Source organism: Adiantum capillus-veneris, chromosome 28 (assembly GCF_014529385.1).
Source record: "Adiantum capillus-veneris isolate H3 chromosome 28, ASM1452938v2, whole genome shotgun sequence".
In the NCBI taxonomy this organism is placed as follows: domain Eukaryota; kingdom Viridiplantae; phylum Streptophyta; class Polypodiopsida; order Polypodiales; family Pteridaceae; genus Adiantum; species Adiantum capillus-veneris.
Window position 1 is genome coordinate 109,065,673 of NC_140958.1, and position 103,819 is coordinate 109,169,491.

The 103,819-nt window shown below is 42.6% G+C and overlaps 2 protein-coding genes across 2 annotated transcripts; both read left to right on the forward strand.

The window, feature by feature from the left end:
- Positions 1-13,656: 13,656 nt before the first annotated feature.
- Positions 13,657-14,330, forward strand: LOC147421074 (uncharacterized). Its single transcript, XM_086503929.1, has 3 exons — positions 13,657-13,760; positions 13,792-13,828; positions 13,937-14,330. Exons 1-3 carry the CDS (start codon positions 13,657-13,659, stop codon positions 14,045-14,047), a joined length of 252 nt encoding a protein of 83 aa, XP_086360055.1. The 3' UTR covers positions 14,048-14,330.
- Positions 14,331-28,469: 14,139 nt separating this feature from the next.
- LOC147421075 (prolyl oligopeptidase family protein) lies at positions 28,470-90,079 on the forward strand. The gene is made up of 5 exons (XM_086503938.1): positions 28,470-29,302; positions 47,894-48,088; positions 48,590-48,619; positions 48,715-49,824; positions 89,172-90,079. Exons 1-5 carry the CDS (start codon positions 28,826-28,828, stop codon positions 89,721-89,723), a joined length of 2,364 nt encoding a protein of 787 aa, XP_086360064.1. The 5' UTR covers positions 28,470-28,825; the 3' UTR covers positions 89,724-90,079.
- Positions 90,080-103,819: the final 13,740 nt, after the last annotated feature.

Sequence of the window (103,819 nt, forward strand, 5' to 3'; positions counted from 1 at the left end):
CTAAATTAAATGTCAACATGCCAGATTCAAATAACTCACTCTACTTAAATTAAGACAATGATAGCTTTAAAATTAAGAATACAAATCTCCTTAATTTTTTTATCATATTGATTATCTTTTTGCAATAAATACCATAAAACTAACCATTTCAAGAGGGATCGCATTAAAGCTTAGTCGAAGGGATCACATGAACTATATACCAATGGGAAAGTATAGGTTTGCACTTTTTTGTTTTGTAGTGCCACTAACATACTCTTGCCATTCATGTGATGCTTTGTAAGGCTTTAGATTGGTGGATGGATGTCAAATCCTATCGATGGGCTTGGAAGGTCATGCAACCCACTAAAGAATTCAATTTTCAGGGTTGGCATTGTAGATTGTAAAGACAAAGTTGAGACATTGTTGAGAGAAAGGAAAGAATCTAATGCCCGTAACTATCGATAATTATCCTTTAAGGGTTGTATATGCGTTCACACCAGTGTTTGGGAAAGGTTTTCCTCAGCTTAGCCTAGAGCTAGTTCAAAATCCAAATTCAAGCACCTTCCCATATACTCCAGCTTGAAGCACTTCCTCTAGAAAGGACCTTTGTATGTCTAAAGACCTTTGAAAAAAACGAGCAAGCCGTTGGTATAGCTAGAATAGCCTTATCTCTAATTCATTATATTCACCTCTCTCCTTATACCCACTTCCCTTATACATACAATATGAGCATGATATAATAGGGGGCCACCCCCTATTGTATAAGCTTACGTACGACGTCCAAACCCCCCCCCCTCTTGTACACTCACATTGTACCATACAAAAATACAGAGTGAATCCCCCGGGGAGTTAGCGGCCAATATGAAAGGAGGCCACAACCATGGGGACCAATAAAGGTGTACCACTTGGCAATTGGGTTGCAATCAATGATAGGAGAATGAGGGGAGAAAAGGTCTACCTGTTGTTTCTTGTAGAGGCTACGAAGCTAGGGCATGACGTTGATGGGGAATAAGATGCATAGCTTTCGGGAAACATTGCTTTGGATAAATTGAGGAGGGAGGGGGTGTCAAGTATGTGATATCCAGAGGCAGAAACTGTGCAACAACGCTATGGGTTGCTTCATGAGCACTAGGGGACCCTACATAGGGTTCAACAATGTGGTCACACACACACACACATTGTGATAACTCCTATTGTGACATTCAGTGTAAAACTCTCAAACTAGGAGCACATAAGCATATAGGAGCTTTTTACCCATAAATACGTCTGCAATTTATACCTACCTATGCTCAATAGGTAAGATAGATAATTGCTTCCTGTTATAAGTTACCAGGCAATGATAAGGTGGTCACAATAGATACTTTAAGGCTTGCCAAATTAACAAACACTTTTCAGGAAAAATCATTTTTTCAAACAAACAAAGCGCCTCTTTTTTTTGGAATCCACCAAAAAGGAAATTTTAAAGAAATTTAAGTTGAAAAGGTTTTATTTAACCCTATATGTCGGTGGAATTTCCACCTTTTCCCTTATCCTCGACCAACTTTTTTTCAAAGTGAATCTTGATATTAAGCTGGGACACAAGTTTATCTAGCTTTGAGGAGAACTAAAGAGGTGTTGTGGGAACAACTGCTAACTATTAATCTTTTTTAGGGGAACACTCAAAATACAAAATTTTTTAATGATCTTTTTAACGTTGTCGCTGGACCCGTTTGCAGTGATAATATCGCGTGCTAGCCAGTTACAGTAGCGCGAGCTTCCGTATACCATAGCAAGCTCCTTGCCACTTCGTGTTGGCAATCCCTTGTCTGGCTCTACACACACACACACACACACACACACACTTGTTGCTAGTGTAGCAAAATGGACCGGGTACAATTTCCACCTGGCGTTATTCACTCATAAACACACAAAGACACACATCCTCATGAGCATGAAGAAACAGAATTTGGAGCACTCTCTGGCACACGTTAACCTTTGCCTGGGAAAAGAAACGGCTCCCATTGGCAAGTTGCAAAAAAAAAATCTGAGGTCGATCTCTCTATCTCTTTTTCGCTCAAATATACACTCACACACACACACACACACTACAAACCTACTTAAACACGACCACTGAGTTGTTGTTTTCTCATACACACTGCTTATGTATGGCCTTATATTGTAATACACATTTGTTAATTTATTATGTAACTTAACAATTTCTTTCAATTGCTGAGAACGCCTCTTCACCTCTTTGATAAACTCACTTAGAGCATACACAAAACATCAATAATAATATGGAGTGAGTCACAACAAGTTTACCTTGAAAAGGTTATAAGAATCTTAGTATCACACACTTACTTATTAGAAGAGTGACGAGATCACGCTAACGACTTCATGGCGGAGACTTCTTTTGTCGTTGATAACATCACTTCGGCCTCAACCTCCTAAGTTACTACAAATTTTTCGCTTTTCCAAAATTATCCTACATTAAGATTGTATAATATATGTGTGTGTGTGTGTGTGTGTGTGTGTGTGTGTGTGTGTGTTATTATGCAATTTTAATATAAAACATAATTATAAGCAAATATTATCCTTTTTATTGACATTTATACCTAGGGCATTCTAAATGTCCAATGGCCGGTTCACATGGACTTTTACAAACGTCATAACACCATTACAACTCAGGGAATTGACATGCTACTCTGGAATCAGGATTTACACAGAGTATCACTACACTAGCTCGAAAAACTAATACAGTATAAAGGTGGTGTTCGGCTACGTGTCCGTCCAGGTGGGCACCCATTCGGTCAATCCTCAAACAGAAGCCATGGCTACACACAGTAGAGAGAGAGAGAGAGAGAGAGAGAGAGAGAGAGAGAGAGAGAGAGAGAGAGTTTCACACCTTTCAATACTCAATATACAAAAATGTACAATGAAATACCTTTACAGCATAGCATAACTCATAACTCATATACAAAAAGGAGGGGTATATATACAAAAGGTTTGACAACCAATATCCGGCAGCTCTCATCTTAAGGTGTCTTTCAAAGTAACCAAACACACATATATATTATGTGTCACTTCAAATCTTGCACTAGGTGTAGAAGGAGTTCCCATGCCCACATTTCACATATACCAAGATTTCCATACCCAATTAAACCAGAATGATCATAGTTTGAGAATTTTGTAAAACTAGATCCCGAGGTTATTATTTCTAGAGAGCTCTAGAAATCTTAAAAAAACTAGTATTTTTAAGTTTTCTCAAAAAGTGACCATACTTTAATGCAATGATATATCAAACTAAAGTGCGTGTACAAAGATATCCATACCCAAGAGTGATTATATCTCAAACACGAAAATGGCCATAATTTTGAGAATATGATCAAACTGAAGATCCCGAGATTAGTTTTTCTAGAGAGCTCTAAAAATCTTTTTAAAAACTAGTATTGTCGAGTTATTTTCCAGAAGTTACCATTTTTCTATGCAAGGATATATCAAATACCATAATTTAAAGTCCATGTACAAAAGATATCTATACCTAAGAGTGATTTCTCAAGCAACAAAAGGATCATAATTTGAGAATCCAGTACAACCTAATCTTGGACTCTCGAGAAGTTACCACTTTTCTATGCAAGGATATATCAAATACCATAATTTAAAGTCCATGTACAAAAGCTATCCATACCTAAGAGTGATTTCTCAAACAACAAAAGGATCATAATTTGAGAATCCAGTACAACTAATCTTGGACTCTCGAGATTAGTTTTTCCAGGGAGCTCTAGAAATCTTTTAAAAAATAGTAATTTCAATTTATTTTCCAAAAGTGATCATTTTTCTATTCAAGGATAAATCAAATACCATAATCTAAAGTCCATGTGCAAAGATATCCATACCCAAATCCATGTGCAAAGATATCCATACCCAAGTGTGATTATAACTCAAACATCAAAATGTCCATAATTTGAAAATCTCACAAAGCTAATCTTAGGGTCTTGCAATTAAGTTTTCTAGGGAGGTCCAAAAATCTCAGTCTTCAAGTTAGTTTGAAGAACCGACCAACCTCCAAAATTGATCTTCTCATATCCAAGATTAATCTCATCCATAACAACACCTAAAAGACCATAATCAAGGCTACAAACAAAAACACACCAAACTTCAAAGACCATATCCTAGTCATGGCCTTATACAAAAACACCCCAAATTTGATCTTGGCGCATCCCAAGGTTGATCTCATCGATACACAACAACACCTAAAACACCATAATCAAAGCTGCGAACAAAAACACCTCAAATGTTAAAGACGATATCCCACTCGTAGCTTTATACAAAGATATCCCAAGATTGATCATATCCTTTGAATTAGCATAGATGAAGACCTTGATACAATGGAGACCACGTCCACCTCAAATGTCAAAGACCATATCCCACTCATAGACTAAGACAAAGACATCCCAAGATTGATCATATTCTTTGAATTAGCATAAATGAATACATTGATACAATGGAGACCACATCCACACTATAAGAAAATAACACATCCATAAATGAAATAACAACTAAAAGATGGTACAGATTAATCCAATAAAATCATTAATATCATCGGCATTGAAATTGACAATCCCATTATAGAAAAATTTTCATAATTAAACCTTGCAAAACTTTGAAGTTTGGTTTACATGCAATGGCTAATCATATATACAACGTCTGTAACGCAAATGGCCTATGAACTTTGAGAATAGTGGAATTAAGAGAATTAGAGTGAGCATTTTTGTGAGATTACTTTGAGAACTTGGAGGGTGAACTTAATTGATGGTAGCAACATAAACATAGTACTTAATTAACTTGGCATGAACAATACTTTTGCAAGAGAGAGAATATTAGAGAACATGACAATAGATGAGGACCGGATTTACTTGGAGCCGGTCCCCCCTCCAAAAGACGTTTGTATTATAGATTCTCCCATCAAGAGAGACTTTGTTACAATACAATCTTTGTTGTCTTTGTGACCTTGGTGATGCTATGAAGATGGAAAGCTTCATGCATCACGAGCTTATCATAAACTTTGCAAAAAGCATTAGCTATCCCAAGCCTCAATCCCAAGGCCTCAAACGCCTTCAAAGGTGGAGAGAGCTAGCGGGGAATGAGGGTAAGGAAGAGGAAGAAGAAACATTCCATACGAGAAAGAAATAGTTCCTCACTTATCATCACTCTTCTTGCTTAGCATAGCATAATAGCATAGTAATGAAGATGAAGAAGATGGCAAGCTTAAGCATTGAAGCATGGCTCGTCGTTGGATTTGCATTCCATAGCCAAGAGTGTTGGTGTAGGCTCTCCACTTCTCAACAAAATTGGAGAAGGATATGGAGCTCTTGCATTTTGCACTCCACACAATGAGAGAATGTGTGTGTGTGTGTGTGTGTGTGTGTGTGGGAGAGTATACCCCCCCCCCCCCCTCTCATGCTCGGTCCACCTCTCTCTCTCTCCCTCTCTCTCTCTCTCTCTCGTATTATTTTATTATTTTCTTTGGACATGTTGCCTCTTTTTCCTCTTTTGAGAGAAATAACTTAATTATTTATTTTTATGTATCTAAATTCTCATTGGACCCCTTTGAGACCTAACCAAAAGCGTTCAAGTACATCATGAGGGCCGGATGTGGAGGATCATTTGAACATGTGTTTTTTATGCTTATTAAGTCATTTGATTGAATGGAATACTTCAAGGACTTATTCAATCAAGCAAGCATATGTCTTTTATGCTTATTAAGTCATTTGGTTGAATGGGATACTTCAAGGACTTATTCAATCAAGCCTCTTTAGAACTTATCTTTGAATTTAACATTTCAAAAACCTTAATCATTTAAGCATAAAAATCACCTCAATCTTTGGGCAAGGTTCCCACAACCACTTTAAGTGCCTTAGCACCTCATGCTTGGGTAAGGTAAAAGGACTTTTTAACACTAACTTTTGAAGGTCTTTAATGAAGCTAACCCTAAGGTCTTTTAAGCTCCATTAGGTTACATTGCTCTTTGACAGACCATCTCTCATTTGGACCCCTATACCATTGGCCCCGTCTTGAGATAGATCCGTAAGCACATGTCTATATTCTAACCCTTGTTCCCGTTTATTATCCCACCTTAAATGATCAGTTTAATATGAGAAAATCATTTGGGTTGGTTAGATATTAAATTTTATGACAACGTCTCCCCAGTATGTGATTTGAAGATTCTCACCAAAGTCCCACGCGTTCTACATCCATCATTTTTCTTCAAAAGATGTTGCCAAAGATAAACTATCACTGAGATGCATCCACAATCATGCTAAAAATGATGGAATGTAGTCATTCCACTAGCTGGTTCTTTAGTGCCTCCACATACTCATGTGTGAACCATTTCTTCGAAAACTACAACAAACAATCAGTGTTAGAGCAATACAATAAAGTGGCTAAAACACACATATTTCCTATTTTTGTATACCTAGGATTTAGATGGACTTGTTACCAATGCTTCCTAAATGAGAAACCACATGCACCTCATTACATAATAACCACAATCATGAGTGTTCGTTGTTGTGCAATCTGCACACACATCTTTGTTTTTTTAAGTTCCATAAAACATGCCAACTATAAACAACATGACATTGTTTACCTCAATAGTTTGGCATCTTATTTCTTCTGCGGAATTCGAAAACTTCGGCTTCGAAATGGAGTCGCTGCAAAAATTTGCAAAATAACCAAATACCCTACAAAAATTTCGAGAAAAAAAGAAACATAAATGATCCATGACCATTTCTCTATCTATGTTTCACTTCTGCATACTTCAAAAAAGATTCATTATATGATTGTGAAGATTACGACATGTAAAGAGCATTGAAGAGAAGAAGCGCTTTTGGGAAAGACCAAAAATCGCAAGAGATGAGGCTTAAATAGAACCATAAGCGTCCAATGGAGCCTAAAGACACAAATTTTAAGAGAATTATGTATGTAGTTTAGGGTTGCAATACACCTGTCAACAATGGGAAAAAATGTAAGCACATTTTGACCAAGATCACGCAAGCCAAAAAAATTATGTATGTTGGCCTTAGTAGCTTTTTTCGACAAAGAAATGGCAACCATAGACCATCAACAAACCATATCTGTTGAAGAATATCACTAGACCAAGTATTTTCCATCCATAAATACCAAAAATAATGACTCAATTAACATCTTACCAAAAGTAATCGCTAAGACGTGGATGATTAAAATGAAAATAGATTCATGGTGTTTGTGTTGACCTCCACATGAAGGAAATTGGGTTTAATGAAGCCATGCAAATCATTCTCCAACTTGAAGAGACTGGACCCCATATGAAATACTATTGATCTATTGAAAATTCAATTCATAGCGATCATTAGACTAAAGTAGGAGGTTTCCATGAGATATTGCAAAAAAGAATACGAAAAGAATTGAATCACCTTTCTTTTTTATTTTCTGGACTTAGTGGTGTCGGGCTATTGCTTTTAAAAGTACCGGGGAGGACCTTAATATCCACATGAGTATCAACCATGTGCGACGATGAAGGATCTGGAAAAGGCGACTACAATAGAAGAAGCAAATAAAAATTAAAACGTTTTGCATGTATTTCAAACATCCTATGTGTTCCTTTATTCCTAAGGAGAAACAGTGCCAACATCCTCTCCCAAAACCGTGGCACAAGGTGGCAAAGGTACATCTAAGAGCATGTTTCCATTTGACACTAAGATTTTGAGGAGATTCAAGTGGTTCCTCAACCTTTCTTGGTTTCTCTTGCTCTAAATAGATACTATCAAGCAAGCACATTACTATTACATAGGTATTTTGAAACAATAGTTATGAAGGTCCTCTTTCTTGTGATTATGTGTGTATTTGGACAATACAATTCTATATTAACACACAATAAAATTACATGTAAACGTAGGCATTCATTAAGGTCTACTCTCTATAACTCTTGTCCCCCCTTAACTTCAGTAGGTCTTCATGACTCCTCACCTTGTTTGTAAGATTCTTTCACACATTCATAATCTCTTATATTCTATCCTAAATATATTATGGATTTCCTTCATTTAATAGCATGCACCATTCTATACCTAATGGATTTATAATAAATATATTCACTACTAACATATGCAAGGACTCTCTAAAGAGAAGAGGTTGCTAAAGGAATATTAAGCAAAGAAAAACATAAATGTAGGAATGTGTACTCGACCATCTCTCTTTATAGAAACACAAAATGTCTTTTGAATTTCCACTTCCTTGGGTCTTTTCATTTCTAAACTCACCCTTCATTTAGTCCCTTTGATGTTTTGAAAGGATTTTGAATTTTGTGAGATTGGGGAGACCTAATGGATTTCCTTTCATTTAATAGCGTGCACCATTTCATTGTATAATATATTTGATTGATATATTTCTTTCATCAAATAGCATGCACCATTTTATTGTATAATTGGACTGCAAAAGGAGTCCTTAGTAAACCATTAGATTTTTGGTGCAATTGTGGACCATTAGATAAAACTTGGAGATTAGTGCCACATGGCAACAAACTTTCTTTTTGGTCTGCAGAAGACCATAGTGAGGTGGGTGGATTTTGGGTGCAAATTGTGGACCGTGGATGTAAGTTGATCAGATGGAGGACACATATACAATTGCTTGTTTTTTACTAATTTTTTTAGGTTTTTGTGAAAGGTGTTGACATTTGTGTACCTCTTTCTTTCTGTAGGACCATTGAAAATTGGGTCACACAAAGTCTTTTTCGTCCTCTTTCACATTTTTTTGTTATTTTAGTTTGTAAAAAAATCATCGCATTTAAGAGCATGGGCTCCATTTCATTAAAAATTTATTTTATCTTTGTTTATTTAGACTGCTTTAGAAAACCTTAAAGAACAAAGCATTAGTAGTACATTCATAGAATTTCGATCCTATGATGCGAAACAATGTAATATTTTGATTTGTAAAAAAATCTTTTCATTTAAGACCTCCTAAAAGGACATGATGTGAAATAATGTAATATTTTGATTTGTAAAAGAATCTTTTTATTTAAGACCTCCTAAAAAGACATTTCGTGAAAATATTATTTGTATTTTTTATTCTTATTGAACCTACTTTTTCTTAAGAATTTGTTTAATTAGTATCTATGCTTATTAGATCTACTTTTTAGTTTGTAATGGGGTCTCTTTATTTTGTTATTTGTTAAAATTAGTACTTTTAACTTTATTTTATCTTAAAATGTCAATGTGATTTTTTCACCTTGTTTAAGTAGATCCATTGTAAAGACAAGGCATCTCTACTACTTCTTTATAGAGTTTGGAAAAAAAAAGTGTCATCTTAAGGATGATTCAATTTTTTGGCTTTCTAAAAGAAACCGTTAGTGTTGGACTGGGTTAGGGGGACTTTCATAGTTTTCAGTGCATGATGAAGACTTACCTTTCATTTCACATCCTGTCTTTACTTTTCTTGCATTCTATTGTTTTAGAATGCTAAAGTGAACTTTCACCTTACATAATTTTAATAAATTTTACACACACACACACACACACACACATATGTTTTTTGGCATATGGAAGACCATAGGGTTCATTGTGCAAGGTTGTTGCAAAGCTCAGGCCATTGGATTCTTTGGCTGGATGAGTGCCACATGGCAAGGGTCTTTGTAAAATAACTTTGTTGTCCTCTTTTTTTTCTTACATCACCTTCTTTGAGAGACAAGTGTCCCTAAGGGATTCAAAAGTCTTCTGAATAGAAAGCTAAAACTTTGGAATAGACAGCTATTCTCCAAGGTAGCATTTACTTTCTCTGCATGCTTGAAGATGACTTTAGAGATCAAAACATTAAATAAAATATTCATAGGAGTTTGATCTTATGATGCAGTCTTTGAGAAAGTCCTTTTTGTCTAAGCGGCAAGTTTCCTCTTTATACAAATACAAAATGGAAATACTATTAGATTTTTTTAAATTTGCAAAATATTCAAACTATTTTCTATATATTTTACAGGGTTTTTTCTCCCTTGCCATCCTTTGCAACCGGCTAATCTCAATTTTCAATCGGCTTAAGCCTAAGCTCAGACAAATCTTTTTCAAACATTGAAGTATTGATAAACTATTCTCTCATTTGAGGATTCTTTTTAAAAATCACTTCACTAAATTGTTTAATTATTTTCTATGTTTATTTGAAAGCATTAAAATATTCTTTTGTTTTGATTTTTAATGTGTCTTTTTATTTTATTTCCTTGTTGTTTATTTTTGTTTCAAAATACTAATGTGCAATGTGCACCATTTACCTTATTATTGGGGCTCTTTCATAATATATAAGCCATTTGCGAGTAGAGAGTATCGACTAGAAGAACATAAAAAAATGACTTGATTGAAACTACCTTAAATAGTATTTAAATTTTATTTGTTTTCTCTCACATAGCCTTATGTAGATCATAATGAACTTCCACATTTTTTTTGGAACTCCATAAGGCCATTGTAAAAGGGTTACATTTTGGGTGCAATTGTGCACCATTGGTTAAAAAGCTTGTTGATTAGTGATACATGGCAACAAACTATCTTTTTTGGCTTTCTAAACGAAGCCTTATAGATGCGTTGGGTTATGATACTTTCAATGTTTTCAGTGATGATTGAGACTTACCTTAAATGTTATTTTGGTTTTAAAGTATTAAATGGATGTTTTTATTTCATCTTAATTCTAGTAAGTTCTATACTACATACATACACATACACACACACATATATTTGCGAGGAGGACACTCGATCGCTTAATAAAAGAGACATTCTTGAATAGTGCTTCACCTTACATAATTCTACTTAAACTCAACCTAAAGATTTTTATTATTTTCTTATTGTTTTAGAAAGCCATCGTGATCCTTTCACTTGTTTTCATTTTGAAGACCATAAAAAATTTCCCTTTTCTTTCAACATCTATACAAACTTTAACCTCACTATTTGTTGACCATTTCACCTCTATGTAGATGTGTGTGCATTTGTGTGGGGGGCTGGGGACAAAGGGAAAGTGCATTTCCCATATCCATAATCCGTTGTCAAAGGCAATGGTGGGGGCCATACCGATCGATAGGCCAGTTTGGAACTGCTAGTTTCTAACGCCCGTATCTCATTGGGACATGCAGACAATGTTTATTCTCTTCCCAAACAATCAACAGATGTGTCGAAGGAGTGACTTGTCACACTGGGATGATGTCCATGTTTCCCCAACTTAGTTGGCCACCTAGCTTAGCGACACACTTTTTCCAAAACTGTATCGTCCTCCCATGCCCGTCCAACTTCATTCCCAACACTAATCCTGCCGTTTGATTGGACGCGTAGCAACTTTTCTAATTTCTTGCACGCACTCAGTGTGACAGCATTTGTGTTAGCTATTGTAATCCGAACTCTTTTCATGTAAGGGCATGTTGATCATGGTCATCCAACTCATGATGGACATACAGCCCTGTGTGATAGGGGTCTAATTATGTGTATATAGACAATACAATTGCACAACTGATTGAGACTTACTTTCAATAAATCTTCCCCCTCCTCCTTACCTTCAGGAAGCCATTGTGACTCCTCACCTTCTTTAATATTCCTTCTATGTTTATGTTAGGTTTATGTGAGAGGTGATGACATATGTGTACCTCTCTCTTTAAAGAGGGCCATTCAATATTGGGTCACACACAATCTTTCTTGTCCTCTTCCACCTTTTTTTGTTCTCAATTTGCTACAATGCTTCCGAGTGGTTTTTCAAACATCATTTTTTATGGGGTGTCCCTTCTCCCTACCTAAGGGACCTTTGTAATCGCCTTTCCTTCATTTAATTAACTTTCTACTTTTCTAAAAAAACATTATTCTTTATGTTGTTTGAATATATTGTAGTTTAAGTAGTTTATTGTCACACTTTTTTCAAAAACCATAGAATTTTATTGTGATATTGTAAAAAATTAGTGTCACTTTCTTGTTTTCTTTCACAAGGAAACCTTTTATTGTTAAATTCTTCTCATAGCCTTATGTTGACCGTAGAGAACTTTCACCTTGTTTGTTTGATTGATAAATTTATACAAGAATTAAGTGAATTCTTAAACTCTCACCAATATTATATATACTTTGTCTTTTCATAAGTTCAATTCTTACTCTTAACATCTATATTTTATGTGCTCTCTCTCTCTCTCTCTCTCTCGCTTGCATGGATGTGTGTGGGGGCGGGGAGAGGGAGTTGTGTGCATGCTTTTGCACGCATGTGTGTGTGTGTGTGTGTGTGTGAGAGAGAGAGAGAGTTCTTACCATTCCATATTAATTTTACATATTTAGTTTTCAATACACTTGTTATGATCATTATATTAATTTCTCTCTTTCTATTTAGAGATGTTATTTGAAAAGTAATGTAAATGGAAGGCCATTAAAAAAAAAAACTCATTTTGCTTTAAAGTGTTTTTACTCATTTTGCTTTTTAAAAAAATTACTCGTTTTGCTTTAAAATCCTTGGTCTTTTCATTTAGAGCTCAATTGACTTCTTTCCTCTTTCATATGTGCTTTAGAATATACTAATATTTCTATGTGCTTTAGAAGTATCGATGAAGCATCAATGAAGCTGTAGTGGCAAGAGAGCAGTACTTTTTATTTTTATGGATTCTTTGAATGTGCTTTTTAATGGGTTGTATCTTTATTTGCTACTTTTTTGTCACAACAAAACCTTGCTCTTACTTTTAAACAAAGAACTTGACTTTTGAGAGGCAAATGTGATGTTATAATTTGCATCCTTAAATTAATAACATTTTTTTAGCATGCCATGGTGATCCTTCACCTTGTTTAGTTTGTAAATGGGCCCTTCACTTCATTCAAGAGTCTCAAATGACTTTCTTTTCATTTGTATTTTTGGCTTTCTAAAAGAAAGCTTTATTGTTGTGTTGGGTGAGGGAGACTTCTTTCATTTCACATCCGGACATGATGGTGATTTATTTTTTATTTCACATTTGACATGTCTTTATTTTTCTTGAATTCTATTGTTTTAGAATGCTAAAGTGAAGCTTCACCTTGCATAAATTTTAGTAAATTTTACACACACACACACATGTTTTTGGTCTACTAAGGGAAAGCCTTAGTGTTGAGGTAGGTTAGGCGGTCTTTGACGGATGGCGTCCATGTGGATGGCCAACATTTAGGAGAAGGCGTGCGACAATAGGTGAACTCGCTGCAGATGAACTCGCGAGACAGAAAATAGACGGCTCCAAGCAAAATTTCGCACGGCATGCCTAGCATTGCCTATGTTTACACCGGTGGGAGATCTGTGGAAAAGGAGAAGGGTACTGGCCTTTGGGCTGCATACTCGCAATCTAAACGAGTCATGACTCACGAGGCTAGCCTAGCCTGCCTGTCAGCCTGAAATGAGCTCTCTCCTAAGAGTGGATCTCTGAACGCGCACTGTGAGCCTGCCAGTACGTTGTCTTCTTAGCATGAGCACAAGGCGACGACAGCCAAAAGGAATCGTGCAGGGGCGCTTCATTACGCGGCACTTCCTTTTTTTCACCGTGGAGTGGCTGGCTGGCCGTTGTAGCCAAACCCTCGCCTCTCCCAGCCATCTCGTGCTCATTCATTCCAACCAATCAACGCGCGCCTTGCCAACGGCCTTCCCCTCCTCTCGCGGCTATTTCACATGTGCACCTGCAGTTGTTTCTTCCCCTTCGTCAACCTTCCATAGCGCATGCAGCTCGTGCAATTCTGTTGCATGCCTGTTTTCTCCAGGGTTCGCATGCCCAAGTGCTTTAGCTTGCATGCGCAGCTCTTACGAGCGCACCGTTTCCAGCTCGCACCGTTTCTAGCTTGCGCAGCTCTTATGGGCCCAGCCTGAAGCTCATTCTACTGCAATACCTGAGGTAATTAGATTGCTTTAATCGTTCTAACAATATAGCAATTCCATTTCAGCCCTGCTACTGGTGTAGATTATTACCTCAGGATTCCTGTGGCTCTCTGTTTTCTTGTAGCAAGGAGGGCTCCTACTGCAACGCCCACAAGTAGGTTGCGAGCTCCCACTGCTGATTGCAAGGCCAGGGCCGTCAGTTTACCAACTCAACTCAACCAATTTTTTGTCTTGATTTTATATTTTTGGCGTAACATCTAATTGTTGTCTTCAATCGTTATTTGGCTGCCTGGTATGAGTATTTGTTTTAGTGAGTAGCTCACTTCATTTTTAATCTGCATATTACTATTGATTTTCAAGGGACTAACTAAAGTTTCCATTGAAGTTTTATCCCATTGGAATTGTTTAACATATGAAGCTTATATACATCCACAGATACAATCTTCATTCGTGATATTTTTTTGCTTTCCATAGTTGCTTGCCAAATGGTTATGAAGTCTCACATACACAATTTTAACATTTCTGATGATACTTAAAGGATACGTGCTGTTCAACAAACACTATTAAAAATGCAATGAATTCTGTCAATCACACATACATTTTTCATGATATTGTATTGCCACCAGCTTGCCAATTTGTTAAGTTGTTATGCAGCTTACACACACACACACACACACACACACACACACACACACACACACACACGCACACACACAATGAATAAATCTTAATATATGAAGACTGGTTTCATTGTCTCGCACAAACACACACTCAATATTAAAATTTGTTTTATTGCACTATAACATTTTGTGACTTGGACGGATGTGTGGGTGCCAGGGTGAACAATGAGCCATTTTAATGCCGCATTCCAAAACGGTCGCGGGGGGGCACTAGGCCAAATAGCGTTCAAGAAGAGAGTGAGTCTAGGGAAGAGGACGTGGTCTTCAGCACGCAAGTGGGGAGTGATGCGAGCTTTTGAGTATGCTTCAGGACGAAAACTGGCTAGATTCCCAAGTTAATGATTCTATCGGGGACTCCCAAGACCATAGTGCAACTTTTTGTGATCCCCATACACCCCCTGTGGCTGCGACTCTAGGTCGCCCCATAATTTGCAGCCTATTGCTCCAACTGCCCAACTCTTAGCTCCTAGGGCTCCCATGCAACCGCTTATTGGTGCGCGATCGGCCCCATTTGTGCAGGTTTTTGGTGTCAGCCCTTCACCTATTGCGAGTACTTTCACACGTTCTTGTTCAGTTTGTGGTCCCTCTCCCATTGCCCAAGGCTCTAATACAGCTGCTGCAGGACATTCCATTGTAGCTCATACACCCCATGTTGCTCACGTTTCCACTGTGGCCATAGGACCTCCACCTATTGTTAGACCACCCCTAGTTGCTCCATCCATAGTGCCTCCCGCTATCGCGAGACCATCTCCAACTGCTAATGTGTCTAGCCAAAGCACAACACCTTCGCCCAAAAAGATCTTGTCAATTTTGAGCATTTAAAATCAAGAAATCTTGCAAAACTCTATTGTCGTCGAAGCTCCCTTTGAGATTGTTGCCAATGAAGCGTATGCTACTGCTTGAATTTTTGTTGGAAGCCTTCTCGTTGTGCAAAGCTTGCTCCAAAGTGTTGGCTATGGTGAAGTTCTCTAACTTTGATTATCTTGTATACTCGCTTGCCTGTAAATTTTTGTAAGTTTATGAAAAGTTCATAAATTCATCAATTTGTGGAGAGCTCATTTGATCTCCTGGAGTGGGTTGCTTGGCTTTTATCACAAGGAAAAGAGGTTTGGGGGGCGGGGGGGGGGGCATGGGCAACCTCCCTTAGAATTACTTGAAATTGATCTAAGGCCTAGAGGCCTTGCGAGCTTGGTGTGAAAAGTGTTGAAAGGAGTGGAGACAAGGGAGCAACACCGATATACAAGAGGATCATAGAGACGAGACACCACAACGTTGCAACCCAAAAGTGTGATTACTCTACACAGTAAGTGTACATATAAAGTGGGGATCTCAACCTATATATATAGTATGAGGGTGAGCTCTATACAAAGCTCCAACACCCTTGCTTAAATTGAGGTCCCTGGATGAAAAAACCCTTGGGGGTACAGAGGAAATTCCCACAACACTTCATAGATACGCTAATCAATTATCTACTTTACAAAATATCTTCTCAAAGAGTTACATCACTCCATAATATACAACAAAGGCCATGAAGGGCCATAAAATTTTTAACTGACATGTAGTTAAAGTTTTTAATTAGAGGAGCCACCCTATACAATTGAGCTATTGTAAATGCTTTGGTAGAGCAGCTTTAGCATCATTTATCCCCAGTCACATATGCTACTTGATGTGTTATTTATCATGTAAACAACAACTCAAGAAACATATCAATATGTTAGAAATAACCACATCACATTATCCTTAGAGACGGTTTGCGATGCTGCTCTAGATCCATAAAAGTATAAATGTGTTTTGAGGACCCACAAACATGCATGGGGTTATGTGCAGCCACATGCTTGAAAATGCAAGTGTGATTATGTCGCAAGAAGTGACATAAATGAAGAGTGCACCATATAAAGAATAGGTGTTCACCAGTATAATTGACGTTCCACCTTACTCAACATTACAATAAGAACTAACTTCACATTTTTGTATAACCATTGCACTATATACTTACTAACGTCCACTGCAAACCCTAAAATAATATCAGCTACAAACATTTCTTCACTTTATCAGCAGGCCTTCGTGATTCCTCACCTTGTTTTTGCATTCTATTGTTTTAGAATGCTAAAGTGAAGCTTCACTTTGCATAATTCTAATAAATTCTATACACACACATATATTAATTAGTTCTTTTTATTTTACCTTTCATTTCACGACTTCACATGGATTTACATTTCTTGCATTTTATAGCTTGATTCCGGTTAGTGTTAACGTTCGAAAAAGTCTCTTTTATTAAGCGGCTGCTGATCGAGTTTCTTCCTCACAAAGAAGAAAAGCAAAAATACTAGCAGAAATTTTGAGATTTCCAAAAATTTTGGACGACTTTCGCACATATTTCATCGGTTTTTCTTCCGTTTACCATGGTTTGCAATTAGCTAGTCTCGATTTTCAATCACTCAAGACTAAGCTGAGGCAATCCTTTCCCAAACACTGATACTAGTTTAATTCAATCTAGCAATTTTATCACTTTCTATTGTTTTTGAAAGCCGTCGTGACCCTTTCACTTGTTATGTTTTAAAAGGTCAATAAGAGTCTTCACCTTGTGATTTTAAAATGTGACATGAATTGGTTTTCGAATGCAAAAACAAGCCTTGGGGAGCAAAACTCAAAGGTCTTCCATCTCCTAGTGTTTGGACGGATGTCCTTCAAGTGGGGCTCCACGGTATCGAAGACCAAAAGCAATCGCTTCATTTAAAAAAGTGTGGGGTCTTCACTTTAAGAGTTACCTCCCAAGGTTTTATTCATTTCTTTATGTTTTGCCATCACTTTTCTTTGGTGTAGCCTTTGTATAAAAAACTTTTTTACACACACGTTTAAAATGCATCTTCAACTAAAAAAATTCAAAATCTTTAAGTCATGTTCTTTGTAACTTAATTCAAAATCTTTAAGTCATGTTCTTTGTAACTTTATTTTTTTGGATTATATAAGGAGTCCTTAGTAAAGCGTTGGAATTTTGGTGCAATTGTGGACCATTGGATAAAGCTCATGGATTAGTGCCACATGGCCAAAAACTTTTTTTTAATACTTCTTCTAGGTTTGTGTGAAAGGTGTTAATAAATGTGTAACTCTCTCTTTAAAAAAGGACATTAAATATTGGGTCACACAATCTTTCTTGTTCTCTTTCACTTTTTTTTTCTCTCAATTTGTTACAATGATTCCAAGTGGTTTTTCAAACATTAATTTTTATATTTTTGGAATATATCGTAATCTAAATAGTTTATTGTTACACAAACATTTTATTATTAAATTCTTCTCACAGACTTATTTAGGCCATAGTGAACTTTCACCTTGTTTTTTCAAAATTTACAAAAAGCATTTTATTCCTTTTCCCTTTGCTTAGGTAAAGCATGTTTGAACTTCCAAAGGGCAAAATGTAAGCTATGGCATAACTTTTCCAATGGCTTGTAGCTTGTAGGTTTTAGAGAGCCTTTGTAATCTTTTGAGATCACCTTGTGGATCCTTAGATTTTATTATTGCAAAGTATTTACGGAATCTCAATAGTACTATTCCAAGAGAAACGTGTTTTTAGAATACAAAAAACAAAAAAAGGCCTCAAAAGCAGCTAAATCTACCTTTATTGAGATATCTTGGCTTGAAAGCCCGTTGACTTTACTTTTTTTCTGTAATAAAGCTATACTCACAATTGTGAGTGGTAGATTAATATATTAGCAAAATAGCAAAAAGAATGACAAGGCCTCTATGCTTAACTCAAGCCATGGATGACAATTATAACCAAAGGAGACCACTCACAATTGTGAGTGGTACATTAATATATTAGCAAAATAGCAAAAAGAATGACAAGGCCTCTATGCTTAACTCAAGCCATGGATGACAATTATAACCAAAGGAGACCACTCAAATTGTGAGTGGCACATTAATATATTAGCAAAATAGCAAAAAGAATGAGAAGGCCTCTATGCTTAACACAAGCCATGTATGACAATTATAACCAAAGGAGACCTAGAACCTCACTTCTCAATTCATACAATGAGGCTTTTTACATGGAAGCCCGAAACTTGATGCCACCAGGGAACTGAGAAAGAAACATGTCAAGTATTGGAAGAAGCCACCGAACCAGCACACTTGGCATGCAACCAACAGAGTCCCAACCTTTGAACATGACCAGAACCATATCAGGCTAAGCAAGGGGCCTCTCCCCTTCGTAAGGTGTGCTCTAGTGCGCCATGGGGAACGCCACCTATCATTGACTTTACTTTTAAAACAAGGTGAAGTCTTCACATGGGCCTTCAAAAGGCAAAAAAGTAACCATTGAGGGGTCATGAGAGTTAATAATCTATGTAAAAAAAGTTAAAACTCATAATGATATGGGGGGTGGAGAGAGAGAGAGAGAGAGAGGTAGATTTACAAAATTTAAGCTATTAATTACTATTTATGATTAAAAGTGCACAAACTTCAACCATAACAATTAAGGTACAATAAATAGAAATGGATAATTATCATTTTTAATTGCTTAGAAATTCACATTTTAAACGACTTTGAGCTATTAATGGTTTGCCTATGCATTCTTAGAGTAGCTCATTAAAACGGATCTAAAAGCTCAGGCACTTACTTAGGCTAGAGGTCAGCCTTGGAAGACCCCCTCCATATGTTTTGCAAGTGCCCTACTTTGCATGGTCTAGCCGCCAGAGTGTGTAAGAAGGACTTGGAAGATCACCTTTTTTTTATGGATGACCTGATCTTGGGAGGGCGTGGTATCCAAAGCTAGTCCAGTATGATATGCACTCAAATGATCAAATTCTGCTATCTGAACCAAGTATTGAAGTACAAGGACATTTGAGTCTTTGAGGGCAAACTAGAGGTAGCTCTCTTTGATAATATTGTGCGATCAAGCATTGAACTCATTCACATGGTAGAAGAAAGAAGAGAGATAGCATACAAAAATGAAGGATGGATGCATACTTTGAGTTGTTTAGAACACCCATGAGGTCTGGAGTTACTCATATAGTCTCTGATGGAACCCTAGCCCCCTCAAGGCACATGTTGTGCTTGAGAGCTGTCGTATTCTTATCCGGTTAATATAAATTATCTCAACTCAGAATTATGAGTAGGACCAAAAAAAAAGGGGATCTAAAAACATCCCTCCTTACAATACATCTTGCTCTATTTCTTCTGCCATGGAGGGAGACTAAAGCCTTAAAAGAATCATACATGTCACCATATAAAAGTACTCTTTCACAAAAAGCATCCAAAGATATGTAAGATATTTTTTTCATAACTAGTTATGTATTTGATGAGATGACTTTATATATATATATATATATATATATATATATATATATATATATATATATATATATATATATATATATATATATATATATATATATATATATATAGAGAGAGAGAGAGAGAGAGAGAGAGAGAGAGAGAGAGAGAGAGAGATATTTAAAAATCTATATTAAATGGATATCAAGTTTACATTTACAATAATGATATGAAAATTTCACATTAACCCATTTTTGGCATGTACAAGGGACATTGCCTTAACTTGCCTCACTCTTTTTGCCTTAACTAAAAAGAACTTTGTATTTTTTTGTTCTTATTGGATATAATTAAAAATCAAAACCCTTCACCAAATGTCTTAATTTCAAAGTGATTAGGTCTCCATAATTTAACAAGGTAAGTTAAGGAGGTGATGAGATTTATGGAGAGCATGGTTAAACCAGTGTCTACCATCACATAGAATTTTGTTGTGTTTTAATATAGAAATATATTTTCCATTATATATGCATAATCATAAATGGTTTATATATTAGAAAAGGCCTCACTTAAATAATAAGATGAAAAGTGCACATTGCACATTATCATTTGAAAAAAAAAAATCAAAAGAAAAAAATTAAAAATATACATTATATTATCCATTATACGTAAAAAATCACGGGTAGTTTATATATTAGGAAAAGCTCTGGAAGCTACACCTTGCACATTATCATTTGAAAACAAAACAAAATGAAAAAATAAAAACCAAATACAATAAAATAAAAAGACACATTGAAAAACTAAAACAAAAAATATTTTAATACATCCATAAAAAAAGATAGATTTAATAAACATATAAAATAATAAAATAGTGTAATGAAATGAATCTTGGTGAATACCTTAAATGAAAGAACTTTTTACAAATAAAAAATAAATATTAAAATAAATTGAATCAGTACTTCACATCAAAGGATCAAATTCCTATGAATTCTTTTTAATATTTTGTTCTCTAAAGTTCTTTTAGCATGCCAAGAAATGAATGCAAATAGCATTTGAAACAAGTTGAGGAAGCATGAAGGCCTCCTAAGTGAGGGGGAGGATGAGATTTATGGAGAGTAAATTTTAACGACTGCATAAAATCACATGGAATTTTTGTTGTGTTTGAATACAAAATTATATTATCCATTATACACCCTTGACTATTAGATTAAATATCTACAAAGATGAAAAATTTGTATCTTTCCATAAGAGCACTAGTGATTGTCTATCAATACAAGATGCTAAAACTAGAATATGAGCTGGTTATGTAGGCTTTGGAGATGAATTGTTTCATTATTTTTAGACAAAATTACCTTTTTTGTGCGTTAATTTGTGACAAATTACATGCTAAGTATTCAAAAACGGATCTCAATTATAAAAAGGAACAAAGATTAAAAAACATTGAACAATCGGACCAAAATAGATACAAGGTTATTTCAAGAATTTTTTAAATTTGAGGGATATTTTGGAAGTTTCCACAAATTTGTTGGAATTAGGGCTGCAGAGAAACGCACATAGCTTGGAGAAGACGAAGGAAGTTCAAGGGACACAATAGAGAGTGTGTTACTTAGTGTGCAATGGAAAGATATATAGCCCTACAGTGATGGGCGTATATACAATGCTCGGGGGGAAAAACCTCCTAAAGAGGGAAAAAATGCCCCGGCGGTCCGTGTGTGTTCACACACATCACTACCACATGTATATGGTAACAAATCCCCCCTGGAGTGATGCGGTGAACGAGAGCTGGCACATGAGTAAAGGGAAGTGCCATATGCCTTGAGGACATGATCAATCCACAAAGGGGAGTAAGCCCAAAGCTTTGCGGAAAGCTTCAAGCTTCTCACGAGACAATGCTTTTGTGAAAAGATCAGCAAGGTTGTCCTGTGTTGGCACATAAGCCAAGCTAATCTCTCCTGCTGAGAGCCTCTCCCTAACATAGTGGTAATGCACCTCAATGTGCTTTGTGCGAGCATGAAAAATTGGGTTCCTTGCCAATGCGCTCCGATTGTCAGTGTAGATAGTGTTGGCAATGTCCTGTCCAATACCCAAATCAACCATAAGGCGTCTGAGCTATACACACTCAACCGTAGCTGTGAAGACTGCCCTGTACTTAGCCTCACAACTCGAAGTGGCCACAGTAGGTTGCTTCTTGCTCAACCATGATATACATGCACTGCCAAGCATGAAACAAAAACCACTTGTGGACACTAGCGTGTCAAAACAACCAACCCAATCTGAGTCAGAAAAAGCATGTAAGTCTGGCGGCAATGATCCCCCCTTGGGATAAAACAATCCAAGATGTAAAGTGCCAATAAGGTAGCGGAAAATCCTCTTGAGAGCCTGCCAATGCTTGGACCCTGGGCTATGCATAAATCTGCTGACCTGTGAGATTGCAAACTGAATATCTAGCCTTGTTTTTCATACATAAATGAGGTAGTCAACAGCAGTTTGGTAAAGAGTGACATCAACAGGATCGTCAGCATCATGTAGACTCAACTTCAAACCTGTTTCCATGGGAGTGGCAATAGGTTTGCAATCCTCAAGTCCAAACTTACATAGCAATGTCTCTATGTAACTTTTCTGACACAAGGCAATACCACCATCACACTGCTTGAATTGTATGCCCAAATAATGATGCAACAACCCCAAATCTTTCATCTTGAAAGTAGCATTCAAATCAGCCTTAAATTCAGTAGTATATCTCTCATTTGGTCCAGTGATCAACAAATCATCTACATAAAGAACCACAATGAGAAGTACATCACCCTCACGCTTTACATACAATGTGCTTTCTGATGGACTGTTACGAAAGCCTTGTTTGACCAAATGAGTGTCATCTTCCTCATACCTAGCACGAGGAGATTGCTTCAACCCATACAAAGCCTTGTTACATTTGCACACTTTGTCCTCTTTTCCTTTCTTGAAAAAACCGTGAGGCTGTGTTACATAAACTTCTTCAAATATGTCACCATTCAAGAAAGCAGTAACAATGTCGGATTGATGTACATCCCAACCAAAATGAGCTGCCAATGCACATAGAAAACGCAAAGTAGTCATACAACAAGTGGGAGCAAAAGTCTCTTCATAATCTATGTCTTTTTGCTCTGCATAACCCTTTGCAACAAGCTGAGCCTTATGGTGATCGATCTCACCATCCGGCTTGCGTTTCAACTTGTGAACCCACTTCGTACCAATGGCCTTTTTGCCATGAGGCAAATCACATAAAGTCCGTGTGTTATTTTCTATAAGTGCATCGTATTCTGATTGCATGGCAACCATCCAATTTTCTAAATTCTGTGCTTCATCAAAAGACAAAGGCTCCTCAACATCATGTAAGCTAGACACAGCCAAAGCATAACAATCTGATGCATAAGATGCATGGCGAGAGCCTGAACGAGTACGATTAGACAAAGGTGCATCCAATTTACTGTCACGCAAAGTGTGCACCAGCCATTTTGGCATACCTCTAGCCTGCTCATTTTCAACCCTTTCCTTATTAAGTACATCATGTACATCTGCATCAGTAATAGGCTGATCTGTAACATTTTCAGAAACCCCCATAGGCTGTACATTTGCCTCATTGGAACTTACATTCATATTCCCACCACTAAAAAGAGGCAACAAAGTGTCATAAATGTCCTGTGAGCTTACATTAATGTCTCTAGTACATGACCGCAAGGGCTGAACAGAATCTTCCACAAACACTACATCCTGTGAAACCAGAATATGCTTTGTTTGCTGATGATATAACCTATAACCTTTGCTTTCAGCACTATAACCAACAAAAACACATTTGAAAGCCTTATCATCCAACCATTTGCGTTGTGTTTGTGGCACCAAAGCATATGCCAAACGGCCAAAAACACACATGTGCTCAATAGAAGGATTTCTATCATGCCATGCTTCATATGGAGTAATAGATTGCAAAGCTTTCGTAGGACACGTGTTTAGTACATAAGTGGCACACATGATGGCCTCAAGCCAGAAAGAATGCGGCAAAGCTTGAATTTTGACATACATCATGCCATTTTCGTAAGTGACCTGTTTTTCCTCTCAGTAACACCATTTTGCTGAGGTGTATAAGGCATTGTACATTGGTGTTTTATCTCGCGACTAGCCAGAAATGCATTAAATTCATGAGACATATACTCCCCCCCTCGACCGGAATGGAGGGTGCCCATAGTACATTTCCAGACATTTTCAGCCATAGCCAGAAATTGTTTGAAGCACATAAAAACTTCGGACTTTGCTTTAAGTGGAAATACCCATGCATACCTGGAGTAATCATCAATGAAAGTCACGAAGTACAGGTAATTGCCCAAGGACGGAGTTTGCATGGGCCCATAAACATCACTATGCACAAGCTGCAACCTGCATGTGGCCCTAACTGAACCATCCTTTGGAAACTTAGAACGCTGCATTTTACCCAGAATACAGCCTTCACAAACATGTTTGACACGTGCTTCAAGAGGCGGCAAAGAAGGAACCATATCAGATTTCTGCAAACGCACCTGCAAACTGACAAAATTCAGATGACCAAAATGTGCATGCCAAAGTTTTGCATCTGAAATAGCCCTTGAATCTACAACTGCGTTTGCAAAATTTTGCCACACGTGTCATACAAAGTGAGCTTATACAGCCCACGACACAACCAGATGCAACGATTTCATCACCAAAACTGAGATCATGAACTGTACATCTGTCATCCACAAATTTGACTACAAGTCCAAGTCTAGCAAGTGTAGATACAGACAAAAGATTCTTGTTGATGCCAGGTACATAAAGTGCATCAACAAGTGTGAAAGAACTGCCATTAGCAGCAGTAAGCACAATCTTTCCAACTCCCTGAACCGGATAAGAGGCATTGTTGGCACAAGTGATTGAATTCCCATGAGGGACAGACTCGAGAGACGTGAACAATTCACGATGTGAGGTAATGTGCTTTATAGCACCACTATTGAAATACCACACATGTGAATCTGCAGCAATTGACAAGCATGCATCATGGACAACAGGATTGTAAGTGCACTCTGCGCTAAAAGCCCATTTTGTATCAATATCAGTATTACAGTCTCCTTTTACAGAAGACTCAACAATGGCTGCATTTGTTGTGGAACCAACATTTGCAGTGGAACCGCCTTCTTTCTTCTTAGCCTCTTTTGCCTTCAACTTAGGACACTGCTTGATCAAGTGATCATTAGCTTTACAATAATGGCAACACATCTTCTTTTTGCCCTTATCACCAGAATTGCCAGACGAAGTGCTACCAGCAGAAGCATTGGGAATAGAAGTTTTGCCACTCGCAACAGAACCATAAGAAGTGGCTGCATTGCTGCTACCACCCTTTCTTTGAGAAGCAATAAAAACCTGTTCAACTGCACGCTGTCTAGTCCTGTTTTTTTTGAAAAGCGACTCTTGCAACAGCAATGTGCATAATGCATCAAACTTGACAACTTTTGGATTTCCTTGGGTCATAAGTCTCTAAGTACTAGCAAAAGTCTGGTAAGAACAGTCTGCACAGGGGAACTGTCTGAAATGACTTTACCTGCAAAAATAAGTTGCTCATTGATATCCTTGACACTAGCAAGGAAAGTGTCCATATCATCTTCCTCATGCATAATCTTCAACTCCAACTCTTTACGCAGCAAAGCAATTTTAGCCTCATTGCCACTTGCATAAAGACCAGCCAAAATATCCCAAGCCTGTTTTGCAGATTTTGTTGAACGGATGTGAGGAACAATGGTGCGCTTCATAGACAACGCAATCAATGCATGAGCCTGCGCATCCTTTACATCCCAATGAGCTTGTTCTGTCATAAGCAAAACAACTCTAATAGCAGCAATCCTTGCAGCAAGACCTGCAACATCCTCAACATCGCCTGTATCCTCAGAACTAGGACATACATCAATGCCCTGCACAATATTCCAGACGCCCTTTGACACAAGCACATGTTGCATCATGTAAGCCCACATAGGATAATTGTCCCCATCCAACCTGTCGTCAACAGCAAACATCTTGAACACATCTGTGTTGTTGTGAGCCATTGTAAATGCTGCACTTGATGTGAAAACTACCCGAAAATAGGAGAAACAGAGCGAGAAAAACACGTGCTATATAGCACAAACCGTAGAAGACTGTAAGGCACCTGTTATGTAGAAAACGGCACTGACAGAAATTTTTCATAAAATGAGGAAATAGCCTGTGCAGTACTGCCTGTAGAGGAAATGGAGACCGAAATGAGCCCGAATAAAAAATCTGAGTAGATTGCGCTCTACAAGCTCTCCTGAAATATTTGTCGACCTGTGAACGCTCGCCAAACCTCACTGTAATCGGAGAAAGTGAGCAGGCGTGTGTTGGAGCAGCTGGCGACTAAGCCTGGGAGGACGTAACCTGCTCTGATACCAATTGTTGGAATTAGGGTTGCAGAGAAACGCACACAGCTTGGAGAAGACGAAGGAAGCTCAAGGCACACAATAGAGAGTGTGTTACTTAGTGTGCAATGAAAAGATAGATAGTCCTAGAGTGATGGGCGTATATACAATGCTCGGAGGAAAAAACCTCCTAAAGAGGGAAAAAATGCCCTAGCGGTCCTAGTGTGTTCACACACATCACTACCACATGTATATGGTAACAAAATTAGAGGGGTATTTTGATAGTTTTTCCAAAATAATAATGTGAAAATTACACATTGCAAATTATTATTTTAAAATAAAATTAAGTGAAAATAAAATAAAATAAAAAGACACATCAAAAAGAATATTTCAATGTCTTCATAAAGAAAGATAGATTCAATAAACATAGAAATCAATAAAACAATGTAATGAAATTCAGTGCGAAGTCCTTAAATGGAATGAATCTTTACAAATCAAAACATTAAAAAACAAATATTGAATCAATACTTCACATTGTGGATCAAACTCCTATGAATACAATCTTTATTCATTTGTTTTCGAAAACCTTTTTCAACAAAAAATGAATGAACCCTTGAGAAATAGAATTTGAAAGGACATGATGTCTTTTTCTTCAAGATTTTTAAGGCTTCTTCAGGGACACATGTCTCACAACTAGAATTGAACGACCTTCACCCATATGGATACTAAGGCCGCAAAACATCATTCTTTTCTCTTCAAGACTTTTAAGGCTTTCCCAAGGGACACATGTTAAACAACTAAAATTGAAAGATCTTCACCCATATGAATACTAAGGCCTTTAGCAGGCCAAAAAAATAAAAACTCTATTTAAAATGGGGAAAGCAAAAAGCTTTTACTACATACAACGTGCCATGCTTTTGTGGAATTTAGTTTTAAAATGATTAATGGTACATAAAGAATCAAATTTTCTTTAAACAATATCATATTCAAACTTCAAATCATTTGTTGCATCCTCTCAAAAAAATTGAAAAACTAATGCAGCTTTTGGGAAAGATCATTTGAAAAGACATGGTTTCCTTTTTTTCAATTCTCTTGAAGACTTTTTAAGGCTCTTTTGACATGTCAGATAACAAAAATTGAACAACGTTTATCCATATGGATACTAAGGCTTGTAGAGGCCAAAATGTAGTCATCCCCATGAGGAAATATATGCGGACAAGTTTTCATTGATGGACATGCTTTTCAGTAAGAAATCGATTCATTAAAAAAAAAACTTACACCTTTATTGTGATGTACTTTAAACTTTTGCCCTACATTTGATGACCAATTTCTAAGGGAAAGTATGTTCAACAATTGAATTTGGATAAAACGTTAGCTTATTTACCAATACACATGGTTGCACAAATTTGGTACACCTTTGAAACACACATATTCTCTCTTTTCGCGTTGAAAAGTAGGCAAAAATCCTTTTGTTTCAAGGGGGTGTCGACCATCTTCAGGGTAGGTGTGGAAAACTACTCTTTCCTCCAATGCACGCATGCCACTTCACACTACGTCCATTTGAGTCGCTTTGCCGCCATTGCGTCTCAACCTAGCCTATACAACAGGGGCAATGCCAAGGCCATCACTAACGCGCAGACGGCATCACTACCTGCTGAGAGAGAGAGAGAGAGAGAGAGAGAGAGAGAGAGAGAGAGAGAGAGAGAGAGAGAGAGAGAGAGTTAGTTTTAACGTCGTAGGAGACTATCCCAAGAGACCTTGATTGCTCTGATCGGTAGAGTAGACTAGATGAGAGAGAGAGAGAGAGAGAGAGAGAGAGAGCGAGATAGCGCTCTTGACTGCAACACAGATGAGAGAGAGAGAAAGATGGGCAAAGCCTTTTTGACGCAAGCTATTTTTAGTGAAAAGCCTTAAAAAAAAACCTTAAAAAACTTAAAAGAAAGCTTAAAAAATGTGTCAAAAGATTTGAAAAGCATCATGCTTATATCCCAAGAGACCTTGACAGCTCTGATCGGTAGAGTAGAGTAGATGAGAGGCTCTTGACTGCAACAAAGATGCGAGAGAGAGAAAGATGGGCAAAGCTTTTTTGACGCAAGCTATTTTTAGTGAAAAGCCTTTAAAAAAACCTAAAAAAACTTAAAAGAAAGCTTGAAAAATGTGTCAAAAGATTTGATAAGCATCACGCTTATATCTCTACGCTTATATCACTACCTGGCCAACAATGGCCGAGTTAACGTCTTGGGATTGTAAATGAAGATGCCCCATTTAAAAAAAGAGACCGGCTAGCCTAGTTTACTTTTGTAGTAGCTTCGTCAAAGGACACCTGGGAACAGTGGAAGGAGCCTCTATCGGCAACACTGTGGCATCAGCATCTCTCCTTTCCTTCTACCCGTCCAAGAGGAGCTTCCGATGAAAAGCAGATGGGTTTTCACTCTCAGAGGTCAAGGCTTCACGATGTCCAGAAATGCCTGCGACAGGGTTTCGATCAGGACAGTTTACTTTCCTGATATCGATATGTAGTTCTGCATCACCATCATCATCATCAGCAGCAGCAGAGAAAGAGAGAGAATCCCAGCAGGAGCCGGAAGGAGAGCTACACTAGCAGCAAGCCTTTCCTTTGTAGACGGCTCAATAGGAAACACTTGCGCCTCTCCCTCTGGGATGCAATCGGTAGACTTTCCAGGACCAGCCTCAGGTAGCAAGAAGTTTAAGCGGACTGATCCCTCCACTTTATCTGTGCCTCAAGCTTTCCTTGCATCGTCAACCATGCCGCGCACTGCAGAAAGCCATATACAGGATGATTGCACTCCCTTCCCTGTTGAAGACATTGTACAAAACCCCCCTCCTGGCTATGTTGCACCCTCATCGGTTGCTTTTAGCCCAGATGACAAGCTCATCTCTTATCTTTTTAGCCCTGATAGTACACTCAGCCGCAAGATCTTCCTTCTTGATCCTATAACACATCGCCAACAGATGGTCGTAAGCCCGCCTGGTGGTGGTGTTGATGAAGGTAACCTCTCCGTTGCTGAGAAGCTAAGAAGAGAACGACTTCGAGAGCGAGGCCTTGGTATAACTAGGTATGATTGGGCTGGTGGAGGTGATGACGTTGCTTGTCTCGTTGTGCCATTGCCTGGAGGGGTATGCTCTATTAGCTCCTTGAGAGAGAGAGAGAGAGAGAGAGAGAGAGAGAGAGAGAGAGAGAGAGAGATTGAATTGTACCACTTACTTTTCAAAAAGGCCAAGATGACCTATGAGACCAAAAGTTACAACCGTCACATCAAAATGAGAAGCCTATACGAAACAAAATGGATAAACTTAGTACAAGCCTTATTTAGAACCTAGATGCATCATGTGTCGTGCATGTGTCACAATGGAAACACATCATTGAGGCTCTTTGGCAGGTTACAATATATGGAGGGGAGGTGCAGATCAAAGTGGGGATAATTCTCCCTTGAGCTGTTGCATGGGTATCTAGACTATCTCGATAGTCTAGAAGCAAGTGGGTCTTGTTCTGTGTAGTCCCTCTAAAGTCTCGGCCATTTGGAGCTGTGTAGTTGTGTACCCTATCGTTAGGAGGCCCTGTGTAGTAGCCTTATTAGTAGTCAGTCTAGATGCGCACTATAATAGTGTGGCAACATCCACAAAGAACTAAATAATACCTTGAAGCTCTACCAAGGACTCCATGAGCTTGTTGTCATGTTGATAGAAGAGGCCTATCCTCTTTGAGTTCTTTTGAGTGCAAGTTTGGAATTCCCCTCTGGAAGTCCAATATTTTGGAAAAGTACATGTTGGTAGAAGTATAAAATAGTTGGGCTTAGGGAATTGACCATCCACAACAAGCGGCTCGGATAATATTGGCGAACATAATTTTCTATACCACCTATAGAACAAAGGACTTGAAGTTTTCCCGATTCACTAGATCCAGAAAAGCGAACAGTCCTCTTTGATTAAAGAGGGTGCTCCATACTATTAGTGCAAGAGATCCCCTCTGGCTATTAAGCAGAGCTCATGAGGTAGTCGCAGCAGATCTCGGCGAGTAGTGTAGATTACTAAGATAATTGGGACTAGATGACAAGTTGATGTTGGATTCACATCATATATCAACTTGCCATGAGATACACAACTCGAACAAGTGGGCCACATAAAGCTTGATAGGATAGCTTGTCGGAAGGGGCAGTGTAAGATGGATAGAACACGTGCACAACCTCTCGTATCCGATGGTGGACAACAACCACCTTCGAATGTGGAATCTTTGAGGGCAATCCCATCTTGGTGATCTCTTAGATCTGTAAGGTATGCGTAGATGGAGAGTTGCCTTGTGCAAGAGATCGTAGTGGAGAGAGATGTGCAATAACGCAAGGGATCCACAGAGAGGGAAGGCAATCTGGGAAAGTTGCTCGAGAGAGAAAACATTGGAGGGAGAGACTTAAAATGCTAGCTTTGATTGCAAGTGCACAAAATGATACGGGGTGGGCCAACCCCCTCCTCGGATAGGGAGCAGCTTCCTGCTTGACCTCCCCCAAAACCCCCACGACTCAGACAATAGGCCAAACATTGGGGAGAAAGTACAAACAACCAGTGGCACAGGCTATGGGATAAGATGCTCAAGATGTGGCGCCATCAAGAGGCAAACTATATGGCACTGCTAGCAATACAGGGTTTGGCAAAACAACGATAGAAAGAGGTCGGCGATGAGAAAACTACCTCACATAGGCCGGGCACAGCCACAAAACAGCCCTCACACCCTATGATCAACTCTAGGAGATACTAGGTAGCTTGGCTAGGACCGGCAGAGAGGTGACAAACTTGATGTCTCCTCTTAGCTCTTGGTCGGACTACACAATTGTGGAGCTGCTAAGTGACATTTAGAGAAGAAGCTCGTGTATCTGGGCTGAGAAGACAAAAGGTGAGGCATGCCTTCATCTGCTCTCCATTAGAAACTCTGCTAGGTAACTGTAGTTGGCGTCTACGAGTGGCTACACTGGATTGCGCATCTGGTAGTGAATCCAACACTCGTGAATCGTGGAGAGTAACCCATGCATCTCCACCATCCAAGGTTGCATTCCAAACTCATATTTATCATTCTTCCCATACCGTATGATAAACATGTGTACTGGTATTAGTACTTAACGTATTGGTTGTTACTAATATGCACTCACCAATACACGTGTGTGCATGCATGTATATTAGATCATAGACATATGTATGTATGTACACATACATGTGTATGCATGTATATTAGATCGTAGACGTATGTATGTATGTATGTACGCATACGTGTGTATGCATGTATATTAGATTGTAGACATGTATGTATGTATGCATACGTGTGTATACATGCATGCAATCATGCATAAGTAGACATGTATGTCTATTTGTAATTAGTACTTAACGCATTTTTCATACCGACAGTGATTACCCATACTGTACATTATTTTTAATTGTTTTTTTGTACCGTATCTATCGTACCTATCCACCTTGCCACCATTCGCGCCATATCAGTTGGAGCACTCTGTTGCTCCCTACGAATGTAACCACTCTCGTCTAGCACACCATGTGACGTTTGGTATGAAGTAACGTGCTTGATGAGTCCAAATCTGAAGGAAGAGGGTCAAGTCGGTACAATCCACACAGAACTCTACCCCCTCTGACTTCTAGACCCGATACTTTATCTCAAATCGTCACACTATGCTCAACAAATACTACCATACCAAGTCTACAAAACTCATACACTGAGAAGATGTGGTAACCAAGACGAGGTAGATAAAGAACATGGGAGGTATACATTCCCTCTTTGCAGTGTGGAATAAGCTTCATATCCCCCTCACCATGCACAGGAGTCATGGATCTATCTTTAAGTCCTTCGTATGGCCTCAGATTGTACATCAAATCACGATAAGTCGGGTGCCTAACAACACCACTTTCAATAATCCAATCTCGAGAGTCCAGAAAAGTGAAATTCCTCTCCTGCTCCAAAGGTATTTGATCTTGTGGTTTGTGTAATAAAGGCAGGTGATAGTCGTTGTTGACGACTTTGCTCTCTGCAAAGGAAATTTCCGCTAGTAATGACCTTCTCTCCACAATTGTTGCAATATCTTTGAGCTTTCAAGGATCCTACTTTGTATCAGTCTTTGAAGAACATGGCTCATTCCGTTCAACCTTTTGTTTTCCTTTGAAATTTGCAGCCAAAGCCTTGGTTGAATTAGAAGATCTCGATCTAACTTGGGATTTGAATTGCTCCTCTTGGTCCAAAACCATTAGCACTAACTCCTCCCATGTAATAGTATTCAGTCGTTCACATGCAATCAATGAAGAATAGAAACCTGAGTTTGTAACAGGTGTCACGAAGTGATGACGTGGCATGTCCACACGGACAAACTCTGATAGATAAAATGATTTTATAAGTTGTTTCAACTTATGTCCGATGGGGCCCAGGGGTCACAAAGAAAAATAAAATCTAGCTTTGGCTATTGACGTGACAGGCTGTACAGACGCCCGCAAAATGCGCTGACTGTTGACGTGGCACTGTGTACGGATTTCCGCGATTTTTCCAACGCAAATTGTGCTGCCAGCTTTTGGCGCAGACTCATGGGACTAGATGCTTTTGGAACTGAATGCTTTTAGGACTTGAAGCTTTTCATGTGCTCCTTCTGGAAGGCCATGGGCCTAGAAATATGTAACCAGGGTCTCTCTTCTGTCAAATTTGCTCAGGAGCATTGAGAAGAGAGGACCCTCGGACTTTGTACTTTGCTCAAGCATTAATATAAAAATAAATACCGAGAGGGGCGCCAGACTTTGGGGCCAATACCATAGTTACATGGGACGGCGGGTCGGGGACGGGGACGAGACGGCAAAAGTCAAGAAACGGGGACGGGGTCGGAACGGCAAAAAAAAGAAGAAGATTTTTTTTGGCATTTTTTGACCTACACACATGCAACACACATAGAGCATCACTTTGACCACAAATTTACACTAATTAGACCAAATAACATGAGTGATATAGACGCAAATGTGCTTATAAAACATCGAGAAATGAGGACCAAAGGGTGGCTTTTATAGCCATTGGGGTGCTTCAAAGTTCAAACATATGGCTATTGGAGAGGAACTAGCCACTAGAAATGATCAATTTCTCAAATTTTTAAAAAAGTCTCCTGCCGTCCCGGGGACGTTTTGCCTGCGTTCCGGCTTGGTAGCCCTTTTGCCGTCCGTCCCCACCCGTCCTTGCCCGTCCCCGTCCCGGAATCAGGCGTCCCCCGTCCCTAGGGTCTGTCCCCTGTAACTATGGCCAATACCTCTGGGCAGAGAACTACGTCGGGCCTTGTCATCTCTTTATTGAATTGTAACAAAGTTTGTAAAATGATTTTAAGTGATTTCTCGTGTGTCGTGCTAGATTTGCGACTTGGGGTGTCCAAGTCTGTTATAGTCGTATCAGAGCTGAGTCGATTTTCCCTTCCAAGGAGAATCCGATCCTTTCTACCGCGACCCACATGGATTCAGTCGACGAATCCCTCAAGGATCAGAACAACCCACATGACAACTCAGGGTCGGGTGAGAACATGGTAGATTCATGACCACCTTCTACTGATTGAGAAGAAGAGTATGGGCCACCCTAGCCCATGGAGTATGAACGAATGGAGATGCAGCATCAATAGCAGGTTGATGCTTGTGCTCGGCTGATGCTCCAATATTGTAAAGATCCTCAATACGCAAAATTTTTGACCAGGCACCTGATCGATGAGATGCATTCTCGATGGCGTATGGTCATCGATTCAGCTTTGAAGTCAGCTTTGAAGTCAGCTTTGAAGAGAGTACCTGTTCCGTGGGTGTACATGGAAGATGAACTTGATGACGTGTCACAAACCAGTGACGTGGCATAGCCCTAGACACACACCTCATCAAATGGGTAGCAGACCGGACCCACCCAGGCTGGCAGACAGGCCCGAAAAACGCGCATGCGCCACGTGGCAACTGTACAGCATTTCCACGATTTGTGGTGGAAAAGCAGGCTGACGTGGCAAGGCGTACTACAGGCTGTACGGAAGCTTTTTTTTGCGTGGGCTGATTTCTATGCAAGCTTTTGGAGAAGCTTTGGGATAAGATGCTTTATTTTAAAGAAGCTCTTATAATATGGCAGCTTTTGGGCTCTGCTTTTGGCATCCCTTGTAAACCAATAATTAGGCGGTTGGGCTCCCACTCGGCAAAGCATCTGGATGCAAAGTCTAAGAGTGAGAACCCTCCCACTCCCTAGTACTTTGAACTCACATGAATACAAAAAGAAATACCGAAAGGGGCGCCAATCTTTGGGGCCAATATCTCTAGGCACAGAACTCCGCCGGGTCGTGTCGAATCAATTGTGAACTGTTTTGAAGTAAATCTATGTTGTATCGTGGTAGAATCTTGATTTGGAGTGTCCAAGTTTGTTACAGTGGTATCAGAGCCAGGTTGATTTCTCTTCTACCGGGAAATCCGATCCTTTTCTCGCGACACTTATGGATTCAAACAGAGATCAGTCGACTTCCTTTGCATTTGAGGATGCGAGAAGAGATCATGAAGAAGATTCTCATGAGGAGTACGGCCCGCCTCGGCCTACTCAGGCGGAGATTGAAGAGATGGAACGTCGACGATTGGTTGACGACGCAACAAAGATTGATGATCAATCTTGCGAAGGATCCGAAATTTACCAAATTTTTAACTCAGACATCCTTCGACGAAGTGCACTCTCAGTGGCGGAAGGCCACAGAACCACCCCTCAAACCGGCACTCAAGAAATCTCCTACTTCGAGGATGTTTACAGAGCAAGAATTAGAAGAGGTGGTTTATACATGGATTACCCAGCTTTTTGACGCAGCCAACAAAGCCAAAAAGCACGACAAAAAGCAGAAGAAAGGAACTGACTTCCTTGGTTATTTGGGTCGTCAATCTACTTTTGCCTCGGCACGAAAGCAAAAGAAGAATGTGCGATTTGAAGGAGTATCCAGTTCTTCTTCTTCTTCTTCTTCTTCTTCTTCCAGTTCTTTTAGCTCTTCTGACTCGAGCTAAGAAGACATGAAAGGGAAAAAGCGAAGCAAAAAGCAAAGCTTCGGAAAGGGCAAGAAAAAGGCAAAGAAGCCTAAGTTTCGCCCAGTTTATGATAGTTCTACAGAGGACTCGTCTTCAGAATGTTCGGACTCCGATGATCACAGATTTTATGCAAAGAAGAAGAATTTCTATAAAGCCAACCAGTATGACTTTCAGGAGGATAAAAGCAAGAAAGAAGGTGGACGGTTATTAAATTTGACACTTTTTCTCAATTCCGAGATGCTTCGAGGGCTTTGGCCTTCATACAGCAGTTTGATATAGCTTTTTCTGGAGGGCATTACTCAGAGCACTCCAAGATTTGGAGGGCTACCTCTTACTTCAAGGGACATACTCGAACATGGTGGTCCACTCTTCTATTGAACAAGAAAGCGCCAGTTAAATGGCTGAATTTAAAAGGCTTTTTATTTCTTCTTGGTTGACTCGGAAGTACGAACGCGACATACGAACTGCTTGGAACCATCTACGGATGACCAAGAAAGATACTTTGGACGCATATTGCGAGAGATTTTGGAGCTTTTTTCTACCCGCTTCTTCATTTAAGAAGATCTCGTTTAAAGAACAGATTGAGCGGTTTACCTTGGGAGTTCCTACGGAGATCCGAGATCACTGCTTAGAACAAAAGTTAGATTCTATTCAAGAACCGATGAGTCATGCGAAACGAGGCTTTGCCATACATTCAGGCAGTTTGACTTACCCCACAGATGAGATCATGACGTAGAAACCCGAACAAACTTCTAAAAATGAAAGTAGGAAAAAGAAGAGCCCCCAAGATAGAAAGATAAGGATGCACGACCCTGGCTCACTCTTCGGGAGAGAGACAACTACATCAAAGAGGGGAAATGTTTTACATGTGGGGAAACTGAGCACATCTCCGCGAAGTGCCCTAAAACGGCACAAAAAGAACAAGATGAAGAAAGGCTAGAGAGTTCAAAAGAAGCTGAGGAACGTGGACGGAAAGGCAAGATGAAAGCAAGACTGGTTCAAATTGCATGGGCATTGACCCAAGTACCATTGATGAGAGTACAGAACTTTGCCGAGCTTGGGGCAAAGTGAAAGATCAAGAAGCCCTGATTTTCTTTGATGGAGGAGCCAAGGCCAACTTCATTTTCACCTGAATTGGCAGCACGGCTCAAGATTACACCCGATCGGATGGGACCACAAGCAGAGGCAGTTCTAGCGGCACCCGGTAGGGACGTAGCCATTACACCTGTCATTGGCAAACTTCGGTTGCATTGTCAGGGGTATTTGGGGCACGAGGATTTCTACATAATGCCCTTGGAAGGTTGTGATGTCCCCCTAGGAATTCCCTGGTACCATAAGAACAACGCCGTGGTCGACTATCGGGCGAGAAAAGCGACTTTGACTACAAAAAAGGGCCGAACCATTGTACTTGATGTGAAGCTTAAGGGAGAGTCTGTCCCTATTGTATCGGCTTCGGCCGTTTCAAAATTAATGAAGTCCAGTCTGTTTGTTTACTCGATCTTTTTGAAAGAGTTGAATGATGATCATAGGACAAATATGTATGATCTAGAAAAAGAGCGCCAAAATTTTCTCCACACTCATGCCGATTGCTTTTCTGAGGGCATGCCAGGCGAGTTGTCACCAGCTCATCTTGAGGATCATACCATTGATCTGATACTTGAAAGCACACCACCGAACCGGCCACCTTACCATGTGAGCGGAGCCCAGAATGAAGAGATTATGAACCAAGTGAAAGACCTCTTGGAAAAGGGTCTTATCCAACCGAGTACTTCACCTTACTGCTCTCTGGTGTTGTTGGTTTCGAAGAAGGAAGGACCTTGGAGAATGTGCATTGACTATAGAGCTCTCAACAAAATCACCATGAAGAATAGATTTCCGATTCCTAGGATCGATGATATTCTAGACCGACTACAGGGATCCTCTTGTTTTAGCAGGATCGATTTGAAGAGCGAATGTCATCAGATCCGAATCGCGCCGGGAGATGTCTACAAGACAGCTTTTCGGACTACCTTTGGTTTATTCGAGTTTTTGGTTATGCCTTTTGGGCTTACCAATGCTCCAGCGACCTTTAACCGAATGATGGACAGGATTTTCAGAGAGTACAGATATTTTGTGGGCACTTTCTTTGATGACATTATTGTCTTCTCCAAGGATGAGGCAGAACATAGAGAACATCTGCTATAGGTCTTTCAGGTATTACGGGATCACAAGTTGGTGATCAATGCAAAGAAGAGTGAATTTTTTCTACCAGAGATACACTTTTTGGGACACATCGTCTCAGCAGCAACAGGAGTGCAGATGGACCCGTCAAAGATATAGACTATCCGTGATTGGCCCGATTTGAAGAATGTCCATGAAGTTAGAAGCTTCTTGGGCTTATGTTCTTACTACCGGCGGTTCATTAGAAAGTTTGCAGAGGTTGCTTCCCCTTTGCATATTTTGACATAGAAAAGAGTCCCTTTCTCGTGGGGACCCACAGAGGTGACTGCCTTTTAGACATTGAAAGAGAAATTGACTACAGGACCAGTTTTGACTTTGCTGGATTTGCAAAATTCATTTGAAGTATATTGTGATGCTTGTGGTCGTAGTCTGGTGCGGTCTTAATGCAAGAAGGCCATGTCATTGTCTACGAGAGCCGATTGTGTTCAAGGCCGGAATTGACAGCACAGATATATGAGAAAGAGCTTTTGGCGGTTATCCATGCTCTTACTCAGTGGCGACATTACCTACTCGGAGCCGACTTTATGGTCTTTACAGATCATCAGAGTTTACGCTACTTGTTGTCACAGGAGCAGCTATTGTAAAAGCAGATGCGGTGGGCGAACATCTTGTCACAATTTTACTTCGAGATTGTCCATGTGCAGGGACAAAAGAATTTGGTTGCAGATTCTTTGTCCCGGAAGTCGTTGGTTCTGGCTATTTCCGCGATAGATCATAGGACCTTCGAGGATATGGTCAATCAGTATGCCACAGATACAGATTTTGTAGATATTGTCACTCGATATGGAATGGGGAGGTAGTAGTGGGATATTCTATTTGGGATGGCTACTTGATGAAGAAAACGATATTGTGCGTTACACAGCCGTTGAGGGAAAAGGTTTTAACTGAATGCCACCGTCCACCATTTATGGGTCACCGCGGCATTGCTACCACCTTGAAAGGTGTGGAGAAATACTTCTTTTGGCCGAGACTCAAGAAGGACGTGGAGATTTTGTACGCAGTTCCTTGGTATGTCAAAAGGTCAAGTTTGACAAGCATAAAGCACAGGGATTGTTACAGCCTTTACCCATACCCACCCGCCCCTCGGAAAGTATTGCAATGGATTTCATTTTTGATCTCCCGAGAACACAGAGTGGACATGATGGTATTTGGACTGTTATTGACAGATTTAGCAAGCAAGCTCATTTCATTCTAGTGAAGAAAACAGTCAAGACGTATCACTTAGCAAGACTGTTTGTGGCCTAGATCTTCAGATTACATGGTATGCATGAGACAATTGTCTCCGACAGAGACCCCAGATTCACGAGTTTTTTTTGGAAGGCTATTTGGGAGAACATTGGTACGCGGTTGCAGTTCTCGTCATCGTTCCACCCGTAGACATATGGGCAATCTGAGATTGCAAATTCAGTGGTACTGGATTTATTAAAGTCTTACATATCGGATTAGAAGACTCAATGGGAAAAGTATTTACCCTTGGTGGAATTTGCCTACAATAACACGATTCACTCTTTGACGAGGAAGGTGCCATTTGAGATTAGTGAAGGTGCTACGAAGGTTCCACTCTTCCTAAGCACGAAAGATAAGATTTTTGAAGTCGACGAGTACACGCGGGACTTGGACATAGCTTTTGCCAAGGTCTGGGAGGCTTTGCAAAAATCTCAAGAAAGACACAAAAAGGCAGCAGATCGACATCGTCGATTTGAAATTAAAGGAGAACGATTGGGTGCTCTTACGTTTTGAGAAGGCACGCCTAAGAAAGAAAAAGGGGAAGGAGCGGCTTTTTCCAAAGCTTAGTATGAGATACTATAAACCTTTTTAAATTTCCGAAAAGATAAATGGTCTCCTTTAGATTGAAGCTGCCCGACACTTGGAGACTTCACAATGCTTTTTGTGTGTCTCTTGAAGTCTTTTAAAGGTGATGTGCCCAATGATGGGGAGCCAGATGAGCAACCCGATGTGGAGGAAAACGAGGAGATACTCGTTCCAGAACAGATATTGGCACATAAAGATAGGAAGGTAAAAGGTAAAATGATAAGGCGGTTCTTGGTTAAATTCAAGAACTATCCTGCATTGGATGCGAAGTGGATGGAGGAGGAGGACCTGACAGATACTCCTCAGATTGTGAACCTTTACCTTGAAGCATTTGGTTTAGCATAGTCTATTCCAAATAGAACCCGAACTCAGCTCCGGTGGAATTTGTTTTAGCGGGTATGCACAAGAGGGGAGTCGCTCTACTCCTTTGTCAACAGATTGCCCCGATTTTTGATACTAAAGTCACTGATGTCTCTTTTGAGTTTCAGGGATACTGTGAGCTGACAATATTCTGCTGTATGACTTTATGAACTAGAATTCCCGATAATATGATATTGATTTGTTCTTGACTTGTGTAAGTGCAGAAACTAATAGATGAAATGACTGCAGCATTTCGGTCTGAAAGATCTCGATAGACATGGTTGCAATAAGGATTAGTTAATTGGGCATCTATGAGGTCCGGAGTGGATCTAGATACTATTGCTAAATACGTTGTTGATTAATTATGGTCTGAGATCCGAATGAATTTTTGAGTGTGATTTGTCATGTGATGTCTGTGATGTCCGGTGATGTGACTGTCGATTGGTACATGTGCTAGATGTGTTTTCCTAGTGCGGCGGTACTAGCAATCAGTGTTTGCTAAGACAGTTTATGGCTTGTCTGTTTTGCAGGCGTAATCGAGGGCGTTTCAGGCTTCCAAGATACCCACAAGGTCCTCGCCTTTATTCAACAGTTCAACATAGCTTATTTGGGAGGGCACTATTCAAAGCACTCCAAGATCCAGAGGGCAGCATCCTACTTGAAAGGAAATGCACAGACTTGGTGTCCACTCTTTTGTTATGCAAGGAAGCACCGACAAAGTGGCTGCAATTTAAGCGGCTTTTCACTTCCTCTTGGCTCACTTTGGAGTACGAATGTGATGTGGTTACTGCTTGGAATCATCTTCGGATGATCAAGGAAGATATTGGATACTTATGGCTAGAGATTTTGGGATAATTCCCTACCAGCTTCTTCTTTTAAAAAGATCACTTAAGCAAAAGATCGAGCGCTTTTGCTGTGTCTACCCAAAATGATACGAGATTACTGCTTACTGCAGAAGTCTGAGTCTATACAACAATTGATGGGACATGCTAAGCAAGGGTTTGCTATGCATTCGGATACTCTTACATATCCAACTGATCAACTTTTGACAACAAGGACCGGATAGAATTTGAATGATGGTAACAAAAGAAGATGGAAGTTTCAGGCCCAGACTGACCGAGGAACAATGATCCGAGTACCTTAAAACGAGGAAGTGCTTTGAATGTGGGGAACATGGACATGTCTCAGCACGGTGCCCCAAAAAGGCACCCAAAGGACAATCAGAAGACATGTAAGAGGGTTCCAGAGCAGCCGAAGAGCGTGGGAGAAAAGGGAAGATGAAAGCAGGACTATTACCCATAGTCACACGGGACGCCCATTTTTTGGCTTCTTGTTTTGTCTCCACTTGCCGTCCCGCCCTCTTTTTTACACTAAAAATCCATTTGAGCCCCGTCCCTCGTCCCGTGACGCGTCCCTTGTGACTATGGTGGTACCACCTGATCAGATGGATGAAAGTATTGAACTTTGTCGCGCATGGAGCAAAGTGCGAGACTAAGAAGCCTAATCTTCAGTGACGGAGGAGCCAGGGCCAACTTTATTTCACCCGAATTGACGGCTCGACTTGGAACAGACACTGGTTGTGCTCATATGCAATTAGCGGGTGTACAGCTACACTAAAGTGCCTCGACATGCACGTTAAGTCTTGACCATTCATTGTATATTATGGACATTTGTGGGATCACACCTTTGTGATGATCAGCTTTGTACATTTTATATTGAGGCCGTGCCCTTGAAATGCTTATTTTAATAGAAGATTTTTCTTGGTTATGAATGAGTGTGTTTGTGTGTGTGTGAGAGAGAGAGAGAGAGAGAGAGAGAGAGAGAGAGAGAGAGAGAGAGAGAGAGAGAGAGAGAGAGAGAGAGATATGAAATGATATATTAATGTCTTCGAAAAGGCCAAAATGACCTATAAGGCCAAAATGACCTATGAGACCAAACCGTTACAAACTGGTGAATCTGATACCATGTCTGGGTACAAAAAAAGGAGGGGAGATACTTAAATGAAACTAGAGGTGCTACTGATTGGAAATGTGTATGGTGTGTATGTGTGATCATTGATATAGTGTGTGCTAGAAGAGGGTGATGTGATGGGTTATGAGTCCATCCTCATATGCATTCTGGATGTCGAGCTAGTATGGCTCGAATCCTCTGCTGCAATCTCTCTTGATGTTGTGAAGCTCCTCTCCTCAGTCGTGGGCATCGCGATTTCCCTAGCTCCGATGCTTGATCAATGAGTACTGCGAGTGTGAGTATGAGCTGAGCTTTGCATTGGTGGCTGCTCCTCAAATTGTGCAGTGTCTGGTGTTAAGATATCCGTAATCTGTCTCTAGGATTGTCTCTCTCCAGATCTCTTCAGTAGACAGTCTCTGTATATGTGTAACTCAAGTAGATACAGTCCAAGACATCGATGGTCCTGATATCTCATGACTCTGGAGAAGGATACGAAGCCTTCTCTGAATAGATAGTGGAAGCGACCCCGTATCTCGTAGTACACTGTACACTTACATATATATCCGTTTCTGCCATAGTCGGCACATCTTACTGGCTGCTGGTATCCCTCCGAATCTACCAGTCTCAATCTCAAGCTGGTGTGAGGATGTGCGTATCTGACCAATGGCACACTGTAACCCATGAGATAGATGTGTATCCATATAGCTAGGTCGAGTCACAAACCCATCCTTTGTGAGTTGGAGAAGATGCTCTCTGTAGAGAGCCATCTTTGTGCCCAACCCTTGTGTCGGCTCTATCCATGTCCTCCTGGTGTCCAACTGGGTGAGGTCCTTGTGAATGAGTCTAGTAATATCCATCTGTGTGAGACACAACAATGGTGCATCAAGGGAGTACTGAAAAGGAGGTAACCTGTCCATGCTGAAGCCATGTACTTGGAACCATGACGACATTTGCGCATACGAACATGATGTGTCCCCTTGTAAAGCTAACTGTTTGGAGGACTCAAGGGCCAATCTGGCATATCTGTCTTTGGTAGTATCCCACAAGCTATGCATAAAGGAGACTGATCTGGACCTTGGTAAGCGCCTCTATCTCCATGGGGGGGCTGCTAACTCCGCTCTAATGATCTCGTGTGGCACGGAGGCCTTGGCTTTAATCAGCCGAGAAATCATAGCTACCAAGGGCCTCTCCATACCTCTCCAATCATCCTGACCCACAGAGGGTTCTCAAGCTTGACCCCCATAGACCATAGTTGAAGCTACCAAGGTATCAAAGAGCCAGAGCTTTGTTCCGGGTTCCTGGAACTGAACCTGCGAACACATCGTCCGCATATGCTCTGATCAGTCTCGTCTCTGCTCTTCTCAAAGAAAACCTTGGCCCTGTGAAGACTACCCCAAGATAAGTGTATGCATCGTGTATTCCACAGTCTCCCATCTCCTGATCCACAGCGTGTTAAACACCATGACCTTGGTTTTACCAAGATTTACAGACAATCCACTATTCTCCGCAAAGCTACGTAGTGCATCCAAATGTCGTTGCATACCCTCCGTTGAATCTGAGATCAATACAATATCATCAGCATATAACAACCATGGAATCCATATCCCTGCCAGCTGTGCACCTCTGTCACGCTCTCTATCAATATAGTTAGAAACCTCTTCTATATATACATATCAAATAGGGTAGGAGACAATGGACAACCTTGTTTCACCCCAATACTGGAGTGTGTCACGCAGACGGGCACCACCTGCCAACGAAAAAGAACAGACTGAACAACTTTAAGCACCTTAAATAACAATTGAATTGAAAGAGATAGACGACACACGAGACTGGGAGTGGCGGAGTTCCACCCCGAGAGAGAGCACTGGCCCCAAACCTTGGCACCCCTTTCGGTATTTCTTTATATTGCTTGAACTTAGTACAATGCCGGTACTTGTGCTTTGCACCTTCACTTGGAAGAGTGCCAGAGACTGAGCCCTCTGCACATATTTAAAGGCCCTTGGCCCATGAAAAGCAGTTACATGAAAAGCATCAAACTCAAAAGCAACTGGTCCAAAAGCTGCCAGCACGTTTTGCGGGAATCCGTAAGTTGCCACGTCATCAGTGTAAATTGCAAGTGTCTGATAGCTGCCACGTCAACATGTCAGCGCAAAATCCGAAAATTTGTACAGTTGCCATGTCATGAGTTTTCTACGCTAGTTGAGTGTGTGTGTGTGTGGGCTCCGCTTTATTTAATCTCTTTAGGTCACTTAGGCCCCATCGGATGGGGTCCCATAAGTTGGTGGGAACTCTTCTTTAAAGATAGGTCACTCGGCAAGACTTTGCAAGTTGGTAAAACTTCTTCTGTTGCTTCTGCTTCTTCACTTAGGGTTTAGGCCCCTCGGTCAAGATCTGAAGGTTGGCTCCATTCTTGAGTGACTTGACATGTCAGGAGTTTGTGATAGAGTGAACTAAATCAAATATCCCCTCTTGAGTGTGTACATGTCCCACCACGGCTCTGTATAGAGCCATGATTCACCAAATCAACTCATTGGGCACTCCCATCTCTTGTAGTCTGTGCATCAATCTGGCTCTGGCACCGTGTCAAATGCTTTGCGGAAATCCACAAAGCTACAATAAATCTGTCTCCTAGGTTCCTCAATGATAGCTCTGAGTGTTAGAATATGGTCAAGAGTGGAGAAGCCTTTACTGAAATCAGCTTGTCTCGTTGCCCCTATGCATACTGACCCCACACATTAGGGGAAGTAATCACTGGAGTCTGGGGGAGGGAAGTGGTCATAAAAGAGATGCCATGCCTCTCCTCAATCTCTACTCAAGAACAATTGGTATAAGTCTCTCTCCATCAGAGCTAGGAACGCTCGCTTCTTCTGTCGCACAAGGCGCCGCAAGGCTATCCGAGGCTGTGTGATTGATGGCCCCTAGGAGAAGATCTCTCTAAACTTTGAAGCTATATTCTCATCTCTTTGCACTCCTCGACATACCAACCGTTTTGAGGCATGCTCCCAAAACGTCGTCTCTGGTCAGACTGAGTGTGTGGATATGCCTCTGCTGCTGCATCATGCAATGTCTCAATCAGTATAGTGGTGATCTCCTCCATTGAGAGTTGTGGCGTGGGTGTTGTGCATAGACGACCATAGATCTCCTCTGTATAAACAGAGTAAGTCTCTCATGTGAATGTATAGTGGGTATGTGTCCTCCTTCTTGACACTTGACCTGTAGTGTACTGAAAGGAGACTGAAAATGTCAAGAGAGCATTGTCCACCGCTATACCCATTGGTCTGGGTCGTACTGCAGGGGATGAAGCTCGTCTGTGCCATGACATAGTCCACTGTGCTGGCCCCATGCCCATCCTATGATCGTCTGTCAAGCCCCATATCTTTGGTACCTAGCTCTCTCAGTATCTCATTTGAGGTATCATAATTTTTTTTATGATGGTTTCTCATGCGGGCATTAAAGTCCCCCAAAAGAATGATGTCACCATCTTTGGAAAACTCCCATATGTCCTCGGTTAGTACCACATTTGTTCTCTGATCGTGTTAAGTGCGTCAACTATAGTTACATGGAATGGCCATTTTCAGGTCTCCGTTCTTCGTTCCCATCCCAATTTCTCGTTCCGGATCCCCGTTCCATGTTTCAAACGTGAGTATCCGAAACAGGGAATGGCATTTCATGCATGTTGCCGTTCTGCGTTCCTGGTTCGAATTTCTCGTTCCGGGTAACTATGGCGTCAACTACTGAGGGTTGAAGCTCTTCCTCTCGAGGGTGTGTTGTTGATTGCACCTTTGCAAGGTCCTTCTTGAGTAACGCTATCTCCTCATCTTGGACCGTCACCTGATCCTCAAGTGTGTTTATAGTGTTTGCCTGAACATTAGGCGTTCTTCAAGTGTCTTGATTGTGCCTAGGAGGTTGCAATTAATCTTGTTGATGATCACTCGCTTTTCTTCTTTGCATTTTTGGATGGCATCCTCCAAAGGGTGTCCTTGCCATTTTGCTTCTTCATGTTTGAGAGCCGCAATAGGAGAGGGAGAGGGAGAGGGAGAGGTTCTTGAGAGAGGGAAATCCACCCTATGTAAATAGGTGTTTCAACATTATGCATACATGCTCATTCCACTTTGTTTACGTATAGGCGTTCCCACATCATGCATACATGTGCATTCCACACCTATCTACAATTGTTTCCCAAATTTCTGTTTTTCTCTGCTTGCAGAAATTCTTGAATTTCTGGAAATTCTGAAATCCTACAATTTCTGTAGCTAAATTCTGAATATCTGAAATTTTCCACAGTTTCTGTAGTTTCTAAAATTCTGAAAATATTGAAAATTTGTGTGACTTTCCGCTAAAAATTCTGCTTCGAGACCTGCAGAGAGAGGGGGAGGGAGGCGAGGGGTCGGGGGAGGGCGGGGAGGGGAAGCACGACAGAGAGAGGTCGTGCTGTTGCCTGCACATGCCCTAAAAGACCTGCATGGACCCTAAGCCAGCTGCTGTCCAGCCTGCACGAACCTTAAAATGTCTGCGCGAAGTTACTCGCCCACTGTCTTGCCTGGCCCTAATCCAGGTGCTGCCAGCCTGTGCGAACCCTATGCGTGGAGTGAAGTCCCCGAGGATGATAATGTCACCGTCCCTAGAGAACTCCCATATGTCATCATCCAAAATAGAGAAAGGGGATTGTCCCCTGGGTGGTGCATAAACTGATGTACTTGGGGGAAAGTAACAAATAGCTAGATAGAGGTATCTGCCTGTCTCTGCTTTCAGTCTCACCCACATGTACCTGGCCTGCTCGTCCATGCGGGCTATATGTATCAGTGGCTACAGATCCTCTCTAAATAACACTGCCACTCCTCCCGAGCCCCGCCCTCTGTGCTCTGAGCGTGTCTCCTGTCTGTAGGCTGTCTCCCACCTATATCCACTGATGTGAGGCATGGATTGCCCCGGGGCCTGGTGTGTCTCAGAGTAGAAGATGATGTCTCTTCCAGTAAAGCTATCCTCAAAAGCACCCACATCAAGACGCATAGATCCATTGCAATTCCAGGCAGCTACTATGAGTGTGGTCCCATAAGTCTCGCACCGTCATGTGGAGCGTCGCTCCAGTATTACTACTTTTCCGTCTCGGTAAAAAGCGATCTTGCCTTTTCCCCTTGCCGCTCTAATCTCCGGCATTACTTCCTGCATATGAGCGATCTGCGAGAGGGTGAGATCGTCCTCGAGAAAGATGCCAGTCTCCTTAAGAGTTGGTCTTTTCTTCAAGAATGACTTCTTTGCTTCCATGGAGGGAAAATGGAGGATGAGTGCTCTTTCTTTTGAGGTTTCTCCACTGCCTCCATTTTTCTTTATGTTGCCCACTCTCCATGCCCTTGTGTGTGTCGGCTCATGAATCCCCATCAGGCTGTGAGCTCTTTTACTTCTTCGTCCACATTGCCTTTGTCTTTAAGACCGCAAATTCTCACATGTAAAGCGCGCACCCTTCTCCTCTGCTCCTCCTCTAGTGTCTGGTTAATGTTGTTGTTGGGTGTGGACGTGGGCGTTATCTCCTTGTCTTTTCCTTTCTTGGCCACCTTGATCCATTTCTCGGCTTCGTCCGCCTTCTGTTGGGTTTTGGTAAGAACATCCACCCAAGAAGTCGTCATTTCTTTGTGCTGTTCTTCTCCCTCTTTGATGGCCAGTACTTGTTCCTTGATCGTGTTGATTTCTTCAATTACTGAGGGTTGCAGTTCGCCCTCTTCCAGTGTGTTTCTTGATCGGGCTTCGGCGAGTTCTTTCTTGAGTGACGCGATCTCTTCCTCTTGGGTCGTCACTCGGTCTTCTTGCGTGCTTATCTTGCTCTCTTGGATCAGCACACGTCCTTCGAGGATGTTTATTGTGCCCCAGAGATTGCGGTTCAACTTGGTGATGGTCTCCGTCATTTCCTCTTTGCATTTTCGAATGGCATCCTCTAGGGGGTCGGTTTTATCGTTTGTCTTCCTCATGCTTGATCGCCGTCCGCAAGGGAGTTAGCTGTACGTGTGCACCCACCCTAGCAGCGGGCGTGACAGCTGGGCAAGTGGGGGAGCCGGCCACAAGGGAGTCACCAGAATATGCGCCCTCAAAATGCTCAACTGTGTGTGTGTGTGTCGAAAACAAAACAAAAGTGTGGGGGGGCGGGGGAGGAGGGGTAAAGTATGGTAGAGAGAGCGGGGGGGGGGGAGTGGGAAGTATGGTAGAGAGAGTGGGGGACGGGGGGCGGGGTTAAAAAATAAAAAAAATAATAATAAAAAAAAAATTACTTCCTATGCGTAGAGAGAGAGAGAGAGAGAGAGAGAGAGAGAGAGAGAGAGAGTTTTTTTTTAGCAGATTTATGTTCAGAATGGCTCTAGTCCGGAGTTGAGCCTCAAAATAGCTAGCAGTCCTTCATCGCCAATACTGGACCCAGCTGTGTCACCGGATGGCTGTTCCATCGCTTACGTTCAGGATGATGAACTTTATGTGGCTCCTCTAAACTCCGGGGAGCCGATACAAATCACCTTTGGAGCCAGAGGTACTGGAAAGGTAAAGTTGATATTTTTCCTGACTTTTGTTGTGGGTGCAAGTTTTTTGGCTTAATCACGTCACTGCTGTCTAAGTAAGGGTTGTATGAGAGTCTATCATGTTTGAGGGTGATGTTCTAACTGTTGCATCATATTTCCAAGGTGTTATGGGGAGTTTCATATGCAAAGCAAATTTGATAGCGGATCAAAGTGTGTTAATAATCGGGGGTCTAAGTGTGTAACTGGCTTTCCACTGGCAGATTGATGTTTGTATGACTGCTCATGATAAGTATGTGGGGTTGATTTTTGAATTACATAGTTGCGTTGGAAATTACGCAGTGTGCTAATAATCAGGAGTCTTAAGTGTGTAACTGGCTTTCCACTGGCAGATTGATGTTTGTATGACCACTCATAATAAGCATGTGGGGTTGATTGTTGAATAACATAGTTGGGTTGGAAATTAATTAGTCAGTGTTTGGTTTACTTGCATCATCTCTAATCTTATGTTGGAAATTTTCTGCAGACCCATGGACTGGCTGAGTATATTGCTCAGGTAATTTTTACTGCTTTATTTTCTGATAGTGATTTCAGGGTGTAATTGTTTCTTCTGCTCAGAGGCTCAAAACCTCATGCTTACTCGATGTATAGGAGGAAATGGAGAGAAGGAATGGATTTTGGTGGTCTTCAGACAGCAAGTTTATTGCCTTTGCAGAGGTAGATGCATCTGTAGTACCTTCCTACCGAATCATGCACCCAGGAAAGTCAAATCTGGGGGGAGATGCCCAAGAGGATCATGCATATCCTTTTGCTGGGGATGCAAATGTGAAGGTACGGCTCGGTATTGTACCTTCATCTGGTGGGGACATTGTGTGGACAGATCTTCATTGTGGTGATAATTGCAAAGACGGAGGTGACGAGGAATATTTAGCTCGAGTATATTGGATGCCTGACAATACATTAATAGCTCAGGTCTTAAACAGATCTCATTCACGAGTAAAAGTTTTGAAATTTGACATTAACACGGGCAGGCGGGAGTTAATCTTAACAGAGGAGAATGAGATTTGGATAAATCTACATGACTGCTTCACTCCAATTCAGAAGGAAATGGATAAGCTAGCTGGAGGTTTCCTTTGGGCAAGTGAGAGATCAGGATTCAGACATTTGTACCTTTATGATCGAAATGGGGTTTGTTTAACTCCGTTGACACAGGGTGATTGGATGGTGGAGCAAGTGGCCGGTGTCGATGAAACTGCAGGGCTAGTCTATTTTACGGCAACACTGGACAGCCCTCTTGAAATTCACTTGTATTGCACCAAGTTGTTTCCAGATATTGGCAAGACCTTGGTAAAACCAAGAAAATTGACAAAGGGCGAGGGCAGGCATGTGGTTGTACTTGATCACAAGATGCGAAGGTTTGTTGACATGCACGACTCTCTACATACACCACCTCGTGTGTTGCTTTGTAATCTGGAAGATGGGAAGGTTTTGCTACCGCTTTATGAACAGCCACCCCCAACACCAAGAGCTCGAAAATTGCAACTTTCTGCACCAGAAATGGTGCAAGTTACTGCCTCTGATGGTACTGTCTTTTATGGATCTATTTACAAGCCAGATGCCAAGCAATTTGGACCACCTCCATACAGGACCCTTGTGAGCGTGTACGGAGGGCCAAATGTTCAAACTGTTTGTAATACTTGGATGAACACAGTGGACATGCGGGCACAGTACCTAAGGAGCAAAGGCATTTTAGTATGGAGGGTAAGTTTCTATCACAATATGCGGTTTTTGCCTTGCAGTTTTGTTTTCTTTAACCAAAAGAGCTCTATGTTTTTAGTGTGCAATCAGCTTAATGTGTGTTTGTGGCACTTATTTGAGCTTATAATGACTGGGACTTAAAAAATGTCCTTTTTTCATGCTTGTACCACACCTTTAATATGTGGAATGTAATGACACTGCATTTAACACATAAGGCTCGCATTCTCCAGGCATATTTCAAAATTGTTTCCGTGGATGAAGGTCAAGAACTTTTATGTGCGTGCATATCTAGTGAATGGTGGATGTTATGAGTAATATTTCTATTCCTTGACAGTTAGCAACACTAACATTATGAGGACTACTCTCTTGCCTCATACCCATGGTCCCATGAACCTTTTTTTGGGGGGTAAATGCATGCAAAATCAAAGATTTGAGCATAAAATGTAAATGGAATAAGTTTTTGCGTAGTAGCAAGCATGCATTTAGCGAGAGGTGAAGTTTTGCTTTTGATTAGTGTAAGAATTTTCCCATGCTTTTGCTTTGATTTGTCTCATCTTTTGAGCTTATACAGATGTTTTATATTGAAGAGTCTATATTAAGTAGCCCCAGCCCTTAGATTAGCATGGTAGCACTTATGAATGTGGAGCACCCAAGTCTTTGTTCTTATGTTACAAATTTCTTGCAGGCCTTTCACCCCCATCTGAGTCACAAAGGTTGGTTACAATATTGTTAGACTATAGCTGTTTTTGCCCTCTGAATGCTTCTGTTTTTTGCCCCTTCCCTATCACTCAAAGAGACCAAAAGTTCATGTGAACATAAGATACTGTGAGAGACTTTGGCAAAAAAGAGGGAATTTTGGGCTGTGGATGAAAGTAGATGATGAAATAGGGCAAGAACATGGCTTTTTGATCCGTCTTTGACATGTTTACCAGCATTGATTGGTGTAGAGAGGCGTGCGAAATTGAGTCTAAACATGGAGAACTTTAGATGTTTAAAGTAAATGTTGGTTGAACAACATGGTTAGGCATACTTTGAAAGCTCGCTGCTTCTGCACACCCCCCCCCCCCCCCCCCCCCCCCCCCCCCCCCTTCCCCCTTCTCCTCGCCCGTGGCCGTATGTCTCTACCCGCAATACCTGCAGCATACACCCACCCCTCATTGTATCGGCCTTCCCTTTTGCCACTTAAATTTTATCGAATAGAGGGTTCGTAGCAGCAAAGGACACGTTGACACCACGCCCCCAGCAGTAGCAGACACAAATGGAGGCCCCTGCCTCGCAACATTGGGTCCTACAGGGAACTGTTTTGACCATCTCAAGCAAGACACTTCTGAGGAGCACTCCCCCCCCACCCAACACACTTCTAATGTGTCATATGAGGGGTGACATTAAGCATCGTGAAGGGGTTGTACCGTTAGTTCGGTAAGAGAGACCGAGAAACGGATATTCCTGATGCTTCACGTGATGGGTGACGGGAGCATCAGAAAGGGAATATTCCATGGTATGGCAAGAAATCCGAACTGGAAAAAGGAATACGCGTAAAGACGCAAGCACAAGAATAAAGATGGCAAAGCTTTTTGAAAAAGCGGAATATTTTTAAGTGTTTTCCGGGAAAAGCATTTGCCTTCTTGCGAGGAGTCTGTGTTTGCATTGCATTTGTGCCATCAAGCATCACGAAGGGGTTGTACCGCTAGTTTGGTAGGAGAGACCGGGAAACGGATATTCCTGATGCGTCATGCGATGGGTGACGGGAGCATCAGAAAGGGAATATTCCATGGTATGGTAGGAAATCCGAACTAGAAAAAGGAACGCGTAAAGACGCAAGCACAAGAATAAAGATGGGTTGTGCAAAGCTTTTTCGAAAAAGCGGAATATTTTTAAGTGTTTTCTGGGAAAAGCATCTGCCTTCTCGCGACGAATCCATGTTTGCATTGCATCTGTGCTTGAGAATTGTATCCGGGGACGCCTGTAATGTGACTGTATAACATTAATTTTGAGCTCACTCAGTTTTATTGAGTTTTGTCCAGGTTCATACTTTTTATAAGAAGTGACCAGGCGCCCACTTAAATAAAAGCAAGAAGTTATAAAAAACATTAGCGAACTCCTCTTACAGCCGCAACCAAAACCAACGCCTACGCTCTCTCCTCTCTCTCCTCCGGCTATGGCTTCGCTATTCATGTTGTAGAAAGGCCAGCTATTCCTGCCATGGCCAAGGAGCTATAAAAGCATCACACGCCCCCTCTCTGCTCTCGGACTTTGCTAGCGCTAGCAAGGAGAGACTTTGCAGTCCGGAAGACATAATGTCACGTGCACATCTAACCCTATGTGTACGTGGACAAGTTACTTCATGATATGGGTTTAGTTCAGTTCAGTTAGCTTAGTTTAGGAAGTGTTCTGGCACTTCTGTGAGTCTGTTTGCAAGCCGTGCATGTCCAAACACTTAAGAGTACATGCATATCCTGTAGTTGCCCACAGCATGATCATCAGATTACAGTCAAAACCCATCAGGAGCATTTTTACAGTGCACAGACCTATTTTTCCTATTTTAGCCATTTTTCACTTATTATTATTAAGTGATTTTGCTGGGAAACTGGGTAGGGCAATTTGACTCAGCCAGAATATAAGAAACCCTAGTGCTAGCACTTTCTTGCAGAAGAGGCAGCAGGGACCTACGTCCAACAGTGCACCTTCTCAACAAGAACCCCCCCCCGGGGCAGGAGACATAGCGTTTTCAGCCACAAGAACAAATAGCGTTTTCAGCAATTGCAGACCAGCTAGCATTTTGCAACTTGCAAGTCAACCCGGCGACAGTAGACTCAGTAGATACCTAGCGTTTCTGCAGGCAGACCCCCAAATCAGACCTAGCGTTTTTGGTGCAGCACATCAGCCCAGCGTTTTTGCAATTCCTTCGCGACAGAACCCCCAGAAGCATCAGCATTTTCAGTTTGCAGCAGTCAGATCCCGCTATAGAACCTCCGAACCTTGCAGATCTCACCTTCCCGCAGCAGATCCTCGCCGCACGGTTAGATCAGCCCAAGTTTGCAGATTCAGGGAAAACACAGATTTTAGCATCTGCGTTTTCAGCGTGTCGTCGTCGCATCATCACTATCGACATCATCACCGACATAAAGTCAGAATTCAGCAGATAAAGATTTGCAGATTTCAGCCATTAGCGTTTTCAGATTTCAGCCCGTCTCGTCGTCGTCCTCATCGTCGTCGACATCGTTTGCAAGTCCTTTGCATTGTAGAGATTTGTGCAATCAATAGTAGACCGCTCTCGCCATAGAGAGTGGGGCCTTTGGAGGAGGGTTTGACAGGTTCGTTTTTCCCAGCAAGGAGCTATAGGTATCATTGTGAATTCGCCATACGAGTTGTTGTTTCATGTTGGTTTTTTTGCAGGTACTCCATCACGGAGAAGGAGCAACAAGGCCTTGCCCTATGCTCAGAGATTTCGGGAACCGAATCTGGAACGGTCTGCAGAACTTCACACTTTGAGAACAGACAGAAATAGAATGGAGAGCTTGTCTCTTGGGAATCTTCCGCATGGGAAGGAATTGACCATTGAGTCTGAAGATTTAGAACGGAGGGGTTACTTCGGTTCTTGTGCTTGTAAAAACATTCTCCCTGATAAAGATTCTCTTTAAGGGGGGGACCAACCCATCTTCTGGTCCCAAATACTGTGTCGATCTTCTCCCTCATCTCTTTTGAGTTGAAAGATTATTTATTTTCAGCTTGTTGATTATTTGTGTGCTGCTCCCGTGACACCCCTTCTTCTCCCCGTCCTCTTGCCCCTCCAGGCTTGCGTCGCTCCCTCTGCCCCCATAGCCTCCTCTCATGGCCCTAACCACACTCCTCCACTGGCTCAAGGGACAGGACACTCCTCAACAGCTTGGAGATCTCTTGGCAATGCTTTCGCTACGAGCAGGCTGGCTTGGGAGGGACTGTCCTCTCTGAAGACGCCACTTGTCGTGCAGGCCTCTCCTTTTGCGACAATCTCGGGCGGGATGACCAATTTTGACATTCGCAGATGATGGGACTTCTTTGACCATGACTTTACGAAGTTTCTTGGCGACCCCTCCCCTGACCTCGAGGCAACGTGTTTCAGAGTGCATGTACTTTTTTTGGCAGCCAGAGTATTGAGGTCTTGGATACGGCATCCAGGCTCTTGAGTTTTTGCACCACACGAGGGACTTGGGAGTGACAGACTTGCTACAGACACTTTGGCTGTTACCCAAGTTGAAGAGGCTGAGTAGGAACTTTTTGTGGAGAGTGCGCGACACATAGTTGGCTCAGGCCAAAGTCTCCAGACAGATCATCACTTTACCTTGTTCTCAAGGAGGGTTGGGGATCATAGACCCAGCACGTCAGAGTACGGTCCTCCTTGGGATGCTTGTGGTCTGAGGACTTCTTTCAAGGGAGGAGCCCTAGAAGGAGTTGCTACATCGGAATCGGGCGAGGGTTCCATAGACGGGTGAGCATGGCGCCCTTCCAACTGGTAGATTTTCACAGAGATGCGTAGAGTAGGCCTGAGCAAGAGATAGGAGGATCGCTTTGTCGCGAGCTTGCTTCGGTCTTCGGAGCAGCTACGGGGTGGCCTTGAGCAGCACTAGCCCACATGTATTGAGGAGCGGTTGAGGCAGCCACTTGTCTGGAACCCTATGGTCAGCACACAAGGAGGCCACATGGTTGGTAGCAAACCTCATGTCTCTTGGGGTCCCATGGCAGAGGGTCAAGCCTGCACTTTTGGGGACTGGCTGCAATTTGCAGTACTTTCAGAGGAGATTTAGGATACTCAGCTGCGAGACATGAGGAGGGTGCAAAGCATGTGTCTGGATATTGTAGAGGCTATACTTGTAGAGTGTCACACCTCGATGGAGCCGGTAGCTCCCTGTTGGATGGGGGCTTTCACACGATTGGAGGTCCTCATTTCAGTTCGGGCTTGCTCAAACACATGCTCTTGCATGCCCTTCAAGTTTCATATGGACGAGTTCTTGCACGTTCTTCGAGTTTCATAGAGAGGGCCGCCACCACAAAGTCACTATCCAGGCACCAGAGGTGGCTGAGTGTTGCTTTCAACGGATCAAAGTCATGCATTAGTGGGCGACCCGACAGATCTTGAGTCAAGACACTGCCGGCTCGGGGCTTGGGAAAGCTGTCCTTTGATGCGAGTACAGTGGGACTTAGGGGAGTGGTTTTGGCAGGACCTCTTTACTCCAGCGGATCACCCATGGCACCCCTTTCTGTAGTACACAGCTTGGCTGGTTCGCCACATACTGAGAGCATGGAGAGAGGCTCATCTTACTGCAGCCTCTCACTGGCAAGAGGAGGGTCTCATGTCCGGGTTCTTGGCAGGATTCTGGGAGCGCTTATGGAACAGATAGCTGAGGCCTGTCACCATGTTCCAATGGCTAGTTGCACATCGAGCTACTACAATGGGGAGTTGGTTGGTGCACAGCGGTCGCTTGGCAGCATGTGCCGCCTGTGACCACCCACTTGAGACTCAGCGTCACTGTCTGTGGGACTGTCCCATGGCATAACAAGTTTGGCTTCGGATTTTTCGACTGATGCCTGCATTCTCCACAGCCAACTAATACACTCGGGGTGTTCCAGCTTGGTCCACACTCATGGACCCAATACTTCGTTTTGAGATGGCTTCTATCAACAGGATGCCTCTCGGCAGCATGTGCCGCTTGTGACTAGCCACTTGAGATTCAACGTCACTGTGTGTGGGACTGTCCCATGGCACAGTAGTTTGGCTTTGGATTCTTCGGTTGATGCCTACACTCTTCACAGCCAGCTAATACACTTCGAGTGCCGCAACTTGGTCCACACTCATGGGCCCAGCACTTCGTTTTGAGATGGCTTCTGTCAGCAGGATGATTGTGATATAGGAGGGCCGGCCTATACTCCAGTCAGCCAGATAGCTAGCTCCTCAAGAGTGGAGCAGAGATAGAGAGCTGTGCTGGGAGCTCATCTGACAGTGGTTCATCTGGCGAGCCTGCTGCTTCCTCATGTTCGAGGCTCGACCCGTCCCACGGGTAGAGACCGTCCATGACATTTGGTTGTAGCTGGTCCATACCCTCAAGGGCTAGATTGAGAGACTTCAGGGTAGCTCTAACCGCATGCAGAGCGTTGAGAGACCTAGGGCCCTTCTGCCTACATGGTAGTACCATCCACGAACGTGGTTATTTCTTCCTCCCATCTGACGATTTAGCCATCATTGTAGATATCTTGTCTTTTCATTGGGAGAGTCTCCCCACATGCTGATATAGCCCTCTTTAGCAAGAGCAATTTTAGCTGATTGGGCAGTTTTTCTTAACCAATGGAAGGATCTTTTTCTTGGAAAAAAAAGAGAAAAAACTTTAGACGTTTTAAGTTCAAAAAGGTTCCTCCCATTTTTCATATAAAGGACAAGATCTTTGAGGCAGATCGATATGTTGAGAACATGGATAAAATGTATAAGAAAATCAAAGTTGCTTTGGAGAAGACTCGGGCAAAAGAGAAAAGGACTGTTGCTGATCGCCACCATCGTGAATTGTTGTTCTCACCTGGTAATTGGGTATTATTACGGTTTGTAAAGGAAAGATTAAAGAAGATGAAGGGCAAGGAAAGGTTGTTTCCGAAGCTCAGCATGCATTACTATGGGCCTTTTCAAGTGCTTGATAAGATCAGCGATGTTGCTTATAGGCTGAAATTGCGTGACACTTGGAAGATTCATAATGCATTTCACGTGAGTCTTCTAAGACCCCTTGTGGGTGATGTGCTAGAAGATATGCCACAGGAGGATCAACCAAAAGTTTAGGAACTTGCTGAGATCTTGGTACCTGAGTAGATTTTGGCACATAAGGAAAGAAAAGTTAAGGGACAAGTTGCAAGACGCTATTTGGTGAAGTTCAAGAACTATCCACCTATGGATGCAAAGTGGATGGAAGAGTGTGAACTTTTGGAATCACCAAATGTATTGCAGCTCTACCTTGAGGCCTTTTAGGTTACGACCTACATATGTCCCAACCCAATGTGTGAAAAGGAGGGGTAATGATGGAGCTAGCACATCAAATGTACATACGGATTCAATGCAATAGAAGTGTGCATCGCGCTTCAAGTGTTAAAGGTATTATGTTCACTTCTATATCACTTCTATAATAGATGGAAATGACAAAAGTATGAAGTTCTCATTAAGTCATTTGTATCTATGTGTTATGACCTTTCTCGTGGGTACACGCAATGATAAAAGGGTGCTAACAACACAAGATCATCAATGGCATGCATATATGGCATGCAATCGAGGACGTTTACGATTTCAAGAGGGGGGTATGTCACGAGGCTGTGGCAACCACTAACCTTAGTTGTTGGTTTCTTTCCCTTGATTTTTATTTAATTTTTGGGACCCTCTTTTTGAAGTCACAAATGACAAGACATTGTGTTGCCAGTGTGAAACGGTTGATGGCCGAGAGTTTCACCCGCAATCAGGAAGGGTAGGTCGCCACGAGATGGTCGGGCCAGTCGGCACTGGAATCCGAGCTGTAAAAGGGTGTCTAGGCTCAGTTCAAAGTCATTTAGGCCCCTCGCTACACGTATAAGTCGGTGGGTACGAGGAAACTAACTCAAAAGAGGCAAAGTGTACACTTGGTGGCTACAGAGCAGTTTGCCAAGTCCAGCATGAAGAGGGGGCACCCAAAATGACAGAGGAGGTTGATTTGACCCATAAGTGATCCACTGTGTGTGTGTGAGTAGTGGGTGCAGGTGATCACAACTCTAATGGAAAGCTTGCCTTCTCCCTTGTCTTATGTAGCGCGATGATTCCGCTCTCGTGCACCCCTCCCCCCCCTCTGAATACAGAATGGTAGTGTGCCGCTCGAGGGCTTTTCATCTGTATGTACAGTTGTGTGGGTTCATGCGCGATTGCCGAGGCAAGAGCCTCTTGCACAGGTATTGGATTAGCTAGTTGCTAATCCCCCGCAGATACAGGTGAATTTGGAGAGATTTCACGCAAGAAATCTCGTCTGATTCAAAGGGCAAGTAGCCCTACAAGTGCGGGAGGTCAAGGGCTTGCTACGGATGCGACCGGCACGCGAAACGGAGCCCAAAACAGAAAAATACAGCCTGCCGTGTATTTTTGCAGGTTTAGGGTTTTGACCCTAATTGATCCCTAATACCCCTAGGAGCTTCGGGGAAGCATTGGGATCACTGTACAAGTAATCTGGTGCATTTTCAGGGCAGAAAACAGAGAATTCAGCGTGCTGCAAATTCTTGCCAGGTTTGGGAAAGTGTCCGTATGCGCCAGGAAAGTCACCTTTGGCATGGGGATTTTGTCAATGAAGCCTCCTACTGTAGTTATGTTGCTGAAATCGGGCTAGAGCAGGCCATTTTCAGCCCAGTAAAAGCGGGACAGCTCATAGGAACTTGCAGGTTTTCTCCCAAGTTTTATAAGAATAAAGAAATACTGAAAGGGGCGCCAATCTTTGGGGCCTATAGGGTGTCACTGTTTGCTTGGTAGCACTCTAGCTTCCAAGCCATGTGTGTTTGAAGTGTTAATTCCAGTCACAGGTTTAATTGTGAAGTTTCTCTGTGTCCTAAAGGTCAAGTAAAGTTAAGTTTCGGGTGAAATCCAAAGTCTACTGCCCTACGGGCCGGTTTCTCTATCCTCAAATCATCTTCAAGTAGACATCTCTCTCTCTCTCTCTCTCTCTCTCTCTCTCTCTCTCTCTCTCTCTCTCTCTCTCTTACTGATTTCAGGGCAGCAAACCTGCAGATCAGAGAATTGAGCCCTACTCTGGGAACCTCAAGCTTTTGTCTACAACCAAGAAGATGGACTACTTTTCTACCCCAAGAAGCAGCTAAATTTCCTCTTGTGCATATATTGGAAACATCTTTTATGTTGTTGTTTTGATGCATGTACACATATACATCTAGCATGATCTACGATCGTGAGTTTTTTGACTTGCGTTCCGGTTGCTGGTAACTGAGCCCAAATCCCAAAGGACTTGGATTGGGCAGAGATACATTTCCTACGGGGAGGTTGCCCATCTTCAACTCTCAATCTGTCTCGTCTCTTTCTTGTGTTGTGTGCATTTGTCTATTTATGTAAGTGTGACAAGGGTCGAATTGTGAAATAAGCACTACTAAGTTGTACGGGGCTCTTACAACATAGCTCTAGGTCACTTATATTGGTATGTAAGTGACCCCATGCCCCCTCATTCTCATTATCTTGTTGTATGATCATCTCCGGAGTTATTGAGTTATTGCTCTTGCAATGACACCCCCCCCCCCTCCTCTCTCTCTCTCTCTCTCTCTCTCTCTCTCTCTCGTAACAGGTCTTAGGTTCAACTCTCCTCGTTGGATAGATATTTAAGGTCTCTTGGGATAGTTTCCTACGATGTTAAAATAATCGTCTTCTTCTTCTTCTTCTCTCATAGTGTTTGTCTCCTCTATCTGATCTCCTTTCTTCATTCTTTTGTAGTAGTAGAGAAAGAAGGTTGAGGATTTCTTGGAGACGCTATGACACGCTTTGTGAGGCTTCTACAAGAGATTTCATGCGATTACTTGTTTCAAGTCGCTGTGTTTTTGTATGAACCCTCAGTTTCGAAGGGATTGTGTCCTGAAAATCCTTGTTTTTAGCACTCATCTATGCGGAGTCTCACCTCTACTTGGAGCCCTCTTAATTGGAGTCCTGTTTTGTGGCAAGGAATTGTGTCAAAATTTGGTTTTTATCACTGCCACTATGCTGTTGCATTTTTGCAGGAAATCAGAGGCAATGTGTCATGGAAACTTAAGCTTCATTGCTGATTTTGATCGTGCAGCAACAGATCTGCCCCTCGTATCCCAAAGCCACCCCTTGCTGGTGCATTTTGAAGTGGATCTAGTGATTTTTCTCAGCAATCATGGCATTTGTGCTTTTGCAGCCTTGCCGCATACTCATCCCATCAAAAGCTCCCCCCTAGAGGTTGTATTTCATCTTCTTTTTTTTTCAGGTCTAGCTTTTTTTGGTGGACTGCCCCCTTCAGTTTTCTGTCCGACGAAACTAACCCCCATTTAGGCTCTCCACTTTTGCTTTCTGCTGGACTCTTATTGGAAACTCAAATCAGCCTTGGATCTATCGAAGTGACCCCTTCATTTTCAAGTTGTGGGTTGTTTTTTGCTGCCAATCAGTTCTACCTGTGGTGTCTCTGCTTGCGGATTGCTTCTCTCTTCCATTGGTGCATCGACATGGGATCATCATGTGCAGAAAACAGCAAAAACCTAAAGTCAAAGCTTCGGCGGTTGAGATTCATCAAATCTGGCAACTGGTACATCCACAAAGGACGAAAGCACTTAGCTCTTACGACAATTTTATGGATGACTACTATCTATTCAACAATTGTATCAGGTGTCAAAATAGGCAGCTGAGGAAGCAATGAAGACACAGATTGGCATCCAATCGAATGGACACCTCGACTCCAATCTGACTCGGGTTGAGAGGATCCTCTCACACTAGAGAACGCTCACAATGTGACATGCATATACATGGCATGTGTCGAGAAGAAAGATCTTTGAGGTAGATAGAGATCGGACATCTGAGAATGACATACATACACACACAGAGAGAGAGAGAGAGAGAGAGAGAGAGAGAGAGAGAGAGAGAGAGAGAGAGAGAGAGAGAGAGAGAGAGAGAGAGAGAGAGAGAGAAAATGAAATGAAATGAAATGGTATATTAACGTCTACAAGAGGCCAAAATGACCTATGAGACCAACTGATTACAATGATGAGTCTAGTACCAAGTCTGGGTACAAACAAGAAAACTACAAACAAAGAACTGATAGGAGTGCTACCGACTCCTATGGGTGGCTGGTAGGCTGAGCAATGGTATCATGCCATAAAGGTACAAAGTGGGGATAAGTGTCACCATGATACAATATAGCAATAGCATGAAGCCTATCCCGATCGACATTCTGGGTGGCGTGCTAGAATCCTGTGGATCCTCTGCCGCAATCTCCACCGGTGCTGCGTGGCTCCCCTTCTCAGTCGCGGTCGTCTCGATCTCCCTAACTCTATAGCTCGATCAATGAGAGTACCGCTGATGTGTGTATGGGTGGGAACCGAGCTCTCTGGTGGTGGTGTCCCCTCTGACTCTGTGGTACTCAGACTGAAGAAATCTGAGATGCGTCTCTGGGACTGTCTCTGTCTTTGCCCATTCAATAGAGCGTCTCTATGTCTCTGAATCTCAAGTAGGAATAATCCGAGACATCTTTGATCCTGATATCTCATGACTCTGTCTAACGAGTCGAAACCATCTCTGAATAGACAATGAGAGAGAGAGAGCTCCGGCGCGACCCCAGCTCCAGCGCGACCCCAGTTGCTGCCTGCCGCACGCGTTCCCTGCAGCCTGCCGCGACGCGATCTACTGCCTGCAGCCTGCCGACCTTGCGCGCCACAGCCTGCAGTCCACAGCCTGCAAGTACCTGCGCGTCACAGCATCTTCAACCCTATTCCTGCGAAACCCTAACCCTCACAGCCCCCGCCTGCAAACCCTAATTTAGTGAAACCCTAATCACGTGAAACCCTAATTCCCCAATTCCCTGAAACCCTAATAGCCCGCAAACCTTCCCTGTGAGCATATTTCTACTGTCTGCAAGGGAAGAAAAGAAAGAGAGAAAGAGAGAGAGAGAGAGAAAGAGCTCCAACTTCACTTCGGGTCGTGCTATTCTTGTTTGCCAGTCTCACCCATTCTTCATGGCGGCTTTGCCGGTCTTGAGTGCTACACATGGTGCTCCATCACCACTTGCGTGTCGCGTGGATTGTACTGGTGACCTGTTGACACGCATTGACTCCAAAATTCAACACTTGGCACAGCATGCCTTGGTTGGCCGGGTGATTGGACAGTCTCCACCTTGCTCTTCTATCCGTGATTGGTGTCAGACTGCATTGGGCACTACTCAGGGACGGGTCTCGGAGCTTTCATTCCTTGGCAGAGGTATATTCATGGTACGTCTTTTAGATCCCGCCACTGCCTCAGCTCTCCTGGCTCGCTCTCCGATACTCTCTGATCGCAGAATGATATACTTGGCGAGGTGGTATCCCGAGTTTACCACTGAGGAGTTTGACGGTCGACATCTTATTCCCAGATTCCCTCTGACGCTCTCCTTCCTGGATATGCCTCTCCATTTTATTGATGAGCATCTCCTTCAGATGATTGCTGCTCATTTTGGCACAGTAGTTCCAGGATCCTGCATCTTCTCATCTGGTCCACCTTGCATTCAGGTCCTGGTGTTTGGGGATACTTCATTACCAGATACAGTTACTGTGGCTGTGCGTGATCGAGACTACTCTTGCCGAATGGTAGTCACTGGTCGCCCAGGACAGTGTTTACGTTGTCACGAGATGGGACACTTGGTACGCGATTGTCCCACTTAGCCACGCCATTGGCGACAACAACAGTCGGCTCGTGGCACCCATGCTTAGCCACGTGGTCAACGTCCATAGCCGGTTCCTACTACTACTACTACTAGAGCACCTCAGCAGCCTACGGGTGCTCCTAGAGCTTCAACCCTCCATGTTCCTCCCTCTGCTTCAGTTCCTACTGAGACTGCTTGGCAGACAGTAGGTCGTAACCATTCCTTCCGTCCTCGTCAGCAACCCACCCCACATGCAGCCCCCAGTGTTCACTCTCCTGCTCCCTCTCAAGTTTCTGCCACTCCCTTACCCCCAGCTTCTCCTCGCCATTCTTCTTCTTCAGCCCAGGATCACTTACCTGTGCTACCAGCTCCTCCTTCACTTGCCATTCCCCTGCACGCTCCTTCACCTCTTCCCGAGGTCCCTATTCCCATGCAGATGGATCATTCCCCGCTACTACCTCTCCCTCTCGCCCTTACTCCGCCCCCTCCCCCTTCTGGTCCACCCCCTCCCTCTGCCGCTCATACTTACGTCCCACGCAGTTTTCTCAGCTCTTGCCCTCTTTCTTGGGGCACTCATCGGGCTGAAATGTGCGGTGACTCAGAAGGACCATTGCGGGTGGAGCTCTACCTTATGCATCACAAGCCCGGTTGTGTCCCTTCTTTAATAGGCAGTCGTTCTCAGCCTACCCATTCCTTTTTCCTTCCATTCCATGCAGCTCAGGAATGGTCAGAGGATCAGGTTTTGCATTTTGTGCATGCACAAACTATGGCTCAACTTAATTTATGGTTGTCTACTTCCGCTCCAGATGTATTGTCTCCACACTTCCCTTCATGTATTGGTGCTATGGAATGGAGTGATGTTTATGCTTGCTATTCATTGCCTATGATCATTCATGTATCCTCATATGTGGTGCTTCCTATGTCTATGCGCATTTGGGGTGTCAAAGCTGCAGCATTGGTAATGCAATGTAAACAAGCTGAGGTTCGCAGTTGGTGCAATGAGACACCGTATTTTAGAGAGGGCTTGCGGGTTGCTTTCCTCCCGCCCGAAACTCATCCCTTGGATGGCCCAGCTGCCTCCAAGAAGATGCGCAGTTAGTCAGATGCTTTACCAATTCTTTCATGCAGACTATGGATTTACATGTAGTATCTTGGAATGCTAATGGTTTACAGACTTCTAGGGTAAGAGGTTCACGTAAGCTTTTACTTCGCAAAGATTACACGCTCGTGTAGTAGGCATTGTGGATATATTACTAGTACAGGAGCATAAGATTGCCACTCCCTTTGGTAATCTCATGCCCTCGGGCGCTCACACTTTTTGGGAGCCTGCACTGGGCATTCATGGACAGAGTTGCGGTGTATGCATTTCAGTGGGGCCACGATACTTGGCATCAGTTCAGCAGCATGGCACCCTTGTTGCTGGCAGAGCAGTCTATGTTTCTATCCGGATTCGGGACTCTATCATTGGTTTTATGTCAGTATATGCACCCACTACTCTTCGGGAGCGAGCTACGTTTTGGTCCTCCTTGGTTGCTGCTCTACCTGCTGTAGACTCTTGGGTTGTTGGAGGCGACTTCAACAATGTAGAGAGCGACTGTGACTGGCGCTCGATCACTCGTCCAGTTCTATCATCCATTTCTCCCGATGAGCAGCCAGCTTGGGATCGATTTCTTCTAGCTATTCAAGGTGTTGACGCCTGGCACATACCCTCTTTTGGTCACCACCCTGCTACACTACTCGTGGGGGTTTCAGCGACAGCAGGGAAGATTATTAGAGCGACTTGATCGTTTTTACATTGGCCCTTGGGCAGCAGCTCTAGGTGGATTTACTACTATTTGGCGAGGGACCAGTCTCTCAGATCATTTACCCATCTCATTGTTTATCTCTTTCACTAGATCCTCTGCATAGAGACGAGGCTGCCGGATCCCTGACAGTGTTCTCACCACTGTAGTTCTGCAGCAGCAGATTCGTGACTTGTGGTCCACGGGGGCTTCTTATAGTGGTCCCCCTGGAGAGTTCCTTGCCCATTGCATTACTCAGTCTAGTATTTACTGCCGTGATCAGATTGCCAATATTTATCGTCAGTTGAGAGTACGCGAGTCTGACCTCCACATTCCTCTTGGTTCCACACAGCGCTTGCTTGAGGAGTGGCCACAGGATGCTTATCTCGCTGCTAGACAGACAGAGCTTACAGAGGAAATTCGTCGCGTACAGGAGGCTAGGTCTGAGTTCACTCATCATGCTTCAGTATCTCATTGGATCGCTAAAGCTGATCGAATGAATAAGGACTTCTTCGTTGCGCATAAAGAGCGCCCTCCTGGCACCACCCTCCGGACTTTGTGCAATGCTCAGGGAACACTTCATATGCATCCTGATGTTATCCTTGATGTGTCTGCAGATTATTTTGAGGCATTGCTCACTGCTGATGTATGCACTACTGAGGTTTTACTTGCTCGTGAGCAGATCTGGCATCACACCCGATGTCGTTGTACAGACACTATGGCAGAGATCTTGTTGGCTCCATTCACACTTGACGAGCTTTATGCTGCTATCGAGAGTCTAGATCCATCTTCCTGTCCAGGCGAGGATGGCCTCACTAGAGCTTTCTTTTTGACCTATTGGGATGTATTGCATATACCACTGCTTCGTGGTTGTCAGGATATCTTTGCCTCAGGATATATGCATCCGGATCTTTGTTCAGGTCTCATATCTCTTATTCCGAAAGGGGGTGACACCACTCAGCTCCGCTAGTGGAGACCTATTACCCTACTACCTTCGGTCTATAAGATATTAGCGTTACTCATCAGCCATCGCTTGCTGCCGTTCTTACCAGATATTATTCATACTTCTCAGACAGGCTTTGTCATGGATCGATGCATACTGGATAATATCTTCACTTTTTATGAGGCAATAGAGTGGGCCAGATCATCTTCTGAACCTCTTGCGTTTTTCATCCTTGACTTTGAGAAAGCATATGACCGTGTTGACTGGGAGTTTCTCGAAGGATCATTAGCCAGGATGGGTTTCCCTTCGAGATGGATCTCAGGCATTTCCGCTCTCTTCATGACTCCCAGCAGTGCTATTACTATTGGTGGTCGTGTCAGTCGCAGTTTTGAGCTCTCTCGATCTGTCCGTCAGGGATGTCCTTTAGCAGCATATCTGTATCTGTTTGTAGGAGAGACTATGTCCGACTTTCTTCGTGCTCAGAGTCATGCATTTCGTGGCTTGACCATGCCAGTACCTTTAGCTCCGGACCTTATCGATCAGGAGTTTGCTGATGACACTATGCTGATGTTGCGCTATTTGCTCGCAGCTCTTGATGCCATGGGGGAGGCCCTGGAGGTTTTTTGCATTGCCAGTGGTGCACGCATTAACTGGCATAAATCCTATGGGTTACTGGTTGGCAGTGATGACATACCTACTTGGGGAGTAACTGATGGTTTCACATGGCTGCAACCAGGACAGACATGCAGATATCTGGGCTTTCAGGTTGGATTTGACGTTTCCTCACAGCAGCAGTTTGCACCGGTACTACAGTCTATTCGCAGGAAGCTATGTCATTGGTCTTCTCGTCATCTGTCGTTGGCTGGCCGTGCATTGGTCGCCAACCAGGTCATTCTGGCTACAGTATGGTATACGGCCTCCTGTTGGATGCTACATGCTGGTGTGATAGCTCAGCTCCGCAGACTCGTGCGGAACTTTTTATGGAGTGGCACAGATGGGACTACTGATACCCGTGCTTGAGTTCGCTGGTCCACGATTATTCGTCCTAGGTCAGAGGGTGGACTTGGCATTATTGATCCAGAATTACAGAGCCGCGCCCTTCTTACCAAGCTTATTGTTCGGGGTCTTTTCCCGCCCAAGAACCTTGGAAAATGCTTCTTCAGGCCGCTCTTTCCACAATGACTCCACGCCTCGTCACTAGAGATAGTCATACTTGGCAAACAGGGTATCGTTTTCTCTTTACGGATGCCCCCTTGAGCACCAGCACTCTCTCACCCTTCATTCGATCGCTCCTTCAGATTTGGGTATCCATGCGACGAGCTATTATACGCTCACCTCCCTCATGCCGTGAGGAGATTGAGCGCCAGCCTCTCATTTGGAATGATGCAGTTCTTGATTCTTCGGTTAATCCACCCCGTCAGCTTGGAGAGAGGACTCACATTGATTGGGCTGCTTGGGACACTGGCCCTGCTGCCTCTATGAGGTTGTTTCATGAGACACGTATGCTGGATGCAGATTTTGTGGCAGAACATTATGACATTGGTCGCAGGGTACCAGACAGACTGCTTGAGATTGACTCTGCCATTCCTTCACACTGGGACGCAGTCATGCGAGGCACGGTTCAGATGCCTCCACATTGTGGCTGGGAAGGACTCTTTGCTCAGAGCACACTCTTATTAGTTCGTTTGGACACCATGCTGTTCACAGTTGTTCCTGACTGCTCTCCGGGGATGCATGCTAGATTGACATATGCTACCACCTCTCCGCCCCTTGTCTACCCGGGCGCTCGATGGGAGGCCATACGAGTAGTTGGCTCTCGCGGGAAGCGTCGTTGTGTTGACCCCCGTTTCGCTTCTGCTGATGCTGCACTTTGGAGGCTTTGGGTGTGGGAGGGTCGTGCCCTATCTCAGCTTTATTGGGACCCAGGAGAGTGGAATTGGCCTAACGCTAACCCCACCGGTGTACATGTATCATTCTTTGAGTACACAGTCAGAATTGGACGATTCGCATTGATGAGACAGCACCCAGAGCAGCCCACTCGTATGCGTTTCTAGTTACATTCAGGTCTCTCCCATGCCTATCTACAACAGTTTTGGTCAGCTATTTGGGATTTACATGTGGCTCGTCGTATTTCCTTTTTCCTATGGATGATTGCACATGCAGGACTTCCAGTTGGGACTTGGTTAGCTTCTATGGGTCATGATCCGTTATGTACTCGCTGTTCTTTGCGCCTACCTGAGTCACCTGCACACTGTCTTTGGTCATGCTCGTCTTCCCATGTAGTGTGGCTCGTAGTTTTCTTTTTACGTAGCAGAGCTTGTGTTCAGCATGGATTTCTCACTTGGGGATCTGTCTCCTGGTTGATGCCGATGCCCGGACCGCATCTTTTCTACGAGGGCTCAGCCACAGATCCAGCTCTTATGCTTACCCCGACTGGTTATCGGCGAGGGACTTTGGCTATGTTACCACAGATTGCTTGGCAGGGGGATCCTCAGACACGTGATGAACTCTTCTCATTCATCACTAGCATTGCACTATGGAATGTTTGGAAAGCTCGTTGTCTTCACATTCTCAGTGCGGCTCCACAGCTCCTACCGGATACCCTCACTGCCATTTGGCTGGACATTATTCACACCCTCATTTGGCAGTGGGATTCTTCCTCGGGTACATCTAGAGCAGCCGAGGCTCGTCGATTTGCCTTTCTTCGACGTTGGGCCCGATCTTCACTCTTCTTCACACTTACAGGTGGACAGATTACATGGCATTATGCACCTCCTCAGTGGTTTCTCCTCCACTCATCATACAGACCACCGTGACATTGTTCTAGTCGAGTTGTCACTATAGTGGCTCTCAACCTTACATTCAGCTTGTACACCCCTTGTGATAGGCTATTTTGGCATCCACTGGGGATTATTTTGTACTCAGTAATATACAGCCCTGATTTTTCCAAAAAAGAGAGAGAGAGAGAGAGAGAGAGAGAGAGAGAGAGAGAGAGAGAGATGAAATGAAATGAAATGTTATATTAACGTCTTCAAAAGGCCAAAGTGACCTATGAGACCAGAGAGTTACAATGCGGTGTATCTGATACAAAGTCAGATTAACAAAATAAATTAAACTAGGATAACAAAATATAAATCTTGCGGGATCCTAAACTAAGCACTACAATGTGAAGACAATATGGGAGGGGAGTAGAGATCAAACTTCATAGAGATCCATCTTCATCTGCACTCTGGACACACACACACACACACACACACACACACACACACACAGAGAGAGAGAGAGAGAGAGAGAGAGAGAGAGAGAGAGAGATGAAATGTTATATTAACGTCTTCAAAACCCAAAATGACCTATGAGACCAAAAAGTTACAATGTGGTGGATCTGATACAAAGTCAGAGTAACAAAATAACAACATAACAAAAAATATTATGGAATCCTAAGCTGCTCGATGTGAACTAAGCAAAGTAAGCAGCGGGCTGGGATAGCTAAATAGCGAGATCCAGCATCAGTCGCTGGCGGATCTCATCAATCTACTCCATGGTCACTAGTCTGACCGGGCGTTGTGCACGCTTGGCCAAAGTGATCCGAATCTTCTGATGTAGCCTCCGTCGATGCTATGTATCCCTCCGCAGTCATGGGCGTCTGGATCTCCCCAGCTCAATCCCTCGGTCGATCAGTGTGCCTTTGGTGCGAGACGAATGTGAGCTCTACTGTGGTAGTAGCTCCTCTGGCTGTCCAGTGTCTGCTCTAAAGAAATCTATGATCCGTCTCTGAGACTGGCTAGCCTCTCCTCTCATCAGGCTCTCTCTATGTCTGCGCAGCTCGAGCAAAAACAAACCCAAGCATCTCTGATCCTTGTACCCCATGACTCTAGAGAGTGGTAACCCTCTCTGAACAAGCAATGGAAGTGGCCTTGTATCTCGTAGTAGACGGGGCAATGGCATGTGTAGTGCAACTCTATCTCAAGCTCCATGTCACACAAGGGGCATGTCCTGACCTCTCTTGGTACTCCGCTGTATCTCCCAGTCTCAATCCACAATTGGTGTGAAGATGTGCGTATCTGACCAATACCACATTGTATCCCATGAGACAGGTGGGTGTCCATGTATCTCAGTCTTGTCACAAAACCGTCCTCCGTAAGCTAGAGAAGATGCTCTCTGTAGAAAGCCATCTTCGTGCCCAGCTCCTGTGCTGGCTGTATCTATGTCCTTCTGGTGTCTAGGTGAGTCAAGTCCTGGCGGATGAGCCTGGTGATCTCGGACTGTGTAAGAGTGAGAGATGGTGCATCCAGTGAGTACTGGAAGGGGGGTAATCTGTCTATGTTGAACCCATGCGCCTGAAACCATGATGTCATCTCCCCATACAGCATGCTGTATCTCCCTGCGTGGCTAACTGTCGAGAGGGCTCAAGTGCAAGGTGGGCATATCTGTCTCTGGGAAGTCCCCACATGCGGTGTATGAAGGAGACTGGTCTGGTGAGCACCTCAACCACTAGTGGGGAGGCCGCTAGCTCTGCTCGGATAATGGCATGTGGTACTGAAGCCTTGGCTCTAATGAGCCACGAGATCATAGAGATCAGAGGTTTCTCCATGTCCCCCCATCCATCAGTGCGACCCAACCTCCCGTGATGATCTAATGAAGGTCCCCATATCTCAGCTCCATAGAGCAGTGCAGAAGCCACCAGAGTGTCAAAGAGCCAGAGCTTCGTCCGAGGCTCCGAAAACATCCTCTCCAATCTACCCAATGCTGCATGGGCTCTAGTCAATCTGGTCTCTGTTGCTCTCCTCAATGAAAATGCTGGTCCGCTAAAAACCACTCCAAGGTAAGTGTAAGCATCTGTATACTCCACTGTCTCCTGGTTGTATGTGAATGTAGGTGCGGATCTCCTGATCCACTGTGGGGTGGTATTAAACACCATAACCTTGGGTTTACCAAGGTTGACAGACAAACCCACTTTCGTGGGCAAACCTATGCAAAGCATCCAAGTGAACGTTGCATCTCCTCCAGAGAGTCCGAGATCAACACAATATCATCAGCATATAATAGTAGTGGAATCGATGTCCCTGCCAGCTGTACACCTCTATCACCATCGTTCTCAATGTAGTCAGAAACCTCATCCACATACATATCGAATAGAGTAGGAGAGAGCGGGCAGCCCTGCTTCACCCCAATAGTGGAGTGAACCGGTGTAGATAGACCCTCTGAGGTGCGTACATGCCCCAGTACTGACCTATATAATGCCATGATCCCCCAAATGAGCTCTGTAGGTACTCCCATCTTCTGTAGTCTGCACATCAATCTAGCTCTGGGTACTGTGTCAAATGCTTTGGGGAAGTCCACAAAGCTACAATAGATCCGTCTCCCATGTGATCTACCCTCCTCAATGATGGCTCTGAGTGTCAAGATACGGTCAAGAGTAGAAAAGCCTCTCCTGAACCCTGCTTGCTTGGCTGCACGTATCCTCTCCCTCTCTGCCCATCTAGTGAGCTGCTGCTCAAGAATGGATGCGTACAACCGTGCCACTGTGTGTCCAATCATGATAGTGCGATAATTACCAGGCTCCATATGGTCTCTTGAGTTGAAGATAGGTACAATAGTTGATAGGCTCCAAGTATCAGGCAAGCCTTCACACATTGCACGGTTAAACATAACTGCTAGTAGAAGCTCTGCTAGTAGATCTCTGGCATGCATGAAATGGTCAGCCACTAAGCCATCATGATCATATGCTCTCCCAGTCCTCATCTTGTCAATGGCCTTTTTCACCATCTCAGCGGCGGTGAAAAAAGCACATGCGTGTGGGGGTCGGGAAGGGGCGGTTGTCCAGGGACTGTGTATAAAGATGAAGCGTATGGGCCCCAGGCCTCTATAGAGGTAATGGTGGGGGGGGGGGGGGGGGGGGGGGAGAGTGCTCATGAAAGAGCCGCCATGCCTCACGTGAGTCCTGACTCGAGAATAGCTGGTATGGATCCTGTTCTAGTCGAGGCAAAAATGCCCTCTTCCTCTGCCACACTAGGCATAGGAAGTCAATCTGTGACTGTCTGTGAGTGATGTCCCCCAAAAGCACCTCCCTCTAAAGTCTGGCTCTAGTATCGCGGCATTCTGCATCATACCAATTATTCTGCGGCATGCTCCCAGAACGGCGTCTTTGCTCAGGCTTAGTGTGTGGTTATGCCTCTGCTACTGCATCAAACTGCATCATGTAATGTTTGTGTCGGTATAGTAGTAAGCTCCTCCAGTGGTCGCCTTGGCTCCTCAGTGCACAGCCGTCTGTAGATCCCATCTATATATACAGAGTCCGTCTCCCGCGTGAAGGTGTAGCGAGTAGGTGCTGCTGCCCGTGGACTGCGTGCTACATTAAACTGAAAAGAGATGGTCATCGACAGAAGGGCTTGATCCACTGCCACCCCAAGAGGTTTGGGTCCAACCGTGAGATCCTTGATACTAGAGATGACGCTTGGCTGTGCCATGACATAATCCACTGTGCTGGCTCCATGTCGATGTGGAAAGCATATAAAACCGCCCGCAGCGGGAAATCTCTGTAGGCCATTCAAGATGGCCAGTCTATGTGCAGAGTCTATGTGCAGTTCCCATGTCTATTAAGTGTCGTCCATACTCCGTATGTTCCACATCTTGTGATAGTTTGGACAAGCCCGTCTCTACAACATTCAGCTCTCTCAGCATCTTCTCTGAAGTATCATAAAATACTGTTTGGTGATGGGCAGTCCTAGCATTGAAGTCCCCTAGAATGATAACATCACCATCTCTAGAGAACTCCCATATTCATCATCCAAAATAGAACAGGGAGATTGTCCTCTGGGTGATGCATAGACTGACGTACTCAAGGGAAAGTAGCAAATAGCAATGTAAAGATATCTGCCTGTCTTTGCTCTCAATCTCACTCACCCACATGTACCTAGCCTGCTCATCCCTGCGGGCTATATGTATCAATGGCTGCAACTCCTCTCTCAATAACACTGCCACTCCTCCTGAGCCCCGCCCTCTGTGCTCTGATCGTGTCTCCTGTCTGCAGGCTGTCTCATATCTGTATCTACTGATGTGAGGCATACATTGCCCGGGGGCATGATGTGTCTGAGAGTAGAAGATGATGTCTCTTCCAATAAAACTATCCTCAAAAGCACCCACATCAAGGCACATAGAACCATTACAATTCCAGGTGGCAACTTTGAGCGTGGTTCCATAGGTCTCGCACCGTCATGTGGAGCGTCGCTCCAGTATTACACTCTTCCATCTCGGTAAAAGGCAATTTTGCCCTTTTCCCTTGCCGCTCTAATCTCTAGCATTACCTCTTGCATTTGAGTGATCTGCGAGAGGGTAAGATCATCCCCGAGAAAGATGCCCGTCTTCTTAAGAGTTGGCCTTTTCTTCAAAAAGTCCTTCGCTTCCATGGAGGGAAAACGAAGGATGAGTGCCCTTTCTTTCGAGGTTTCCCCGTTGCTTCCATTTTTCTTGTTGCCCACTCTCCAAAGCTCTTGTGTGCATCGGCTCATGAACCCCCATCAAAGCCATGAGTTCTTTTACCTCTTCGTCCACATTATCTTTGTCTTTAAGGCCGCAAATTCTCACATGTAGAGCGCGCGCACACGTCTTCTTTGCTCCTCCTCTAGTGTCAGATTAATAATAGTGTGTGTGGACATGGACGTTATTTCCTTGCCTTTTTCTTTCTTGGCAACCTCGATCCATTTCTCGGCTTCATCCGCCTTGAGTTGAGTCTTTGTAATAACATCCACCCAAGAAGTCGTCATTTCTTTGTGCTGCTCTACTACCTCTTTGATGGCCCGTACTTGCTCCTTGATCATGTTGAGTTCTTCTATTACGGAGGGTTGCAATTCTCCCTCTTCTAGTGTGTTTCTTGATCGTGCTTCCGTGAGATCCTTCTTGAGTGACGCAATCTCTTCATCTTGAGCCGACACACGATCTTCTAGTGCATTTATCTTGCTTTCTTTGATCAACACGCGTCCTTCGAGCATTTTTATTGTGCCCAATAGGTTGCGGTTCATCTTGGTAATGGTTTTGTCATTTCTTATTTGCACTTTTGGATGGCATCCTGTAAGGGGTCGATCTTATCGTTTTGCTTCCTCATGCTTAATCGCCGCCAAAAAGACGAGAGCCACTATGCGCACATATGTTTCCACATTATGTGTACATTTTCTCCTGCATCAAGCATACATTTGCGTACCCCTTCAATTTCTGCAAAAAATCTGCAATCTGAATTTTTTCTGAATTCTTTGATTTTCCTCAATTTCTTGCAATCAAACTCTGAAAATTCTGAAAATTTTTCTACAGTTTGATTTCTGAATTTTGAAATTTTTTGAGAATCGTTTGTTGCAGAATGTCGAACTTGTACCTTCCCCCGCGGGGGGGGGGGGGGGGGGGGGGGGGGGGGGGCTGGGCACACGACAGGGATGGGGCTGAGGCACGCACAAGGCTGAGGGCTAAGCAGCGACGGGGGCTGGGGGTGGGGCTGTTCGCAACAGGAGCTGGGGGCAGTGGCGCGCGACAGAGGAGGATGGGGCTCAGGTACACGACAGGGCTGGGGGCAGTGATGCGTGACAGGATGGGGCTGAGACGAGAGAGAGAGAGAGAGAGAGAGAGAGAGAGAGAGAGAGAGAGAGAGGCTCTTCATGTTGATACAAAGTTGCAAACTTTAATACCCCCTCTCAGCTCTTAGAAAGGAAGATGGCTTAGGGAGCTGGAGTGAAAATTGGCAATTGTTGTGTGATGGGTTTTGTGGACAAGGATGTCTGCAACAAATCTCTGGAGCCAAAGAGTACGTAATCAATTTATAGCATTCAACTGCTACCCCCCAAAAGACATCCGAGAAGTGTAAATGCTGTCCCCTAGGAGTGAACCCAGCTCTGCCAAGAATATCCTCAATTGAACGGACTCACCAGTCACTACACCAACATTTGCTCATAGTACTTCTACCGACTACTCTGAGAGATAGCATCAGAAGTGAGGGTAAAGGCATAAACTGCGGGTATCCGGATAGTTTTCCAACTCACAGATACTCCACCCTACCCTCGATGAGTAAACTGCAGACTACATCTGAAGGAACTCCATATGAACTAAGAGTGAAAACTGTTGTTGATCTTCCTCTGTCTGGAACGGAGCACCCGAAGTCATCTAAAGATAATAACTTGGAAGCCCCCTTTAGAAGAGAAGTATCCTCTGAAGTACAATGAGGTAACCACTGCTTCAGCCACACATCAAAATGAAACAACCATTGTCATTGGAAGCTTTAGAGAAAAACTTGGAGCCCCAAACAAGAGACTAAATAGCACAACCTAAGTCTCATAAAACTCGAAACTGCATAGAGGGTCACACTATCGGTGAACTGGAGTTGACAAGAAAGAAGTCCTATGTAGGGAAAACGAAAGGAAAGGCAACGAAAATGGTGCATGTGTGCCATCCGGGAGAGGAGACTCGCGGCAGCAGAACCGCGTGATGAAGACTGCCTTAGCACTCTCTCTCTCTCTCTCTCTCTCTCTCTCTCTCTCTCTCTCTCTCTCTCTCTCTCTCTCTCTCTCTGCGCGTAGGTGAAGAACAACTTGCATACGGTTTTGCCACAACAAATAGGGTCTCTCTCTCTCTTTCTTGCGCGTAGCCAACCATGCTTCTTCTTGCACACATCTGCCACGCTGCTTGCTTGAACCTTACGCACACCATAGTTACCCGGAACGCGGAACGGGAACGGCGACGGGATCCCTGCGGAACGGGGGAACGGCTAGGGGTCCGGAACGGGAACGGGAGGTATAAAAACACCTAAATAGTGCATTTTTTAGCTCCTTATGTTTAAATACAAGGAGTATTAGAGTGCTTTGACTCTAATACTCACAAAAAACTCGTTTTGAAGACCATTCAACCTTGCTATGACTAGATGATGAGAGAGAGAGAGAGAGAGAGAGAGAGAGAGAGAGAGGGAGAGACTCGAGAGAGTGAGAGGGAGAGGGAGAGATTTGAGAGAGTGGGAGGGAGAGGAAGAGAGCTTGAAGGCTTGAAGCCTTGAGCCTTGAGAGAGTGAGTCTTGAGAGAGAGAGAGATCTTGAGAGTGTGAGAGGGAGAGAGCTTGAGCCTTGAGGATTAGCTTGTGGAGAGAAAGGGGGAGGGGGGTGCATTTTATGAGTCCTTGAGGCCTTGCACACTTCAAACAGAAGCCCAAACATTTACTTCAATTTTTTCAATTTTTGCCAAATTTGTTTGTAGCCGTTGGCCGTTCCAGGGGCATTCCGGAACGTTCCGGAACGGCCGTTCCGGTTTGCACTGGCCACCCGAAACGTCAGACGTTCCGGGGCGTTTCGGAACGTTCGGGAAAGGAACTGCCCCCCCAGAACGCCGGAAAGGAGGCTAGGGGGCGTTCCCCGGTAACTCTGACGCATACCGATTGCCAGCTTATCAACGCAAGTCCATACGCTTCTTTGCTTGTATTAATTGTGGTTGGTTTTTGGAGGTGGTTCATGTGCCTAAAGGCATTTTCCTTCGATTTCTCACCGTCTTGCCTTAAACCGGTCAGCTTATCACCTCTTAGCTACAACCTGTTCACACCCAGCCACTCTCTCTCTCTCATCCTGCACGCACGCATTGAGTTACGGTGACAAAAGATGGTAACAACCCGTCCCGTTATGTTAAGCTTGTGAAGGAGCATGAAGCTTCTGAAGACATCAGACAAGGCGAGCTCAACCAACCCATGCCCGTTCCCGAGGTCATAAGCGTTTCACCAGCTTGCAAGCCCCATACAAAGGCAACCTTCATGCGTACAAACAAGCGGATAACACAAATGGAAAGGGAGATGAAAGAATGGAGGGCAGATACGGAAGGATGGTGGAGAGAGAAGGCCAACCTTCTTCAAATGTTCCTCAACGAGGGCGCGCAATGGAAGTAGGAGAAAGAAGACTTGCACGCAGAGCTACAAGCACTTAAGACGGATTCACAAGCACTCAAGGAAGAGGTCTCAGCCCTCTTGCGAGAGTTGGTTGATAGAGCAAGCAGTGGACTAGAGGAAGGGGAATTCCTAAAGGAAGAGAGGGGCTGGCGATGGATGCAAACAAGCCCACGAGGAGAGAGAGAGAGAGAGAGAGAGAGAGAGAGAGAGAGAGAGAGAGAGAAGATTGTATGCTGGTTTCGTGTGTTTGATTAGGCACACACTCAAAAGCCATGGGTTTTATTATGTGGGTAGATTTTGAGGGTCACTTAAGTGACCCTAGGGGTGGTTCACACCCAAGGTATAAAAGAATGAAGAAATACATATGTGAGGTGTTTAAAAGGGCCTTTAGACCCAACAACCTCCCACTTAAAGGCCCGATGTGGTACCTGTAAGCAACTCCCACTAAGTGTAAGCAATACTGATGTTGTGTCTTAGCACGACGCTTAGTGAGAACATCTGCAGGGTTATCCCGTGTCTTGACCTTTGTCAGTGTGACAAGGCCACCATCCAATACCTGTCGAATAAAATGGTACCGCACATCAATGTGTTTGGTACGAGAATGGAACATGGCATTCTTAGTGTCACGAGGACGTGGCAGTTATTAACCATGTCACAGAGATGTGGCAACTGCTAACCTTGGTTGTTGGTTTCTTTCCAATGGGGTTTATTTTATTTGTTTTGAGACCCTCTTTTTGAAGTAGCAAATGGTCGGACATTGTATGGCCAATGTGAACGGTAGATTCACCCGCAGACGGGAAGTGGTCGGCACTGGAATTCGTATGGTAAGAGGATGTCTAGGCTCAGAGCAAGGTCATATAGGTCCCCCCGTCGCACTTAGCAAGTTGGTGGATACTAGAAAGTGAACTCAATTAAGGCGTAAAGTCAAGGTGGGACTACCAACAAAAAGTATCCGACAGTTGGGTCACATTGCATTTTTGGATGCGGTCCCAATGAGGATAGATGGTCAAAAGACCAGTGGGAGCCCAACAGAAGCATCTCCTAAAATTTAGGGAACTGCTATTTTGGGCCGTGAAATGTGTTCGCGTCATTACCTCCGGTATGACTAGGGGAACATTTTATAACTCTGTCGCGAAGTCAACTGGGCAACTGGTCAAGATATTTTTAAGCGGCAAGCCCGAAACGGGCAAATGCTTGTAAATGCGCCAAGTGTCAACTTTTCATGCACTTTCCTCTTGCAGAAGAATTGGCGCTGAATTTAGAGAAGGGAGAGGCTTCATTTGCAACCTGTCACATGTTAAGAGCTATGGAGTGCTTTCTTTCCCTCTCATGTACAGTGTGGTGCTAGGAGTGTGGTGCTAGGAGTGATGCCCTGCACACTACACACTGCTCTCTCTCTCCCCTACGTGCAGTTATGTGATGCCCCACAAGAGGGCTACTCATTTGACTGATGTACAGTTGTGTGGGTTCATGCTTTTATGCTGAGGCAAGAGCCTCCTTGAGCAGGAACAGAGTTAGCTAACTGCTGCTCCAAAGCAGGCACTGGTGAGGGTCATAACCTCACCGTACAGGTGCAAAATCAGCGCTGTGTATGCGCTGTAAATTCACTGTTTTTCAGCCATACGGACGCCAGGACCATAGGGAATCGTGCCCCACTGGCAGAGGACAGTTAGGGGACTGTTTGGGGCTGAAAACAGGGCAAAAACCAGTAAAGACAGCGTGCTGAATTTACTGTTTTTGGACAGGAATCAGAGGGTATACGCAAGTGCAAGCGAGTTCCAGCAGGGGAATTGGTTTCGCGCAAGTTTTGGGGTTGTTATGCTGCCGAAATTTGGCCAAATCAAATGGTATCTAGGTGGATACACGTGAAGGATTCCTAGGACCTTACCTTGTAATTTACCCTCCTAAAGAATAAAGAAATACCGAAAGGGGCGCCAATTTTGGGGCCTACAGGTTGTCGGCGTCTGCTCGGAGCATTCTAGCTTCCGAGCCGTGTGTGTGTTTAAGTGTTAACTCCCGTTACAGGTCTCCTTTGCAAAGTGCTCTGTGTGTGTGTTTAAAGTAAAGAATTTCGGGTGAAAGCCAACGCCTACCGCCCTACAGGCCGGTTTCACTTAGCCAGGCATACAGCACTCTGACTATCACAACCAAGCACTGGAACATATGCAGGAAGACCAAAGTCTCTGACTAACCTGCCAAGCCAAATAGCTTCCTTAGAAGCCTCTGTGGCTGAAATATATTCAGCATCTGTAGTGCTCAGTGCCACAATCTTCTGTAACCTTGAACACCATGAAATAGCACCTCCAGCAAGTGTGAATACATACCCACTGGTAGACTTTCTAGTGTCAAGATCACCTGCCATGTCCGAATCACAGAATCCCCGCAATGATAGTGTACCCTTGCCATAACATATACAGGTGTCCAATGTACCTTTTAAGTACCTGAATATGCTCTTCACTGCTTCCCGATATGGTTTGCCAGGATTTGACATAAACCTGCTAACAACTCCCACTGCATAAGCAATGTCTTGTCGTGTAGCAACCATGGCATACATCAATGAACCACAAGCTGAAGCATAAGGAATGCTTTTCATAGCATGAGCAGCTACATCATCTTTGGGCAATCAAGCTTGCTAAGCTTTGTGCGCGGTGGTAAAGGCACACCAAGAGGCTTAGCATCAGCCATATTAAATCTCTCAAGCACTTTCTTGATGTACTTGTCTTGAGAAAGGAATAAAAGACGCTTCTTTCTATCCCTCGTAATACGCATACCCAAAATATGTTCAGCTGCCCCCAAATCTTTCATCGAGAAAGCTGAATTCAGCTCCTTTTTCAAAGCATTCAAAGTCTCCTTATGCTTGTCAGCAATCAACATGTCATCCACATATAGGAATAGCACAATAAGACTACCATCAGGAGCCTTTTTAGTGTAAAGAGTGATTTGCTTGACTGCGTTTGAAACCATGATTGAGCATAAAAGTATCAAACCTCTTGTACCACTGTATAGGGGCATGTTTCAGCCCATACAAGCTGCATTTTAGGTTGCATACCAAATGCTCTTTCTCTGGAATGACAAAGCCCTCAGACTGCAACATATACAGCTCCTCATCCAAGTCACCATGTCAGAAAGCAGTGATCACATCCATTTGATCAAGCTCCAAATCCAAGATAGCACATAGAGCAAACAACACACGGAGTAGACATCTTCACTACAGGTGAGAAGATTTCTTGGAAGTCAATGCCTTCCTTTTGTGCATAACTCTTAGCAACTAAGCGCGCTTTGTATTTGGGTTTATCATCAACACATTTGATCTTATAAACCCACTTGTTAGGAATAGCTTTCCTACCTTTGGGCAAATGTACAAGCTCCAATGTATTATTTGCATACAATGATTGCATCTCAGATTTCATAGCAAGGTTTCAGTTACTTTTGTCTTCACAAGACTGGGCTTCTTTGTATGTAAGAGGCTCTCCCTCATCAGTCAACAAAATACAATCCAAAGATGTCTGAAACCTCTCTGGTTGACGTCTCTGACGCGTAGATCTCCTCACCCAATGATCTACATTAGCAGGTAAAGGGTCTACATCCTCCGGGAATGATTCCATTATCGTTTAGCGGCTGATTTTCAGCATTAATACCCTGTTGTAAATCATTTTCAGCCTGCTGGTCATTGTGCTCTACCCCATTTTGTGCATCTATTTGCTGTCCATTCTCTTCTGGATGTTGCACAAATGGTTCTTGCTCATTTTCAGTATCAATAGGCACCATATTTTCAGCCAAAGATGGCTTTATGGCTGGTTGGTCATTATGAAATTTGACCCTCTTTTTGTCATGGTCTACATGTGTAGCATTTTGTAGCAATTTAGCCTCATTAAATACATCTCCGTTGCATACTACTTTCCTGTAATCAGATAGCCATACTCTAATAACCCATCTCACCCTCATCTCCATAACCCATGAAGATGCCTCTGATGGATTTCATGTCTAGCTTAGTCCTCTGATTTACAGGCACATGCACAAACGCCTCGCAGCCAAAAACACGCGAATGTTCATATGAAGCAGGTTTGCCAGACCAAACCTCTTCAGGGATGCCATTGTCCAAAGCACGATTTGGAGAACGGCTGCATACATGAATTGTAGTTTTCAAAGCCTCTCCCCAAAATTCTTGTGGAGATTAGTTGTGGACAACATGCAACGTATCCTCTCACAAATTATGCGGTTATACCTCTTAGCCACGCCATTAGATTATGGATTATAAGGGGCTGTTAATTCCCTTTTAATACCATGCATCTCACAAAAAACATTAAACTCGCGTGATACATACTCTCCTCCATTATCTGTCCTTATGGCCTTTAACTTGAGACCCTTTTGTTTGGTCACAAAAGCATGAAATCTTTTAAAAGCATCAAGAACATCACTCTTGTTTTCAAGTACATACACCCAAGTCTTTCTACGGAAATCATCAATGAAAGATACAAAATAACGTGTATCACCATGTGAACTCACAGGCATAGTGCAAACATCTGATTGTACTAAATCAAGAGCATGCAACTTTTTCGAGACACCATACGAATAAGAGAACTTCACTTGTTTTCCATAGATACAATCTTTACAAAATTCAAGGCCAAGATCTTTTACATCAAATCTCCCAAGAGAGAAGAGAACCTGTAGTCCTTTCTCACTCATATGGCCAAGTCTCTTATGCCAAAGTTCCATTGGACAATGAACTTCAACCATAGCAACAAACTTGCCAGGTAAGGCATTGCAATGCAAATAGTATAAACTTCCCTTTTTACTACCCCTTACAATCAACACCCGTTTGTATTTTCCAAAAGCCACCACCAAAAGTAGTGAAGTAGCCTTTTACATCAAGCTGCCCAACTGATAGTAAACTTTTCTTAATGCCAGGCACATACCTAACATCATGCAAAACAAGTTCTTGGCCATTTTCAAGAGCCAAGTGAATGGTGCCAACACCCTCAATGTCACATGCATAGTTGTTACCCAAAGTAAACTTTACTCGGGCTACTTGCAGTGTATGTGGCAAAAAACTACAAAGACGGAGTTACATGAAATGAGGCACCACTGTCTACTATCCAAGACTGAGACAACTCATCATGTGCTGAAAGCAAAGCGTCAATAAGATCTGGCTTTGTGATGTACATATCATTTGCCATAGCCACAACCTCATCAAAAGTACTCGAAGCTACGACAAGTGCTTTGTCCTCATCAACAATTTCCTCTATGACCACATTGGAGGCCACATTGGCACATTGGCCTTGCCAACATCCTTAGAAGAAGAAGAGGTGTCATCATCACCTTTAGCATCTTTTGCATCCTTCTTCTTCTTACCCTACTGCTGCTTCTTCCTCTCAAGCTCTTGCTTGTAAAACCAGCAATCGGGCTTTTTATGCCCTTTGCGTCCACATTGATAGCAAGTTATGTCTTGAGATTTTCCCTTGCTTTTACTTCTGCTCTTGCCCCTATTGGCTACATGGTTCCTTTTCTTTGACGTGCCCCTTACATGATAAGCTGTGCCACTACCTTCACCACTTGCTTTCCTCCTATTCTCCTCATTGAGAATGGAGCCTCTTACACCATCATAGGTTAAAGCAACATTGTTTGACAATGACACAACAAGCGCTTCCCAACTGTCATGCAAAGTCATCAAAAGAAAGATAGCTTTCAACTTATCATCAAATGGTTGCAGCCCTGAATCTTGAAGTTGACTCAAAACACCTGTAAACGCATTCAAATGCTCAGATGCAGGCTTTGCCTCATCTAATTCCATGTATACAAGTTTCCGCACGAGATGAACTTGATTCACAGGAGTTTTATTCTTATACGAACTAGTCGACTTCTGCCAGATAGCATGTGCAGTGTCAAGACGCTTAATGTCCGTAAGCACATCATCTGACACAACCATTTTGATATAAGCAATAGCCTTCTCATTCAACTTTGCCCAATCTGCATCCGACAAGTTTTCAGATTTAGCTGCGAGCAATGCATCTTCACAATCTTTAAGGAATAGAATGCCTTGCATTCTTTCCTTCCACAAATCAAAACTTGTGCCATCAAATCTTTTGATGTTTGACTCACTGCTACTAGTAGATGCATTGGAAGCCATTTCGGTGCAAAATAGACCAAAAATTCACTGCTGTAATTTTATAACAGCAGGCTGCAAGTTGTAATTTTAGCCTCTTACAGGCTCAGAAAACACTGTAAAAGTGCAAGGAAACGTAACAATGCGTTACAAACACTTTATCCAAAGTGTACATCAGTAAAAGAGATAAATTTCAATAATACATATTGAAATTTCTACACACACTTAAAGCATACATCCACCAAAGTGCATTTGCAACAACCTCAAGCCTACAATTGAGGTAAAAGCTGCTGCAAAATGTATTTTCAGCAATACATAGACTCAATGGGAAGCATCCACAGGTAAATACATGTGTTTATTGTCACATAAACCTCTTGTATATGTGAAAGAAGTCTCAAACTGTGCTCAATTGGACCATAAATTGTAATACATGCTACAAATTGTCCAGAATTGCATCACATTTGCAAAAGCCCCAAAAGTTACTCCGAAATTTGCTGAAATTTCTGAAAAATCAGCAAAAGACCCTAAATTTCCCAACTCGAGTCCCCGAAATTTCTTCTGTAATTGCACCTGTAAGGCGTAAACTTGAATAATCTTGCACAAATGTGCAAAACTCCCAAGTTTAAAGTGACAATTTGCTGAAATTTACTGAAATTTCTATAAATAGGGCAAAACCCCCAATTCTACGGGTGAATTGGTGTTGCCCAAAGTGTCCCAAATGTACCTGTAACACTTGTGCTTGTTGTAATTAACAGAAAAAAAAACCTGTTTTTGAAGAAAAAACAGTCCCAAATGACCTGTTTTCAACTTGTTTTCAGCATGTAAGCACCTGTAGGCTAAGGTATTGTCGTCCTCGAGTCCGGGGAGGAGAGAGAAAATACTTGCGCTGCTGTTTTTAGAGAGAGAAAATTGTGCAGGAGAGAAAAAATGAAGATTTCTCGTGAGGGAATGCACGCGGGAGTAGGGAACTTCGCTCTGATACCAGTTTGAAGGAAGAGAGGGACTGGCGATGGATGCAAACAAGCACACGAGCACACACACAGAGAGAGAGAGAGAGAGAGAGAGAGAGAGAGAGAGAGAGAGAGAGAGAGAGAGAGAGAGAAGATTGTACGCTGGTTTCGTGTGTAAAGTTAGGCACACACTCAAAAGCCATGGGTTTTATTATGTGGGTACATTTTGAGGGTCACTTAAGTGACCCTAGGGGTGGTTCACACCCAAGGTATAAAAGAATGAAGAAATATATATGAGAGGTGGCCAAAAGGACCTTTAGACCCAACAATTCCAGCCCTCGCTGATAAAGGAAATCAAGGTCATCAAGGAGCAGGTACGGATGATCAAAGAGGAGGAGAAACAAAATGTGGTAAAGACGTCTTCGTGGATGGATGTGATCACAAAGACACAGAAGAAGGCAGATGAGGCCGAGAAATGGATAGAAGCCGCTAAGAAAGGGAAAGGGAAAGAAACCACATCTGTCCCCACTCCTACAATCATCAACATGACGAGGAGCGAAGGAGAACTAGAGCTTTGCACATACGAGTAACCGGTCTAAAAGACCAAGATGATGTGGAAGGGGAAGTCAAAGAACTTCTCCGTATGATGGGTAGTGAGGCTACTCATACAAAGGCATGGAGGGTAGGGAACAAGGGCCAAGGCACAAGGAAATGGGGAGACTTCAAAGGAGAGAGCTTTAATCATGCATTTTGCATCCATGGAGACAAAGAAGGACTTCTTGAAGAGACGTCCTACACTAAAGAAAACGGGTATATTCCTTGGAGATGACCTCACTCTCACACAACTTGCGCATATGAGAGAGGTAATGCCAGAGATTCAAGCGGCAAGGGGGAAGGGAAAGACGGCCTTCTACAGAAATGGTTGGGTGGTGATTGTAGGGCGGCGCTCCACATGACGGTGTGAGACCTATGGGACCACACTCAAAGTTGCCACCTGGATTTGTAATGGATCTATGCGCCTTGATGTGGGTGCTTTTGAGGATAGTTTTACTGGAAGAGACATCATCTTCTACTCTGAGACACATCAGGCATAGTTACCGGGGAACGCCCCCTAGCCCCCGTTCCGGCGTTCCGGGGGGCAGTTCCCTTCTCGAACGTTCCGAAACGTCCCGGAACGTTTGACGTTTCGGGTGGCCAGTGCAAACCGGAACGGCCGTTCCGGAACGTTCCGGAATTCCCCTGGAACGGCCAATGGCTACAAACAAATTTGGCAAAAATTGAAAAAATTGAAGTAAATGTTTGGGCTTCTTTTTGAAGTGTGCAAGGCCTCAAGGACTCATAAAATGCACCCCCTCCCCCTTTCTCTCCACAAGCTAATCCTCAAGGCTCAAGCTCTCTCCCTCTCACACTCTCAAGATCTCTCCCTCTCAAGACTCTCTTTCTCAAGGCTCAAGGCTTTAGGCCTTCAAGCTCTCTTCCTCTCCCTCCCACTCTCTCAAATCTCTCCCTCTCCCCCTCACTCTCTCGAGTCTCTCTCTCTCTCTCATATCATCTAGTCATAGCAAGGTTGAATGGTCTTCAAAACGAGTTTTTTGTGAGTATTAAAGTCAAAGCACTCTAATACTCCTTGTATTTAAACACAAGGAGCTAAAAAATGCACTATTTGGGTGTTTTTTATACCTCCCGTTCCGCGCCGTTCTTGTTCTGGACCCCTAGCCGTTCCCCCGTTCCGCGGGGATCCCGTCGCCGTTCCCGTTCCGCGTTCCGGGTAACTATGACATCAGGCCCTTGGGCAGTCTATGCCTCCCATTAGTGGATACAGATGGCAGAGCCTGTAGACAGGAGACACGTTCAGAGCACAGAGGGCAGGGCTCAGGAGGAGTGGCAGTGTTATTCAGGGAGGAGTTGCAGCCATTGATACATATAGCCTGCAGGGATGAGCAAGCTAGGTACATGTCGGTGAGATTGAGAGCAAAGACAAGCAAATATCTTTACATTGCTATTTGCTACTTTTCTCCGAGTACGTCAGTATAGTACCACCTAGAGGACAGTCCCCCTTCTCTATTTTGGATGATGACATATGGGAGTTCTATAGAGATGGTGACATCATCATTCTAGGGGACTTCAATGCTAGGACTGCGCATCATCAAATAGTATTTTATGATACTTCAGAGGAGATGCTGAGAGAGATGGATGTTGCAGAGACGGGCCTATCCAGACTATCACAGGATGGGGAACATACTGAGTATGGACGACGCTTGATAGACATGGGGACTACACATGGGTTGGCCATCTTGAATGGCCTACAATACTTTCCACAGACATGGAGCCAGCACAGTGGATTATGTCATGACACAGCCGAGCCTCATCTCTAGTATCCAGGATCTCACGGTTGGACCCAGACCTGCTTGTGGGCAGTGGATCATGCTCTTGTGTCGTTGAACATCTCTTTCTAGTTTAGTGTAGCACACAGGCTACGGGCAGCAGCCCCTACTCGCTACACCTTCACGCGGGAGACAGACTCTGTATACATAGATGGGATCTATAGACGCATGTGCACAGAGGACCTTTGGAGGAGCTTACTACTATACCGACACAGACATTACATGATGCAGTAGCAGAGGCATACCCACACACCCAGCCTGAGTAGAGATGCCGTTCTGGGAGCATGCCCGAGAACAGCTGGTATGATGCGGAATGTAGCGAGACTAGAGCTAGGCTTCAAAGGGAGGTGCTTTTGGGGGACATCACTCGCAGACAGTCACAAATTGACTTGCGACGCCTAGTGCGGCGGAAGAAGAGGGCATTTTTGGCTCGCCTAGAATAGGATCTATATCAGCTATTTCTGAGTCAGAATTCACGTGAGGCATGGCGGCTCTTTCATGAGCACCCCCCCCCCCCCCCCCCCCCCCCCCCCAATCCATGCCCACACACATGTTCTTTTTTCATTGCTGAGATGGTGAAGAAGGCCATTGAGAGGATGAGGACTGGGAGAGCGTATGATCATGATGGCTTAGTGGCTGAGCATTTCATGCATGCCAGAGATCTACTAGCAGAGCTTCTAGCAATTATGTTTAACCGTGCCATGTGTGAGGGCTTGCCTGATACTGTACCTATTTTCAAGTCAGGAGACCCTATGGAGCTTGTGAATTATCTCACTATTATGATTGGACACACATTGGCACGGTTGTAGGCATCCATTCTTGAGCAGCAACTGAGTAGATGGGCAGAGAGGGAGGGGATACGTGCAGCCGGCAGGCAGGGTTCAGGACAGGTTTTTCTACTCTTGACCATATCTTGACACTCAGAGCCATCATTGAGCAGGGCAGATCACATGGGAGATGGATCTATTGTAGCTTTGTGGACACAGTACCCAGAGCTAGATCCATGCGTAGATTACAAGAAATGGGAGTACCCACAGAGCTCATTTCGGGGGTCATGGCATTATGATGGTCAGTAGTGGGGCATGTACGCACCTCGGAGGGTCTATCTGCATTGGTTTACTCCACTATTGGGGTGAAGCAGGGCTGCCCGCTCTCTCCTACTCTATTTGGTATGTATGTGGATGAGGTTTCTGACTACATTGAGAGAGATGGTGATAGAGGTGCACAGCTGGCAGGGACATGGATTCCACTAATGTTATATGCTGATGATATTGTGTTGATCTCTGACTCTCCAGAGGCGACGCAACGTCACTTGAATGCTTTGCATAGTCAAGGCAGGTGATCCTACAGAGCCTGGAAATTACCGCACTATTATGGTTGGACACACACTGGCACGATTGTATGCATCCATTATTGAGCAGCAGTTGAGTAACTGGGCAGAGGGTGAGGGTGTACGGGCAAAGGGACAGGCAGGTTTCAGGAGGGGTTTCTCCACTCTTGACCATATTCTGACACTCAGAGCTATCATTGAGGAGGGCAGGTCACATGGGAGACGGATTTATTGTAGCTTTGTGGATTTCCGCAAAGCATTTGACATGGTACCGAGAGCTCGACTGATGCGCAGACTGCAGGAGATGGGGGTGCCCACAGTGTTGATTTGGGGGATTATGGCTTTATACAGATCAGTGATGGGACATGTACGCACCCCAGAGGGGATATTTGACTTAGTTCACTCCACTATCGGGGTGAAACAGGGTTGCCCATTGTCTCCTACTCTATTTGGTATGTATGTTGATGAGGTGTCTGATTACATTGACAGAGAGGGTGATAGAGGTGCCCAGCTGGCAGGGACGTGGATCCCATTGTTGTTATATGCTGATGATATTGTCTTGATCTCTGACTCACCAGAGGGTATGCAGCGACAGTTGGATGCATTACACAGTTTTGCAGAGGATAGTGGATTGTCTGTAAACCTTGGTAAAACCAAGGTCATGGTGTTTAACACCACACCGCAGTGGATCAGGAGATCGGCACCGACCTTCACGTATGGTCAAGAGATTGTGGAGTATACAGATGCATACACTTACCTTGGGATAGTCTTCACTGGGCCGAGGTTTTCTTTGGGGAGAGCAGCAGAGACTAGACTGACCAGAGCTTATGCGGCCTTGGGAGGCTTGGAGAGGATGTGTTCGCAGGTTCAGTTCCAGGAACCTCGGACAAAGTTATGGCTCTTTGATACTTTAGTAGCCTCAGCTATGATGTATGGGGTACAGGTATGGGGACCTTCTGTAGGCCAGGATGGTTGGAGACGTATGGAGAGGCCCTTGGTATCTATGATCTCCCGATTGATTAGAGCCAAGGCCTCCGTACCTCACGCGATCATTCGAGCAGAGCTAGCTGCCCCCCCCATGGAGATTGAGGCGCTTACCAGATCAGTGTCCTTTGTGCAAAGCCTATGGGATACTACTAGAGACAGATATGCTAGACTGGCCCTTGAGTCTTCCAGACAGTTAGCTCTACAGGGGGACACTTCATGCTGGTATGCACAGATGACTTCATGGTTTCAGACGCATGGCTTCACCATGGACAGGTTGCCCCCTTTCCAGTATTCTCTTCAGGCACCCTCGCTGTCTCTTACACGGGTGGAGATCACTAGACTCATTCGTCAGGACCTGATCCAGCTCGACACCAGGAGGACATGGATAGAGCCGCCTCAGGAGTTGAGCACGAAGATGGCTTTCTATAGAGAGCATCTTCTCCACCTCACAGGAGATGGGTTTGTGATTCGACCCAGCTACATGGACACACATATGTCTCATGGTTTGCGTTGTGCCATTGGTCAGATACGCACATCCTCACATCAGCTCGAGATTGAGACTGGTAGATTCAGAGGGATACCAGCAGACAGCAGGATATGCCGATTATGCCACAGAGAGCCAGAGACAGAGTTGCACTACATATGTCATTGCACAGTGTTCTATGAGATATGGGGGCGTTTCCACTGCTTATTCAGAGAGGGTTTTGGTCCTCTATCTAGGGTCATGAGTTATGAGGATCAGAGATGTCTTGGACTATATCTACTTGAGTTACACAGGTATAGAGACACTTTACTGGGGAGAGCTAGAGAGAGGCAGTCCCAGAGACACATTACAGATTTCTTTTCACTAGATATGGGACAGCCAGAGGAGCAGCCACCATTGCAGAGCTCGTCCCACACTCATTCGACCACTACTGGCACTCTCATCGACCGAGCATTGGAGCTACAGAGATACAGACGACCGCGACTGAGGAGAGGAGCTACACAGCATCGACGGAGACTACAACAGAAGATTCCAGCCATACTCTCTCGACATCCAGAGTGCAGATGAGGATGGATCCTCACCATTTCTTCCATCTTTGTTTCACACACTGTTACATCCAGTTTACCGGGTACCTATTGTATCAGCTGCTACACCCACGTAGTTTTAGATTGTAGTAGTAGTAGTAGTATTTTGTTCCACTTCTAGTTCTTTTCTAGTTCTTTTGTACCCAGACATGGTATTAGATTCACTATTTTGTAACTGATTGGTCTCATAGGTCATTTTGGCCTTTTGAAGACGTTAATATAACATTTCATTTCATTTTCTCTCTCTCTCTCTCTCTCTCTCTCTCTCTCTCTCTCTCTCTCTCTCACACACACACACACACACACATATTCAGAGCTGGCCGGAGCGCTGGTGGCATCTGTCAGTGTGATATAGTTTTGATTCAATCTATAGCCCTCCCGTTGAGATTGCAGTCAGCACGTCACTGTACAAACTTTTTGGTTTCCTTTTTGTTTTCTTGGTTCAGATTGGAAGGCTTCCACTTATCTGAATGCTATTCAAAATTTTGGGCTTGTCCTCTCTCTCAAATTGGCAATCCTTTCCCTTACTTTTACAGCTAGATAACAGAGGCACAGCTCGTCGAGGCTTGAAATTTGAAGGCTCGTTAAAGCACAAAGTTGGAATTATAGATGTAGAGGATCAAGAGACAGGTGTCAGGTGGCTGGTGCAACAAGGTTTGGCAATACCAGGAAATATTGGTATTTATGGATGGAGCTACGGTGGGTACTGCGCGGCTATGTGTCTTGCTCGTTGTCCAGATACATTCAAATGTGCTGTTGCGGGGGCTCCAGTAACGGCATGGGATGGGTATGATACATTCTACACGGAAAAATATATGGGTATGCCGGGAAGCAATCCCAAGGCTTATGAGAGCAGCTCAGTGATGCCACATGTCCCTAAAATCAAAGGAAAAATGCTCCTCGTCCACGGCATGATAGATGAAAATGTGCATTTTCGGCACACAGCACGCCTTATAAATGCCTTCATAGCTGCAGGGAAGGAATACGAGCTTCTTGTTTTCCCTGATGAAAGGCATATGCCTCGGCGATTGAAAGACAGAATGTACATGGAGGAGCGCATATGTGATTTTTTTGACAGAAATTTGTGAAGCCTTTACCCTCATCGACAAAGCTCGCACGAAGCTGTAATTTTGTTAATTTGCAGACAACTCATACCATTGCATGGCTGATGGTAATTGTAACTCATTGAAGGTGTAATTCCCTGTGTATCATGATATTACACAGCCATAATGGGTCTAAAGTTGTTTGATCCTGTAATTATCCTGGTTCCTTGTAGTTATGTAATCACATGTTATCGCCATTGTAGAGAATGGGAGCAATAAGTCTGCTCTCGTCAGACAGTCAAGAAGAATGTCATACATTTAAACAAAATTTTTGTACCTTGGATGAATGATGGTCTGTCCAAGAGGCACCCAACCTAATCGTCATTATGCCTTGCCTCTGACCCTAATGTTGGAAGTGATGGCTTTCTGGCTTATTAGTCGGAGCATATAGTGAAGCTCCAACCTTTCCTTTAATTAGTTGCAACAATAACTTTGAAATATCAGACTAGCACAAAGATTAGGTTATTGAAGAAACACGTTTGTGATTTGGCGATGTGTGTTGCATTTGCATTTGACAATCATACGAATAGAATATCATGTGGATATTCTGTTCTTATGATAGGGCTCTTATGCCATTTCTGAATCAACTCAATGGCAAGATCTCCTGAGTTATGCTCACTTGGTTATGGCTTAACACTAGTTCTGTAAATGGACATTCAAGTGTTCTAAGACACTTTTGTTTTGTAATTCTTTTGTCAAGGTAGAAACAAGAATTCTACACCTCGCTTCTATCATAGGTCGATTATGAGGCAAAAATTGAAGGGGATTTTTTTGTGTGTCAAAATCCAAGCTCCTTTGAGAGAGTATGTGTAAGTTCTAAGTTCAAATTTTCATTAAAATATGAAGTTGTTTTATAAAAAATATCATTAAAGTTTGAAGTTGCTTTATTTAAAATTTTGTGAAATGCTCATAACTTGTTGGGTAATTGATGTTTTTTGTGTTAATAACTGTAGATTGTTAGAAAATAATGTTCCAAAACCATGCAATTCCCTTGAAAGATTAGTTTCTGAGCCACTTGTGAGTTATAAGCAAAATTTGTTAGTGAAAGGATGTTGACAAAGAGAAAAATGGTGGCCTTCCAAAGGTTCTCCCATGGAATTGGTTTGCTTTGACGCATTTTGACAATTTCGAATAGGTCAAAACTAAGGGACTACATATTTTTTGAGATCTCATTCAAATCATGATTCTTGAGTCTTATCTTGAAAATTTTAATTTGCAAAGATTTTCAAACTCTTAACTGCTCAAAAACATTAGAAGCAAAGTTTTGGGCGTCCCAAATGTGTTCATACAATGCATCTTGACAAGTCTTATTGATTTGTACAAAAGGTTTTGAGCTCTTTGAAGATTTCAATGCATATGTCTCAAGAATCAAAAGACAATTTTTCTCTTGCGCAACTTTGAGATTTTGCTATAATCCATCAATTATAGCTTGATAAAGCATTATAACTTGTTAGCTTAATTGTTCAATGGATAGAGTAAGCATTATACCACATTATAAAACTTGCAAACACATAACATATGATTTTTTTCTTTGCATATAAGTGAATGCATGGAATTGACATATTAAACACACAACTTGACATAATTATATACTCTCATAGCAATTTCTTTGCACACAAAACTTGGAAATATCCAATGAACGTGTAAAATTATTGTCACCTTCTTTTACAAGATACAACAATTTATTTTATTGTTTTTTTTTTTTTTTTTTGGGGGGGGGGGGGGGGGGGGGCTTATAACGTTGGTTTCCTCAAAATATCAACCGAAGCCTTGGGTGGGTCGTCTTCATGAGTGTGGTACTTTATGATTGCAAAGTTATATTTTTTAATGATGTTTTAGCTTACATATTGAGTTCTCAAGAGGGTTTCATAAGATACCTTTCCTACTGCAAGTAATAATTAATTTAAATTGTCAAAAAAGTGTGGTACTAAACTAGTGTTTACAAGGGGTACACTCTGTGAGAGAGAGAGAGAGAGAGAGAGAGAAGAGAAGAAGTCTCAATGTTGTAGGCACAATCCCGAGAGACCTATAGATCTATCCAACGAGTCTTGACCTGAAGAATTGATGTGTGTGTGTGTGTGTGTGTGTGTGTGTGTGTGTGTGTGTGTGTGTGTGTGTGTGTGTGTGTGAGAGAGAGAGAGAGAGAGAGAGAGAGAGAGAGAGAGATGATATTATCGGCCTTATGCTCTTAGCCATCTCATTGAATTTTTTTGAGACGAACTATTGATTGGTTTATATTAGCAACCATAGATAATTTGACCTATGCAATTAAATGAAACATCTCCCTTGCTCTACTTTGGAAATCAATAACTTGATGCTTGAAGATTATGGAGATGAGAGTAACGATTGAGAGTATAAAAGTGGCTAGAAAAAAAGGTATTTAGGGAGAAATTTGGACTGAACATTTTTAGGGAAGCCACCTCCTATGTGAGCCAAACGTTAAGAACTCAAAAAGGGTATGCTGCTCAGAACCCCAAACTCAAGAGAGGCATATTTTGCATAAATAAAGGGACTCTTCCCCAATGCCCCCGACACCCAATCCTCATGGCGAGGAGTTGAGTCCGATTGGCACTAATGTAAATTGGAGATAATGGTATAGGCCAAGAATGTGTGGGTGAGTACAATGTCCTCTCTCATAGAAAAACACATTTTGTAACTGGAGGCAATGGGGGTGATATAATGTATAAAGCGCATACCTCCGGCTTTTCTTTGCATGATACATTGGCATGTATGAGATTCTTATTCATTGTGTATCTAGTGATGCATCATGAAGCAAGGTATTGCATGCCATCTTTCAAACTACCTGATGTACTACATCCATCATAAGCTCCTATGTGGATGTTGAACTATTTTACTTACTTCCATTCATTTGTATGAAGTTGATGGGGATAGCTTTGATACCTATTTCATGTACTCCACATTTACTCTTTGCATGTTGAGAACCTCACTAAAAAATGATCCAAACTCAACCAAAAGAGCATAGATCTATGTTGTGTGTATCTTCATCTAGAGAAAGTTTATAAGAAGTGTTGAGCCCTTGCAGCTATGGTGGATGGAGTTGTAAGGGAGCCATGGAGAGAGAGAGAGAGAGAGAGAGAGAGAGAGAGAGAGAGAGAGAGAGAGAGAGAGAGAGAGAGAGAGAGAGAGAGGCAACAAAAAACGAGAGAGAGAAAGAGAGAGCAGATTCGACGCACCAATTAAAAGAAAAAGAGCACGCTTGTTTCTGCTTGTATTAATTTATAAAAGAGGCTTTACATGTATATAAAGAAACTGGCCATGCAAACTGGAGCTAAACTAATCTTTCATGCATGCTCCATAAGAGCATGTTTCCACGGACTGACACCACTAATCGGACCAGGGCTTGAATACTTAACAATCCCCTCCTCAAGCTCGAACTAGACAGACCACTCATGATATGGTGATTTTTTGGTATATTCATCAACCGTGAGTTTTAGGTTCTCTCACAACCAAAGGTTTCGGTGCACCCATAACGTGGTGCTATTATTAAGCTACCAACAAATGGAGTTTTTGGTTGACTTCCAAACCTTGGGTTTAAGGTGTACCCAATAACCTCATGAGAAGTGGGACAAAAATAGGACTTGAACCAAAACTGGTATTTTTCGAGAGGTCTTACCACTTTGCATGTGTGGCAATGCCGTAACTCGTAAAAAATTTTATTATGGTAATATTTGACATCTGATGAGAAAAAAACAAGGCTTTTGACTGTTTGTGTTGACAAAAGATAAATTTTGAACAAAAAGCTATGACACTGAACTAAAAAGATAGTTTTAAAACTTTGCATATGTTGATGACTCGGTTGTTGTAAGAGACTTTTGGTTTGGGCGGACTTCATCCCTCTCGAGAATTGGATAATCAGATTGATAATTGTTTACCATTTCTATGGTAAAATCTAGCTTGTCAATTTTGCAGGGTAGATTGCATAGCTTCTACTCTTGCATTTGCGACATATACAGAGAGTTCTCAATACGATGACATCTCAACACTCATATTCTTAACACTAATAGCAACCAAGTTGGGAGGCCTGCAATATTCAAGAGTTTAATAAATAATATTTGTATGGGAGTTGATGGATAAAAGCTTGTTTACCTTCACTTGTAGCTCGTCCCCCTATGTAAGTAGTAGGCGTTTTAATTTGCTGCTTGTTACTGTCTCTACGTACAATGTTTTGGAATGCTATTAGGATCACCCATATCATGAAGCAACCACGCTGCCAAGGCCCTCAGAAGACTGGTAGCGTTTTGATACGCCCATTTGCAATGCCTCCTCACCTGTGCCTTCTATTGCCACTGAAACCCTAGCGTCTTGAGATGTCGATGCCCACTTGCCTTCTTGTCTACGCCATTTTCTTGTAATAAACATCACTTGGTGCTGCTACAATCGCAGAGGTCGCTCACCTAACTACCTACGTTTTGATATGCTCACCGCCTTGGCTCTGATACCAATTTTTGGGCCCTCGCAGCTAGGGTGGATGGAGTTGTAGGGGAGCCATGGCGCGAGAGAGAGAGAGAGAGAGAGAGAGAGAGAGAGAGAGAGAGAGAGAGAGAGAGAGAGAGAGAGAGAGAGCAAATTTGACACACCAATTAAAAGAAAAAGAGCACGCTTGTTTCAGCTTATATTAATTTTTAAAAGAGGCCTTACATATATATATATATATATATATATATATATATATATATATATATATATATATATATATTATATATATATATATATATATATATATAACAACTGACCATGCAAACTGGAGCTAAATTGATCTTTACTACATGCTTCATAAGAGCATGTTTCCACGGGCTGACACCACTAATCAGACCAGAGCTTGAACAACAAGAAGATGGTTTTGAACCTTTTTTTAACTCTTTACAATTGTAGTAACAAGTGTTACCACCCCATACTACTGCCCCATAAAGAAGTGCCAATATGACAAAGGTGACAGAAGCAATTGCTTAAAAATCCAATAGCTGAATGGGTAGTAAGCTCTCTTCCAAGCTTCAAGGCAGCACTTATAGCACATTCATGATGTTTGTGATTGGCCAAACAACTACTTATGACTACCATAATAACAACTCAATAATCCAATAGATGTTTATATTGTTTAAATCCCACTCTTTACGTAGAGTCTTGATCCAAATAGTGCTCCAATCATGAGACATGCCATGTTGAAGTGCAAGTCTAAAAATATCACGTATCTATTTAAACACTTTTTACCATTTTTGACTTCATACCTTGAATGTCCCTTCCCTAGCAAGTGATAAGTCTTTTATTCCTCCATACACATCCTTGATGGCAAAGAGAGAAGGTGTTTTATGGGAGGGAACCATACCACATCGATCTCGCCTACTTCTAGTTGAGCATATAGTTTTTTAACAATGCAACATGTGAAGGAATTTTGGTGGATAATCTAGCGTTTTAATCATGGTATAAGCATGGTTAAAGGTGGGCTAACTAAAGCTCAATTATGGATTCAATACACAAGAGAGTATGGTTGCAAAGTGACTTGATTATTCAACTCGTAAATGTGTACATTGTGGGTATAGAGAGAGAGAGAGAGAGAGAGAGTTTCAGAGTTTCAAAAGAGTTCATTGTATGTGTTGTCATACTTTAGGTAAGCCTCGTTTTCATGACCAAGTGTGTCCATTTATAACCAGCATGCATTTGTGAGGAAACTTGCCCAGGGATAGAGAGAAGAAGAACACGCTCCGAGTCATGACAAAAGTTCCTATACTCTTTGATCAAAATTTTTCCCTTGGTGTTATTGCTTTTGTTTGATGTACATTAGACATAGACAACAATGTTGCTAGCTCCAAAAAAATTGCTTTACTAAAAAAACATTATAATCACAAAATCAAGCTATTTTTCTTGTGCTGGCTATTGATACAAATTTTCTTACCTTAGTTTCTTTCAATCTGGTACTTTAGTATCTTAACCTATTGAGCATTCATAATTTTTCACCATCCCTTGTGAATGAATTTGGAGGAGGCAGGAAAAGACGCTTCATGCCCATTTGTGATGGAGATTGCATTATAGAATCTTTCTTCAATATTTGAACAATATGTAAGAAGTGTAATGTTTGAACTATAAATAATTTTATTATTACAACCTTTATAAAATCACTAAAAAAAAAGGCATGTAAATTTGGCTTCCTTTTAATGGAATTTCTTGCCAAAACAATCTCTACTAGTGTGTGCAAGGTTAATGATCAAGACTTCCAAAACTGTCCATTGTAAATAAGTCTTAGCACAAGTGCTATAGTTTCCAATCCTTATACATGTGCCTTTTTCTCTTTGGCATCACGTGTCTATTTCCCAAAATCACAAGACAAAGTAGAATTACCAAAGATTAGTTATCTACTTAAGATCTTTAAAATATTTTTCAACATTTCTTTGAGCGTCATCTAATTGGAATATTTGAAATTGATTCCAACATGTTTAGTGTTGCATTCTTTGTGATTCTAGATGCAACACATAAAACAACTTAAAAATGGGATGCACTATTAGTAATGGTATTTCTTAGATAATCACAAAAAATAGCACTAATAGTGAGTCATAGAAATCTGACATTGTTAACCAAGTTAATGCACAACCTATTTCAGTAAACTTGTCGCATTGAAATTTTGACAAAATATTGGTATATCTTATGATAAAAAAGCCATCAAGCCTTGATGCTTCAAAATCATCACAATTGTCATGCTTCCAAAACCTATTGAAAAATGTGGTAATATTGGTCATTTATTTGAGATATAGTATATGTTTTCAATAATATAAATAACATGTTTTACTCTTTTTGTCATGCGGTAATATTCGTTATTTAAGTGAGATATTATATGTTTTTCAACAAAATTTTGCACGTGTTTCATTCTAGGGTATATATATGAGATTTTCTTTTAATGTTTGGACAAATTCAATTTTGAAATGTTTTTAGAATACTCTAAATGTTCTCTTTATCTTTGACTTTCAAATTGAAGCTAAGCTGTCTAAGTTAGGTTTTGTTTTTTGTTACCAAGGCAAGCATTCACTTGAAGCATTCACTTTCTATAAGCGTGATTGTCGTCTTGATGGCTTTCAGTGATGGAGTGGAAGCATCCCTACCCTCTTTTCAAGTTTATGCATTGTATGAATCCTCACTTTGTGTATGCCAGATTTGTAGATGTTTTTGCTTTTGGAGGAGAGTCAATGTACTTGTTTTCTCTTTTTAACTTAGCATAAGACTCAACATATTAGAGGACACAAACTAGGCTCATCCCATTAGAACACGACATGAGTGAAGCAAGAGACACTTCATTTCCTTATCCTAAGCTCTTGGTGGTGAGGATTAGTAGGAGCTTGTGTGATATGTTTTCTACAAACGTAGGCTTATCCTCGACTCTTGGTGGCGAGAGGATTAATTAGGTATATGATTAATTGATAGCTTATGTGTATCTTACTTTACAAACTTAGGCTTATTGTGTGTGTATCATGTCTTAACAAGAAGGTTTCTTGCACATTTAGCTCCATGTCAATACTAACTCTCAAAAAACAAATTTTGTGAGTTCAATATGCCAATTATTGCTATCGCAAGCATCACACAATTTCACCACCATTGTAGATTTGAATTTTGAATTAATCATGCGAAAAGCTTAATCATGAAAATATTGTTTGCTATATATGGCTATGTTTTGGATACTAGAAGACTTCTCTTGAAGCAGGTGTGTCTCAAATAACAGATAGGTATTAAATTCTTAGGATCATTTCCCCATCAATTGATGCAATTATAACATTTATTTGAAGGCTTGCTCGTCTTTAGCTTGAAGTTGTGCATTTAGCTCCTTAGTTTGAGTGCCTTCACTTGTGGATTGTTCACTTGGTTCTCTAGGCTTGACAACATACCATAATTGTTTCTTCCTGAGATGCCCTCACAGGTTCGTTTGCCACTGAGAAACCCTCAACTTCTTTTTCACCAATTGTCCAATTAGAGGGGTTTTAACACTTCAAAGTGTTCCATGGATAGTGTCTACCTCACTACAAAAGCAGGACGATGTCTCTACCTCTTTACAAAAGCACGATGATCAAAACATTAAGTGTAAAGGAGTAGGTGACTCATCGTGTAAACCCATGACAGTGGACCCGAGGGGTTGATTCAATTGAACCTGATTGCTACACTTGGTGTCCATCTGCGTTTCTTTGTTTGTAATTACCTTTCAAGCATTGATGACCTTCGAGTCAAAAACCCTCGATGTTTTAAGCTATCCAAGAGCCCCATAGGATTCTACAGGTAGGGAATTCCAAAAAAGATGTACTTACCCCCTGCTTAGCAAGGGCTCACACCTTTAAACACACCTAATATAACCAAATTGCTTAGAGCACAATTAAGTGGGCTATTTTGCACCCAAATTGCAGAGTTAGGAGCTCAAATGAAAGGTGCTTGCAAAGTATTTGAGATTATAGGACTAATGCAAATGAATAGCAAGCCTGAAGGATCCAATTGGGAATGCAAATTTAAAACAATAGCACTATATGCACTCATAGACAAGTACCAATTACCTAATGATGCAACCAAATATGTCCAAAATTTGATTATTTCAAAGAGATGTGGATGAGATCAATCAAGGATTAATCAAGAGATTAACCAAAGGACTTTTTCTTGCAAATAGAAAGCATACACTAATGCACTCACTAGCTAGACCTAGTTCCTAATCAATAAAAAAAATAAAAATTTATGAAGATTATTGGCTCAATGGGAATCAAACCCAATAACACAATCAGATATAGAGTTTAATCAATTGATCAACATCAGTTCTAAATTAATAGGCCTTAAAGGATTAGCAAAACAACAATCCTATTGGCTCTAATATCAATTGTTGAAGTTAGGGTGGATTAGTGAGTGCAACATTTATAATGATAATGAGAACAAGATTGAATGGCATAATACATAGCTAAAAATAAACTAGATTATTGACCATAAAATCACACTAAGAGTGTGTACAAAATAGGCTACTTCAGTACAAGTAGCAAGGTGTACTACACACGTACCAATGTACAAAAGGGGGGTTGACCCATGAAGCTAGGAAAGTGTTTTGGACCTTTGCACAACTCATTTTGATGCTAGTACACCTCGTACACCTCACATGGAAGTCACAAGACAAATGCCACACATGCTCGGAGGGGGGGGGGAGGGGGAGGGGGGGGTGTATATTTCAGAGAGTTACAAATTAACATGTACTAGAGAGGTTCAAAAATCAATGTTTTAAAAGAAGTTACAAGTTTATGAAATAAAAGGGATCTTTTAATTCATGATGAAGTTTTAAAGGGTTTTATGCATTTCTCTTGAAAGCTTATTTAGTGTTGTTTTAACAAAAATTTTCATAAGTTGAATAAAACTTCTCATCAAAATAAGATTTTGCATAGATTCCAAGGTGTATGGATATGAAAATGCTTATTATAGCAAGAAATCAAGCTTCATAAGTTAGCTATGAGACTCTATTTTTGCTATCATAAAAAAACACAAATCTTGAAAATGATAACAAAGAGAAAAAATTTGGTATTTCAAAGCCTCTTTCATTAGCAGATGAGGTTGCGGCAAAAATTAAGGTCTAGAATGTATCTATAGACCTACAGCCATCAACTAAGCATTTTCAAGGTTTCATACTCACATTTTGTAATTTGAGCTCATCGAAAAAAAGAATATAGTGCATAATTTCTTGCAAAAGAAACATTGCTGTGAAAAACTGATGAAAGTGTGTATATAAGTTCCCCAATTATGTCCAAATGAGGCATTTGCATACAATCAGTAAGATGAATGGAAAAATCCAAAAGTGGACTTTATTTTAAGGCTAATCTTTGATAATAAATAAATAAAAATTACACGATGCGATTTTTGGGATATAATATAAATCACCAAATGTAGCTTGCATAACCATCAAATAGTATCGCCTTAAGTAATGGAGTCATAGATCTAGCATAAAAGCATCATAAACCATCGCAAATTTAGATGAACTAAATGTTTTATGTGATCATTAATTAAATTCATAAACATTGTATATTTGGCCCACATGACTTTCTATATCTAATTATAGCCGCACAGAAATTTTGTATCATATGACAATTGCAAAAATGTCAAACACATATATAAGTAGTTACCTTGCATTATTGCATGCACCCTACTTTTTTTTGGCTTTCTAAAAGAAGCCTTAGAGGAGAGTTGGTTTACGCATACTTTCAATGTTTTCAATGATGATTGAGACTTACCTTAAATGTTATTTCGATTTTAAAGTAGTGAATAGATCTTTTTATTTCAACATGACTTGACTTTTCTTGAGTTCTATTGTTTTAGAATGTTAAAGTGAATCCAAACGATGCTCCTTCCTGAGATTTAGTTATTCCCTTTGAGATTTTTTTAGATTTCTCAATTATCGTGGCAGGTGGAGATGGAAAAATAGTAGCTGGTATGCTCTTCGATATAGTTACTGCAGCAGAATTAGACATTTCTTCTTGTTCTTTCCTTGCTGTCTTTGTGATACGCTAATAAAACAATGATACAAGATTGATTAACTACTAAGCAATCACGTAACAACTATTTGATTGACTATACTCAAACATGATGTAATTTAGGCTCTAAAGAGAGGAACATAAAAATTACTAGATCGCTTTTTGGCCATGCAACAAGGATTTTCTTCAGAGTAGTCATTTCATCATTTGTCAATGGAACATGAGGCAAAGGAGCATCATTGCCATCATAAACTTCTAGCACAACAACTGAGAAACAACCTGAAGGCAATCTACTTCCATGTCACTTAGCCAAGTTCAAAGTCTTCTCTATTCGACCTATACAAATTGCATCTCCATTGTAAATAAACTCCATGGTAGCACCAACATCAGTTTTCTTGGCCATCTTTAGAGAGTAGAAAAAGCTGTGCACCAAAGCTTTGATCTGTAAAAAATAACTATTTTGGTTTCTTGATTAATTTTCTCTCTTGCTTTCGAATTTTCTCTCTCCCTCCCTCCCTCTATCTCTCTAACTATCTTTCACACTCTTTCCTCTTTCTCTCTATCCATATTTTTCAACTATATACATTTTATTATTCTAACACATCCTCTCTCTCCCCCTCTTTCCCTACCTCTCCAGAACTTGCTATCCTCTCTCTCTCTCTCTCTCTCTCTCTCTCTCTCTCTCTCTCTCTCTCTCTCTCTCTCTCTCTCTCTCTCTCTCTCCCCAAAATGATGTGATGTGCGATGATAAATACAAAAATAATACCATGGATGCATCCAAAACGTCCCAAAAAACTTAGGATAGCACTTTAAAACACTGAAATCTGACGTCTCTAGGGCCTCTATTCGCTTAGTTCTGACCTCATGAGGCTTTAGGCTAAAAAATGCTATATCTTGAGCTAGAAGCAAAGGGTGTCACGAGGTCATAACCAAGTGAATAGAGGCCCGAGAGATCCCTCAAGGGACTCTATTCGCTTAATTCTGACCCCTCAATAGTCTTACATAGTATCTATCAATTTTTCATGCTCATCCAGCTGAGAGAGCGCTAGCACTCACTCACAAGAGAGGACGAGGGAGGGAAGGAGAGAGAGTGAGGGAGAGGGAACTAACCTTAGGACGAATGATTGTCTTCCACATGGATATCGTCCATTTAAAAACAAGCATTGGCACCCCTTTATATAGACTTTAAGCTCAAGCTCTCTCTATTTTTTCTTCATTACCATCCAATTAAGCAACACTCATGCATCCACCTCTCATCCTCCAACCCTCTCTCTCTCCCTCCATCTTGCGTTGAGTCAAAGGTGAGTGCTAGCGCTTGAAATCAAGTTGACAAGCTATTCCCCGTATTCCTCACAATCTATCTATTGTTTCATCACACTCGGCGAGCGCTAGCACTTGGCAAAATCAATGCGCAAGACCTTTGCATTGAGCAAGAGAGGGAGAGAGAGATAGAAGAGAACGTGACGGTACCTGTAGAGCTTTATAATTCTCCTCGCTTGAAAGTTTTTCTTTGTCAAAAAATTATTTACCATTACCTATTTATATAGGCTCTCATAAAAGCATACATGCTTTTGATTTTTTTAAAGCTTCATTGCGGAGCTGAGCGCTAGCACTTGTTGATATTGAATTGTGCATTATTTTATTTTATTTTATTTTCAATGCTTCATCAAAATTCTTAGCACTAGCTCTCGTTTAAAGAGTTAGTTGCCATGCTTGACCGAAAGAGAGAGAGTGAGAGGCATGAACGCTAGCGCTCATTGAAAGCTGGAACTTTAGATAGGGAGAGAGAGCCATTGGTGAGGGGGGGGGGAGAGAGAGAGAGAGAGAGAGAGAGAGAGAGAGAGAGAGAGAGAGAGAGAGAGAGAGGATGAGAAAGAGATAGGGTGAAAACATCAAATTGAGATCGATCATTGTTATGTGTGGTCCATTAGAGGCCAAAAGCATCAAATCTCAATTGGTTTCTTGAGGTGGCATTGGTGAATGGTAGAGGTGGGAGGATCACAAGGGAGTCCTTGATGTCAAAATCAACGTTGATGCAAGAAGCAGTTGGAGAAAGTCACTCAAACTACAAATGTTGGCACCTTGTTCATAAGAGCTCTTGATAACTCTAGGGGATTGATATAGTGAGGTTCCAACCAAGCCAAAGTCTATGAGGATTGATTCCTTGGCACCACTACAATTGTGGATGCGGCAAAAGAGTACACTTTCTAGTTTGATATCATGGTGGATGACACCACAAGAATGGAAACTAGAAAGAGTGCAAGAGAGGCTGGCAAAGGTGGGAGCAATCTTAGGATCATCAATCTTATAGAGAGGAGGGTGAGCGTCAGTGATACCACATGGATGGTAGCTTACAAGAGTGCAAGAGAGGATGATGGCAAAGGTGGGAGTAGTCTCACAATCAAACTTATAGAGAGAAGGGTGAGCATCGAGCTTGGAGTGTAGATTGTTGCCATCATAAAAGGGGTTCAGGAGATGGAAGCAGATGTTGTTGCCCTCAAAGGTGGATAGGAGGGGGAGGACGCTTGGTATGTTCCATAGATCTTGAAGCATGCATGCCTTCCATCCAAGCTGGGTGTTTGCAAACACCCAGCTAATCCCTAAGGAAGTGTTTGCAAACACTTCCTTAGGGATTATCTTTTGTGCTTGAAATAAAGGATAGAAAAAAGGTAAGAGATGAAGTGAAAGAGAGAGATAAAAACAATAGATCTATACATGTATAGTTATAGAGAAAGAGAAAGGGGATCCAAGATGTGTGAGAGAGAGTAATGGAGAGTGAGAGAAAAATAGAGAGGATATAATAATAGATAGAGTGATAGACATAAGGAGAAGAAAATAATTTAAGAGAGGGAGATGGAGAATCAATAAGGGGGAGAGAGATATGGATTTAGAACAAGTTTAAGAGTAAGAGAGGGAGGTGGAGAATCAATCAGAGGGGGAGAGATAGGGAGATATATGGATTTATAACAATTTTAAGAGAGAGACAACACAGAAGAGAGTTGTAGAGTAGTAGTATCAAGGGGGAGAATTAATAGTATCTATCTTTAGTTCTCCACCTTCACTATTACTCTCTCTCAACGAGTCACCATGTTCATATCCATTGTGCTCAAAAAACCTATGTAGGATAGAGCTTTGTATGTTTGTGTTTAAGTGTGCCGTTTGCCTATAAATATAGGGTAGGGTGAAAGCTAAAATATAACTTGGTGTCTAGTTCCCTCTACTTGATTTGTCAAGCAATGGCTTCATCTTCAACGTCCAAGGTTAGGTTGTTCTTGAATACTACTAGCAGTGTAACTTTGCAGCTTGATTGCCCAGTAAGATTTTCCATGGTGAGCCCTGGGGAGACGGGTGTTGTGGGCTAGCAAGATGTTTGCCATCATTTCCACTCCTATGGCGATATCTAGAGTGAGGTGAAAGATGGTGTAAGTCATCAATTTCAATTCGTTTTGGATTCAACCTTGTCTACAAGGTTTTTGTTTGTCACAGACAAAAGTGTGGAAATGTCTACGAAGTCAAATGTGGCAATAGTGGAATTGTCACACATTTTCATTGAGGAACATGAAGGTTTTACGGTGGGGAATTCGACCAACAAAAAAC

What these genes read in the sequence shown, in the direction of transcription:
- LOC147421074 (XM_086503929.1), top strand. Translation starts at nt 13,657, where the DNA reads ATGCAGCTCGTGCAATTCTGTTGCATGCCTGTTTTCTCCAGGGTTCGC. An exon ending in CGAGCGCACCGTTTCCAGCT is followed by an intron (nt 13,761 to 13,791) that starts CGCACCGTTTCT and finishes GCAGCTCTTATG; the next exon opens with GGCCCAGCCTGAAGCTCATT. An exon ending in ATTCTACTGCAATACCTGAG is followed by an intron (nt 13,829 to 13,936) that starts GTAATTAGATTG and finishes GTTTTCTTGTAG; the next exon opens with CAAGGAGGGCTCCTACTGCA.
- LOC147421075 (XM_086503938.1), top strand. Translation starts at nt 28,826, where the DNA reads ATGCAATCGGTAGACTTTCCAGGACCAGCCTCAGGTAGCAAGAAGTTT. An exon ending in TTGTGCCATTGCCTGGAGGG is followed by an intron (nt 29,303 to 47,893) that starts GTATGCTCTATT and finishes TTTTTTTAGCAG; the next exon opens with ATTTATGTTCAGAATGGCTC. An exon ending in GAGCCAGAGGTACTGGAAAG is followed by an intron (nt 48,089 to 48,589) that starts GTAAAGTTGATA and finishes AATTTTCTGCAG; the next exon opens with ACCCATGGACTGGCTGAGTA.